Here is a 144,179-nt window from a genome sequence, read left to right as displayed (position 1 = left end):
CTGGCTAATGCAAGAATATGTAGAACACCCGGAAGTGTTCTAACCATTCCACCTTGCAGCTTCAACTTTACTTTTCCCCGACCAATGATTCTCGCCTTCCTATCATCCCCCAAGAAGAAATCACTTCCATCGTATTTCTCATACTTGCAGAACCACTCTCTATGGGGAGTGAAGTGAAAGGATGCACCTGAGTCAATCAACCATGCCTCATGATCTACATGTGTACTTGAAGAAGCCAAGTACACATCCCCACCTTCATCTGAGGTGGTTTTTGCCTCTGCAGAAGGAGTATCATCAGATCCCTTTCCTTTATTAGGAGCTTTAGATTTACAGTCCCTTTTGAAGTGCCCTTCCTTTCTGCATTTCCAGCACACCACCTTTATAGGTTTTCCTGGAGATTTAGATCTCCCTCTAGATTTATATCTCCCACTTGATGACTTATTTTTGTTTCTGTTCTGGGACCGTCCTCGTACAAACAAGGCATCACCATTCTGGCTCTCCATATTTTTCTGTCTCATCTTCTCCGTCAGCAAGGCTGAGACTATTTCATCAAACTGCAAGGCAGTTGCATTGCTACCTATTACAATAACCAGACTATCCCACGAATCTGGTAGAGAACACAACAAACTGATGCACTTATCTTCATTTGAAATTGTAATATCAATAGTTGCTAACTGACTTACCACAGTAGTAAATGCATTCAGATGCTTTGTCACCGAGTTTGCATCTTTCATCCTCAGGTTATACAGCTTTTTCCACAAGAACATTTTATTCACTAGAGACTTAGATTGGTACAAAGTCCCTAACTTGTCCCACAAATCCTTTGCCGTAGCTTCCCCTGATACATCAGCAATATTGAATCTGAGACACACAATGGTATTGTGCTTTTTGCCTTCTGATCCAACTTCTTCCATTCTTCATCGGACACTCCCGTTGGTTTAGTACCTGGATCTACCGCGATCCATTGATCTTTATCCACCAACAAATCCTCCATCTTGAGTTTCCACAACTCAAAACTCTGACCATTAAATTTCTTGATCTCTATCTTTCCACTACTCGCCATCTTCTTTCACCACCAGAATCGATCTCACAGATCTCCCATTGAACAGGGTCTACCATAGGCCCGAGCAAAACCCCTCAGCAACAAGGGCGTCCCCTTGAAGCCAAAACAACTCTGATACCAAATGTAGTTTTTAACCCCGTACAGAAATTACCTGCATACGAATTCTAAAACACAAAAAAATAAACAACGCGAGAGCATAACACATAAAGCACATATACACAGAGATTTTCCCACTGGATCCCGAAACCGGGACTACCAGCTTGATTTTTCATTATGTTCCTTTCAATATTACAATACATATTTATACATGCCGAAGCATCCAATAACATGGACCGAAAACCATCGCGTCCAAAAAACATGTGCGAAAATCATGCACAAAACCATAGGTGGGTTCGCCCAACCTAACATAGGGTCCAAAACCAAAATTTTTCGGGGCACTACCCTAGACCCCATAAAGTGGGGTTACGAGTGCCCTTCAAACCCCTTGTTAACTACATGGAAAGAATATAACACAACCCAACACCTTAGTCACTTATTGGTAAGCTCATGATTTCAAGCTCTCTTCCTAAATCTTAAGAGTCGTTCACACTTTCCTCTTTATATAGCACGTGTCATCTTCAGGTATGGGGATTATCACTTGTCATGCAAAGGGAAGATTGTTTTGATTCAAGGGGAAACATTTGTGACAATTATTTGTTCTCATTATATAGACATGTTTCACACTCATTTCCAACTTTTCATGCACAACTGCACAAGTGTCGCCTTTATCCTCACAAAGTCTATCATCAAAGCTTCACTTGTCGTAAGATTCCACAAAGGTTTTTGCATTAAGCGAAGTATGTTTTCATATGTTATGGATGGTCTACGTTGTATCACTAAGTGTTTAAGTGTGTGATCATAGCCAAGTTCTATCACTGTTCGCATTGGTTCCAGTGATCCCAAACTTAGCCAAATTCCAGAGTATTCCTAGCAAACTAGCCTCATCCAACTTTCCTGAACTACACACTTCACATCTACAACCCTCAAGCCTTTCCCTTGCCTACTAGAACTGCACAATGCACAAGAATTCGAAACTCCCTTGGCATCCAAAACTGTGCAGACTCTTCCCCTATTGTCCTTCCCTCAGCCGATACTCACTGTCTCCGAAAACTATGCAGTTGTTTCCCTCAAGCATCTCAGTTTCCCAATCCACCCTTCATCCTGAAATTATGTGTCCTCCTAGAGCCTTATCCCGCAACAAACACTTTCTGCTTAAACTTCCTAATTGTATCTCTTAGTGGCGACTGTGCAATTCTTTCCCTCAGTGAGGACTCTGCAAAAATTTTCCTCAATCTAGCCTAAGTTGTGCACTGTGCAGTCTTTGTGATCAAGCTTGACCCTTGGCTGCCATAACTGCACAATTGCATAGTCATTGGTTCTTCTCACCTGGCCTGTCACTTAGTCCCAACCTAGTTTATGAACCCATGTGCAACATCTTAGACTAGGGGTTTGTTAGACTGATGTTGTCTTGCCATGAGTAGATCACAGATATAGGATTCCTACCAGGCTATGACAAGATGATGAAGAATAAGTACATGCTAGATGACACTAAAGGAGATGAGCAACAAAGATAGTTATCATATAATAAGACCAAGGAACCTGAGGTATGATCGAATATCAGAACCACATGAAGAATCCATCTTATGCATAACCCTTTAGAGGGTAGGTATGGAAAACAAAACACATCTTTTGAAATACACCTCTTAGTGTAGCATGAAGGACCGATATCATTGTCATATCATTATGTTTTCAATGACATGCATTGGTTGCAAGCATTGAAAGTTATTCCATGTGTTTCCTATAAGTGTCTTTCTCCCTTTTGCTTGTTGGATCAATTGTCATCTTTTGGAATGTTTGGTTATTATGTCATGTTTGTGAACCTTTCCTGGTGGTTTCAAAAGTTTATGTTTGTGTATACGAGTTGTCCTAGCCATGTAAGAACTTTTTTCACTCATATACAAAGTCTTGAGAATTGTCGCATAAGTGTTGTCACGGTTGAACTAGAAATCTATGCCAAGTCTTGCACTTATCGTTTTTTGTTGTGAGGCAGTCACTCAGAGGGTAATGCTTTCCTTGTTATTCCAATGGTCTATGGTTGTCATTTCATTGAAGTATGCTAAGTGCATGATCATAGCTTGATTTAATCACGAGTCCATCTTTCCTCTCGCACTTAGCCATTTCTCTAAAAATCCTTCCGACAGGACAACTCACTTTCAACAGATCCCAACCGAACTGTGCATTGCGTAGTCTCAACCCTTGGTGATGCAACCTTGTTGTCTGGAACTATGCAATGTGCAGTTACTATCCCCCATAGTAGTTGCATTGTGCAATTTCAGAGCTGAGTATCCTACCTTCATCCCCAAAATTGCGTAGTAACTTCTCCAGCCTGACCTGAACTGCGCATTTCGCAATATTAGTCATCAAGCTTCCACCTTGCCTATTGGGACCCTACAATGCACAAAGAAGCAAGCTTTCCTTGCCTCCTAGAACTGCACAAAAGTGTCCCCTAGTATCCTCCCTCAACCGGGATTCACTGATCTCAGGAACTGTGCAAATATATCCTCCAGGCCCCTCTGCTACCCATTCATGCATTGCCTCTGAAAACTGCATAGACCTGCCTCGCAAAGTCCCATCCTATAATTACCACTAATTTTCCCAACTACACAATCCTATCTCTTAGTGGCCCCTACGTAATTTTTCCCCATACTAAGGATTGTGCTCAAAAGTTCCTCAGTCAAGCCTGAGCTATCCTCTACACAATCTCAGTGACCAACCTCCCAGCCTATCACTTGGAACTATGCGATACGTAGTTACTGGCCCCCCCTTCCAGCTTGTTACCTTTCCTGGGCCCAGTCCATGATTAACAATTCTTCATCTTAGACTAGGGAGTTTTGGATTTTATGGCGTCCCATCTCTTGAAAATGCAACAAGATGATGGAGCTTAGTGAAAAGAAGTCGCCTTCACTAAGTGGGCCCGCAGGCTATTTTTGGTGCAAAGTCTATTTTTAGACTATGTCTATTTTTAGACATATGGATCATGGTCTATGAGTTGCAGGATTCTATTTATGGATGATTGGTCATGTTGGTAAAAATAGACGGACCTCTATTTTTAGACATATGGGCGGAGTCTATTTTTAGACTGCCAGTCAAAAATAGAACAGTTGAATATTATTAGCTCTTAATAATATTTGGACTATAAAAATTATCTTATCCTCTTGCAACACTTCAGTTCGAGCTACGAATGTGGCACATGCAACTGCCAGAAGGAAATACGCTTTTCCTATGGGTTAGTTGAGCTATTGCATGATGTACTTCAGTTAGAACTCAAGTGATTGAGTTTGGTGGAGTTGATTGAGGAGTTGATGGAGTTGTGTTCAGTTTGACTTAGTTGAACTAGTTGTATTTAGTCTAACTGCCAAATACACTAGTGATGAGTGATGTGAATTAATTATTAATTAATTCACTATTTATTAACTCATAAATCAACTATAGAATACATCAGTTAACTCAGTGCATGGACAGTTCAGTGGAGACAAGTGTTAGAGGTGGGTGAAAGGGTGAGACTACTATCAGTTGTGACTATAGCTGTGAATGAGATTTGCACAATCATTGACAGAGATTGTCAATGAGGATTGCACAGTACAAGCCAAGTGAATTCGAACTTGGATCAGATCTATTCTCAATTTGGATTGCGCAATAGAGGCAGGAAAACAGTGGAGGAGATTTGAACTCGTGACTTGTTCAGATCTGAGCTAGTTTGTGTGTAGCAGGTGGAGATAGTACTAAGTACTTGTGAGGAATATTGTACTATGTATTGTTACATGTTCTCTATCATTATAATATACAGATAGCTGGGGGTTTTCAGCTGCATGCTTTCCCCATTACATATTGTGTTGATATGTGTGATTAATGTTTCAATGTGCGCATGTGATTGTTTTTTTAATTCCGCAAATTGATGATCAATGGTAGAGGAGGTTATGTATTATGCATGCATTCCACAAATAGTGTATAATCAAGATAATCTCTATGAATAAGTGTTATATTATTCAAATTTATACATGGTATCAGAGCAAAGTTGATCATCATATCTATTATTCAGAAAGTGATTACATTTTATTTCTTCAGGCAGAGTCTGTATTCGGGCCAGGTAGCCTCTGGATTCATCCTTCTTTTGGAAGGTGAGATATCCAGTAAATTCCCATATAGTCAATCTTTGTATGATAAATACCTTGTTCTCACGAATTTTAGATCAGAAGCGGTTGAGTTTTGAGCTGGTGGAATTCGAATTTGCAGCAGTGTTTTGTTGGTGTCAAAGTTGAAATGTCTTTCAAGGGATTGCGATTGGAGTATGCCCTTGAAGGCAACTCGAATTATATTGCATGGAAAGAGAGGATGGAGGCGGTGTTAGATGACAATGGGTTGAAGGAGTTCATAGAGGCTAAGATCCCAAAGCCTACTGATGCTACTCAAGTTGAGGCTTGGAAAAATAAGACAGCAAAGTGTCGAAGGATTCTGTTGGAGGGTGTGAAGGATCACATTGTATCCAACCTGCATGGAAATGCTTCTCCATACTTGCTGTGGAAAGCATTGACAGATTTATTCCAAAGTAAGAGCAACTAGAGGAAGTTGGCGCTCAAGGATAAACTTAGAAACATTAAGTGTGAGAAAGGAGACAGTATGCCCAAGTATCTCACGAAGTTCACCCAATGCCGGGATGAGCTGGGAAGTGTGGGGGTGATTGTCGATGATGAGGACTTGGTGAGCTTGGCTCTCCTTGGTCTTCCAAAGAGTTGGAATTCCTATCAGGACTCTGTCAATGGTCAGGAGAAATTGCCAGGATGGGAGAGACTTTGGTCTGATCTTGTGCAAGAGGAGATCAGACAGAATACCAAGGACGAATCTTCATCAAAGGCATCTGATGAATAAAACTGCACTTTGGCTGCCAAAGCAAAGAAGGGGAAGAACAAGAAAGCTTGTCATTCCGGTGCGAAAGGAAAGAAGCAGGACATGTCTAAGGTGAAGTGCTTTCACTGTCACTAGCACGGACAGTATGCCACAAATTGTCCGCATAAGAAGAAAAATAAACAAGCTGCTAGATCTGCAGCGGGAGAGACCTTAGCCTCACAATTTGAGCTGGATTTTTCACTGATCGCATGCTTGGTATCAAGTGTGATGGGATCTGTATGGTTCTTGGACAGTGGTGCATCTTTTCACATGATATGAGATCGAGATTTGTTTTCTGATCTGGATGGGAAATATCTTGGAGTGCACATTGAGATGGGCGATGATGGTAGATACAGTGCGACCGGTATCGGTACCATTTCCTTTGAGAGGGAGTCTGGTAAAAGCTTCATATTAAAGGAAGTGATGCATGTTCCAGGATTGAAGAAGAATCTTATCTGTGTGGTGATGTTAGAAGAGAAGGGATATGATGTTGTCTTCAGCGAGGGAAAGGCTTTCCTGCGTAGTAAGACAACTGGAGAAACCTGGAGGATAGGGTTCAAGTCAAGAACCTTTATCAATTGCATGTAGATGGCTGCGTAGCAATGGCATGCAAGGCAGAAGGATTGGTGAGTTGGGATGATGGCGAGCTGTGGCACCGGAGATTGGGCCACCTTCACCATGGAGCCTTGAAGATACTGCAACAGATTTCTACTGGGCTTCCTAAAGGCACTCTTGCGCAGTCAGATCAGTGCAAGGGGTGTACTTTGGGAAAATTTGTAAAAGCCACCTTTCACGAGAAGGATAGTCATGCCACGACGATCCTTGAGAGAATTCACACAGACTTGTGTGGACCTTTCTCAGTAGCTTTGAGAGAAAAGCACAAGTACTATGTGATCTTTTTTGATGATTTCTCTCGAAAGTGCTGGATCTTCTTCATGCAGAAGAAGAGAGAGACATACTCAAAGTTCTGTGAGTTCAAAGCACTGGTCGAGAAGGAATCAGGGAAGAAGGTGAAGGCTCTTAGGAGCGACAATGTTGTTGAATTCATCTTTGGCGAGTTCAAGGACTTCTGCAGCACAGAAGGGATTCGAAGAGATCTCATAGCTCCCCATAACCCACAGCAGAACGGGGTTGCTGAGCGAAAGAAAAAAACGATCGTGGGTGCTACACGGGCGTTGCATGATCAGGGCCTAACCCTTCACTTGTGGGCAGAGGCATGCAATATTGCAGTATATGTGCAGAACCGTTGTCCTCACTAGATACTTGGCATGAGTACACCCGAGGAGGCTTATTCTGGTAAGAGGCCTGATATTTCCCATTTGAGGATTTTTGGTTCTCCTGTTTACATGCATGTGACGAAGGATGCCAGGAAGAAGCTGGAGCTGACCGCAGAGGTTGGGATATTTGTGGGGTACACTGATACGCCCCACAACTATCATGTGTATTTGCCAGACAGTCGCAAGACTATTGTGTGACAGGATATCAAATTTCAGGAGGAGAAAGCCATGAAGTGTTCGCTTGAGAGGGAGCCACACTTGCATGCAGATGAGGAGCTATTAGTTCCTAAGGATGAGCTTCAGGATGTGGATCAGCACAATATGAAGTTCATGGAGTGGAAGAAACCACTCATGCAGCGCCAACCATCAGAGGGCGAAAGCGCACTACAGAAGCTAAGCGACTGGCTCAAGATGCAGAGAAGGTTGTAGGACCACCTACAACACAACACAAACAGAGCTAGTCACCTGATCGGTACACTGGATACATGGCTCTTGTGAGTAAATGTGTCGTGACTGTGCCATCCTCTTTCGAGGAAGCTGTGGAGGATCCCGCATGGGTAGATGCCATGGTGGAAGAGTATGATTCAATTGTCAAAAACAGTGCATGGGAGATTGTCCCAAGACCAGAGGGGAAATCAATGGTGGGTTCGAGATGGATCTACAAAGTGAAGCAGACAGTTGACGGGAGAGTGGAGAAGTACAAGGAAATATTTGTTGCCCAAGGCTTCTCACAGATAGAGGGGATCGATTATGAGGAGACCTTTGCACATGTCGCAAGGTATTATTCCATACGAACGATTCTTGCTCTCTCAGCACAGATGGGGTGGCACATCCATCAGATGGATGTGAAGGCTGCGTTCCTCAATGGAGTCATTGAGGAGGAGCTGTACATAGAGCAGCCCGAAGGTTTCGAGATCTTCAACATCGAGTCGCATGTGTGCAGGCTCAAGAGAGCGTTGTATGGGTTGAAACAAGCACCTCATGCTTGGCACACACGAATAGACAGTTATTTCACTGGACTTGAATTCTCCAAGAGTGAAGCAGATCCTAACCTATACCAAATTGTGGTGGAGGGTAAGTTGTTGATCATTGTACTTTATGTAGATGATTTGATTTTGATGGGAGATGAGCTTTTGATACTTTCATGCAAGGAGGATCTTTCTAGAGAGTTTGAGATGAAGGACTTAGGCCTTCTTCATTATTTCCTGGGATTGGAAATTTGGTAGCGCAGTGATGGACTATTTGTTTCTCAGGGTAAGTATGCCCGGGAGATACTGGAGAAGTTCAACATGCATGGTTGTAAGCCTATTGATACTCCTCTTCCTGGAGGTTGGAGGAAGGAGGATGCTACTTCAGCGGAGGTAGTGTATGCCATTGTTTATCGACAGTTGGTGGGGTCGCTTATGTATCTGGTCAATACATGACCCGATATATGCTATGCTGTTAACTAGCTTTCACAAGCTATGGTTAAGCCAACCAAGCTCTTCTGGAAGGTAGGCAAGCATGTATTGAGTTATCTTAGAGGCACTTCGGGATATGGATTGTGGTACAGACAGGAGGATGAGGTGAAGCTATGTGGCTTCACGGATGCAAATTGGGCAGGGAGCCCAACAGAAAGAAAGAGCACATCTGGAGGGATCTTCAGTATCGGGTCGACAATAGTTTCTTGGTACAATAGGAAGCAGAGATCCATGGCACTCAGTTCAGCAGAGGCCGAGTATATGGCAGCAAGTTTGGCTACGTGTGAGGCTATATGGATGAGGAAGATCCTGGTCGGGTTGTTTGGGTCACACTTGGAGCCTACTGTGATTTATTGTGATAACCAGAGTTGCATTAAACTCTCAGCTAATCTAGTATTTCATGATAGATCCAAGCACATCGACATCAGGTACCATCATATCAGAGATTGTGCGCAACAGAGAATCATGTTACTTTCATACATTCCCACGGAGGATTAGGATGCTAATATCTTGATGAACGCGCTCACCAGGAGAAAATTCGAATACCAAAGAGGCAGGATAGTGGTTGCAGATAATCCATATCTTGTTGAGAGGGAGTGTTGAAAATGCAACAAGATGATGGAGCTTAGTGAAAAGAAGTCGCCTTCACTAAGTGGGCCCGCAGGCTATTTTTGGCGCAAAGTCTATTTTTAGACTATGTCTACTTTTAGACATATGGATCATGGTCTATGAGTTGCAGGATGTTATTTATGGATGATTGGTCATGTTGGTAAAAATAGATGGTCCTCTATTTTTAGACATATGGGCAGAGTCTATTTTTAGACTGCTAGTAAAAAATAGAACAGTCGAATATTATTAGCTCTTAATAATATTTGGACTATAAACATTATCTTATCCTCTTGCGGCACTTCAATTCGAGCTATGGATGTGGCACATGCAACTGCTAGAAGTAAATACGCCTTTCCTATGGGTTAGTTGAGCTATTTCATGATGGACTTCAGTTAGAACTCAAGTGATTGAGTTTGGTAGAGTTGATTGAGGAGTTGATGGAGTTGTGTTCAGTTTGACTTAGTTGAACTAGTTGTATTTAGTATAACTGCCAAATACACTAGTGATGAGTGATGTGAATTAATTATTATTAATTCACTAATTATTAACTCATAAATCAACTAAAGAATACATCAGTTAACTCAGTGCATGGACAGTTCAGTGGAGACAAGTGTTAAAGGTGGGTGAAAGGGTGAGACTACTATCAGTTGTGACTATAGCTGTGCATGAGATTTGCACAATCATTGATGGAGATTGCCAATGAGGATTGCGCAGTACAAGCCAAGGGAATTTGAACTTGGATCAGATCTATTCTCAATTTGGATTGCGTAGTAGAGGCACGAAAATAGTGGAGGAGATTTGAACTCGTGACTTGTTCAGATCTGAGCTAGTTTGTGTGTGGCAGGTGGAGATAGTACTAAGTACTTGTGAGGAGTATTGTACTATGTATTGTTACATGTTCTCTATCATTATAATATACATATAGTTGGGGGTTTTCAGCTGTATGCTTTCCCCATTACATACTGTGTTGATATGTGTGATTGATGTTTCAATGTGGGCATGCGATTATTTTTTTAATTCCGCAAATTGATGATCAATGGTAGAGGAGGTTATGTATTATGCATTCATTCCACCAATAGTGTATAATCAGGATAATTTCTGTGAATAAGTTTTATATTATTCAAATTTCCACACCATCATGACTAAATTGCAATAAAAATGACACTTTTGGATCATGACGAGATGATGAAGAAGGAGAAGAATGAGTGAGCATGCTAGAAGAATCACTTACAGCTAGATGAAAAAAGAAGATTATCAAGAATAAGCAAAGGGAATACATGCATGCAACCACCTCTCAAGACCGAAGATCATTGAAGACCTCACACCATCAAGCTATACAGAGGAGAAGAGAAAGCACATCCAAGAACACATCTATCACTCAAAAACAACATTGTTTTCACATTTCCACCTCAACATGCTAGTCCATGTTAGCAGTGTCATGTCAAGTCATGTCATGAGTTGTCAAAAGCCAGATCACTATTATGAGCCATATGTATATCAAATGTAATGTAAAGTGGAAGTCCAATGGACACACATGAATATGAAGAGTCATGTTAGTTGAAAAATCATAGGATGTTCAATAGTCATGAGGGAATTAAAAGAGTCACAAGGGTCAAGCATCACCCCTTGGTTATATTTACCCCCTCATTGTATGATCAAAAGAATTTTCACCTTGGCTCCTCTCACAAAAGATAGATAGTTCAGTCAGCTCTTTGAGGAGCAAGGAGTGGCTCCAATGTCCCACTACTAGGTCTAGTGATGTATGATGTAAATATGTGTCTTAGAACTTTTTCTTAATACAAAATCCTTCTCGGGCTAGAACTTTTTCCATGCATGACTTATGGATGTTTGTAAGACTATTCTGTGAGCATTTATATTTCATGTTTGTTTCACATGTACTAAGATAATTGAACTATTTTGGTTGTTTTAGTGCTTACCTTATTGGAAATGTGATGTTATGGTTGTCATTGTTGTCTCATCCTTGCGGAATACACTGCATGATACTAAATAGACCTTTCCTCGCTCATTGGTTATAACGAATTTCACATCCATTGTGGACTATTCCACTAGATGGTAGATGAGCCATTCCATGTTCTTTGGTTTTAATGACTGCCACATCCATTGTGGACTATTTGAATGAACGTTGGAAAAACCTTCCTAGTTCATGTGTGTCTGTTCTTGGGTTGTACTATTACCTCTCACTTAGAGGCTCACTTTTCTCCCCTTTTTGCAGTAAGAGAACCTAAACATAGTTACGTTTCACACTCACCTTACTTTTCGGAGGTACCATTACAACACTCTCATGTGATGAAAGTTAGAGTTGAGGAAAATTTCTAAGTATATGGCAACCAATCCATCATATCTAATGGGACTCCTACACCAATCGGTGTGAGGTCTAATTGGGACCTCATATCAGGGAGAACCTGTGAATGTTGTTGGATCCAACACCATCAACATTTCTGATGTTAGAAGGAGGGCCAACCGATAGGTTATACTCGTAGAGTCTGATTTTAATGTCTTATTTAAAATGGTTCTTCCCCAAATCATAATCCCAGGATATTTTTCTAAAGATCTTAATTGTACCATCCCTACATAAGTTATTCATGACTTGTCCAAACTTAAGTAGATGGTGAGGGTAAATCAAATTTTCATGAACGTTTGTTTCAAGTTATCCTTCTTTGTGTTTTTCACGGAATATGTTCTGAAGATGTCATAGCTGGATTACTCACCCTCACATTCAAAGATCATGTTAGTCAATGTTGTCATACATTACCCATTGATTCTATCCATTAATTCACTCATCTCACCAAGAAACTTCACAAAGCCTTCGATAAGTATAACCACCAAGATGTATGTGAAAGAATCCAACGTTTAAGATGGATCCTAATGAACCACTTGAGGATTTTTCTGGTCAGTTCCTTCACCTCTATTGTGAAATTCCTCAAAAAAATTGAACTCGCATTTCTTGAGACAAGAGTTTGAGTGGTTGGTTCATGTCTCCTTATACAGTGAGGTTGAACTTCCTGTCTTCCCTTCTCCCCCAACTCCTGTGAATCTTGACGCACCTCAAATTTCATAGGAGGATCTTATTACCAATTTTGTTCATTGTACTCCTCCTTTTTCAATCCCAATAGGGGTGCCTCTCTACGATGGTAAAAAATTTGAAAAGTCCACAAATCAAATTCCCAATCCATCTTCTCATTCTTATCCTACCTTGCATGACTCAGATTCAATGGAGGAAATTCCAAAATGGCTTATGAGGCCTATGGAGAAGACTAACTCCTCCACTCTACAAGATGATGCCACTGTTCATAACTTGAGTCTCGAATCTGATCTAGATCTCTTCCATCCTCTATCATCTACATGTCATGAATCACTTGATCAATCTTCTCCATCATCTAGTTCTTCACATTATCTTGATTCTCAAGTTGTTGTCTCAAATTGCAATTAGGAACAATTTAATCACATTTCACAGGTAAAGGAGCAGAAAGGTAAGGACACTATCAATTTTTCCACTCTGTTTCAAAATATTCTGTGTCCAAACAATGAGTTTCCAATATTGAATGGCTCTCAATCTTCTAATATTGGTGGAACATCCTGTACAATCAATTATTTCAATCAACTCCAATCCTTGGGTAGTAATCATTCCTATGATGATAACTCTATTTTTGTATGTCATGACGAATGACCAAGCACATCATATAATCTTCCAATTTCTCAAGAAGATTTTAATTTAGATCTAGAATATTCTTTGGTCAAAGAAGATCTTCATATTGAAACCTCCCCTTTACCTCACTATCCCTTGTGTCCCACCATTCGCAACACATCTACTTGTAATGCAGATACTCCATGCTCTTCAATTTCTTCATCTGATGAGTTATTCCCTTGATTGACATAAGGCAGTGAGGTCGTCCATGATGAAATTGAAAAAATTCAAATCATAGAGAACTCTTCCCACCCCTCATCATCTCTTCTTCTGCATTAAGACAAGTCTTCGAGTCAACTTGCTCATGAGATCTCATCGATTCATTTATCTTTGAATGTGATATCAGAAGAGCCTCTTAAATTGAGTAATCTGATTGTTGAAGCTGAAAATTATGGTGAAACCCATGACAGAGATGACTGCCATCTAGCGAGCAGTTTTGAATTCAGCAACAACAACTGTCCTCAAACCATGCATGATCTGGTTTGAGCTTCAAAATGTGATTCTACAATCTTGGAAAGTTCCAGGACCTGTTAGGGAGTCGAGGCAATTCAACTTCTGTTGATGGTTATGTCAGGATATCATGAATCTGGTAAGCCCCTCGAACTAAATTAGATTTGTTTTGTCTTGCACAATCCATCTATCTGCATGGTTTCAGTCGATGTGGATTTCCGCGTGAAAATTGTTTGGTATTCCGTGTGTGATATTTCGATTTTTCAATATTTTACTTCTAACCAAATTCAAGAATATGTTATAGTTCATTCGTCTTCATGCAAATCTCTCACATCAAACTTGGGTTGGGAATGTCCATCTCTCATAAGTCATGGAATTGTGAAGTTGATCATGTCAAGGACTATCTTTGCTCGCAAGAATCGCACTTATCAAATTTCTCCCTTAATGGCAAGCTCCTTGATCTTCTTGTGAATCTTATATTGTAAATATGTCCTCTCATCATACTAGAAATATCCCTTTGTGATAATTAATGGACAAGTTGACTCACAAATCAAGTTCTTCTCCATTCACTATGCCTCAATTGGTCTAAGGCATTCTAAGTGCTAGCATCCTTTCTAAACCCTTTTGATGACTATGATTCTTGTACAATTTGTCACTAGTTGCAAGTAGGTGGTATGTCATATATGGCTCGCAAGGAAGTTGGTTCGGATGTTTAGGGAATTCGCAAGATTGTTCAAATTGATTTGTCTTTGTTTATTGCAAACTAGCAATCCAAATCTTCAATCACCTCATCTTACCATTTCTCTGTCCTTGGTGACTGTCATTCGGCTTATCATTTTCCCATCAACACATCCAATTATGGTTGTTTCACACTATTTGATATTCATTGTTAAACATATCTCTATTCAGATTTTTGTCATGCAGGTGAGGCACTTTAACCTTCACTGATGGTTATGACATGTCCTCACTGTCTTGGCATGAATGGCAAGAATGATCAGATCAATTTTCCCTTACAATATTCCCATCGTGATCCTTCTTCTTGAATAAGAAATTCATCCTTTCAAAGATCACGAGGTTTTAAAGAGTGCCATTATGAGCTTTACGATCCAATTGACGAATGGTTGGAACAATCTTAATTGTAAATCTCTATTACATACATCAAGTTTAAATCTTCCATTGCATTTTCTAAGAATCTCGGTGTAGATGAGGACACACTTGCAAGAGGCTTCCAAGGTTTGTTGAAAAATGGTATTCATAAAAAAGGTGAGCATGTGGATTGGAAAAAAGTAGTGGGTGTGACACACCTTTCAGCCCATAGGCAAGGCCTTCCTTTTCTTGTGCAAATGTTTCAAGTTTTTGTATTTTTTGTTTCACATCACTTTATATATGTTTTAATCGATCATACCTTTGTGGATGCAGGTCGAGAAAGACTACGGTGGCTTCACTAGAAATTTCATTACATGTACCTTCTGGCTTTTAGGATAGGGTAGGATTAGCTGCATCTTAATTTTCTTTTCTTTCCCTCATATTACACTCGTTCCCTATAGTTTGTCCTAGTTTTTTTGGTTCTACATTATGTTTGCTTTAGTCCTTTTGTTCTCTTATCTTTTGATTTTGCTTCCCAGTTTTGTCTTTTCTTGTTTTTTGCTTTATTTTCTTCCTTGTTGAGTTTTCCTTTTGGTTTTAATCATTCAAATAAGTGTTGTTCCTTGCTTCATTGTGGCTTTCAGGTGTGTGTGTGGCTGAAGTTCAGAGAGTCTTGTTACACTACAATGCTTGGCTAGTCCTGTGTCCATCTTTGTTGTAATTGGTTGTATCTTTTGCCGACGAATTTATGATGGAAAATACGATCTATCCGTAAGGAGTGCTGGGCATGGAATCCCTCCACAACATGTTTTGGGACTCAAAGCCCAAGTTTTGGTCAAATAATGTTGTCAGACTCCGCGAATTGCAGCTGCGGAGCGTGAAATGTACATTGAGTCATAAGGTTGTTTTCCCTAAGTGTTGTAATGTAATGTAATTTCATGTTGGCCTACCCATGGTCCGCGGACCATGGGATTGTATAAATAGAGCGAGTCTCTAAGTTGTAAATATAATTGGAGATGGATGGAGGTCTAGACGGTAGCGAGCATGAAAAAGAAGTCTAAGTGTCTTGGGTTGTAGTAGTAGGAAGAGACTCTGTAGCTAAGTGCGTAGAGGCCTAGTAGAGTCTGATGCTAAGCGCACAGACCCCTGTAGCTGAGTGCACAGGACGGAGTCGAGTCTGTAACCCAAGAAGAAGAAGAATAAAGAGAATTTTGATTCCAAATTCTTGTGTATCTACTTTTGTATTACTTTATATGCATTTATGTCGTTTTTTTTATCGCACGCACTTATATGAATACTAAACACTGTTAAGTATAATTGGTCTCACACAGATAAGTTAAGTAATTATATAATATCGGGTTAATAATAAGGAACTTGGGTAATAACATGGATCGCACCTCAAGTAGGGTTGCACGAAGGCAGCATTACAGGCTGCGAGGTACTGATAGGTGCATGTAGCGACATGCGCGCAGGGTCAAAGCACAAACCACTAGAAAACCATCAGACATCCCTAGGGTACGGAAACCTGGTTCTAGCACCCTCCCATACTACTTCAGGTGAGACCTCAGTTTGTGCTCCGCGAACTATTACCGAAAGGGCGAGTAGTACTGGGATTTGTTTGGCTACATCACCTCTAAACCTGGGTCAGGCTCCACTAAGCCAACAAATGGTTCCATTGCTGGGACCAGGATCTGGATAAAAGATGTTTGATGTCATGTCACTAGAATCAAACAAAGAAAGAAATTGAAGGGTAGCTGGACAAGAAGATTCATGAGTTCACAATGCAGGAAAACAGGAATCCGTGACTATCTAAGGAATAGTAGCCAGAGTGCTACTTATATGTAGAAATCCACGAAATTTTCTTTGCATCCTTTCCTTCTGAGTTGTATGAGTGGATCACAAAGCTAGAAGATAGCCAGGGAAGGTTTAGGCTCGACAAAATAATCATGTGGACTCTGGAATTAGTGCGTAGACTAGAAGCGCCAGAGATAAGATCGCACGAGCTGTGGACCATTGGCTCAATCAAATTATAGGGGGATTTATCACTGAGTTCATAGTAGATATGACTGTCAGCTACAGTGAGGCAAATCAACTCTTCCTCAAAGGACCACGAGGTAAGTATATTAAATATTTGAGCACTTGGATTAAAATGCTATTATGTGAAAAGTGGGTTATGCGAATAAATTAATGTTTGGGACTACGCGAAGTGGGAAGATCTACAGAAGCGAAGGTAATGAAGAATTAGAAACTAGTCCCTTAATTTCACCCTCGTAGGAAAGCGAGGAAGAGCTCAACAGAGTTTCTCCGAGAAGTGCGGTCAGTCTGATAAGGAAATGAATTTCATGCTTACCACCTCCACCTACACCACCACCCGTCTCACCCTCCTCACCTCCATCTCCACCCACCCCACCTCCGCCACTACCACAGTTTAGTATGGCAAGTGCAATCAAACTACCGCTATTCAGAGGAGTAAGGAATGAAGATCCAGACCAATTCTAGTTCGTGGTAAGGGTGGTATGGGAAGCACAAGGTTTTGTGGATGACGATATCAAGAAGGCTATGCTGGTATGTGTGTTGCAAGATCGCACATTAACATGGTACATCAAGCATTATAATTAACACGCAGGAATCGCAGAAATCCAGACCACGCTGAACAGGGAATTTAGCATGCCAAATTCGAAGACACAATCAATTATTGGGTTTAAGGAGATTGCGATGCTCTCGGGCAATACCCCTTGGGATCTGGACCAAAGAATGAAGAGTATGATTCATGAAGCCAACATGACTTTGATGGATGGATAACACTGTGCATGGTTTGTAGCATCCCTAACACTGCATTTAAGGATGACGCTGTCACAACAAAAGCTTTCCACCCAGCCCGAAGCATTGTAGATGGCAATGAGATTGCATGAGACCCCTATCCATGAACTTGGTCTGGGAGTCCAACAAATCCACACACAACTGCAAAATCTGTGTCTGGAGATGTAGATTTTGAAACAGGACAAGACACCTCCAACAGAGGTGAGCGAGGAGATATGGTGCATAAAATGCAAGGGCCAAGGGCATGACAAGGACCATTGTCCAGTGTTAGCGAATTACTTGGCGGGAGGAGGGCCGATGCCATTAAGACTTGAGGCACAAGTAGGACCAAGAACAGTGCCTGCACTATGGTGCACGATCTATCATATAGGAGGAAAATGCACTACAGATAATTGTCATCTACTGCAGAAGTATATGTAGACGTCCTAGCAATTGTTTTGTAATTTCTGCAGGTTGGTAGGCCATGATGAACGCACCTGCAAAAGCTACAAACTGATGATGGATCAAACTCTTTCCTATAGGGTGCAAACTGAAACGCAAGCCTGTTATCAGGAAATGTAGTGTCCACCCGGAGCTGCTAGTCCCACTAATACTGGTAGCTATCTTAGAAACAAACAAACTAAAACAACTTTCATTTTCCTTTATGAGAAGTAGATAAGAGGGGAATGAAGGACACCGACCTCAGTCTTGCGCTTGGTTCCTTGCTCGGTTCCTCTCCCTTTTGACAGATCTTTGTCGCTTCTCCTTCGTCTACCCAGCTTCAAAGAGCACTTGTGGAATCAAAGCAACATAATACTATCGAAGAACAGAGATCTACAATCATAAACAATATAGGACCAGATATATATTGACCACACAAATGCATATATCATCAAACATACAATAATGTGGGGGAAAACTTGAGTAGCTTTATTAATAATCAAGAATAGCAAAGAGGATTACAACCAATTGTTCTGACCCAGCGTCATCCTCCAGCATGAAAGCCCTTCTTTCACCTCATGAAAACCTTAGATCACCCAACACTATGATATTCCAACAAGAAACCAACAACACCTCCTTACAAGATACAAAATTCCAGCCTCTGGATCTCTGGGATGAGGGATCCATATATAGATGATTACAGGGGGATGAGTTAGCTTCTGGGATTTGATTAGTTTCCTCTCTCTGATAGTTCTTGATTCCACTTGGAGATTGATGTTCTCTTACTCATCCCTGGGCGAATTCAGAGAGGCAAGTGTCATAGGAGAAGTTTCTGGAAGATTCCATGATCATCCACCTCGCAAACTGTCTCTGCCATTTGTCCACTCTCACCCATCGCACCCCATAGAAGGGCTTTCCAGTATGCATCGCACCTCCCTTGTGCATTTAGGTGGGATGCATCTCACTTTGACCATGGAGCAGGTGATATGGTCCAGTTTTGACCAGTTCTGAGTAGTTTTTCATGGAGAACTTCTGGGAGATGATGTAATCAGCTGACCTTATTCTTTTAGGGGATGGAACAACACTTTTAGGGACTTAGGAGCCCTTGGTTTATGGACATGTTTGATTGGGGTTGCAATGCCCAAAAATGTCTATAACAGTTGCCCCCTAAAGCATGAGGTCGTTAATCTTTTGATGTCGGGTGAAATGCTTTATGATGAGGATCTGAAGTTTTTTCGAGCTGGAAGGCGACCTGTGATAAGATACAATAAAATACGTTATCTTCATAATATTTTTCATGATCTAGCTGAGGCGGGCATTCCCATGCTTAGATTTATAAATTCATTTCTATGTACATAAGACAGACAAGCGTCTATACGGGAGACTGACGATTCTGATAGAATCATCATCCTTTGATTCGGATGATCATTTGTGCAAAAAAAATGTACATTTGATGTCTTTATTTTCCTGAATATATCATAGCCCAGATGGATGAAACTAGATCCGGGGTCTTCAGACTTGTTCAATCTTCACTCGGAGTACAATTCGATCCATGTGAAAGATGTTCTGGGGTCGAACATGGAAAGACATCGCCTGATTACTAGCCAATGATGTAAGTTGTTAACAGGCGCGAGAGGAATCACCGATAATGATGATGACCCTCAAGGTACTACAGTGCGTGGTGTCGAACACCACGCAAAATCTTTCGGTCGAAGGCCAATGATGTAAACCTGTCACCAGAAGTGAGAAACTTGCTATTGAGGCATGGAAGCTTCAAAGTACTGAAGGGGTTGTTCCTAAGTCAACTTCTAGGATAATGAGCTGATGTCGACAAGAAGTGACCCACCATAGGAGGGCCTTAATGAATCCCACATCTATGACACGGAATGGAGTAAAATTATTTTGGAGGTGAAAACGATCTGATGATACAGGGTTCAGGGTGGCGGTCATGAAAGAATGGAGCGTGAATGTATTGCAATGGATGAGACACAGGTGAATTCTCTGAGCGACTTCTCTTGAACATACCGGCAACACTGACATGATGGATTGGTAGCGTTAACCCCAAATGTGGATGATTTGATGGACCAATGGTGATATGACCAGTGAATGGAACAACCCAACCTGACTTAGATGCGGAGTGAAAGTGTCATGTTCAAGAGTGACTCGCTACCAATAAAGTTTCTTCAAGTTTTCTTCCCAATTTTTCCCCAGTCATTGCTGATCAATACCTATTTGTTTTTGTCAAGCTTGAGGAGGATAACATATGCTTGTTCAATAATTTTCCCTTCGAGAAAACCCGTCACTATATTTTAACGAGCCTAGCGACAGTGAAACTCGTTCTTGTCTGTATGGACAAGTTTGTCGCTATTCGGTTTTAACGAGTTTAACAACAAAGATAACTCGGTCCTTTTCAATTTTAGAGAGTCTGAAAAGGGATGTAAAGGAAAATTCAATGATCTTCTTTCGTCATATAATCCCTTAAGTCCGAAAAAGTATAAAATAATACAAAAGGGATGAATTTTTGGTAATTTTAACGAGCCGAACAAGACAAGCGCTCGATCTTTTTGTGTAATAATCCCTCCGATCCAAAAAGATTAAAATCTAGAGGAGGGATAACACTTTCGGTTGCTTTAACGAGTTGGAGAGGCCAATCGCTTGGCAATCTTTTCATATTTTACGAGTTAGTTGAAAAGAGCTTAAAGGAGACTCATTTTTTAGGAACAAGTGATAATTTCGAGTAGTAGCTAATTCTAGGTAAGGTTTGGAATTTTCTAGTCATGGCAATGTCACAAGGATGGCTAACAAGATCACTCTTCGCAGCTGTTCCTCAAAAGGGGTAAACAATCAAATGGAGGTGAACGATCGTCTAAAACTGAGTGGAGGTGATAATGAGAACACGACAAAGGCTCAAAAGCTGATGATAATGCATTCACAATGGTTATTTACCGGAAATTGGTTCATTTTTTAATGAGCTTAAACTCTGGGGAAACGTTTGCTCATTGCTTATGTTTAATTTTTAACGAGCTTGAACTCCACATAAAAACTGCTCGTGATAATGGTCATTGATTTAATTTCACCGTTAATCACTTTGTTCCTTCAAAGGTTGTACTGCCTGTTTAATTGCTTCATCAAACTGATTAGAAATGAACAATATATGTTTCAAAATGAGCTAAAACACTAATATTTTACTCAAATTATCTGAAAAGTAATTTAAAAGTGGTTTTTACCCCTCATTTTACCATTTCATTTGAACTTGGTTTGTTGGAGATCTGGAGGTGTTTTTCCTCCTTGATTTTCACCGGCTGATTTTGGGATATTCTGTGGACGATTCTCGGTGCCGTCTGGACTAGGTAGGAGCTAAACTTGAGCTCTTTACTTGCATTCCTTCCTTTTTGAATTCTGTGCATGTTTTTATGTTTTTCTAAGCCTCTGGGGTTTGAAAAATTCGACCTGGCTCCATCGCACCCTTTCTATATCGAAAGGTTCAATGCATCCTGGCTTGGCCATTGGCCAGTAGGGATGCATCCCACCCAGTACACTACTGGGGGTGCGATGGGTGCAAGAAGGGAAGTTTTTGCACTGTTTTCTCATGGAATTTTTGCCTGTTTTTTGCCAAATCAGGATCCTGACTCTTCTCTTGCTTGTTTTGCAGAGATTTATCAGAGAAAAATGGTTGTTACATGGCGAGAACACGATCATGAAGAAGAGGACATGCTTGCTCTACATGATATAGTTACAGTAACTGCACTGCGGAACTGCGGCCTGTTCAAGTTTTTCCGCATCTCTAGCATGAGGAAACAAATGAAATTGTTGCAATCTCTTCTCGATGCATGGGATCCTACCAACCAGGTGTTTCAGATTAGAGGCAAATCTATCCCCTTGACTGTCGTAGACATCTATTTTTTGACCAGTTTATCGAGGCTTGGTGCCCCTCTTTCATTATTAAGTTCTGCCCGTGGGGGCGAATCTGTGAGAGATTATATTCGCCGATATTGCAGAGAGGGATCTCAGTCGAGTAGGGATGGTAAGATAAACATTCAAGATGTCAACGACCGGTCCTTGAGGACCATTCTGTTCACTTTTACTAGACTGGCTGGTAGTGCGGCTCCTCACGTAGCTAACAGATCCTTTATGCAGTACGCCTTGGAATGCCTTGAACCAAAGGTGTTCAACTGGTGTGATGCAGTACTCCCTGTGATGAAAGAAAAACTGACCAAGGTAAAGAACGAAAATTGAAGAACTTCGGTTATGGTTCTATTTTGACCGCTTTTGCCTTGGAAAAAATCCCACTGATGCAGCCGCAGTACATCTCACTTGGCTTACCTCCACCGATTGAGCCATGGATGCAGAGATGGGTCGAAACTATGGCCCGACATGCTGGTCAGTCCCAGGTTTCCTTTTTTGATACCTTTTTCGAGTGGTTCAACCGTCAGGAGATGGTTTTTTTCGAGTATCCATATGCTGGTATGGATTTCTGGGGTGACCTGGATTTGTTGCTGCCAGCTGGTGAGCAGTGGGGTGTTATCGGTAAATTCTCTGAACATATCTCTGTTCATCGTTTCTTTTTATATTGTTCTTGTACTTTCTTCCATCAAGACTAATCAAAACTCATGTTCTCATGTAAATGTTGGACCAGTTCGGCCAGTAGTACGTCTGAGAGTACCAGCTGCTGCTCCAGCAGGCGAGGCTGTGGGGAGGGCTATCATTCGTGACCTTGATGTGGCCGAGACTCTTTCAGTATTGCAGGATCAGGTCGAGGGCCTCACTCTTGGTATTCCGAATGTGAGGACCGATGAGCTGCCCCTAAGTTTGCAGCGACATACTACTGGCGTGCCGAGTCGATGGACTAGGCTGTTACGCATGATTGCACAGGCGATGACTTGTTATCACCAGCATCATTAGACTAGGGTGCCCCATAGCATTTTTAGTTTTGGGTCATTTGACCGATTTTGTCCTGGTTACAGAACATTATGTATGAACCATGAACAGTTATATATATATTTTTGATTTTCGGAACTTTATTTTGGTTGAGTTACGTGATCTTGATGCAAATATTTGATGAAATGCTTCTTTTATAAATGTTGCAAATGTCTATCTAACACATAATTTTCCAATGAGTCCGTTAATGTATTTAAGTTTCTGGAAATATGCTGATATTGAATCGAATCAAACTGTCTTTCCAAAATCCTGACCCTTAGGAACATGCGATAGATAGCTGGATTCCGTACGGAGTATATACCAGTGAGCTATAGGATGATGAGTTGTGAGTCTAGCCTAACGACTGGTCAGCGTATGCCACGTGAAATGGCATCAGAGAGGAGCTCTATCAACGCATTGTATTCATTAATATTGTTCGTTGACCGACCAATACATACCCCTCTGAAACTCACTAACTCGCCGCTTGGATTGAAGATGGCCCAGGCTGCAGAAGATAGGTTCTGCAAACTACGACTCGCTCCATCGGCATATCCAACAAATGATTCCAATAGGTACGACATCTGCAACAAATGTAAAAGCGGATCACTTAACCAAAAAAATTACCCTTAGCGAAAACAAAAATGTAACAAAAGCATAGGGGTTACTATCTTGAGTCAAGCATAGTAATGATTAAGGTACAACCCATTGCGAGGTTGCGCTAGTGGAATACCATCATAATCTACTAATTCGTAGGCTCCTTTTGCTAATACACGTTTAACAATATAGGGGCCCATCCATAAGGATTTGAACTTACCTGCTCCCAATTTGTCGGATTCCTGGTCGTAAAGTAAGACCAGGTCACCTTTTGAGAAGACATGGGGTTTGATATTCTTGTCGACTTGCACCTTGACTCGTTTGTTATGGGCTTCGTTAGCCAAAGCGGCATTACGACGGGTTTCTTCCAATTGGATTAGTTCCAAGAAACGAGCCTCTTCTTCAAAAGTTCCAGGGAGAAGGTCGACTGCGAGTTTGAGGGACAAGATTTCACACTGAATTGGTAAGATTGCTTCTAGGCCATACACCAATTGAAAAGGTGTAAACCCGGTTGCATTTCTCACCGATGTTCGGTATGCCCACAAGGCTGAGTACAGGATTAGGTGCCAACTCCTTTTGTGGACTCCAATCATCCTTTGTAGCATCCACTTCAGGACTTTGTTGATTGCCTCAACTTGTCTGTTAGCCTACGGATAATACAGAGTAGAGCTGTCGTGGGACAGCCCTAACTTCGCAGCCAACTCAGCTATCATGTGATTGCGAAAATTTGATCTACGATCTGTGACTATGGCCTGTGGAACGCCGAATCTTGAGACTACATGATTGAAAACGAAGAGGGTAGTCGTTTCGCTGTTGTTGTTTAATGTAGGCATTGCCTCGGCCCATTTGGTAAAATAGTCTACCGCGACTATGATATACCCATGCCCCTCGGCTGAGGTGGGGTTACATGTCATGAAATATATGCCCCATTTTGAAAATGGCCCAACAAAAACTACTGGTTACAGCAGTGCGGGTGGTATTCTGGTTTTCCGATCAAAGATTTGACATGAAAGGCAACTTCTGACTACGGTTATGCTATCTTTAAACATTGTTGGCCAAAAGTATCTTGCTCGTAAAATCTTTTGCGCCGTAGCGTAACTAGATTGATGCCCCCCACACGCACTTGAATGTCAATCATTCAGGACCTTTTCGGCCTCCTCGTGGGTGAGGCACTTCCTTAGAACTGTATCGACACCATGATGGTAAAGTGTATCACCGACGATCATGTAGTCTTTTGCTTGGTATCGAATGCGTTGTTGCTCCAAGCTTGAGGTATTAGACCTATATGTTTGGGTTTGGAGATAGATTATTATGTCTCCATACCACGGATTGCTTGAAGATATTAGAAACAAGGATTCGTCCACGATTGCTTCTTTTGATGTTACATCGTTGGACGACAATGGGAGATCGCATAGTAGCTCCACGAAAACTAGGGATTTCTTTGATTTGGATTTTATAAATTCCAGATCAAACTCTTGTAGAATTGCTATCCATTTTGAATATTTTCCCCCAAGGACCTATCACGACAATATATAAGTCATGGGGTTGCAATCTGACAGAATGGTAGTTTTTTGAAAGAGGATATAGTGTCAAAATCTGTGTATTGCTTGAACAGCTGTGAGAGCCAGCATTTCAATGTAGGAGTACTTGATTTATGTATCATTTAATTTTCTACTTAAATAATATATAGGATGTTCAATTCCATTGTCTTCTTGAACTAAAACCATTGCGATGGTTGTATCCGCTGCAGCTAGATACAGGTTAAAGTCTTTTTGATAATCAAGAGAGTACATTAATGATGCTTTTATTAGGGATTCCTTTAAAGCATCAAAGGAAGCTTGCATGACCTGGTCCCAAACGAAGGGTACTTCTTTTTTCAATAGACGAGTATAACCTTTAGCAAGTTCAGCGTAATTTGGAATGAACCTTCTCAGAAAGTTTTCTTTCCCTTGGAGTTTCTGAATCTGAAGCAAATTTGAAGGTGGAGGCAAATTGATGATTGCCTCAACCTTATATGGGTCAGACGAATCCCGTCCTTTGAGACCACAAAGGCAAGTAAACAACCAGAACTGACATAGAATACACATTTGTGTGGATTGAGTCGTATCTTGTAGTGTCGGCAACGTAGAAATATTGCTCTCAAAGGCTGCGGATGATCGTTCCGCTTTCACGAATGAGCTGGAAGATCATCGAGATATGGTTGAACGATGTTTTTGATGTCATGGAAGGCATAATTCATTGCCCTCTGAAATTTTACCCCTGCGTTCTTTAAACCAAAGGGTAGTTTGCGATATGAAAATGTGCCCCACGGACAAATAAATGCGGTCTTTGACTGGTCCTGTGGGCAGATATTTATTTGATTGTACCCGGAAAATCCATCCATAAATGATAATATTTCACATCTGGTGCATTCATCAATTATCTGTTCAATGAAGGGTGTAGGGTAGTTGTCTTTCGGACAAGCTTGATTTACATCCCTATAATTGATGCACACTCTAATCGTTCCTTGTTTTTTCATCATAGGAACAATATTCGATACCCAATCGGTTAGAGGAATCGGGTAAATAAAACCAGCATGGAGATGTTTTTCAACTTCTGCCTTGATGGTATTGGCTTTCTTGGGGTGCACCTACCGTAGCCGTTGTCGTACTGGTTTGACATCTGGATACATCTTAATTTCGTGTTCAACTATACTCAAGTCAATGCCTGGCATTTCATCATACGACCAAGCAAAGACATCTCTGAATTCGCGAAAAAGAGCACTATATATTTCCAATTCTGAAGGAGAACAAGATTTGCCGACATGAATAATCTCTACAACATCTGTTTTGGTCAAGATATTTATGGCGATAGACTCTTCAATATTGGACAAGTTTCGCTCGAAATCCACCGTGTTTACAGTATTTGATAGAAAATAAAAAACTGAGGGATGATGAAGGTCACTAGGAGTATCTTCTTTGTAATCCAGAAGATGGGAACGATGGTGGTAATCTTACCATGGTGCCCCGTCAGTCATCATTGATTGAACAATTCCTTCATCTGTATTATGTACTTGCGACCAAGGATCTGAAGGGGTACCATATTCCTTAGACCTATCCATCGAAATGCTTGATGAGCATTGATTTGGGTTTGCCTCCCATGCCAGAAACATTGATTGCTACAAGATTTCTATTGGGCTTGGAGGCAATACCTGCAGATGAGCTGTGTTAATATCGTTTTCAAAGATCTTTTGAATAGAAGATATCATATTGCAAGTTACCACCGTTGCCACTTCCGCCAGATTTATTAGAGGTGGTAGGGCAAAAGTCCCATTAATATAGGGTCTTTTAGTAGGCCTACTCCGATATTTTTAAGCGAATGAGGGCTTCCATGAATCATCAGAGTGCTTCCCGTAACTTGTGAACTGTTGGGGAGAAAAGTTTGTTGGTCGACGATTGTAATTCCTCCTTGAAAAGGAAATGCAATCTTCCTAAAGTAGGTCGAAACAACGACTGCCATAGCATATATCCAGGGCCTTCCCAGTAGGATGTTGTAATCGAGGTTTCCGTCAATTACTTCAACATCTATTTCTACTGTTTTTCCCCCCAGTTCGACTTGCAAGTTACTTAAAATCCCGTAGGGGGTGTATGTTCGTCCATCAAATGCTTTTAATGTTGTCGAAGATCGTGATAAGGGTGGAGATCCTAAAGTTTTCCAGCAACTCATCGACATAATACATGTAGATGCCCCCTCATCAATAATTGTTCTATGAACAGTTTTGTTGAGGGCTTTCACTTGAATAAGGAAAGCTAGTTGAGCTGGTAACTGAGGGTCATATCCTTTGTGATTAAAGGACACAAGATTGGAATCCGTTGGGTCAATCCCACCTATCGCTGATAATAAAGCCTACTTTTGGGAGGGGCAATTTTGTAGTACCTCAAGTGTCGACAGAGCAGATGGCGATTGTGCTAGATCCTCCACTATATTATAATGCTATGCTACTCTGTCACAAGGATTAAATGTCAATTTGTGTACTACTCCCTTTGGCGGCTTTATCGTTAGTTCAGGAATGATGGGTGGCACAACTTCAGTCGAAGTTGTTGTCGAACTACTGGGTTAATCATTCGCCTTGTTGTCTGACAGCTGTGGATTCTCGTATTCTTTATTCCTTGTCGATATCAAAGCATCGTTTGGCTGCTTTGAAACCGACAAAATTAGCACTTGGGATGGGAAAGCATTGTCACTAGCAACCAGATTTGTTCCTGTATTTGGAAACGGATTAGTCAATACTGTTGAGGTTTTTGAATTCTTGAAGAATTTTCTAAGCTTGGATTTATACCGACACTCTCTCATCTAATGATCCTCATCACATATTAGGCATGGAATTTTTGGTTTCCTATCTCCAGAAGGGTTTGCAGAAGATTTTTCAGGGGATGACTCATCCTATTTTTTCTTCTTCCCTTTATTTTTCTTCTTGCCTCCTGTTTTCTTGGTTTCTTTGCCTTTGTCAGTCGACACGGCATTTACTTCTGAGGCGAGAAGTTCTTCATTCACATTTTGACCTGAAACCATACAGGCTTTCTTTGACTTAGCCTTTACGGTTTTCGTGCTGGTCGTTCCTATCACGCCATCCCCAGCATGAGAGTCTTTGTTTGATTTAGGAGATGAAGGAACAGAAAATTCCGGTCTAAGAGCATCAGGGATTTTATCATAGAGCGTGCCAGACTGAGTATAGATTAAGTCCAGATATTGTGCACGAGCAAATTACTTGCTCTTCAGTGACGACTCCTCCCTTTGCCACATCTTCTGTAATAGAAGGTAACAATGAATTAATAAACCATTCATCCAATAGCTGATCAGGAACATATGTTTTTACCATTCTACGACGACATTGCCACTCATGAATATGATCGGATATGTGAGTGGCCGTCGTTTGCTTGAAATTGGTAAGAAGTTCTGTTCCCGTTTCATACCTTATGGGTAACTGAAAATGGGTTAAAAAGGTTGTGGCTAGGGTGCTGAAGTTATCAAACGAAGCTCTAGGAAATTCGATATACCATTTTGCTGCCGGACCAGTTAACGTTTGCTAAAAGAGGCGAAGCCTGATCGAATCATCATTTAGAGTGTTAGACGAACACCACAAGTGAAAGGTCATCACATGATTTGACGGGTCTTCACCTGGATTTCCATTAAATTTAGGAATATCTGACAGAAGTTTATGAGGAATCACTGGCCACCAAGGGGCGTAAGCGATTGGATCATTTGTTAGTCGATTTAGATCTGGTAACTCTAAAGTCACCACGAGGGGCAACTGTTGATTCAGGTTCGGTGAAGCATACCCAGGATAAGATGGGATTGCCTGAGCAGTGGGTCTTTGCATACCAGCATAGTGAATTTGATGCTGATAACTTTGATAATGTTGATGGGCATAACCATTATGAAATGGTTGGTGTTGACCGTTTTGAATATACGGTTGCCCATTACTTGCAAATACTTGGTGCTCAGATCCTTGGTAAACTTGTTGGAATTGTGGTTGTTGATATTGCACCAGCCATGGTTGTGAGACCATGTGTTGTTGTCCAATACTGGCTGTTTGACCAAGATGAGGGATAATGTTACCCGTTTGAGCCTGGGTCATTTAAGTTAAGGAGCCGCTAACCAATGATTGTGGTGTTGTCGCAGGGACAAGGGGCTGTTAGATTGCGACCTGAGAGACTTGAGGTTGGCATACAACAGGTAACGCTTGTACTTGTAACACCGTCACAATGGCCGGTGTAGTGGGGATATTTGACATAGGAAAACTTTGTTGCATTGAGTATACAACTCTTGGTTGTTGAGGCAATATTGGCATCCAACCACTGGATGTAATTCCAGCATAACCTGAATTATGTTGGGAACTCACGTATGTTTGACCTCCTAGAGGAGACAATGAAATGGCATATTGCGCCCCCATATGGCGGTAATCCGATGCTTAAGGGAATTATTTGCCTTTGAGGACCAGACTGCCCAAATTGACATTGCAAAGGATCAATTTGCTAAGACTCAACATAAGAGATTCCAGATATTATTTCGGATGAACAAATGGGGGCAGACCATACCATCAAAATAGCCCCTGGATGGATCCCATCCAGTGATCGTGAGCTAGTTGCGACAGAAGGTACGCCGGCGAACATTGTCGGAGTAGCGGCAGGAAGCTCTGCTGCTACTGAGTCAGATGACACAGTCCTAGATGTCGACGGTTGTTCAGACATATCTAGTCTATCCAAAATGTTTCCTAGCGATTTTATAGGAACTTATGATAACGGTAAACTAATTTCTGATGAAGAAGGATATAGAGTGACCCCTACTCTAAACTGCGATGGAATATTAGGTGGTGGATCCTCCACAACCTCTTCTATAGCAATCAAACCGGGTGGAAGAGGTAGACCGTTAGGTCCGTAAAATATTTCCGATGTCGAAGAAGGTATAGATTCTGCAGCGACTGATGTTTGGGGAACAACACCTTCCGAATCAGCTATGGATGGAGCCGGTTCAGATATAGAACCGTTTACTCTCAGACTAGGATCAGTTCTACTATCCTCTTGTTGTTGCGGAACTTCTTCCGTAAAGGTAGGGGTACTAGAAATGTTTGGAGTAACCTGAGTCTCCGAGAGTGTCGGAACACTTGTTCCAACCCGACCAGGGGACTTTGAGCCGGTTAAACGAGTTCGCTTTGTCTGGAATAATTTTGATTCTTGGGACAAAGACGATTGACTCGTAAGCCTTTGTGAACGATGGGGTTTCAATTGACTTTCTTCCACGATTGTGATTACTCGATAAACTAAAAATAAAGGGTAAAATGTTTCCGAATTAAATGAATTTTAGACACTTTGACACAACTTGTTTTTTCAATTTTTAAGAGTCGAGAAAAAATAAAAGATGACTCTAGTCGCCTTCGATTTTTAATGAGCTTGAAGTGACAAGTGCTTAGATGGACCTTTTCCTTTAAGCAGTCTGAAAAGGAAAGAAAGAGACTACTCTGGAAATCTAGACAGAGGGATTACCAAACAAATCGCAAAACTGCAGAATACTTTTTATGGTACAGCAGTCAATCTTCCTGAATGCTGTGTTTAGTGCATTGTGATCGATAGGGCGGCAGACACAGCTTCCTATGGATAAAGTATATAGTCTATTGTGGTCTCCTAATATATACTCGACGGTACGTGGGAGCACAAGTCCGTACTGGCACTTGTCGTCTCAAAGAGGAGGAATCACCCAACCAACAGTGAAAGCGATAGTTACCAAGGTTTACGACGCCGGAATCCATCTCTAGCCTAGACTTCTAGATGTTGTGCGTTAGATTCCAAATCGTTTTTAGGTTCATTAAATTTATTTTATAGTTGATCTTTCTTAAGAAATTTTCCCTTCAGGTTCACCGCATGATGTAGATGTACAATTCCTAAAATGCAATCTAAGATGATAAACAATCGTTTAATCTTCTTTTTGCAATGAAAATCCTAGCTACTAAAGAAAGAGAGACGATACTCTTTCAACATAGAGCAGAGAGCACGCACTAGATGCACTGTCCTAAATCAAACCAACAAGCAGTCTAAATGCGAATGCACATGCATGTATTTGTTTTCAGCTTTCTTAATGTGTGAATGACAAGAAGAATGCTAAGTACAATTCTGAATTATCTTTTCTAAGTGACAATACTAACAGATTTCTCTTCAAAAACGAAAGGAAGATAATGACGACACTTTACTATTTTGAATTGAAAACTTCTTTCGACACTTGAAAAACTACTAATTCAAATCAAATACAAGAGTAACTGTATAATTGACCATAAAAAAAAATAGAATTCCTTTATTTGACTGAAAATGACACTTGCGACGCTTTCAAATCAAAAGATGACAGTTCGACTATGCTACTACTTTGCAAAAGAGAACTGAAAATGGTGGAAAATACATAAAACATTCACAGTTCTTTGCACAATGGAGGCGAAATGATGGAAAGGAAGGGGGTTTCCATAATGGTATATTGATCACAGACAGTAAAACTCTAGAATAGAGCTGAAAAGAGTGAATAGAAACCAAAACCTGGAGGAAAAATTAACCTTTTCTGATCATCGTACCTGCAACACAGGGAAACAGGGATGCATCCCACCTACTACACATGGGAAGTGCGATGCATCCAGATTTCCTTGAAGAGAGGGTGCGATGGTACTAGGACGAGACTTTACTTGGCTCTTGGTCACAGTTTGCAACTCAGTTCAGGGATTTAGGCCGAGCAAATGATGTACATTAAATAGAAATCACAGGGGCTGATCTAATGAGGTCACTAGATCCACCACTAGGGCAATTAGAAGGTTTGCAAATCAATTGTTCAGTTTATAAACAAAACCCAGAGATGGACTGAAGCAACATTGATCTACTTTGCACTTGCATAGCAAATGTAGCTTGAAGGCTAGCTGGCTTGACTTCAGGCTCCATCTTTAAGTTTATAAAACAAGCAAATATAGACAAACAAACAATCTATTCATTCCCCAGCCGAGTCGCCATTTTGTTTTCGCGAAATCTAGTGTCCACTCGGAGCTACTAGTCCCACTAAGATTGGTAGCTATCTTAGAAACAAACAAACTAAAACCACTTTCGTTTTCCTTTATGAGAAGTAGATAAGAGGGGAATGAAGGACACCAACCTCAGTCTTGCACTTGGTTCCTTGCTCGATTCCTCTCCCTTCTGACAGATCTTTGCCGCTTCTCCTTCGTCTACCCAGCTTCAAAGAGCACCTATGGAATCAAAGCAGCATAATACTATCGAAGAACAAAGATCTACAATCACAAACAATATAGGACCAGATATATATTGACCACACAAATGCATATATCATCAAACATACAAGAATGTGGAGGAAAACTTGAATAGATTTATTAATAATCAAGAATAGCAAAGAGGATTACAACCAATTGTTCTGACCCAGCATCATCCTCTAGCATGAAAGCCCTTCTTTCACCTCATGAAAAGCTTAGATCACCTGACACTATGATATTCCAACAAGAAACCAATAGCACTTCCTTACAAGATACAAAATTCCAGCCTCTGGATCTCTGGGATGAGGGATCCATATATAGATTATTGCAGGGGGGTGAGTCAGCTTCTGGGATTTGATTAGTGTCCTCTCTCTGATAGTTCTTGATTCCACTTGGAGATTGATGATCTCTTACTCATCCCTGGGCGAATTTAGAGAGGCAAGTGTCACAGGAGAAGTTTCTGGAAGATTCCATGATCATCCACCTCACAAACTGTCTCTGCCATTTGTCCACTCTCACCCATCGCACCCCATAGAAAGGATTTTCAGTATGCATCGCACCTCCCATGTGCATTTAGGTGGGATGCATCGCACTTTGACCATGGAGCAGGTGAGATGGTCCATTTTTGACCAGTTCTGAGTAGTTTTTCATGGAGAACTTCTAGGAGATGATGTAATCAGCTGACCTTGTTCTTTTAGGGGATGGAACAACACTTTTAGGGACTTAGGAGCCCTTGGTTTATGGAAATGTTTGATTTGGGTTGCAGTGCCCAAAAATGTATATAACAAAGCCCTCGACCCAAATACAGGAATGGCACGCGCTGGATTTCAAGGGTGCAGACGAGGTTGAGGCGGAATGGGACTAGGAAGGGGTCACAGACAACTAATTTGTTACAATTGCGGAGGGCCAGGGCACTATGCCCGCGATTGTACAAACCCGAAAAGGACATCATGTTTGTACTGTACTTAGTTTGATCATGAGGCAAAAGACTGCCCTACATTGATAGTGAGGTTGCACGAAAAGGGGGTACTCCAGCCTCCTCCGACTCAGAATTTGCAGATGATGAGATCTGAGCTATGCGATGAAGACCCAAATGTAAACATGATGCTCAGGAGCAGTATGAGCACTGGCGATGATAAAGTTAAGTTGTCAGAAGAAATTGCGTGGGTTCGCAAGGCTCCTACAAATTAACTTGAATTTGATTTAGAAAGCGTGAAGGAGACATTCATGGAAGCTAAGAAGAGCTTCATGGAGGCCTCCACTTTAGGTAGTAAGGATTAACTAGAACCAGGGATGGATCCTTCAATACTCACTACCTTTCTAGGGACATGCATGAAACTGCTACGTGAAGACAAGGCAGTAAAAGGACTACAAGAACTTATCACTAGGTGCATGGGGTTAGGAGAACCGTGCATGGTCCGAAAACTTGGAAAGCATGCATTACGCATAGGAAGGGAAATAAGGTTGACTGCGCAGATCGACAAGTATGAAATGGATAAGGTAATCCTGGATCTCGGATTGGATGAAATGTACTGCCGAAACAAACATGGGAGCACATGGGTAGACCCACCTACAATGGTCTCCTATTCAATTGCGAATGGTGAACCAACAAAAGATCTTGCCCATTGGAAGATTGCAAGGGCTAATGGTGGATATTAAAGGTGCGAATGCGTAGGCAGATTTTGAAGTGATAGAGATTGTCGATGACAACAATCCCTATCCTGTGCTACTAGTAATAGATTGCACCACCGATATGAACGGAGTCATCAATCTGAAGAAGCACAAAATGATTTTTGAAAAAAAGTCACTACGCATAGTAGTACCGCTAGATGTAGCTGAAGGAGCGTGATACACTGAACCAGTGCACAACAATGATAGTGATGATGATCTCGATTGTATCTACAAGATAAGTGCGCAAGAATAGGATTGGGTCAACCCGACCGCAGATGGAAGGATTTCATGGGAGCGCCAAAGCTCCTGCACTTAGGATTCAAACGAAGAAGTAGAGCGATAGTAGAATCAGCTGCATGGAATAACAATGCTTAATTGCAACATGATGGTTAGATCACTGCGCGGGGTGACAACAGAGGTAAGGGATCTACCTACATATGATGGGTTGAAAGCGGTGGATGAATTCCTGAACAAATTTGAAAACGCAGTAACAGAACAGAAGTGGTTCAATGCTCTGAAATGGGCATTGTGTGCAACATCCGCAAGATGATGGGGTACACATCAAGGAAGTTTTGAGGATTGGCGCGGATGCAGAAGGATGATGTGCTTACAATTTGGGAAACTGCAGATACGGCTAGTGGACAAATATGATGGACGGGATGATCCACGTACACACCTCGCGAAATGGACCAACGTCTACAAGGAAGAGCCACAACCTGAATGGGTACATTTATTATATCATACCCTGGATGTCATACCCAGGAATTGGTATACTAAGACGGAGCTCCACCATGGTATGAGTGAATGGAATGTTTTGCGCGAAGGATTTCTGCTAACTTTCACGTTTATAGATCGTTGGTGGGATACTGCTGACGATGCGCTATAGGAAACAAAAGTAACTATCTTCAAAATACCCAGGAGCCAATGGACACACTTCAGCCAGAATGGGTGACACAATTGAGCTGCGTGCTAGAGTCTTACAATGTAAATGTTGAGGAGGATGATGAGGACCCACGAAATATTAACATTCCATAAATGGGAGACTGTCACGAGGTTCGAGGACCATCACTTGAGGATCCTGACAACACCGTGCCGCTAAAAACAAAGCAGGTAAACATTGGAACAGAGGTGGAGATGAAGTATGCAATGCTTGGGGAGTATTGGGACGATGCCACGGTAGATAAGGTCACTGAGTTACTCCGCGAATACCAAGACTTGTTCCCGACCAAAATTACGAACTTAAAAGGGATTGTTGGCGACTTAGGGATGATGAAGATCACCCTGAAACCCGACGCGAAGCCAGTTAAGCAACGGCCTTACCGCCTGAATCTAAAATATAAAGAAAAGGTATGCGAAGAATTAGACAAAATGCTCGCAGCTAGAATTATTGAGCCAGTGGAAGAATCCGACCGGATGAGCCCTATGGTAGTACAGGAGAAAAAATAAAAGGGTGAAATAAGAATATGCATGGACCTTAGGAAGTTGAACGACGCCTGTGTACATGATCCATTCCCGACACCATTCACAGATGAAGCACTGGAGAATGTTGGTGGTCAGGACGCATAATCATTCACAGACGGGTTCTCAAGGTACCATCAGATCAAGATCGTGCCAGAAGACAGGAGCAAAATGACCTTTGCAACAGAATGGGGCTGCTTTCAATACACCATTATGTCGTTTGGACTAAAGAACGCGCCAACCATCTTTTCGCGTATCATTGTGGCTGCATTCAAAGAATACATCCACAAGTTCGTAGAGGTCTATCTGGATGATTGGACTGCCTTTGGATTAGTTAAGCACCACGTAGCAAGCTTATGCTTGATGCTGGATACTTGCTGCTCACACGAGATTGCGCTGAACCTTAAGAAGTGCACATTCTTCGTTCCCTTTGGAAACCTACTAGGACATGTGGTCTACAAATAAGGACTGATGGTGGACCCTACGAAAATTTCCGTTATTCTAAATTTGGAAGCACCACGAAGTGTTAGAAAACTGCGCGCTACTTTGGGACACACTGGATACTATAGGAAGTTCATCAAAAGTTATGCCCAAATAACAACACCAATGGGAAAGCTATTGAGAAAGGATGTTACATATTGCTGGAATGATGATTGGATGAAGAGTTTGGATGTCCTGAAGGGGAAATTAGCCTCTGCTCCAATCCTGGTCTTGCCAAAATGGGATGTGGAATTCCATGTACATGTTGATGTGTTGTGTATTGCATTGGGAGCAGCACTCACACAGGAGAGCACAGAGGGCGTGGATCACCTAATCGTGTTTGCAAGTCGAAGATTGTCTAAAGTAGAAAAGAACTATTCCATCACCGAGCACGAAGGGTTAGTGATGGTGTACGTGCTCACAAAATACCGACACTATTTACTTGGAGGAAATTTCAAGATGTATACAGACTATTCCGCGTTGAAGTACCTAGTGAATAAGCCTGTGTTGGGGGGCCGAATATGCAGATGGCTCTTACTGTTCCAAGAATATGATTTTGAGGTCATAGTCAAGTAGGTACGCCTGAGTGCAGGACTAGATCACCTGTCACGAATTGAGACAGGCGAGGAGCCAATGAATTTGGAGGAGGGACTACCTGATGCACAACCCTTTGCAGTGCGCATTGCAGACAGACACTTCAAGGATATAATCCATTTTCTGACAACAGGGACTACGCCGAAGGAATACTCAGTTTAATAGAAAAAGGAATTGGTGGTGCGCGCAACAGAATTTTCTTTCATCACGGGGCACCTATACAAAATGGGGAATGATGAGATATTGTGAAGATATGTACTTGAATTTGAACGAGGTCAGATCCTCACAGAAGCACATGGGGGCACAGTAGGAGGACACTATGTAGGATGCACAACCACACAAAAGATTCTTCGCGTAGGGTTATGGTGGCTAACCCTGCACCAGGATTCGAAAGCGCACTGTAAGGCCTACGATATATGTCAAAGGACTGGAAAACCATCACGGAGGGAAAAAAGGCCATTAAATCCATAAATGAAAATGCAACCATTTGAAGAATGGGCAATCGACTTTGTGGGACCGATCAAACCCCAGGGAAAGACAGGCATGCACTACATCATCACCGTGACGGAGTACCTGACAAGATGGGTGGAAGTGCAACTAGTCAAAGACTACTCGACCACTACGGTTGCGAAGTTTTTGTTTGAAAACGTGTTGACCCGATTTGGCCATTCAAAAATCTTAATGAGTGATCGCGAAACACATTTCTTTAACGAAGCCATCAACGCACTCACAAAAGAGTTCCAGTTGTATCATCAGAAAAGTACACTGTACCACCCACAAGCTAATGGGACAATAGAGGCATTCAAAAAAATACTGGAGACTGCGTTGACCAAAGTGTGCAACGCACAACGAAATGACTAGGACATGCACGTACCTGCCGTACTATGGGCTTATAGGACAAAGTACAAGAAATTGACGAGACAGACACCCTTCCGATTAGTCTATGGCACGAAAGCTATCATGCCGATGGTATACATCATACCTAGTCTGCGAATAGCAGCACTCATAGGCAAGACGGACTGCGAAGCTATGGAAGAATGGCTCGTGCAATTAGAAGAACTCGAGGAAGAATAGTTTCTAGCTGGATTTCATCAGAAGGTACAAAAGCAACGTGAAAAGGCCTGGCACGACTACCATATCAAGTTGTGCACCTTCAAGGTAAACGACTTAGTGCTGCTATATGATAGTAAGTTTGAAAAATATTCAGGGAAATTCATAATGCACTGGCTAGGACCATAAGTGGTTAAGGAGATCATAGACGGAGGCGCAGTCCAACTAGTCAAACTGAATAGATAACCCTTCCTAGGAAAAGTAAACGACAGTCTCTTGAAGCCCTACATGGTGGGCTGACTATCTGACTAATTGGCCAAAGCAAAGTCTTCGCAACCTGAGCAGCCAGACAAGGGCGTGAGACTATAAACATACGCAACAGATGCTGGTATAGAGATAAGGACACACTTTAGACAGAGAGGGTTCAGAAGCATGAATGCAGCAGGTTAAGCAGGGAGCAGCACAGTGCGTTGCAGACATTCAGACTGTTTGGGACAAGTTGGAGGGACTCCATGCCAAGATCACTGCACTGACAGATTGACTTGAGGGCGAGTCATGATGTTTGTGTTGGGGACCTGTTGGGCATCGAATCCCCACACAACATGTTTTGGGACTCAAAGCCCAAGATTTGGTCAAATAATGTTGTAAGACTCTGCGAATTGCAGGCGCAGAGCGCGAAATGTACATTGGGTCATAGGGTTGTTCACCCTAAGTGTTGTAATGTAATGTAATGTCATGTCGGCCTACTCATGGTCCGCAGACCAAGGGATTGTATAAATAGAGAAAGGCTCTAAGTTGTAAAGATAATTGGAGATAGATGGAAGTCTATAAGGTAGCAAGCACATAAAAGAAGTCTAAGTGTCTTGGGTCATAGTAGTAGGAAGAGGCTCTACAACTAAGTGCGCAAAGGCCTAGTAGAGTTTGCAGCTGAGTGAACGGACCCTTGCGACTGAGTGCATAGCACGGAGTTGAGTCTGTAACCTAAGAAGAAGAATTATAAAGAGAATTTTGATTACAAATACAGTGTATCTTCTTTTGTATTTCTTTCTTTGCATTTATGCTTTTTTGTTTATCTTGCACACTTATATGAATACTGAACAATGTTAAGTATAATTGGGCTCACACAGATAAGTTAAGTAATTAGATAATATTGGGTTAATAGTAAGGAACTTGGGTAATAACATGGACCGCGGCTCGAGAAGGGCTGCACGAAGGCAGCATTGCAGACTTCAAGATACTGATAGGTGCGCGTAGCGATGTGCACGCAAGGTCAAACCACGAACCACCGAAAAACTATCAGACATCCCTAGGGTGCGGAAACCTGGTTCTAGCACCCTCCCATACTACTTCGGGTGAGACCTCAGCCTATTCTCCACGGACTGTTGTCGAAAGGGCTAGTAGTACCAATATTTGTTTAGCTAAATTACCTCTGAACCTGGGTCAAGCCCCAATAAGCCAGTGGACTAGTTTGACATTGGGACAGATGATGCTCAGAGTACTATATAATGATCTAGATGCATGGGTTGAGTGTAGCAATAGGTCTGTAGCAGGTGCATCATTCCTTCAGGTAGGGATCTAGGAGCATGTGCCATTGCGGAGGCCATATAGAGCAGTGCTGATGGAGGGCAACAAGGAGAGCTTTGGTCTAACCATGAACTTGTGTCTAGTCTGGAAACCTCATACCTATACTCAGTTTTCTGCTTTGGTGTTTTCAAGCCTTTTCAACTAGTAGAAATGCAGAAGGGGAAAATCTAAACGAGAAAACCTAAATCAGAGGTATTTGTATGCTTCTCTAAGGGAACAAACTCTCCTTCTTTCAATAAGTCGGGATCCCTCTTCCGCCCCAAAATAAATAAGTGCCAATGCACAGTTCTCTTTAAATAAATAAATAAAGGCGAAATAAGAGAAATGCTTCCTATGCAGAGAGGTGAAGTAGGCAACTCCACCGAGGTACTATCCAGGCTCGCTAGTAGTGGAGCAATGCTTGTGTTTCTAAGTGACTCCGCCACGGTACTATCCAGGCCTACTAGTAGCGAAGCAACACTAGAGATGAAAAATATACTCTAAAAATATTAATCTCACAAGCTAAACTACCCTTCCTAATTTGAAACACTGGGATCTGGCTAAATATTTTTTTGTGTTCAACGGAGAAGGTACAAAGGGGATGACGTCTGCCCATGGGGTAAGTAGAGAAGCCAAAGTGATCTACACAATGAATCAACACTCCTTGAAGGACCAAGGCACTGCACTAAAAAGGAACCAAGACATAGAAGCTAGATTCAACCAGTGTGTCACCAAGTGTTGTAGTAGCTACAACACCCTCCAAAATTTTGGCCTACACTTGAATTTTGGAGCCTACTATGGATCATATGATTGGTCATTCCTTAGTTACTTATTGATAAGCTCGTGATTTCTTGCTCCCTTACTAAATCTTAAGATTCGTTCATGCTTTCATCTTTATATAGCATGTGTCATCTTCGGGCATGGGGATTATCACTTTTCATGCAAAAGGACGTTTGTTTTTCTTCAAGGGTAAATATTTGTGAGAATTATTTTTTCTCATATATAGACATTTTTCACACTCATTTCCAAAGTTTCATGCACTATTTCACAATTGTCACCTTTATCCTAACAAAGTCTATCATTAGAGCCACACTTGTCATAAGTTGCCACAAAGGTTGTTGCATTAAGAGAAGTATGTTTTAATATTTTGGATAGTCTATTTTGTATCACTAAATTTTCAAGTGTGTAATCGTAGTCAATTTCTATCATTGTTCACATTGGTTCCACTGATACCACACTTAGCCAAATTCTAGAGTATTTCTAGCAACCTAGCCTCATCCATCTTTCCTGAACTATGAACTTTGCATTTTCAACCATCAAGCCTTTTCCTTGCATGTTGGAACTACAAAATGTGTAGGAATTGCAACCTCCCTTGGCATCCAAAACTGTGCAGATGCTTCCCCTAGTGTCCTTCCCTCAACTGAAACCCACTGTCTCTAGAATTGCGCAATTTTGTCCCTCAATCATCTCAACTTCCAGTCCACCTTTCATCCTAAAATTGCATAGATGTGTCCTCCGAGGCCTTATCCCACAACAACCGCTTCCCACTAAAACTCCAAAATTATGTCTCTCTATGGCCATTACACAATTCTTTCCCTTAGTGAGAACTGTGTAGAAATTTCCCTCAGTCTGGCCTGAGCTGGGTATTACACAGACTCAATGATCAAGATTGGCCCTTGTCTACTTGAAATACACAATTTTGCAGTCATTGGGCAATATCCTCTATCTTGTCACTCAGTCCTGACCTAGTTTATGAACCTATGTGCAACATCTTAGACTAGGGGTTTATTAGACTCATGTCATCTTGTCACAAGTGGATCACATATACAATATTTCTACCAGGCTATGACAAGATGTTGAAGAAGGTGATGAATGAGGAGGACATGCTAGATGACACTCAAGAAGTTGAGCATCAAAGATAGTTATCATATAAGAAGACCAAGGAACTTGAGGTATGATAGAAGATCAGGACCGCATGAAGACTCCATCTGATGCATAACCCTTTGTAGGATAGGTATGAAAAACAAAACAAATATTTTGAAATACACGTCTTAGTGTACCATGAAGGACCACTTATCATTGTCATATCATTATGTCTTCAATGACATGCATTGGTTACAAGCACTGAAAGTTATTCCATGTGTTCCCTCTAAGTGTCTTGCTCCCTTTTGCTTGTTGGATCAATTGTCGTATTTTGGCATGTTTGGTTATTATGTCATGTTTGCAAACCTTTCCTGGTAGTTTCAAAGGTTTATATTTGTGTATACGAGTTGTCCTAGCCATTTAAAAACCTTCTACACTCATACACAAAGTCTTGAGCAATGTCGCACAAGTTTCGTCACGGTCATCCTAGAAGTCTATCCCAAGTGTCACACTCGTTGTTTCTTGTTGTGAGATAGTCACTCAGAGGGTAATGCTTTCCTTTTTATTTCGATGGTCTATGGTTTTCGTGTCATCGAAATATGCTAAGTGTGTGATCACAGTTTCAGTTCATCACAAGTCCATCTTTCCTCCCACACTTAGCATTTTCTCCGAAAATCCTTCCAACCAGACAAACTTTCACTGGACCCTGACTGAACTACACACTCTCAGCCCTCAGTGATGAAACCTTGCTACTTGGGACTACGTAATGTGAAGTTACTAGCACCCAGGGTAGTTGCATTGTGCAATTCTAGAATTGAGTAACCTACCTTCATCCCAAAAATTACACAGTAACTTCTCCCAACCTGACCTGAACTGCACATTTCACAAGATCAGTCATCAAGCTTCCCCCCTTGCCTACTAGGACCCCATAATGCATAGAGAACCAAACCTACCTTTCTTCCGATAACAATGCATAAGTGTTCGCTAGTGTCCCCCATCATCAGAGACTCACTGATCTCAAGAACTGCGTAGACTTGTCCTCTAGGCCCCTCTGCATGTAGGACTACCTCCTAGAGTCCCATCCTACACCGACCAGTGACTGTCCCAACTACGTAATCCTATTTCCCATTGGTCCCTGCGCAATTTTCCCCCTCAGTGAGGACTGTGCTCAGAAGTTCATCAGCTAAGCCCTAGCTGCGCTCTGCATAGTCTCAGTGACTAACCTCCCATCCTGTCATGTGGAACTGCGCAATGCGCAGTTACTGGGCCCCCTTCCAGCCTGTTACCTGTCCCTGGCCCGTTCCATGGATAAAAATTATTCATCTTAGACTAGGGAGTTTTGGATTGGATGGCGTCCCATCATGAGTGAATTGCAGGAATAGGTACAATGTTGAATCATGAGGAGACGATGAAAAAGGAGAAGGAGTGAGCATGTTAGAAGACTCACTTATAGTTGGATGGAAAAAGAAGCTTATCAAGAACAGACAAAGGGAACAAATTTATGCAACCAACTCTCGAGACAAAAGATCATTGAAGACCCTGCATCGTCAAGCTATGTGGAGGACAAGAGAAAGCATATCCAAAAACACATTTGTCACTCATCAGTAGCAACAACTTGACATTACCACCTTAGCAAGTTAGTCCACGCCATGAGTGTCATGTCAAGTCGTGTCATGAGTTTTCAAAAGACCCATCACTATTATGAGCCATAGGTATATCAAATGTAATGTAAAGTGGAAGTCCAGTGGACAAGAATATGAAGAGTCATGTTAGTTGAAAAGTCATAGGAAGTTGAACAGTCATGAGGGAAGTCAAAGAGTCATAAGCATCAAGCATCAACCCTTGGTTATATATACCCCCTCATTTTGTGAGCAAAGGAATTTTCACCCTTGATCCTCCTGCAAAGCATAGAGAGTTCAATAAGGTCTTTGAGGAGCAAGGAGTGGCTCTAATGTCCCACTACTGGAGCTAGTGATGTATGATGTAAATATGTGTCTTGGAATGTTTTCTTAATACAAAAACATTATTGGGACAACACTTTTCCATGCATGACTTATTGATGTTTGTAATACTATTTTGTGAGAATTTATATTTCATGCTTTTTTCACATTTACTAAGATAGTTGAACTATTTCGGTTGTTTTAGTTCTTGCCTTGTTGGGAATGTGCTGTTATGGTTTTCATTGCTATCTCATCCTTGTGGAATACTCTGAAGGATACTAGATAGACCTTTCCTCGCTCATTGGTTATACCAACCTTCACATCCGCTGTGGACTATTCCGCTGGATGGTAGACAAACCCTTCCCTATTCTTTGCTTTTAACAACTACCACATCCACTGTGGACTATTCCACTAGATGTTTGACAAACCTTCCTAGTTCATGTGTGTCTCTTCTTGGGTGGTACTATTACCTCTCACTTAGAGGCTCACTTCCTCCCCCCCCCCCCCCCCCCCCCACCGCCTTTTTCAGTAAGAGAACCTAGACACAGTTACATTAAACACTCACCTTGATTTTTGTAGGTACCATTACAACACTCTCATGTGCTGAAAGTTAGAGCCGATGCAAATCTCTAAGTATAGGGAAACCAGACCATCATACCGGATGGGACTCCTACACAAAATACTGTGAGGTCTAATTTGGACCTCATATCGGGGAGATCTCCTGAATGTTATTGGATCTAGCACTGTCAACATGACCATTATCTTGAAATTCAACTTACCTTTATATTTCTCAATACCAAGGGTTCCAAGTAAATTAGGTGGCACCACATCCTTATGTTTTCCTTAAACTAAGGGTGCCAATTTTGTTGTGCCCTTCAATAAATCTTTCCATGGTTCTAAAGGTGCTACAAAACTTGTGTTTCAAGTATATGTGACTAATTTAGGAGATCATAAGCATGAAAAATGAGAAAAATGTTAAATCGTAGGCCAACCCTTGCTATGAGACTAATGATCACTAAGGATTAATGTTTCCACTTTCATGCACACACCTAAGTGAAACCTCATGAGTGACCAAATCTATAGTCCAACCCTCATAGTAGTGTGTAACTTCAAGGTGAATTTTTAAGCCTTCCAATCTATGCCCCAACTAGAGTGCTAGTGGGTTGAGTCAGGAACACTATCCCCCACCCCTCCAAAGGAAATCCGATCTACTCCATACAACCCCATTACCCATATGTGATTCATTCAGAAATCACATAACTTGTACCTACATCCACTAATATGTTATCAATTTGGTGTGGAAATAGAAACACATAGACACAGAAACTTTGATAATAAATTTAATTTTCTAATATCAACTGTATTCAATGACCAAACTATGATTATTATCCTCTCATGCACCTAACGTCACCGTGGTCTCCTGCTACACTCAAACAATTTTTAGTAACATTTGACCACAAATATTTATCATGACAATGTATACATGATAAATAACATCAATATCAACCAATATCTCAACCATAAACATAACCTAGACTAACAAATGAATCATAAATCATTACCTCATATAAATGTCTAATGTCCTTAGTGTATTTCATAATATCTATCTCATAAATAAAAGTAAGTTTGAAAGTGTCTGCCTCATAGTAAAGGTAAAATGGGGCACTAAATTCACCCCTGCTTAAATTAAGCTTCATCCCAAAGTATAAAATAAAACTATGGGAATTGATGACTTATCGCATTACATCCTCCCTATAATGGAATTTGGACTATATCCCTCCATTTTAATACTAAACCATATAATTGGGTGATAACATTAGTTATATTTTAAAATTATTTAATATAATTCAATTGTCAAATTTTTTTCCTTATGATGCTTGCAAAGACTCAAAAATTACCAATAGAAGGGAGTAATATTTTTTACCCAGATAGATATATGAAAATCCTTGAGCGATCTCTTTCACCCTTCTTGTAGTTCATATACATTATATGTATTAAATTCTTTGCATTAACATGCATTTGGTTGTGACATATACAATTGAAGACAATGCATCTTATCCACCTCTTTTAAGGTATAACCTTGATAAAATTTGTCCTATATTCCATTTTATAGCTTAATGCTTCCATGACCTCTACACAACATCTAGAATAACTGTTATACTAACCTCAAGTTCTTACAACATTCTTTTCAAATGAGGGAAACATCCCCTAATGGAAGAAACTCGTATTCTCCTCTTTTAGTGTGATTTCTTCTTTGATACCATGTAGATTTTTGTTGTCGATTTAATCTGCTAATTGTAATTTTCTAAAATAATAGACTTAAATCTACTCTACTCATCAACGGAAACAATTAAATGATCCTGAAATAACGAATTATACAAGAGAAAGAATTCAATCAAAACATTACACATTGATTTCCTGGGGAAAGCCACAACTCAAAACCTTGACTATCTGTATATTGTATTAGTCATAAAATATGAGAAGATTACAATCCTTTACTCAAGCCCAAGCAAACTTTGCATTATCTCTATCTATATCATAGCTTCTTAGAAAAATCTAGGCCAATACTTAGCCAAATTCCCTATTTCCTTTTTCTATTTCCTTGGGAATTTGCCCCCTATTAATTAGGGAAATTCCTCAATATGAATTGCACAATCCTCATAGGCCTTCTTCTGACTACATGCACCACCTATACAATTCAAATGATTATATGATTGAGAGTACACATCCCTTGAAATCCAATCTTAACTGGGTGACTCTCATATTCGACATGCATGAGTTATTTATGAGTGAATTATCAGTGAACTAGTTGAACACACGAAGCAACACCCCATTGTTTGACCTCCTACTAGTTCCTCCATCAGTTGGAACTAGTTTAACTGAATTTAACTCAATTAAACTGAATTAATTAATTACAACTCAAAATGAACTCAACCAAGGCTCCTATAATGTAGGAGACACTCTACACGATTCAAGTTAAACCCTCAACTCCAATTAACTGAACCAACTAAGTCAAATTAACTTAGTTAACTCGTACAAGTTGTCTTGTGCTTTGGAATTACAATTTTATTCCTAATTTAATTCAAGGACAAAATTAAATTAGGATTTTCTTGTTGCATTTTCAACAACTTGAATTATTTGCCAGTTAACATGTGTGATGTGGCCAAGCACTAGTTTATTGTTAGTTAATTCAAGTTAGATGGCTTTCATTGAGTTGTGTACTAGTTGATAGCTAAAATTTAGTTACCTAGTAGAGTTAAAATCTAGTGTATTTCAATTAGCTGGTCTCTAGTTCTAGAATAGAGATATTCTTGAGTTCTTAAGTTCAATTGAATAGTTTGACTTTTGCTAACTCAACTTACTCTCAGTTAACGAATTGCAACTACTAAATTTAGCCCTAATAGGTCATGCAATTCCAATTTACTATTGAGGTTGAATGATGGCACAAATCTATTTATTCATTATGCACATGTTTTTGTGTAGAGACTTGAGGATCGAGAAGAGCAATTTCTCTTGGGAACTGCGCAAGAAAATAGGAGGAATTCCTATTTTATAGGGACATATTTGTGCTAGTAAATAGGAGCTCCTAGCAGGCCTTATTTTCCTAATTGTTTGACAAGTCCTGTAGTGTTGATCAATATTGCAAATGCTTCACGCTTCAATCAAATTCTTTGTAATAGATCAAATTTCTCAGTTGATTCTATATAAGCAAGCAAGGGTTTTTCCTAGTTGGCTTCCCCATATAAGTTTTGTGTTCTATGTGTGATTGTGTTTCTATTCATTGTTTTCCTTCAACAAAATTTTGGTAGAGAAATATTGTGTCTTTTGTTATTAGTTTGATCTCATTAGCAGTTGCAAGGTTTCAAGGATTTTCTACAAAATCATCCATTGACATTTGTTAAGAACTTTGAAAGAATGATTAAAAAAAACTAATGAAAATAAACCTAAACTATACTATAATTACTAATGTACAAAAATTACAAGAGGATAAATGCTTAAAAAAAATGCTAAAATAGAATGCTTCTTCAAGGAGAGCTACTGTTGTGCTTATAAACACATTTTTATCATAATTCTTAAGTTCATATGCTCCTTTTCTCAATACATGGTTTACAATGTGTTGACAAAAGGGAAATTTCCTAACTACAACGAGTGAGTATTGGCCCAATCAGGGTCCCAAATAGACCCCTATTCATTTTGTTTTGCTATATACTCTCTAGAAGAAAGGCCCTGTTTCCTATGTCACTCTAAAACTAAACTAAATAAATGCTAAAATTAAAACTAAATTAGGGAAAATATATGACGTAAATTAATATTTACAATTTACTAAAAAAAATATACAAATTTTTGTTGTGTGTGTAGAAATTTCTTGAGCAACTTTACAACTGGAGGGGTGGGGGGATGGGGAATCATTCAAACATAATATTAAGAAAAATACTATGAATGTTTGACCTCAACTGAAATATGGGTCCAGTCAGCGAAACATAATTATTTTTGGGCTTTTTTTCAAGAGCTTATGAACAATTGGATTTATATTTTTTATTTATATTTTATATTTTTACTATATGCAATTAACTAAAATTAAATAACATTAAACCTATCTCCTAAATGAGAGCATACCATACAACTATAATTTGAATATCAGAAATTAATGCTAATGAATGAAAAATATATAATAAATCTGAAATAATAAGTAATTTTGACAATAATATATGCTAAATTATTTCAAAGGAAATAATCACTAACACATTTTAATATTCAATAGAATTTAATAGATAAATAAAAAAAGAACAGAAATACCAAATTTTGTATTAAATAATTAAATAAATCACAATATTTCAAGCTCATAACTCCAAGAACTCATCAAAATCTAAAATGGTCTTCAAAACTCGAATATCAAAACACTGATTACAAAATCATAGTCATCCGTTTCAATAATTTACAACCCTTATACCAACGTAAATGGTTGTATAACTAAGAAAAGTAAATAAGATAATATTTGTTTCTAGCTAAAGATGGAAAATATTTAAAAAATTTATTCAGATAATGATAGTTCTAAAAATACAAATATTATCTAATCACAACATCTTTTTTTAAGAATGGGGTAGGTTGTTTCAATCTTTTTCCTAGATTTGAGAAGCTAAAGTTGATTCGACTGGCATCTTTTACGGGGCATTTGTTTGGATGTACACAGCCCATTCCAAATATTTTTCAAAAATATGTTGAAGATGAATTGGTATGAAATAAGCAATATTGAATTGACACTTGGATAACATATTTTTAATATATCTATTTTTAAGTTATATTTGGTTGAAAACTTGATTTTTAATATATCTATTTTTTAAGTTATATTTGGTTGAAAACTTGAATATTACTTTCATTTGTTTGAGAGGAAGTTGCAAAAAGTTTTAAAAACCTCTTCCTTCATACTCGTTGTTTGGATGTACGCAACCCATTCCAAATATTTTTCAAAATTATGTTGAAGATGAAGTGGTATGAAATAAGTATTATTGAATTGACACGTGGATAACATATTTTCAATATACTTAAATAAGTTATATTTTGTTTTGTTGAAAACTTGGATTATTATTTTCATTTGTTTAAGAGGAAGTTGCAAAAAGTTTTAAAAATCTTTTCATTCATACTTATTTTCTTAATTTATTCTTTATATGTTGTTATTCTTTATATTTTGTTCTCGTATTTTCAATTTTTCTCTCATTAAGTTTTAATCGAGTTGCTTCCCTAAGAGGTTTTGGATGATGCATATCAAATTCTTTTGTAATATCCAAACCTAAATCCCAAACAAAGTCACAAAGATTTACTACATCTTTGATCCATTCTTTAATCCATTTACAATTTGAATATCTTTGATTTAACGAAGAAATCATAACCTTTTTTTCTTTATTAGAGAATTTCACATTATTCTTAGGACTGAATTGCTTTTCTCAATCAGCAATATAACCAAATTTATTATTTATCATTTTGTACTTCTCCATTATTGATTCAACTCTCTCGGTAAGGGATAATAGTTCTATGAGAAACCTATAGATTTTATCCATCTGTTTGTAAAATTTCAGTTGAACTTTCTTTAACCTTTGATTTACCTATAGAGCATGTTCCTTAGGAAATTAATACTTTCAACAATTTCTTGGATCTTCTTTAATTGTTGCTAAAAAGACCCATATTCCTTTTTGAAAATTGAAATTTTATTTTCTTGAGCTATCTTCAAGTCCTCGGTCTCCTTTGTATGTTGATTAATCAAATCATTCAATTTTGTTTTCCATAACTGCTCCAAATTCGAATTAGCATGATTATGCTTTTGCTCCGTCTGTTGAATAGTTAAAGCATATCCTTCTCTGAGCACTATGGAATGTTTTTGCCATTATCTTTCATTAATGTATTTGTTTGTTTCTAGTTTTTCTTCAAGTTCTTTAATTCTATCCAAAATTTTTACATACATATCAGAAATATTATCAACTGAATGAGGAGTATAATTCATGAAAGCTTGAAGGACTCGAGTTGACTCTTTAGCCTTTTCATGACAATCACTTGAAGCTTGCCAACTCAGTTATGTAACAATTTTACTGCAATCATCACGCTTCCTTTTTTGGTCCTCTAAACCACTTATTTGGTTTGAGAATTGAAGTAGTAGTCACTTAAGGAAGGAACTATTTCAATGACCAATTCAACTTTAGATAATGATTTGAAAATAGAAGACGCAACTAGAATGTTTGTTGAAATTAGATTAAGTGAAATTCCTAGAGACCAACCTTTTGAAATTTGTATTAATGAACTAGGAGTCTTTAAAACATGTTGAACTATCTATTGGTGAATTCTTTGAGTTTTGGGGTGATTTCCATTGCACTTTGTTAAGCTTCTTTATTGATATCTTAAACAATTGTTTCAATGTTTGTTGGGCTTTAGCGGGTTTTTTAACAATTTTTTTCTTATAAAACATCCATACATGTAGAAATCTATGGTTGATCTAGTTGGACAAGAGACTCAGCATCAATTGCCATCTTTTTCCATAGAAATATCTTCTTCTTGAGTTAATTATTTATGTGTCCTCTAATACTTTTCTACTTGCTTCTATATACTGTTTTCCTTTTGTTTTTCAGTTATACCAAACGAAACATAATATGATAATAATGAGGAAAGATCAAATGAAATTGGATATTTTTTGTACTTAAATAATTTTCTTTATCATAAATGGAGAAAAAATTCTAAAGGAATATCAGGAGGTCAATTTTTTCAGATAAATTTAATTTTTCAAGAGGAGCTGAAGTATAGAGATTCGTATGTTTAAGATAAACATCATAATTATATTCCTTGAACTTTTGAACTTTCTCCTTGTTGTAACATATTTTTACTCTTAGAATTGTTTTACAAATTTCTTTTAATTGTAAGAAAATAGAAAAATAAAAATAAGAAAAAGAAATGAAAAAAAGAAAGAAAGAAAGAGAAAAACAGAAAGAAAGAAATAAAAGAAAAAAGAAGAAAAATCATTTTTATGTTTGAGAATAGGCACACAAATTTAAATGTCGCTAATTGTATTATTTTTATTCAGTGATTATATATTTTTCAAATAAGATATTGTAAATAAGTTTTTGATTTGATTGTCACCGAAAACATAATTTGTATGCATCTCCCAATGGTCATGATACCACGCGCCTATAACGATGGTGGCAGATGAATTGCAGGACCCCCCTCACTCCTAATAATTAATGGAGGGAGGGGGGGGTGTTATCGGGAAATCTGGTGTCTATGCAGAGCTGCTAGTCCCACTAAGGCTGGTAGCTACCTTAGAAACAAACAAACTAAAACCACTTTCGTTTTCCTTTATGAGAGATAGATAAGAGGGGAAAGAAGGAGACCAACCTCTGTCTTGCGCTTGGTTCCTTGCTTGATTCCTCTCCCTTCTGATAGATCTTTGCCACTTGCTTCCTCGTCTACCCAGCTTCAAAGAGCACCTGTAGAACCAAAGCAACATAACACTATCCAAGAACATAGATCTATTATCATAAACAATATAGGACCAGATATATATTGACCACACAAATGCATATATCATCAATCTTACAAGAACGTGGAGGAAAACTTGAATAGCTTTATTAATAATCAAGAATAGCAAAGAGGATTATGTTAGAGCCTAGATTTGTCTCAGGCTGAAAAGACAAGGTTCTAGGTCCACATCAAACCACGCTCAACCTCGTAGCTAGCCCTACGAGGACAGGAGAGGGCTCTCTCCGGGTCAATCTCGGCAAAAGGTAATTGATGAGGCTCGAGATGACTAAATTGGAAATTGATCTTAGGCTAGGTATGAAGTACAAGGAGTTTGAGGTTGATTTTTGAGGTTTTTGTTGAATCAAAGGGAAAGGCAATTTTGGGTGCGGGGATGAGACACAGTTTTTGCAGAGGTCTACTTGGGGCAAGGTAGGCGATTGTCTTGATGCTTTTAAAGAGAATGAATGGCTAGATCTGACTGGTGAGAAGCTAAGGAGAGCAAGAAGCTTTCAAGGATTCTCCTTAAACAGATGAAAACATGGAAAATCAAACAAATTCAAAGGCATAGCATAACAATCTATGGATTCTACCTTAACACTTCATTTGTTCAATTATAGAAGATGAGAGAAGGAGAATGATACACATAACAACTTACAAATACTGAAAGAAGCACACCATCAACACATAAAGCCACATGGATCCCAAACAGTGCTGCAAAACCCTGGTCTTTCCTTTGCCAAAAATGCAGAAGTGAATGTACAATAGAGTGTCAAGCTTTTCCCAAGAGTCCAACCCCGAAAATGACTTAGAAATTACATCATATAGGCAAGTAAACCTCTTCCCTTGCCTCTAGGGGTCGAGCTCATCATTCTAGGAGCTGTTTCAACCAATTCTAAACAAAGCACTACAATCTAGGCAGTCAAAACAACTTGCCTCTATAAGGTAGGAAACTGATTCATTCATTAAATTTTCACTCTTTGGTGAATGAATCTTCTAGAACAAGTAACTAGGTGTCAAAATTACATCATGTTCAATTAATTACATCAAGAAAAGTGAAAAATTACATCACAAATCAAAACTGGTCAAACTAGCCGAGTTTCTGAGCTGAAAGATGAAAAATAAGGCAAAAACTCTATATGTGCCGCGCTGATTTCTATATAAGCCGCGCTACTTTGCTGCTGATTTTGAGGTACCTGCAGGAGTCCAAATTGAGCTCAGGTTGGCTTGTTGGAAAGCACTGTCTGTCTACTATCCAACCCAAGTGGAATTTTCCAAATTGGTGTCCATTTGCCCCTCCAAAAGTGCATTCTCCCAAGACTGCTTCCTATGTGTCAAAATAGGGGTAGTGAGGTCATTTTTTGCATGTTTTTTGACCTTTTGGGGACCCAAAACTTTCCCAAATTTCTTGTCCAAGTACGAAAATTCATGATTTCTCATGAAAAATCCAAAACTGCAAGCCATTTGTAATTTGGAGCTCCCAATCCTATGCGTCGCGCAAGGTGCGCGATGCATATAGGGAAAAAGCCTGTTTTTTAAGTGCAAAAATTACAAAATGACCAAAAATGCCCCAAATCTCTTGAAATTTGGGCTGGAGTTTCCTTACCAAGTGTGATGATGAGCTAAAGAGGCCTCGGCCAATATCTGAAGACGATCGAGCTCCCTTTGCTTCTTTTGCTTGCGGATTGCCTTCTTTAATTTTGCCTTTAGATTTCTTATCCGAGCCTTGCAAACTTGGTTCCGTGCCCTGTAGTGAAAAACCATGTGTCTCAACAATGCATTATCCCTATTGGCCTTGTTCAGCTACTTCTCCAAGTAAATGTTGACCCTCTCGAGATTAGACTCTCGATCCTCATTGACCTGTCGCTCTAGAGAAGTGAACTGAATCCTCCTATGTCGGGCAGCTTGGCGATTCTCACGGATGTTCTTTAGCTCCATGATCGCATGTTGGTCTTCAAGCTGCTTATTTCTTTGTTCTAGATACCTGATGTTCCATTTGGCCATCTCCAACTGAATTTCCAAGGCTTGAATGTCTATTTCTTGCTCCTCAATCATCCTTCTATATCTAGACTTCTCTAAATCCGTAGCTGTCTCAGCATCAAGAATGAGAACGAAACTTGATGGCTCACCTGAAGGCCCTTTCTCATGCATGGCTTCTTGCCCTTGTCCTGTACCTGTGCCTATGGTGCTGATGTCGGAAGCGAGGCCCCTTCCACGCCAGGTGGAGATAACACTCACTTTGCCGCTGCAAACAAAGGTCTGGTGCCTTTCGGATAGCCTCCCTGATATGTAATGAAAATAGGCCTGGTCTCATGACGTTCATACTACTGAGAAGGTTCACCCTCGAGTTTCACCTCTGATACTCCTCGTGAAGCTTTGAAGAAATCACGTGAAATAAAGTCATCCCAAGTGATGCCCTACAAACCAAGCTGATGAACCACCAAAATCTTTATAAGCGCAAAATGATATACACTGTTGAGTTGCTGCTGAGGGGTTCTATGCTGTATAAAGGTAGTGATCGTCTCTATATTCCGGCAGATGAAATACGGAATGTTCATCATCCGCACCCTAGTGAAATGCATAAGTAACCTGATGTGATAAGCATAAAGACGAGAGAATCGTCCCTCACAGCTGAAATATTTCATGATCAATCTCATGAGTGGAGCATATTCATCTTTCAGGTACCTAAACGAGAACACTCTTTTGAGCTGCCTCAAGCAATTGGGTTTGATATATGGCTCATAATGTTGCTTATCAATCTCTTATTTTTTTATGCCATAGTTCACCAATATTTGGTATACCTGTTGCCAGCGAAACAGTTTCTGGTGTAAGTGTAAAGGTGACCCCAGCCAAGGTAGCTTGATCTCCGTGCAAATGCAAGACAAACAAACGAGCCAACTCATAACGAAACTGGACCTCAACCACCTTTTGACAAAACTCATAGCATGCCTGATGCTCAAAACACCACATAGCAAGAGGACAAGCATGCAATTCTCTAAGGCTGATTGGTTCTTCCCTGACATGTTTGCCACTTTTACGAGGCCTTCGGGGTTCGCGTTCACCCAAGGGAGAATCACTTTGGATTTCTGCCTCATATTCAAATGAGTGACCAGATGACATCACTGCTGATATACAAACTGCCTCGAATGAATGCTGATATGTGAAACTGCTGTGTGAAACTGAATATGGACTGTTCTTTTGATCTAAACAATGTTGTGACCAAGGGGTAACAATGTACAAGGGAATATTAGGAAGGGGAAAATATCAGGGAATTAGGGAATTTCGAAATAAAATGTAATTAGGGAAAGGAGGGGAAATGTAGATATGGGATTAGGGTTTTAGGGTTTGGGATATTAAATAGGATTAAGGAGTTTTTATAGGGGTGAGGGATTAGGATTTTAGGGATTGTAGTGTAGGATTAATGAGGGGATTAATGAGGAAGTTTGATGAGTGGATTTGGGAATGAGGAACAAATGGAAATGGGGAAAGGAAACATCCTTGGTAACAAAACTGTTTTCAAACCCTACAACACTTTTTTTATATTGGAAAAGGGAGGCTTTCAAAATCTTGTCTCAACGGCAATCATCCATGAACCCATCAAACTCACCATTAAAAACAAAGCAAAAGCAATGGAGGTGAGCCTACCTGGAAAATTGATGTGAAGATGAGGCGATTTGATGAGTTTTCAAACCATTTACGGGCTCCAAAATATAAGCGCCGCGCTCCTTACCCAGTGCGCCGCGCAAGGTATATGCACTGCGCTGGTTATATTTTGCACTGGCTTGAAGTCCTGTGTGCGCCGCGCAAGTTATATGCGCCACGCAGACTGTTATATGCGCCACGCAGGTGAAATGGGGACCAATCCTCTCCAAAACGCACAAACTCGACTTGCAATGACTTTCTCCACCTTTGGCATGCACAATGACTTGAAACTTCATTGAAAAACCTTTATATAGACACCAATTTGATTTTTACCTCTTCCATAACCCACTTTGTTATGTTTTGCAATTGACACTTTTTCAGGATTAATAGAATTTTGACCTTTTTGTTTCCTCCTTAAATTTGGTTGAAATAATGATTTTCTTTGACAATTTTTTGTAGGGATAGTTGTGATATGATCTGGAAAAGGAGACCAGGGCTGCACCTGGACAGTTCAAGAACTGAAATTTTTGAAAATTTATTACAAAAATGAAATGTCGACTTATCTTCAAAACAGAGTTTTGAAGAGAAGTCATAATCTATCCGTATAATGATAAAAATCTCTGAGATAACAACCTATCAAGGACCTCCCTTTGGCCTGCTGGCTTTATTAAACTTTGTCAAAGACGCAATTGACTTAACCCTAGACCTAATGACCAAAAAAACTATTATGACCTAGAGACTGAAACAGGACTGCAAATGAATTTTCAAGACTTGATTTTTATGAATAGACCTGAGCCAGCAGTGCCAAGCACGAGGGGAATGAGTGACACAAACCTCTCCGTCAAATTTATGGCATGCTTCTAACGAAATGCAACTGATCGAAACTGATGAGACACCTAAACATGAAATGCAAAAAAGAGTTTTGATCTCTGACGAAGGGATAACCAGACCGACTCTAACAGATTACAACCAATTTTTCTGACCCAACATCATCCTCTCAGCAAGAAAGCCATTTTTCACCTCATGAAAAGCTTAGATCACCCAACACTATGATATTGCACCAAGAAACCAGCAGCACTTCCTTACAAGATACAAAATTCCAGCCCCCGGATCTCTGGGATGAGGGATCCATATATAGATGTTTGCAAGGGGGGTGAGTCAGCTTTTGAGATTTGATTAGTGTCCTCTCTCTGATAGTTCTTGATTCCACTTGGAGATTGATGATCTCTTACTCATCCCTGGGCGAATGCAGAGAGGCAAGTGTCACAGGAGAAGTTTCTGGAAGATTCCATGATCCTCCACCTTGCAGATTGACCCTGCCATTTGTCCACTCTCGCCCATCGCACCCCATAGAAGGAATTTTCAAGATGCATCACACCTCCCGTGTGTATTTATGTGGGATGCAGCACACTTTGACCATGGAGCAGGTGAGATGGTCTAGTTTTTACCAGTTCTGAGTATTTTTTCATGGAGAACTTGTGGGAGAAGATGTAATCAGTTGACCTTATTCTTTTAGAGGTCAGAACAACACTTTTAGGGACTTAAGAGCCCTTGGTTTATGGACATTTATGATTAGGGTTGTAGTGCCCAAAAATGTCTATAACAGTTGCCCCCTAAAGCATGAGGTCGTTAATCTGTTGATGTCGGGTGAAATGATTTATCATGAGGATCTGAAGTTTTTTCAAGCTGGAAGGCAACCTGTAATAAGATACAATACAATACATTATCTTCATAATATTTTCATGATCTAGCTGAGGCGGGCATTCCCATGCTCAGCTTTATCAATTCATTTTCATGTACATAAGACAGACAATCATCTGAGTGTAGACTGATGATTCTGGTAGAGCCATCATCCCTTAGGTTGGATGATTATCTGTGCAGTAATGATGTACATTTGATGTCTTTATTTTCCTGAATATATATCACAGCCCGGATGGATGAAACTAGATCCGGGGTCTTCAATCTCATTCTATCTTCACTCAAAGTACAAGTCGATCCATGTGAGATATGTTCTGGAGTCGAACATGGAAAGACATCGCCCGATTACTAGCCAATGATGTAAGTTGTTAACAAGCGCGAGAGGAATCACCGATAATGATGATGACCTTCAAGGTACTACAGTAAAATTCACATGGTGTGAATAATGGACTTGGCGTTGAACACCACGCAAAATATTTCGGTCGAAGGCCATTGATGTAAACCTGTTGCTGGAAGTGAGAAACTTGCCATTGAGGCATGCAAGTTTCAAAGTACTGAAAGGGTTGTTCCTAGATCGACTTCTTGGATAATGAGCTTATGTCGACAAGAAGCGATCTGTCATAGGAGGGCCTTAGTGAATCCCACATCAATGACATGGAACGGAGCAAATGATTTTAATGGAGGTGAAAACGATCTAGTGATATAAGGTTCAGGGTGGCGGTCATGAAAGAATGGAGCGTAAATGTATTGCAGTGGGTGAGACACAGGTGAATTCTCTGAGCAACTTCTCTTGAACATATCGGCAACACTGACATGATGGATTGGTAGCGTTAACCCCAAATATGGATGGTGTGATGGACCTATGGTGATATGACCAGTGAACGGAACAACCCAACCTGGCTCGGATGCGGAGTGAAAGTGTCATGTTCAAGAGCGATTTGCTACCAATAAAGTTTTTTCAAGTTTTCTTCCCAATTTTTCCCCAGTGATTGCTGACCAGTACCTCTTTATTTTTGTCAAGCTTGAGGAGGATAACATATGCTTGTTCTATAATTTGCCCTTCGGGAAAACCCATCGCTATGTTTTAACGAGCCTAGCGATAGTGAAACTCATTCTTGTCTGTATGGACAAGTTTGTCGCTATTCGGTTTTAACGAGTTTAACGACAAGGATAACTCGGTCCTTTTCAATTTTAGAGAGTCTGAAAAAGGGACGTAAAGAAAACTCCAATAATACTTTTTCGTCATATAATCCCTTGAGTCCGAAAAAGTATGAAACAATACAAAAGTAATGAATTTTCGATACTTTTAACGAGCCGAACAAAACAAGCGCTCAATCTTTTTGTGTAATGATCCCTCAAGTCCAAAAAGATTAAAATCTAAAGGAGGGATAGTACTTCCAGTCCCTTTAACGAGCTGGAGAGGCCAATTGCTCGGCAATCTTTTCATCTTTTATGAGTCAGTTGAAAAGAGCTTAAAGAAGACTCTTTTTTTGAGGAACGAGTGATAAAATTGGGTAGTAGCTGATTCCAGGTAAGGTTTGGAATTTTCCAATCACGGCAGTGTCACAAGGATGGCTAACAGGATCACTCTTCGCAAGTGTTCCTCAAAATGGTAAACAATCAAATGGAGGTGAATGATCGGCCAATACAGAGTGGAGGTGATGATGAGAACACGACCAAGGCTTCAAAGGCTGATGATAATACATTCACGAAGATTATTTACCGGAAAATGGTTCATTTTTTAATGAGCTTAAACTCTAGGGGAACATTTGCTCATTGCTTATGTTTATTTTTTAACAAGCTTGAATTTCGCGTTAAAACTACTCGATCCAGTCGTATAATAATGATGTCTCATGTAATTGGCATTTTTTCAAAGCTTTTCCCCACATCCTTTCTTTATGCAAGTTAGGAAACGACCAATCCTACGAGTTTAAAGGGTTAGAGGACCTACAAATTTAAAAAAATAAATGGTCGCTCTTCGCTTGCATGCCAAAAGGTTTGCATGCCCCTAGGTATAGTGAGGTAGAGTTTCCAGGTTACCCATCAATTTGCAGACAAAACATTTGTTTTATCGGGAAAGGCCTACCTTTAACAGAGGTATCTTATTCTGGTCTAACCCCATTTTCCTAAATGGATGGGTGTGTCAACCAGTCATATATCCTTCACGGAAACCTACCCTATACCCAAGGTTTTCCTATCGAAACAGGCCAGGGTGCATGCCCCCTGGGTTTCAGTCATATCCTCTGAATCACTTGCGCTCATTAGGAGGACAGACTGGGGATTGATGAGACATTCCTTGCATGAAAAGACCATTCAGGGTTGGTGTATGACTATTTTCTATGTGTGAACCGGGGAATGAAAGTTGGTCTACGAGCTTGACCACTCTTCCTTCATGCAGAAAACACATTACTCTAAAGAGTGAGGAGAAAATGGCTCCCATGCAATAAATATAGTCACGTCCAAGGAGTAGACTATAATCCAGGGGTCCTTGGACTACCATTACGTTCATGTGAATGGTTTTCCTTCTCAATGTTATCGGCACATTGGGAAGGATCCTAATGGTTGACTGGTTCCTTTGTCAAAGCCTGTTAGATTTCTCATCTCAGGCAAAAGCGATGGCGAACCAAGTGCTTTCCAAGAAGTTGAGGAAAGGATACTCACAGAAGCCCCTTCATCTATGATGGTACCGGCCATGACCATTCTATATATTTGAGCAATGATTCGAAATGGTACACTAGCCAGTAAACGGGGTCTGCCTAGTAGATTCCAATCGAAGGAAACAACCAAGTTGCTCGGAGGTGGGACTGAATAGACGGCCGGATATGACTCTAACGAACTTCCTTCCTGTGGTAAAGGAACAGGTAGACTGCCCCCATGTACATCGGAGTTTGTGCTTACGAAGAGAATTTGAACGGTGTCGTTCTTATTCTCTTCGTTGACTGTATCATCTGAAGATGGATCCTCTGAAGGCAAGACCGGGTCAACTGCCACCTCGACCTTTTGACTTTCGTCTGGTGTGGATTCAGATGGTTTATCTTCAATGATAGACGCTTCGGTCAACCACAAGGGCATGTCAACTAGATTTTCAACTAGTGATGGACTCGGCAAGTGCTTCTTATATCTAGGAGGAAGCCGTAATGGTGAAACCGGACGGTCGTCCAAAAATCTTTTAGCCTCATCCAAGAAGGGACAACGGTGGACGGTGTGATTGCCTTCACACAGTTTACAAGGAAATTTACATCTTCCTATTTGTCCAAGGGCTTCACTTTCACTAGTTGACGGTGTAATTTCAACATGATCATCAGAGGTTGATGACACCGGATTGTGCAAATGAGGAGACCAGTCCCTTAAGATCCGAGGGATGCAAGGACAATCTCGATGATAGTGGTCTCCTTTGCAAATGACACATGGCGATTTAGGCCTGGATGGTGCAGTGTGTGGATTTTCGTTGGACGATGCCTGGTCGCCCCTTTTCGCCTTTGGCTCCTTCTTCTTCTTCTATTTCTTCTTCTTCTCCTTCTTCTCAGTTACTTGATTTTTGGCTTTAACAGCTTCATCAAGCGAAGAGGAAGGAGGAGAGGAAGAATTGGACGAAGTAGAGGGTTGGGGGGTAACTCTGGTATCGTTTAGTTTTTGACTTAATTGTTTAGGAATCACGGTGTTCTAAATGGCAGAAGTTGAGAAGAGCCATACAGGCAAGTCGATTGTCAATCCTGGAAGCGACAATGTGGCCATATCGAGTGCGCTAACATCTCCCCAAGAGGAGAAAGGACTAGGATTTCCCCTAAGGGGAACTCCTTAGTTGGTGGACTCCATTTTTCTCAACCTAAGACCAACGTAGGAAAGGTGATATTTATTCCGAATAAAATAAATTTTAGACGCTTTGACACAACTTGCTTTGTCAATTTTTAAGAGTCGAGAAAAAACAAAAGATGACTCTAGTCGCCTTCGATTTTTAATGAGCCTAAAGTGACAAGTGCTCAGATGGACCTTTTCCTTTAAGGAGTCTAAAAAGGAACAAAAGGGACTGCTCTGGAAATCTAGACAGAGGGGTTACCAAACCAATCGCAAAACTGCAGAATACTTTTTACGGTACGGCAGTCAATCTTCACGAATGTTATGTTTAGTGCATTGCGATCGATAGGGCGGCAGACACGGCTTCCTATGGATAAAGGATAAAGCCTATTGTGGCCTCCCAATATATACTCGACGGTACGTGGGAGCACAAGACGTACTAGCACTTGTCGTCTCAAAGTGGAGGAATCACCCAACCAGCAGTGAAAACAACAGTTACCGAGCTTTACGACGCCGGAATACGTCTCTGGCCTAGACTTCTAAATGTTGTGCGTTAGGTTCCAAAGCTTTTTTAGATTCATTAAATTTATTTTATAGTTGATCTTTCTTAAGAAATTTTCCTTTCAGGTTCACTACGTGATGTAGATGTACAATTCCTACAATGCAATCTAAGATGATAAACAATCGTTTAATCTTCTTTTGGCAATGAAAATCCTATCTACTAAGGAAAGAGAGACGATATTCTTTCAACATAGAACAAAGAGCACACACTATATGCACTGTCCTAAATCAAACCAACAAACAGTCTAAATTCAAATGCACATGCATGTATTTGTTTTTCAGCCTTCTTAATGTGTGAATGATAAAAAGAAATCTAAGTGAAAATCCGAATTATTTTTCAAAGCGACTTTACTAACAAGTTTCTTTTCAAGACAAAATGAGGACAATGACGACACTTTGCGATTTGGAATTGAAAACTTCCTTTCGACACTTGAAAAGCTACTAATTCAAATAAAATACAAGAGTAACAGTGTAAATGACTATCAAGAACAATCATATTCTCTTCTATGACTGAAAATGACACTTGCGACACTTTCAAATCAAGAAACGACAGTTTAATTACACTACTTCTTTGTAAAGAGAACTGAAAATGGCTCAAAATACATAAAAACATTTACAGTTCTTTGCAAAATGGAGGCAGAATAATGGAAAGGAAGGGGGTCTCAACAGAGTTATACTGACTACAGACAGCAAAACTCCTGAATAGATCTGAAAAGAGTGAACATAGAAACCAAAATCTAAGAGCAGAAGAGGCCTTGTCTGATCAGCGCACCTGTAACATAGGGAAAGTGAGATGCAGCGCACCTACTACACTCAGGAAGTGTGATGCATCTAGAATCCAAAGAAGAGACAGTGCGATGGTCTAGGGACAAGACTTCAACTGCGTTCCAGGTCACCGTTTGCAGCTCAGTTCAGGGATTTAGGCCGAGCAAGTAGTAATCAATAAATCAATCACAGGGGTATATCTAAGGAGGTCACTAGAGCCACCACAAGGGCAATTAGAGAGCTTGTAAATCGATTGTTTAGTTCATAAACAAAACCCGGAGATAGACTGAAGCAACATTGATCTATTTTGCACTTGCATAGAAAATGCAGTTCGAAGGCTAGCTGGTTTGGCTTTAGGCTCCATCTGTAAGTTTATAAAGAAAACAAATGTAGACAAACAAACAATCTATTCGCTCCCCAGCGGAGTCGCCATTTTTTTATCGGGAAAACTAGTGTCTATGCAGAGCTGCTAGTCCCACTAAGGCTGGTAGCTACCTTAGAAACAGACAAACTAAAACCACTTTCATTTTCCTTTATGAGAGATAGATAAGAGGGGAAAGAAGTAGACCAACCTCTGTCTTGCGCTTGGTTCCTTGCTTGATTTCTCTCCCTTATGATAGATCTTTGCCACTCGCTTCCTCATCTACCTAGCTTCAAAGAGCACCTGTAGAATCAAAGCAGCATAACACTATCCAAGAACATAGATCTATTATCGTAAACAATATAGGACCAGATATATATTGACCACACAAATGCATATATCATCAATCATACAAGAATGTGGAGGAAAACTTGAATAGCTTTATTAATAATCAAGAATAGCAAAGAGGATTACAACCAATTGTTTTGACCCAGCAACATCCTCTCAGCAAGAAAGCCCTTTTTCACCTCATGAAAAGCTTAGATCACCCAACATTATGATATTGCACCAAGAAACCAGCAACACTTCCTTACAAGATACAAAATTCCAGCCCCCGAATCTCTGGGATGAGGGATCCATATATAGATGTTTGCAAGGGGGGTGAGTTAGGTTTTGAGATTTGATTAGTGTCCTCTCTCTGATAGTTCTTGATTCCACTTGGAGATTGATGATTTCTTACTCATCCCTGGGCGAATGCAGAGAGGCAAGTGTCACAGGAGAAGTTTCTGGAAGATTCCATGATCCTCCACCTTGCAGATTGACCCTGCCATTTTTCCACTCTCGCCCATCGCACCCCATAGAAGGGCTTTTCAAGATGCATCGCACCTCCCGTGTGTATTTAGGTGGGATGCAGTGCACTTTGACCATGGAGTAGGTGAGATGGTCCAGTTTTGACCAGTTGTGAGTAGTTTTTCATGGAGAACTTGTGGGAGAAGATGTAATCAGTTGACCTTGTTCTTTTAGAGGTTAGAACAACACTTTTAGGGACTTACGAGCCCTTGGTTTATGGACATTTATGATCGGGGTTCCATTGCCCAAAAATGTCTATAACAGGGGGGTCTGCAAAGCGGTTTCTCTGATCCTTCTTATGTATATGTGTCGACCTAAAATCAATTACAGGATCTCCCTCAATTAAAATGTTATCCAGCCACTACCCCCCCCAACCGCAAACCACCTATCCTCCTCCACTATTATTTTCACCATTTCTACCCTCTGCCAACCTTTCGCCATTTCTAATTACCACCATCTCTCCTACCAAACTATCCAGGAGACCTTAGTCACATTAATTACTCCATCCAATGTTCAAAACATTTAATCCTCTGCACCAATAATGATTAATTCGACAAAAACCCATTATGAACAAAATAATAAAGCCATTACCCCGTTAAACCAAATTATTTTACCTTCCTCCTGCAACCAAAGCTCTCAGAACGTGATCTAAGAAAATTCCAATGACCAAAAACTATCAATCATCACTACTCTCTGGTAAATTCTCAATCATTCTCAGTGATTTTGATTCTTTCCAAAATGGCCAGCCATAAAGGAAAATCCAAAGTATTTGTAGAGAATCCCCTACTACCTCCTATGATTAATCTAGATGAATTACCTCTCATTGATACCCATTTCAAGATTACTGAAACCAACTGTGAATTCGATTTGTATGAGATTCAAAATTGGGCATTCGAAAAGTATAAGGACGCCCATGACGAATTATCCTTCTGGTAATCCTTGATTCCTCAAGTGTGTTTCTCTCAGACACACCATTTCTCAAAATTTGTCACCTACTGTTAAGACCGATACCTCCCAAGTCATAGAGCTATAGTTTCTCAAAATAATGGCATTGTTTTCTCCAGAAATTCTAAATTGATTTGTCAAGCCCTACAACTAAAACCTCAGGACTCCCTTCACCCTTTTTCTACTAATGCCTTATGGAGATTTACCAAAATATTTCCTTCTCATAGAGATTTCATATTTTTGAGTCATTCCTACCAGAGAATTATGAATTACCTAGGACAAGTCCACGTTATCCCTCTATAATGTTTCCTAATATGTCTAGGAAGATCATTTCTATGGTTTCTTATCTGTTGGTATATCCAAATGATCAGTGGGTAGAGGAATTTATCTTAGGGTTCTTATTAGTGTTTTCAGCTAGCAAGAAACCTTCAATTATGTTCAATTATAATATATTCTTGTCAGATGTAATTCATGATCAGTTCTTAAAGTTTAGTGCTGGAGGATCATTCAAGCAACAATCAATTTTGGTTTTTTTTTTTTATCATCAATTAGAAAGGTTCAAGTTTCCTTTATAGAGATTGGATGCTGAAGGAAAGCCATATTCAATAATTCATTGGACCTCATTACTAAGGAAAATTTCTAAATATTTCTCTCTTAGTGACTTTGTCAACCAATTCTTGCATATGGAATTTTTTTTGTTAAGCAGTGATGCAGTTCCCAAGATTTCTATAGATATTAAAAGGATTCTACACCTAAGTGAGCAGTCCAAAGTTGGAGACTAGTATCTATACCAAAACTTTTCAGAGATTAGAATCTATGGTTGTGAGTTGCCACCTTACAAACTACCAATTTTCCTCCCCATGAGGATTTTTGCATTAGAATATATCAGAAAAATGATGAATATGGATGATACTCATTTTGTTTCCAAGAAGCAGAAATCTCACTTTAAACTGAAGGCATAGGTTGGCCCATTCATAGTCAATACCAGAGCTGCAGAAAAGGAGGTTAATGATTTGTTAAAGCAAATGAAATTTAAATTAAGTTTCAACTGGTCATATGACCCATTGGGAGTAATATCATCCATGAGAGTTGAACAAAAGTCTGCACCATATGTACACATTGCAAAGCCTAAAATTGAACAATATGCTAACTTAGAGGAATGGGAAGAGAACACACTACAGGAGGTTGAAGAGCAAGTTTCTAGTCAGACAGCATTGGAAACTCCTAGGCTGAAGGAAAAAGAATTGAAAAGGCTGAGAGAAAGCATATCCCCAGTAGGTTCAGAGTTCCAGAAAGTGGCATTCAAAGTGTTTAAGAGAAGAAAGTCCATCAATGTTGAAGAAGAGTCATCAGAAGTCCAAACTTTTGAAGAGCCTACCACAATCACACTTTTAGGAGAGCCTGTATTCTCATTACAACAAACAAAAGAAACCATCATAGATTCTCCTTCTTCTCCTTCTTCTTCAGGACAATAGAGTATTTTTGCAAAATTCATAGAGATGAAAAAGAAAAATGAGGCATTGAAGACTTCAACATATGTAGAGTTCTAGAAGCAATCTTCCACAACTCAAACTAGGTTGCTATCTTCCTTAGATAGTGAAAAAGGAAAGTTCCACCTAGAATTTATGGAACCAAAGGTCCCTATCCCTAGAAGTGTTGATGATTATAAAACTTTTGTATTTTCCTTTGATACTAAACAGATACATCCTATAGATCAAATTGATCTCCACAAACAAGTAGGTGAAATGATCTATACATCATTAACAAGTTCTGCCATGGCAACATCCAAACTACAGGCATCATTAAACAACATTCACTCCCAGCTAAAGCTAGAAAATATGTCTTCTCTAGCTAAAGATACCAAGATTAAGGGGTTAGAATATTTGGTTATAAAGTTAGGATTGAATCCTATGATGTAAAGAAGTTGAAGAAATAATAAAAAGTAGAAATGTAGACATTCAGACATTAAGGAAACAGTTGAAGTTACCAACAACTGAACACCCTTAAGCACAGGAAGTGGGACAACTAGAAAAAAAAGGAAAACATGCTTTGTATGATAGTTGAACAAAATGTGCAGATCTAGAAAATGGAGGCAGAAATGGAGAAATTAATCAAGGAAAGAGAACTTCAAATCAACATTGGTGTAGGGACATCTACGACAGTAGTATCAACAATAGAAATAGAGTCCACTAGTAAAAACCTAGCAAAACAATTGTCAAATGAGTGTGGGAGAACTATCACTAAAGGACATGGAGATTGAGAAGCTAAGAGCTCAATTAGAGAAGACCCAAGACAATAAAATAAAGGATGACAATGCATATCTTGCTAAAGTACAAAAAAGCTTTAGACTAACTAAACAGTTAGAAAAATACCTGAATGAGTCAGCCATTGTTTTGACCTTGACAGAAGCTAGACAAAATATATGGGTCGATATTAATTCAATTTTTTTAGAATTATGGGTTTCAATAGAAATAATGTTTGAACAAGAGCAAATTATTAATAAATGCAATGAAGCCATAGCAAATATCAAAGAAGAATTGGAGCACAAGCCTAGGGAGGCTACCAAAATTATAAAATCCCTAAATTCCAAATCTAAAGAAGAGCTGGAAGATTTAGGGATCAATGAGAGAACTAATATAGTCCTCACAATCAGGAGAGTTCTAACAGATAAAAATCTCATGTTACAACTGGAGAATAAGTGCCAAATACTAAAGGCTCATATTAATAAATTTTACAAAAAATTATCTATTTTGCATAGTAGAGGTCTTCCTTCTTTGACAGATCAGAACAATTAGCTAATTTCGCAAGAAAATTACCAGGAGAGGTTAGAAAAATAGTAAAGGATAACTCCAAATTTGCTAAGGTGAAATGAACAATTAGTGGTAAAGATTTCTTAGATGGTTTGCAAAATGATTTATTCATTGAGCATGAAATTCACCACCTCTTTCTAACTAAACCTACATTTGAGAAATATACTGAAGTGGATGAAACTTACATAAAAGTCATTAAGTTTTCATGCCCCGGTGAAGAGGAATGGGATAAATTCCTTGAGCTTATTGAATAGGAAAAGTGAATTTCTCAAAAGCAGTTGTAGAGAAAAAGGGAGCAAAATGTAAGATTTCAGCAACTAGTTGTAGTGAAAGAAGGAGCAGAAAGCAGGATAACAGGAGCATAAAGCATAAAATTCAGTTTGAAGCAGTAGTCATCAAACAACATCCTTGAATAGTATGCCGATTAGTCAAAATTAGTTCAGAAATTCTATTTTGTCTTCTATTTTTGTAAAGATTCCAAATCAGTTTGGATAATATTGTATTTTGTAAAAGAATTATATTAGATTTATATATTTTTGAATTACACTCTATAAGTATTTTTTAATTCAAAGTAATAAGGGTTAAACGCTTGTGATGATCTAGTGACACTATTGTACTATTCTGGAAAAAATATGAAGATAATCAAAGGATTCTAACTTCACTCTTCACAACTTTTATGTTCATGTGAGTCTTTCTGGTTTATTCATTTATGTTTTTCATCATATATTCAAGGTAACATAGGAGTTAGGGCAAGGCTAATTTAAGTATTAACTTCCTTGATAACCCGTTGCAAAGTTATTATCTTTATAGAGATTAACTATTTGAGCATTCTGTTCAAATTAGTTCCTCTAAATCTTTAAATTGTTGATTTATGGCATATCTTGAATATATATTGTTTGGATGTATAATTATTCTACACATATCAACTATATTTAATTAATTAAGTATTCAATATGAATGTTTTATTATCAAATAAATTATCATTTTCCACTTTCAAAATCAATTAAAATATTTTATGTTGTTGTGAATGAAAATCAACTCTTTGAACTTCTCAAAAATATTTGGATTTACAAGTGTTAAAGTTTAATGAATTGGTCATCCAACTCAATTAAAACCCTTAGATTATTTGGAAAAATTCCCTAGCCTATAACTATCTACAAAGATACAAAATCATATTGGTGTTGTTGCCGGGGAACGAAGTTTGAAGTTTTTCCCTAGGACAATGATTAGAATTATGTCTTAATGGTGAATAAGAGGTTAGAAGGCTAAAATATTTCACCTGGTGATTTCAAATATTTATTATAGCTTAATCTAGGCATACCATATCTCATTCAGATCTAGAGATTTTCTCTGGTTTATCAAATCCAGAGAGACTTATGAGAATTGCATCTATCATACATAGATTAGAAGCTTGCACTTCTACTTTTGCCTCACTTCCACCTGAAGCAAAGTCACAAGATGAGCCTTTTCAATCAACCCCAATCCCTACTTAATTATCATATTTACCACCTAATGTTTTAGAACTCTTTTCTAAAGGAGTAGATCTTCAATTAGCATTACTAGTTCATCAGCTTGAGTCTTTTGAGTTTCCTGCTTCCCATTCAGAACCATCTGATACTGAAGCTGATACTGAAGCAGATCTTGAACTTAAATTACCTAAATTTAAGATAGTTGATTTCATTTCCTCTATCATACATACTTATCCTTATATTTCTTACAATTCAGAAGAGGAAATCAAAATTTATACAAATCCTTTAGCCTTTGAATATCAAGAGAATCTCATACTCGAAGTCCAAAAACTAGTTGTTCCTCCACAATTTTTCAAGAAGCCTAAACCCCCATCTAAGCCATCTTCAAGAAAAGTTGTCTATCCTAAAAAAATAGTTTTACTACAACACCAAATGGTTGGATTTAGGCCAATTGTAACAGCTCGGTATGCATCATTAGTACTTCCACCTGCAACCCAACTTCATGATTTTCCTTAAGGGTAATTGAAACATTTGCCCATATTTAATAGAGAAACATGACCATCTGTAGAAGATCATTTGGCTGCATTTCCTAATTTTATAGACAACATGAACATTGAAGATGAGGATGTTTTGACAAGATTATTTATTCAATAATTAGAGGGAAATGTCAAAACATGGTCCATGCAACTATAAACTCGTGGACTGACTTAACCAACATCTTCAAGAATCAATGCGGAATTAAAAAGGATCTTGTTTATTATCCAACATAACTTGAAGAATTGAGAAGAAACTCTGGTGAACCTGTTGTAGACGTTATCAAAAGATTTAATAATACTTACAATAATATGCCACCAGATTGGAAACCTCCAGGGATTGTAGCTAAAGTTATATTTTCTAAAGCATTTGATGATGGTTTTGTTGTAATGCCTAGAGAGAGAAAATTTGAAACCTTAGTTGACATGCATACCAATTCAATTGAGGTAGAAGCTAACATGTCAGCATCTAGTAAATTGAAGGCAAAGGCAAAAAAAGCTTAAAGGAAAATGAAATCTACGGAAGAAAGTACTTCATCATAAAATAATAAAGAAGAATAACACAAAATTGATTAAATAAACTCTTTATTACGAAATTTGTCAAATCAAATTTCAAGAATGGAAACTCATCCCAGAGTAGCCCAATAGGTTGTAAATAGACCTCTAGTACAATATAGAAGACCTTTCCAGCCTCAAATTTTGCAAAGACCAAATACTGACCAATAAATTCAACTTCCATTAATGATTGATGATCAAGGCCCTGAGGAAGTAGTCCCAGTTGTCACAAATGATATCAATTATTTTGAAGTTTCATCATCTCAAAATGATATTGTCCCTATGAGTCAGGATCATCTTCTTACTCAAAATAAAAGCCTCTCAAGTTTTTAAATACCAAGCTTTTTCTGAGTTTCTCATTGTTTAATTGAATAGGAGATATAACCTAAGACCTAGACAAGGTCCTGGTAGGCGTGTAAAAAAGGTTAGCTCTGACAAGCCTCAAGAGAAATTTGTTTAAACACCGACTGTTCAACCTCAAAATCAGTTACAAGAGCAATCTTCTACTAAAAAATTAGTGCCAACTTTTTTAATTTTGAAAGAGAATTAGAAAGGGTAAAAATTCCAATTCCCTTATCTGAACTTTCAATGAATCCAGATTATAAACAACAAGTCTCCAAATGGATACAATATTCAAGTATAGATGCCGAAGGAGACGTGATTAGCCTAAAGGATGAGAAACCTTTAGTAGTTTTTGGGCCTAGTTCATATATGATAGATGAAAATGTGCCACCTTTCTATGTTACATTAAAAGTTCATGATTTTATTTTGTACAACTGTATGCTAGATTTTGGTGCTTCCCATAATTTTATGCCTAAATTTATCATGGACCAAATTTAGTTGCAAATTACCAAGACTTGTCATGATTTATACACATTTGATTCAAAGAAATTACCTTGATTGTATTAATCAAATATTTAGTTGTTACACTTGCTCAAATCCTTGTGAAGGGAATAGTAGTATTGGATATAGTTGTTACAGACATTCCTCCCAAATTTGGTATTTTGTTATCAATATATTGTTGTGTTAAGATTGGAAGAAGCTTACATATATATATGTCCTATGCTACAATCCCAGTTTACATAGGTGAAAATTTAAGGTTTTACACAAAAGTAAGATTAATAAATACTGTCTATAAAGCTAATTAGGGAATAAATCATTCTATATATGATATTGATAAAGATTTTGGATGTTTTACTTTGGCTGTAAGTGATATGTGCAATCCACAAACCAGAATTTAAGACACTGTAAATATGCCTCAGTTTTAAGATAGAGATGTTTGGAAAATGTATTTTGATGGAGAATTTTCTAAGGATGGAGTTGGAGTAGGAATTGTACTCATTTCACCTAAAAAGAAAAACATTACTCAATCCTTCAAATTAGATTTTGAAGTCACAAATAATGTGGCAGAATATGAGGCTTTAATTTTAGGATTGGAATTAGCTAAAAATTTGAAAGTACAAAACCTGACAGTATTTGGTGATTCAGAATTGATTGTAAAAAATATCAGAAATATTTGTCAAACAAAACATTCTAGACTCATAGTTTATAGAAATGAAGCATGGGACCATATGGAAAATTATTTTCGGGCTTTCAATATTTTAGCAATTCCGAGAGAAGATAATATTCATGCAGATTCCTTGGAAGTTTCTGCAAGTTCTTTCAAAATACCTGATCCTTTGCAATTACAATATCATATTGAAGTAAAGTATAGACCTTCCATTCCAGATAATTTAAGACATTGGAAAGTCTTTGAATATGACGAGCAATTGAAGAATTTCTTATAGGCCATTGATGAATTTTTTGGTTTACATGTTGAAGAAGAAAACAATGATGAAATAAAATCAAATGATGGTGATTTAGATATGAACTTTAAACATAAAATTGTTGATCATGATATCATTCAATTATCAAATAATCATATTCCAAAGGGATTAGTTCCCCTTGAAAAACTGTTTGATCAAAATGATGTGTCAAAATATTCATTGTTAAATTCACAACAGGAAGATATACAAGACTATAATATTGGTACTACAGAAGAAATCAGAAATGTTAAAATCTCAACCAGTCTGCCTCAAGACATAAGAGAAAAATATGTCAATTTGTTTAAAGAATATAGAGATGTATTTTCATGGTCATACGAAGAATTGAAAACTTATGACACAACTATTATTGAGCACAAAATTCCTCTAAAACCAGGAGCTAATCCATTTCAATAAAATTAAGAAAGATTATTCCAGTCCTACTACCTATTATTGAGAAAGAAATAAGAAATTTGTAGGATGCAAAAATAATTGTTTCTTTAAGATAATCTGAATGGATAGCTAACCTTGTATCTATTAGGAAGAAGAATGGTGAAATAATACTATGTGTCAATTTTAGAAACTTGAACAAATTTTCATTGAAAGATAATTATCCATTTAAAAAATGGATCAATTACTTCAAAGAGTATCAGGGTCTAATGGGATTTTAATGTTGGATGGTTTTTTTGGATACAATCAGATTTTGGTCAGTCAAGAAGATAGAGAAAGGCCAACATTCACAATTCCATGGGGTACGTTCATGTATGCCAAAATTCTATTTGGTATGGTCAATGTTGGAGCAACATTTCAGAGGGAAATGGATCTGGCATTTGTTGGTAAGGTAAATAAATTCATAGTCATTTACCTTGATGATTTGACAATATTTTTCGATTATAATGCTAAACATATTTATAAACTTGAGGAAATTTTTTGAGAGGTATAAAAAATTTGGGATTTCCCTTAATCCTAAAAAAAAACTCTTTACAATGAGGGAAGGGGGATTGTTAGGACAAATTATTTCTAAACAAGGAGTTATAATTGACCCTAAAAGAGTTTCAAAAATTTAGGCTATTAGCTTTCCCAGAAATAAGAAAGAAAGTCAGTCATTCTTAGGGAAGATAAAAATTTTAAGAACGTTCATACCTAATTTTGCTGAAATTGTTAAAGATATTACTGATATGCTCAAGAAATATATAAAGTTAAATGGACCATCCAAGCTAGATTCTCTTTCTCTCAAATAAAAAAGGCAATTTCTAAGGTTCCAGTGCTTGCAAGTCCTGATTATTCAAAAAATTCGACGTTTTCTCCTTCACTTCAGATACTACCATAACATTAGTTTTATTGCAGAGAAATAATGATCAACATGAACATCCAAATGATTTCTTTAGCAAGGCCATGAGAGGTGCTGAACTAAAATATGACATAATAGAAAAAAAAAAAACTTATGCCTTGGTACAAGCTTTGAAAGCATTTAGGATTTATGTTCTACATTCTCCTATAATTTCTTATGTGCCTAACAATGTAGTAAAGACAATGTTGACTCAATTTCATACAGATGTAAAGAGGGGGATATGGATTGATAAGTTAGTAGAGTTTGATTTAGATATCAGACCTACAAAGCTAGTGAAAGGACAGGGTCTAGCTAAGCAATTGGTATAATCAAATTGTTAAATACTTGGTATCAATACCATAATTCAATTTTTAGGGGAGAAGAATCCACAAGAACCTTCTCATTCTTTAAAGGATACGAATCCATAGGAACCTTCTCATTCTTCAGAGGAGAAGAATTCACAAGGGCCTTCCCATTCTTCATGGGAGAAGAAGCCGCAAGAAACTTCTCATTCTTCAGTGGAGAAGAATCTACAAGAACCTTCTTCCACTTCAATCCTTGTATCTATTCCTCTACACGTTGATGAAAAGTTTTTATTATCAGATTGGTACAAAGATATTGCACATTTTTTACGTGATTTTGATTACTCTCTTGAATTTACAAAGAATCAATGTAGATCCCTCAAATTAAAGGAAATTAAATAATGCATAGTAAAATCAAACTTGTATTGGAAGGATCCCTTAAATATCCTCTTACTATGTTTGATTGAAAGTGAGACAGATGGAGTAATTGAGCAGTTTCATGAAGGAGTTTATGGAGGACATTATTCTTGGAAAGAAACTGCACATAAGATATTAAGAGAAGGTTTCTACAGGCCATTATGTTTTTCACAGGTTGGATCAAAGGTGAGAAGTTGTATCCTTGTCAATATTTGTAGGAAAACATAGGTTAGAAACACTTCCTCTTATTCCAGTTTTAGTGGAAGCTCCTTTATTGTAGTGGGGATTAGATTTCATTGGTGAAATAGTTCTTTCTTCAAGTAATCAACACAGATGGATATTAAAAACCATTGATTACTTCACAAAGTGGGTAGAAGCAATTCCTGTAAGGAATGCAACAGATATAGTGGTGATAAAATTTATTGAAGGAATTTTTTTTTCTAGATTTGGTTGTCGACGACAAATAGTTACAGATAATGCTCATGATTTTAGTAGCATTAAGATGATTGAATTTTGTCAAAATTATCAGATTGCTTTACATCACTCTACACCTTATTATCCACAAGGGAATGGGCTAGAAGAATCATCAAATAAAAGACTGTTTAAATTAATCAAGAAGGGGTTAGAAGATCATAAAAGAATCTAGGACAATCATCTAAAATATGTAATATGGGAAAATAGGGTTTCACCTAAAAGGTCTACTCATAAATCTCTTTTTCAACTTGTTTATGGAATAGAAGTTATCTTTGCTACTCAATTAGAATTTTGAGTCATGAAGTTTTTGTAGGAGTCATATGAAGAGGTAGATAATTTTTCAAGAAGGATAAATCAAATTATTGAGCTAAATCAAGATAGAGTTGAAGGTCAACATAAACTTCGACAATATCAGGAAAATATGACGATTTTGTTTGATATATAAGCTAGAGAAAGAGATTTCAGACAAGGGGATTTGGTTCTCAGATGGGATGCAAGAAGAGAAGAAAGAGGAAAACATGGAAAGTTTGATAACCTACGGTTAGGACCTTTCAACATTGTAGAGGTCAAAGGAAATAATACATTCATCCTACGGAATATGGAAGGAGAATATTCCCATTTCTAGTCAATGGGCAATATCTCAAGAATTATAACCACTACTGAGTGTTTTTCAACATCGTCATTGTATGTTTCCAATTCTCTTTAGATTTCGAGAGAAAGTTTGATTTTCACAATGAAGACTCCATCGCTCGAAGAGAAGGAACATGGATCTACATGTTCTTTGCATCCCACAGGGGGAAGCAGTCCATAGATGGAACCAACACTGTAACTTACTTTTACCCTTAGAATTGTTTTACAAATTTATTTTGATTGCAAGAAAATAGAAAAATAAAAATAATAAAAAGAAATGAAAAACCAAAAAGAAACAAAGAGAAGAAAAGAAAGAAAGAGAAGAAAAAATATTTTTATGTTTGAGAATAAGCGCACAAATTTAAATGCCACTAATTGTATTATTTTTATTCGAAAATTATATATTTTTCAAATAAAATCTTATAAATAAGTTTTTTATTTGATTACTATTGAAGACATAATTTTTTACACAACTTTCAATGGTCACGATGCCACGTGCCTATATCGACGACAGAAGATGAATTACAGGATCCCCAACACTCCCAACAATTATTTGGGGGGGGGGGGGGGGGGGGGGGGTCCGCAAAGTGGTGTCTGTGATCTCGCTTGTGTACATGTGTCGACCTCTAATCATTTGCGTGAACAGCCTCCCTTAAAACTATATACCGCCACTGTCCACCCCCGCAATCCACTTATCCTCCTCCGCCATTGTTTCTATCATTTATACTCTCTGCCAGCCTTTTTCCATTTCTAGTTGCAACCATCTCTCCCACCAGACTAGCCAGGCAACCTTTATTGCATTAATTAATCCCTCCAACATTAAAAAAATTTAAACCTCCATGCCAATAATGGTTAATTCAACAAAAAACCCTTATGAAAAAATTAATAAATCCATTACCCTGTTAAACCAAATAATTTTACCTTCCCCCTGCAACCAGATCTCTCAGAACGCAATTTGAGAAAATTCTAATGACCAACAACTATCAATCCCCACTACTCTCAGATAAATTCTCAATCGTTCTCACTGATTTTGATTCTTCCCAAAATGGAAAGCTATTAAGGAAAATCCAAAGTATCTGTAGAGAATCCCTTACTACCTCCTATGATTAATATAGATGAATTACCTCTCATTGTTACTGATTTCAAGATTACTGAAACCAACTTTGAATTCGATTTGTACGAACTTCACAATTGGGCATTCCAAAAGTATGAGAACATTGGTGACGAATTCTCCTTCTGGGAATCCTTTCTTCCTCAGTTTTGTTTCCCTCAGACACACCATTTCCTAGAGTTTTTCACCTGGTGTGAAGCTCGATACCTCCCAAGTCAGAGAGCTATAGTTGCTCAAAATAATGAGACTCTTTTCTCCATAACTTCTGAATCAATTTGTCAAGCCCTGCAATTAAAACCTCAAGACTCCCTTCACCCTTTTTCTACTGATGCCCTTATGGATATTTATCAAAATATTTCTTTCTCACAAAGAGCTCATATTTTTGAGTCATTCCTACTAGAGAATTTTGAATTACCTAGGACAAATCCACCTTATCCCTCTGCAATGTTTCCTAAGATGTCTAGGCAGGTAATTTCCATGGTTTCTTGTCTATTAGGATATCCAAATGATAAGTGGGTAGACAAAGTTATCTTAGGGTTCTTATCAGTGTTTTCATCTAACAAGAAACCCTCAATTATGTTTAATTATAGTCAATTCTTGTTAGATGTAATCCATGATCACTTCTTAAAGTTCAGTGCTAAAGGAACATTCAAGAACGAGTCAATTTTGGTTGATTTGTTTTTTTATAATCAACCAGAAAGGTTCAAGTTTCCTTTATAGATATTTGATGTTGAAGTAAATCCATAGTCAATAATTCATTGGACCTCAAAAGTGAGAAAAAATTCTAAATATTTCTCTTTTAGTGACTTTGTCAACCAATTCTTGCATATGGAAATTTGTTTGTGAAGTTGTGATGTCCTTCCTAGGATTTCTATGGAGATTAAAAGGATTCTACACCTAAGTGAGCAATCCAAAGTTGGATATTGGTATCTATACCAGAACGTTTTAGAGATTGGAATATATGGTTGTGAGTTGCCACATTACGAACTACCTATTTTCCTTTGCATGAGGATTTTTTCATTAGAATATAATAGACAAACTTGTTTCCAGGAAGAAGAAAGCTCACTTTAAAAATAAAGGCATAGATTGTCCCACTCATAGTTAATACCAAAGCTATAGAAAAGGAGGTTAATGATTTTTTAAAGCGAATGAAATTTAAATTAAGTTTCAGCTAAGCATATGACCCATGGGAGTAATATCATCCATGAGAGTTGAACAGAAGTTTGCACCATATGTACACTTTACAAAGCCTTAAATTAAACAATATGCTAACTTAGAGGAATGGGAAGAGAAATAACTACAAGAGGTTTAAGAGAAGGTTTCTAATCAGACAACATTGGAAACTCCTAGGCTGAAGAAAAAATAATTTAAAAGGTCGAGGGAAAGGATATCCCCAGCAAGTTCAGAGTTCCATAAGGTGGAATTCGAAGTGTTTAAGAGAAGAAAGCCCATCAATGTTGAAGAAGAGTCATCAGAAGTCCAAACTTCTAGAGAGCCTACCACAATCACACTTTTAGGAGAGCCTGCATTCTCATTACAACAAACAGAAGAAGCCATCATCGATTCTCCTTCTTCCCCTTCTTCGGGACATCAGAGTATTTATCAAAAATTCATAGAGATGAAAAAGAAAAATGAGGCATTGAAGACTTCAAAATATGTAGAGTTCTGGAAGAAATCTTCCATAACTCAGACCAGCCTGTTATCTACGTTAGATAGTGAAAAAAGATATTTCTAGCTGGCATTTCTGGAACCAAAGGTCCCTATCCCTAGAAGAGCTAATGATTATAAACATTTTGTATTTTCCTTTGATACTAAACAGATACATCCTATAGATCAAATTGATCTCGAAAAACAAGAGAGTGAAATGGTTTATACATCATTAACAAGTTCTTCCATGGCAGCATCTGAATTACAAGCATCATTAAAAAATATTCACTCCTAGCTATAGTTAGGAATATGTCTTCTCTAGCTAAAAATAATAATATTAATGGGTTAGAAGATATGGTTATAAAGTTAGGATTGAATCCTAATGATGTAAAAGCAGATGAAGAAATAATAAAAAGAAAAAATGTAGACATTTAGGCATTAAGGAAACAACTGAAGTTATCAACAACTGAACACCCTCAAGCATAGGAAGTGGGACAACTGGAAAAGGAAAAGAAAAAAATGCTTCATATGATAGTCAAACAGAATATGAAAATCCAAAAATGGAGGCAGAAATGGAGAAATTAATCAAGGAAAGTGAAAATCAAATCAACACTGGAGCAGGGACATCTACAACAAAAATATCAACAACAGAAACAAAGTGAAGTCAAAACCCAGAAAACCAATTTTCAAAGGCTATGGGATACCTATCACTAAAGGACATGGAGATTGAGAAGCTAGGAGCTCAATTAGAGAAGGCCCAAGACAATAAAATAAAGGTTGGAAATTCATATGTTTCTAAATTATAGAAAAGCTTCAGACTAACTAAACAGTTAGAAAAATACATGAATGAGTCATTCACTATTCTGACCATGACAGAGGCCAGAAAAAAAATTCTGGATAGATATCAATTCAACTTTTTCAAAATTATGGACTTCAATAGAAATTATATTTGAACAAGAGTGACTTGTTAATAAATCCAATGAATCCATAGCACATATCAAAGAAGAATTGGAGCACAAGAATGTAGAGGCTAAGAGGATTATAAAATTCGTAAATTCCAAAACTAAAGAAGAGATCGAAGATTTAGGGATCGAGGACAAAAATGATACAGTCCTTGCACTCAGGAGAGTTCTGAAAAGGAAAAATTCCATGTAATAGTTGGAGAACAAGTGCCAAATTCTAAAAGCTCAGATCAATAAATTTCACAATAAATTCTCTCTTTTGCATAGTAGAGGTCTTCCCTCTTTGAAGGCAAGAAAAATCAGCTAATTTTGCAGGAAAACTACCAGGAGAGGTTGTATAAAATAACAAAAGATGATTCCAAATTTTAAAAGGTGAAAGGAATGCTCAGTGGTAAATATTTCTTATAAGGTCTGCAAGATGATTTATTCATTGAACATGAAATTCACCACCTCTTTCTAACTAAACCTACATTTGAGGAATATACTAAAGTGGATGAAACTTACAGAAAAGTCATTAAGTTTTCATGCCCCAGTGAAGAGTAATGGGATAAATTCCTCGAGCTTACCTTTAACACCCTCTCCCAGGTCTACCCAAAGTAACCATGCCAACTAGGTAAACATGAGGAGAGATGTTACTATGATCAGATTCGACCTCCTATGTCACCTTAAGGAAGTGGAATTGACAGAACATCACATACAATCATCCAACATCATCAACAAAACCATTAAGAGACAAGTCAGGCATTCAGACAACCTATCCTCGCGTCCCACTATTACTCTGTATCTCTTAGGCCATAATCTCTCTCATTCTATGGGAAAGGGAGCAACTAGAAACCCAAAGTTGCTCTCACAAGCCTACCCGCCAGTGCTTGTGGACCAAAATTGCTAGTTCTATGCCAACAACCCCAGGATTGAAGCCACTTTTCTAGCCCAAAATCCTGGCCTCTGCCCAAAACTTGTTGTAACTTTCAAAATTCATTAAAAACATGATAAAAATGTTGATCAATAAAAAATCACCCTCAGGACTAGACCTAAGCATCCCCAACTGGGACTGACATTCTATCAAAAACTTTTCATCAATGCCACCTACAAGTCTAGGATATAGGACAAAGCATAAAAACCTGGACTTATGAAACATAACCAAAAGGATCGCCTCCTTCTTCATTGAACTACTACATCATCAATTAGTTATTGCATCCATCCATTTAGAAGTTACAAGTAAATATATGAAATAACCATGACATAAACCAGTCATTAAACCATGCTTATAACCAGCACAAAACCATATAAATATCAAAGATATGACAACCATCCACATATAAATCAGTGCAAAAGTAAGAGAATGCAGCTTTTATTAATCATAGCTAAATCTAACTAGGGTTGGGACTTCCACGTACCACCCGACCATAGGCATGGCTGAACCAAATCTCTCCTTCATCTAGTCACCCCCGTGCCATATTCCAAGCATGAATGTCGGATCTCATAGAACAACCAATCTAAGAACAAGTAAGGGAATCAAGAGGTAAAAGCACCTCCACCCTCATCAAACTGCGATCACACCAAAACCTGTGCTCCAATCAAAACCGAACATAAATTGGAATGCCATCTAGAATCCATCATTATCCTTGAGGAATTTTCTATCTCCTTGTCTCTCAGGCTTTACCGCAATCGAAACCTAGATCACTAGGCCATAAACTGAGACTACTCCCTCAGGCTTTACCATGTATCCTGCCAAAATTGGTCAAGGGATTCCTAGTCCTTTGGGAGTGAACCTTGAGACCACCTCTGCCCCAGATTCTAAAATCCATCCAGCAATTCCAAAGCTCAAAAACTAAAATAACATCCCAACATACCATGGAATCTGGAAAGAGGCAAGGCTAGGCTGAAAACCACTGTCATAACCCAGCAAAACCATGCCACTGACAGAAAGAGAACCATACACCAACATGAAAATTCATGCATGTCCAAACCAGCTAGGAAATCATACGTGCAAAAGGTTACCTGCAAGTATTCCTGCCGAAGTTGCTTGATCCTACTTTCCTTTCCTTGATCCTTGCTTTCTTTTCATTTCCTTTGCTTGCATTTCCTTTCCTTGCTCCAAACTAGAGTGCTCCAAGAAAACTCTAAGTGACCAAGAGTGTGTGTATGTGTGTGTGTGTGTGTGTGTGTGTGTGTGTGTGAGAGAGAGAGAGAGAGAGAGAGAGAGAGAATAATGAGAGAGCTCCAAAATTGAACTGACAAAAGGTTGAATTGACAAAAGCCATGAACTGGTCCTTAGAATCCCTTTTATGAATGATGCCACTATTTTCTTCATTTTCCATTATTTTCCTTCAATTTCCTCCTCACATGCAACTTGTGACCTTTCACCTTACTTTTCTCCTAATTTCCTTTATTTTCATAATAAATGTGCCAAAAATTCCTTTTTCCTTTTAATGCCTTTACCTTAGCCTTTTCCAATTTTCCTTAGCCAAAACACACATCCAGTGATGCCACTAGGATATATTTGCCCAACATTCAACTTGGAATACATTTCCATTACCTGTGGTCTTGTTTTTCCTTTATTAACATTTATTACATGAAATTTTCACCAGGGATGTTATAGAACCCACCCCCTTAGGGAAGATCATCCTCAGTGTTAAACCACACCAAGACCTCAGCAAACTGCTCAAAAGAAAACATATTTCATATGGAGCTTTATAACTTAACTCTTTACATTATTTACAATGAAGGACCTGCTCAAAAGAAAAACGTCATGACAACATGACAAGATAATAACCATACTGCTTATTGGAGCTTTATAACTTAGCTCATGGTGGTATTTTCATCCATATACATATACATATACAAATATCAAAACATCAACAAAACATATACCAAACATAAACCAACATCAAACCAAAACTACTTTGCCTCAACTGGAAAACAATGAAGGATATAAGGTCTGCATCTGATCTGTCATCTCCCATGTATCTTCTTCAGTCCCAAAGTGCTTCCACTACAATTTAACTTGCTATATGGCCTTGTTCCTGAGCAGGAGATGCTTCTACTACCATATGCACTGAGGCTCTGGCTGGAACTCTCCTTCTTGCTCCACCTGTAACACAAACCAATAAATAACATGATCAACATCCTTTATTTACTTCTTAAGCCATGAAATATTGAAAAAATCATGGAATTTCACTATTGGAGGCAGTGCAAGTCGATACGCCACTGGTCCAATCCTCTCAAGGATATCAAAAGGCCCACAATATCGTGGTGCGAACTTGGCACATAAACCAATCATAAAAGATATTTTCTTGGGCTTGATGTGTAAATACACATGCTTCCTAACCTGAAACTCTTTGAACACCCTATGTTGATCTTCATAAATCTTATGTATATCCCCTGTTTCATTTTGATTCTTCTTTATAAACTACATTTCCTACTCCATGTTCATCAACATATCTGGTCTAATAAGTACCTTGTTCACTGGATCACTCCAGTTGATGGGAGTGTTACGACTCCATCCATACAATGCCTCGAAAGGACTCATCCTCAATGAGTCCTTCCATTTCTTCTGTTGGTGTATCACGTACATCCTCAGCATATCTTCCATGATCTTGTTGACCCTCTGTGACTGACCATCTATCTAAAGATAATAAGTTGTACTGTAGGCCAACTTTGTACCCAAGCTTGCAAATAGCTCCTTCCAAAACTTGGAAGTGAACTTTTCATCCCTGTCTGACACAATCTTCTTTGGAACACCATGTAGTCGCACTATATCTCTTTTGAACACCTGTGCTACCTCACTGGCTAAATATGTAGTCTTTACCGGAATGAAGTGAGCTACCTTGCTCAATCTGTCAAGCATGACCATAATAGAATCACAGTGCCTCACTATGCTCAGAAGATCTATGATGAAATCCATGGAAATGACCTCCCATTTCCATTCTAGAATTGCAATAGGTTGTAGTAGACCACCTAGATGCTTGCATTCCACCTCTACCTACTGAAAATATAAACATCTAGTTGCGAACTCTGCCACTTCCTTCTTCAGATTTGGACAATAGTAAAACTTCTTCACCGCCTTCAATGTCTTTTGAGATCTTGGATGACCCGAATATGATTTTAGATGAAACTCCCTCAAGATAAGCTTCTTGCGCTCACTGCAATTTGGTACATAGATACTATCTTGAAACATCACCAAGCCATCTGCCATGAGACGATAGTTAGGATCCTAATCCCTTGTACCTATACCTTCGCCTAAACTTGTACTTGTTCCTATACTCTATTGTAACCTATACATGATCTCCATGTATTTGTGATCCTCCTATCCTACTTGAAAGATCTTATCCTATAACTCTGTCCCATAGGATCTTATAATTTCTATATGATTTACTTGTACCTTCCTACTAAGAGCATCTGCAAATTGGTTCTCCATCCATTTGATGTATTTGATCTCAAAGTCAAACTCACTAACCGTAGACAACCATATAACTTGTTTGGCATTTAGATTCATCTATTCAAACAAATACCGCAACCCACTGTGATCGCTCATGAATGTAAACCTCTTTCCTAGAAGATAATGTCTCCACATCTTCAATGCATGTATAATCGTTTCTAGCTCAAGATCATGCAACGAATAGTTTTGCTCATGCTCATTCAGTTTTCATGACTCATAGCACACTACCTGTCCTTCTTGCATGACAACTCCACCAAGTCCCCTCTTGCAATCATCTATACACACTACAAACTCCTTTTCTGGATCTGCAATCTTTAGCACTGGTGCATGTGTCATCAGCTGCTTAAGCTGCTCAAAACTATATTCACATTTCGTCGTCCATTCAAACTTCTTACCTTTCCACTACAATGATGTGATAGCATATGCAATGCATGAGAAGTTCCTGATGAACCTCCTATAGTAACCTGCCATTCCCATGAATGATCTCACCTCATCCACATTCTTAGGAGTTGCCCACTCCATGATAGCCCTTATCGTTTCTAGATCTAGTGCTATGCCTTCCTTGGAGACAACATGTCCCAAGTAGTGTACGTCAGTCTGAAAGAAGCTACACTTTCTAAGCTTAGCATACAACTCATGCTCTCTCAGCAATCTCAACACTGTTGCTAAATGTTTGGAATATTCTTCCTCATTCTTAGAATATACCAGTATGTGATCAATGAATACAATAACAAACTTGTCTAAACAAGGATGCAACACACTATTCATCAAACACATGAGTGTAGCTGGAGCATTAGTTAAACCGAAACGAACAACAACAAACTCATAATTCCCATACCTAGTCCTGAATGCAACCTTGAAGATATCCTCTTCTTTTATGTGTACCTAATGGTATCCCAATCTCAAGTTGATCTTAGAGAACATTGTTGCTCCCTTCAACTGATCAAACAAATCATCAATCCTTGATAATGGGTACCTGTTCTTGATCGTTACCTTGTTCAACTTCCTATAATCAATGCACAATATGAGAGTTCCATTTTTCTTCTTTACGAACAACACTGGTGCACCCTAAGGTGATACACTAGGTATGATGTATCCTTTGTCCAACATTTCCTTTAGCTGCAACTTCAACTCTACCAACTTAGGTGTGCTCATCCTATAAAGTAATCTCAATGTTGGAGCTTCCCTTGGCGCTAACTCAATAGATAAGTCTACCTCCCTGTGAGGTGGAAACTCTGTAATGTCCTTAGGGAATACATCTTTAAACTGCTGCAAAACTGGGTAACTTCTTAACACCTCTGCATCCACAACCTCCTTATCCTTATCACTGGAAATGTGTACTGCAAACATCACACAACCTTTTCTGCAACTACGCTTAGTCTGCGTAGTGGTAACTATCCTCACTGATGTAGGATTCTTCTTTCCCTGCAAGGTCTTCTTATCCCTTCTATCGTCCACACACTCAATGGACTTGTCGAAGCAATCCACTTTCATTTTGTGAAGGTATAACAAATCCATACCCAAAAGAATAATATATGATCCCAATGGAAATACATTCAAATGTGTTGTTGTAGGCATACCATTTAACTCAAATGCACAAGCTCTTACCCAATGGTGAACTTGCCTCTTTGTACCTGTAGCCAACTATACCAACCAAGATTCTGCATGCACTTCTTTTCTCATACCACATTTATCCACCAGGCCAAGATTAATATAACTATAGTTATATCTAGGATCAATCAAAATAGAAACATCTTGATCACAAAGCTTACCATCCATCTCAATGATCGATTTCTGATGATCCACCTGCGTGTTGTCCACAACTGCATAAAATTTCCAAGGAATGTTATGACCAACATCACAAACTGTATGCTCCTCCTGAGCACTATAGATCTAGGGTCTACTACCACTCTTATATTGTGGAAAATCCCTCTTACGATGATCCTTACCACATATCCAACACTACAGTGGTTCCCTACCACCACCTCTAGCCTGCTACTCTCCATGTCTCTTCTCAGTTGTATTGAATCTCTTGTAAGGAACTGCATTATCTTTCTCACTTTCATCTTGAGGTATTCCTCACTTTGGTGCCCATTTTCCTTTAGCTTTGTCATTTCTTTTCAAGTCATGTTTCAAATCAAATTTTTGCTTTGACTTCACATAATAATGCTTCAATTTTCGGATGGCATCCTCAAACAATCTAGGCTCATCGAACTCAATCGGATCTTTGTATGCAACTAGAAATTTATTGATGAACCTCTGAACCTTGGCCTTCTCCTCTGTGAGGTAAGGCACATATCTCAAGAACTCCAAAAGTATGCTAGTATACTCCTCATCTGTCATAGAACCCATCCGCAACTCATAAAACTTCTTAGCTCTGTCATCATAATACCTCTCATACAAGTACTTGTTCTTGAAGAGCCCTTCAAATGCATGCCAAGTCAAATAATCCTCATGTATGTCCTTGAAATTCTTCACGTATTCCCGCCAAATATCCTATTTACCTTTGAAACTGAAAAGGGTTATCCTTTCTTTCATGTTTTCTAAGTAATTATGCAATCTAAAGAATTTCCTCATGCCAAGCAACAAAGCCTCCACATCTTATGATTTATTCATCTCTCCATCAAAGGTAGGTGGCTTTTCCTTCTTGAACTCATTCAAAAAGTGTCCCCTATCATTCCTCTTGTACAAAAGATAATGATGATGATATTGAATGTCTATCAGAACAAGAATTAGAGTAGTACATGTGTTTGCCACCCCTCCTATTTGGAGTTTCCAACATCCTTCCATCTCTGATGGTGTCAGATCTATCTAACCTATGCTTACTATGAGACCTACTCCCATATGCCCCATTAATTTTTTCCTCATGTCCATGGCTAATACAAAGAGGTCCCTGTCACTGCAAATCTAACAAACTCTAAAGTAATATCACATTCATCTTTGATTGTTTCTCTTGTGCCTGCATGATTTTGTCATTGTTTGCTTTGCAACTCCTTATTTCTTCCTTCAGGCTTCTTAGTGTGTCTGCCAAGTCAGAAGAGTGCCCCACACCATGCTGCCCATCTGATTCATAGGGAGATTCTGTGTAGTCTACCACCATGCTAGCCATTTGATCTCTTTCCTACAAGGCATACTATGTCAGCTAAACCAAATCACCATAAATCAATGTACCTTAGTATAAATCGGGTAGGATACATTGTCTGCAAGATCATCAAGTCAACCTGATTCATGTACAACATAACCATAATAACATATAGACATATATCAATAAGTGCATCAACGCATAATCGTCATACTAACTAGGGTCCAGTCATCAATGAAAGGTCATATCAACAATGCATGCTATAACCTCATGCATGACAACAACCATTAGTCCGATATACACATTGCCTCATGCAACTATCCACCTCCATAAGAAATGCCTAATCAACTACATATACAAATAACTTCATGTAGTTGAGCATAAGCGATCAATTCTTGTAATCAACCTACAATACTGATGCATGTAATAAAATAACCAAGAATGCAAAAAAACATACAAGGATGTAATCAAGTTGCATATAATTGTATAACTAGTCATATACTCATGACAATGCATTCCATAAAACTGACATCAAGTTCCTCATGATAACCTTCTTACTACCATGATCAATATGATGTATTCCAACAAGCACATGGAATGCAAGTGTAAGAGACACACACGCAAAGTAACCATGCCAACCAGGTAAACAAGAGGAGAGATACTACTATGATCTGATTTGACCTCCTATGTCACCTTAAGGAAGTGGAATTGACAGAACATCACACACAGTCATCAAACATCATCAACAGAACTCTGAGGAGTTAAGTCAGCCACTTAGACAACCTATCCCTGGGTCCCACTGCTATTATGCAACTCCTAGGCCATAGTCACTCTCATGCTATGGACAAGGGAGTGACCAGAAACTCAAAGTCACTCTCACAGGCATTCTTGCTAAATATTGTGGATTGGAATGTCTAGATTTGTCCCCAGCGACGCTGGGATTTAAGCCACTTTTCTAGCCCATAATCCTGGCCTCTGCCTAAAACTTGTTGTAACTTCTAGAATTCATTAAAAACATGATAATAATGCTAATCAATAAAAAATCACCCTTAGGACTAGGCCTGAGCATCCCCAACTGGTCTTGACATTCTGTCGAACACTTGGCATCAATGCAACCTATAGGTCTGGGATACAAGACATAGCATAAACGATTGAAACAACTTATGAAACATAACTAAAAGGATCATCTCCTTCTCCATTGAACTTCTACATCATCAATTAGGTCTTACATCCATCCATTTAACAGTTACAAGTAAATATATGAAATAACCATGATACAAAACCTGTCATTTAACCATTCTTATAACCGGAACAAAACCATATAAATATCAGAGATATGAAAACCATGAAATCCACATATAAATTAGTGCAAAAGTAAGAGAACTTAGCTTTTATTAATCATAGGAAAATTTGACTAGGTTCGGGACTTCCACATACCACCCAACCATAGACATGGCCGAACCAAATCTCTCTTTCAGCCAGTCACCCCCGCCATATTCCAAGCATGAATGTGGGATCTCATAGAATAACCAATCCAAGAATAATGAAGGGGATCCAGAGGTTAAACCACCTCCACCCTCATCAAACTGTGATCACACCAAAAAAGGTGCTCTGATCACAACCAAAAAGAACTTTGAATGCCATCCATAATCCATCACTATCCTTGATTTTCCATCTCCTTGTCTCTCAGGCTTTACTGTGTATCCCACCAAAACCGATTAGTGGAATCCTAGGCCTTTGGGAATGAGCCTTGAGATCACCTCTGACCCAGATTCTGAAATTGCTGCCTTTTGTCATCTCTTGAATATATATTATTTGGAAGTAGAATTATTTTGCACACATCAACTATATTTAATTATTTATTTATTTAGTGTGAATATTTGATTATCACATATCTTCTCATTTTCCACTTTCAAAATCAATTAAAATATTTTATGTTGTTATGAATGAAAATCGACCCTTTGAAATTCTTAGAAATATGTGGATTTTCCAAGTGTTAAAGGTTTAATGCATTGGTCATCCAACTCAATTAAAACCCTTACTTAGATGCTTTGGCATAGCCCCCTAGCCTAGAACTGTCTACGAAGATATAACACTCCTTCTCCTTAACATCCATGAAATTTTATCTTTGGGCTCTTGGTCAAAGTTATCCGCATGAATATAATATATTCATACAAAGGTTGTTTATGTTGAAAACCTTAAGATAAGATTATCAATTTGTATCAATTTATGATAATGATTTTGGGGTCATATCTTAAGTAGGGCAAGGAATGCAACCAATTTTTATGAAACCACTATGCTTTATCCACAACATTCCCTCTATCTTTTATCACCATTTGACCAACTTTATTGGGAAAACTAGGCCATACCTTCTTTTCCATTTTAAGTAATGTTCTAGCTTGATCAAGGAGTGTTATCTGATTGGCTATTTCTCTAACAGCTAGCCTATCAAGAATATATCTTGGAAAAACATGAGGTCCTACCCCACCTCCATAAATCCTGATAAGAGAAAAAATTTCTTCAACAAACCAATCTCCAATTTTAGAAAAGGCTTCCTAAAAATATTTATTAATTGTAGGAGGATATTCTCCAAATAAAACCTCAAATAAAGGGGTACTGATATTATTGCAGATATCATAAAAGTGTTGTTTAAATCAACTTTCCCATAAGATAGTAGTATAATATGGTATGGTTTGTTGATCATTGAAAGAGTAACTCAATTTATTTAGGGAAATGGAATTGAGGCCATGACAATGTCCATGAGATAAGAAGACATATAAAAACCTTATTCAAACCTAGGAGGAGAAGCTATGGATATTTTAATGCCTTCTAATATATTTTGAGGCCGAATAAGTCGGCCCAATTGAATCTCTTTGATTTTTATGAATGCTATAAATAAGAGGAACCCTTTCAACCTTACAATGATTTGGATTAGCTTCTCTATAGTCTAGAAAGCATCTTGACTATATATCTAAAAGGGGGTTTGAGGATTTCTATTGGATGATCTTTCCCTGTTTTCAATTTGCATCTTTCAAGATCATGGAGCCACTCTTTAATAACTAAGTTATAATCCTTGTTTTTCTTCTTAAGATCATTATCAATGAATTCATCTAAAAATTATTTTTTTAGAAGAATTTCGAGACAATTTAACTTATAATTATTACTGAGAACTTTTGGCTTCCAGGAGGCAATCACATTCTGATTGTGGTAAAAAATAGAACAAGTTGGAACATGAGCATGTGTCAAAATCCATCTTATCATATCATAGTAGGGAAAAATGTTGGGTTTGATTGTAATTTTATACAATTCTGTTTTTCTAATTGCTTCATAATCTGAAGAAAATTTATCATCTGAATTTGTCAATTCTACCCATTTTCTTTCTTCATAGAAACTAAATATTTTGAGAAGAATCTTCGGCGAAAATCACATAGAGATAATTTTGTCGACGCGTTTCGAACCAACCAGTGCCGTTCATCGTCCTGACGATGAACGACACTGGTTGGTTCGAAACGCGTCGACAAAATTATCTCTATGTGATTTTCACCGAAGACTCTTCTCAAAATTGATATGGATCACAGAAGCCTAAATTTAATAACTAAATATTTCTTCCCATGAATTCTTATCTGCATCTAGTGTCTTGTAAGCAATATCTAAAATGAGGGAAGGATTCAAATTGGTATCTTCAAGTCCTAGGGCTTCCACTGCTAACATTTTATTTTTTATTTCTTGAATTGCATGTCTAGAATCCTGTGTTACGGAGTATAAAAAGCTAGAAGGAGAAGAATTTTAACAAAATAATTGGAAAATTTAAGACTAAAAAGATTAACACAAACTTGATACTAACCAATAGAAAGAATACTTAATAAAATTTCACTATTGTTTTTGTAGAAAATCAAGAGTTTTGTTCATAGAGAGTTTAATAAATTTTAATGTGGAAAACTCAAATTTTGAGCATTTAACAACTTCTTGAAAGAAATAATAGTGAATTAATAAAAAATCACACAGAATAAATAAAACCTATAAAATGCATACTGGTTCATTAATGTCCATTAAACCTAACACGAAAGTGAACAGTTAACCACTCGTAAATTAAGGTCGTACTTGAGTAGTCACGAGGTCAAAGTTGTATTTGTATCTTTAAACTTTATTGACAACCATTTTATCGACTACCCAACCTTTGGTGTTATTTATTTAAAAATAACGAATAATGAAGAATAACATAAAAATAAAAATAAATAAATAATCTAGTTACGAGTATCAATATGGTTGAGAGTCAGAGCTTATCGGAAGTCGAACATAAAACAAATACATGATTCACGAGATCTCAAAGTCAAGACATTCGGCAGGTTTGAAGGTCGAGATTTGGGCATTAGAGTAGCTTTAAATGATTTTCATGCTTACAACCTCTAACCTCTGACCTGAACTATTTATTATTAAAATATCTTTATGTTTTTGAAACTTTAAACAAGGATTAAAATGTTCTTTTTGGGAAATTTTAAAATAAAACAAGAAATTAAAGAAAATTAAAGGGTCCCTATTTCTAAAACAGGGTTTGTTGTAGGCCTAGCAAAAAATGATAGACACATTAGGAGAAACAGTTATCTTTGCTAGCGACAATTTAAAAATCAAATAAAAATAATGGCTTCATTTTTTTTTCTCTAAATTATGATTAATCTGTAAATGCTTGATATTTTGAAAATAAAGTAAACAATCAGATAGAAGTATTTGTGAAAAAAATGAAAACCTTTTAAAATAAGGGCCGATAAATGTATTTCTTTTATTAACATTAAACTTAAATTAAATCAACTTTGAACTTTTGATACTATGTTTTGAAGTTTAATACTACCAAAATAATTTGCTTTACATTGTCATCATCTCTCTTAATCCCAACATTGCTTGACTACGAGCATTCCCATTCAGTACCTTGACAAATATTACCTTGTTATCATAGAAGAATTTACACGTTCCTTGTAGACCTGTTCAGTACCCCAATAGGTTTTCTAGTATTTCACACATCTTTTATAAAATACTTTAAACTCTTTTATTATTTTAATATCTTTTTGATAATCTATAAAATGTATTGGTTTTACAAATTTCGAATATCAAAAGAGTGGGGTGATATGAGAGTTATTTTGATTTAGCAAAAAAAATGATGTATTAATAATCCTAACTTTGTACTTATTATCCATTGCTGATAAATTAAGTTTACTTTTAAATGTGAAAGTGATGGGTCTCTTGTTTCAAAAAGTAAACAGTAAGGCACTTTCCTATTAATGAATGCTTTTATTAAAAATAAAGTAATAACAAACATAATATACTTCTAATAATTTCATATTACTTTATCCTTAACCTTTGAATTTAGTTGAATAATAAATATTTAACTGACAAATGTAATCATTGTTGAAATTATACAACAAAAATGAAGTAAAAACAAATACTTTCTACAAAAATGAAAAATAAAAATAAAAATAAAGAAAAGAAAAATTTAAGGACACCCACGTCCTTTAGTAATGTATGGTCAAATGATTTCTTTTCATGAAAACGATCTCTTCAAAATCTGACCATTCATAAGTAGATTTTCAATCTTGACTTCCAATGCTTGCAAAATGTATGTGGAAGGACCATTTTTAAGATATTTAGAAAGGACCAATTCAGAGACATTGGAATTTTGAGTGTCTTCCTTTCTCCTTGTGGATTTTCTCCCACTTAGGAACCAAATAACCAATGGAAAAACCTCTCTCGGATGCTAAATGTTTATCAAACCATCATTTGATGATTTTTTGATGTTGATAAAACTTTGCTTTAGTATTATGTCTTTCCTCCTCCAATTTTAACAATGTGTGTATTCTCACATCCATATCTCTAATTTAATTGTGATATTTCTTGAGTTAACTGCATAGATGGAAGAAAAATATTTGGAGGTAGGATAACTTCCTTGCCATATTTTCCCCTAGGAAAAATCTTAACTATGATTATACTAAATATTGAAAATTAGATGTTGTAGATGCTTCAATGAGCATATCTCAAAAAAGGTAATCATGGTTGACCACAGTTGCAGTATATATATCTAATATGATATAATAGATCAAGTACCAAGTCCATGAGAATATCAACAAAAAGATACATAATCTATCTGCCTATCATTCCACAAGTAGATAATAACAAAAAATTAACTGCCTTGTATTTGCATATGAGTGGTCATGTAGGTGTTGCATCCTATGGTTGGTGCTCAGAAAACGCTCTATGATAATATTGATAGTGATCCAGACTGTTTTGTTTTATGATCATCCAAGTAAAAAATACCTGTTGTGTTTCTTCCTTGGATAGACTGTCGGAAAGTTGATTCCTTTCCCTGTAAATGTGATGATAGGAAAATTAATCAAAATGAGATTTTAATAAAATAGCTTCATGTAGAAAATTTTTGAAAGTGCACACATGACATGCTAACTATTGATTGAACCAATTTATGATAATTTTAGTGTCATTGAAAATTTGTAATTGCTGACACCCTTTTTCAATGGAAAAGAGGAGGAGAATACTAAGACTGTTTAGTTCTGCATAATTATTTGTTCCCTTGCCTAATCCCATTTTCATTTAAAAAATTGTTTTCATTTAAGTAAAATACCATGCCACTGCCACATCTATCTTGCTGAGATGATTCCTCGAAATATGCCCATGGAAATGTATGATCAATAACCTCAACAATTACATTTCATGTATTCTGATGTTGTTCATCATCAGGAATCAAATTATAAATAGCATTTATTTGGGCTTCGATAAGATACCAATAATTGAATGAATCATGGAATTTTTTTTGATTCCTACCTAACTAGATGCCCCAACAAACCAACAAAGGAAGATTTCTAAGTTTTGGAGATTGAACCGCTCCCACCATGTCATCTGAGCTTCACTAAGAGTGTTTCCATTCCATCTTATAGGAATTTCTAGTCCCTGATATAATACATTCCATATTTGTGTAGAGACTTCCTTTCCATATAAAAGGAAGCAAGGGGATTACCTAATGCTCATTTTGGATTTACTTTGTCAGCCCAAAAAGCATTGGATAATTTATTAATTTAGTTTCTTCGATAATTTTGAATTGTTTTCTTTAATATTTATATTAATTTTTTATTATTTGATTATGCTAATCCATTACCCTAAGGGCAATAATTGGTAGAAAACTTAATTTTAATACCTTTATCCACACAAAGTTCAATCATCTTTAAAGATGAAAAATAAGAGGCGTTTTCAAATACAAAAGATAAAGGAACACCAAATATGGAAACTATATGGCTTTCGAGAAAATATATCACATGTTCATCAACAACATTCCTTAATGGTATTGCTTTAGTCAAGGTGGTGAAATAGTCAGTGGCAATGAGAATATATTTATGTAATTTTGAATAATTTGGATTAATCTCACTGACAATATTAAGACCCCATTGTTCAAAAGGTCCTTCAACCTCCATAGGTTGAAGAGGAAGAGTTGGTATTTTTCCTTTTCTAGAAGTTTCCTCACATGTTTTACATATACTTGCATATGCATAAGAATATCTGGAGATATTTGGCGAGTGATAACATGTTCAAAGAATCTTGAGTGTAGTGGTCTCTCCACCAAAATGTCCTCCAACAGGTCCATCATGTAATTCAATCAATATTTTTTTGTATAAGATTTCTCTAAGCATCTTAGTAAAACATCATCATAATTATTCCTAAAAAGAACACTATCAATGAGTTGATATATAACATGTTTTAACCTTAAAGCTTTTTCTTTTTTAGTTGTTAAAGGACTACGTGCAGTTCCATGTGTTAAGAAATACCTAATATCATAGTACCAAGTGTCTATGGGTATAGGGATAGAGATTATTTTCTCTTGGATTACCTCAAACTCATTGTACCAACCTTCTTCCAGATTTGAATGGGAACTTTCTTCTTCATTTGAATGATAACCTTCTAACTCAGTTGATAACTTGCATAAACCTTTTCCTCTTATGACCTTCTATGGTTTAATTTCAAGATCATATTCTTGGAGTGTAGTCATCTAGATTGCTATTTTTTCTCCCAAGTCTTTCTGTACCAATAAATTCTAGACAATTGGGTGAGGAACTATGAATTTTATATATGATCCCAATGGAAAAGGCCTAAAATGTTTGAAATTTTTATAAATTGCATATGCTTGCTTATCTATAAAAAGGATAATTTAATTCAACCCTTGAAATATACAACTCATGAATGAGATAGATATTTAAACATCATCAACATTCTTCTGAGTAGGTGATGTTGCATAAGAGACATCAGATGCAAAAGGATATAATAAAAAATATTTATCAAAATTAGGACTAATTAATGTTCGAGCAACAACAATAGCCTCTTTAATATTTTTAAGAGAATATTTCTCTATTCTACCCCATCCTTTTTTATCATCTTGCATAGGTTTGACAATATCTACAAATCCAAGGATGAATCTCCTCAAAAAATTAATCTTCCCAGGAAAAGATTGCAAAACCTTTTTGTTGTGGGGAAGAGAAATATGCAAAATTGCTTTAATTCTATCAGGATCAATTACAATCCCTATTTTAGAAACTATAAATCCAAGTAGTTCAATGTTGGTAATAACAAAAATGGTTTTCTTAGGATTTAAATATATACCATATTTGTGATATCTATCAAATATATTTCTCAAAAGATCAACATGTTGTTCTATATTCTTTGAATAAACAATTATATCATCCAATTCCACTACCATAAAATTGTTAATGACTCTATTAAAAACAATATCCATTACTCATTTAAAATTTGCTCTAATGTTTATTAGACCAAAATACATATTTTGATAAGCATAAGTTCCCCATTTGGCGTGAAATTTTGTTTTGAATTGATCTTCTGTGCTACCAGGACTCGGTTATAACTAGAAAATCCATGTAGCAAGTAAAGCATTTCCTAACCAACAACAAATTGTAATATTGGTTCCATTGGAGGAACATGGAAGTTTTCTTTTTTTGATGATTTGTTAAGATTTTTAAAATCAATACAAATCCTTATGTCCCCATTCTTCTTTCAAACTAGAACTAAATTTGAAACCCATTGAGAGTGTCTAACTGGAAAAATGATTCTAGCCTTCAAAATTTTATTCAATTCATATTTGATTTGACCTTCCAATCTAGGGTGCATCTTCCTAAGTTTTTGTTGAAATGGATTAGTGTATAGTTTTATTGGAATAACATGTTGAATAATCTTGGTATCATATAAATTCAAGTCATCATATGTCCATGCGAAAACATCTTGTATTCTTTAAACAACTTGATAAATTTGTTCATTCAATAGGAGTACAATTTGTTCCTAAAATAACATTTTGTGGATTTTTAGTAGTTCCAAAATTTACAACTTCATATTGCATGGAGGAACTATTGGTTTTACAATTAGTACTTCCTTTGAAGTTATTCTGAAAATGATATAAATTTTCGAGCCAAACTATTGATTTTGGAATAGAATTCTTTGATTGAAGCTCATCTGGAAAATTTGAATTCAGTAGGAAAAAAAATGTTGTTTTTCGTATATTATTGATTCTTTGAAAGTATCTTCCATCATTAATCAATCTTTTAATTGGTAATTGTCATAAAAAAACTCTCCAATTAGAGATGTTATGAGGGATAGATGGCCTAAAAAGGATTTCTATAGAGAATGTTTTGGGTGAAAATTTCTCAACTAGAAGAAGCCTTGAAGCAAAATTGGCCAAAAGGTCAACATCATTGTTTTGTGAACAAGGAATTGAATTTAACTCAAAACTATCAAAATTTTGGGCTAAATTCCACACCTCCTGCCTGTAATTTTTCAAAATATTAGAGACACAATGTATGGTTGTATTACACTATCTAACAATTATATTTGAATTACCCAAAACTTTGATTTTCTTAATTTCCATCTCACCAACTTTTCGAAGCCCTTGAGGCAAGGTTTCATATTCTACAACATAGTTGGTGCATTGAAAGTTAATTCTACATGAAAGAAGAAAACTATTACCTTGTGGATCTAGTAAAACATAACCAACACCAGCTCCTTCTATTGATTTGGAACCATCAAAGTATGAAGTCCAAAAATTAGTATTTACATCATTATCTAAAATAGAAGAAGAAGAAATAGAATATGATATTTTCTTTGAACCTAAGAGAGATATAGTAAGGAAATTTAGATTTTCAACTTCTGATTCTGGAATAAAAGGTTCCTTCGATGCATAATTACCCAGAATGGTATTAATAGAATAATTATCTAACGAAGCTTGAGAAAACATAATTGGTTCATAAGGTTTTTCAAGATCAATTATAGTATGTTTCATGTGTTCTTATCATTCTACTTTTATCTTATTAGGTTTTCCATTTAGTAATAGACATAGATGTGACCAATTAGTTGATAAATATCCATTAATTTTTGTAGACCAGTCTCTACTAAGTAACAAACCATAATATTATGGGATGTCAATTACAATAATATCAATGATTTGAAAAATCTTAGGATTGGAAGAAAATATTATAAGAACGTCTTTAATCTCTCCAAGTACTTTAATTTTTGACCTATCAATATGCACAGTTTGAGTGGTGGACTATATGGGTGAAAGATTTTATGAGGCCCCTGAATCCACACTGACAAGGGCATAACATTTTATGAGGCCCCTAAATCCACTAGAAAATTGTGTATATTCTAATTAAAAATATTAATTTCCAAGAGAAGAGGAGTATGAGAATATGATCTATCTCTGATCAGAGCGACATTTATATTGCATATCCTTTTTGTAGGAGATTTCTAGGTGTTATTTGTATTGGAAGTTTGAGTTTGAGATGGATCATTTCCTAAGGCTTTGAGAAGTTTATTATTTTATTGAGTTAGTTTTGATAACTCAAACAGGGAAATATTTTCCCTAGTTTTCTTCATGTCTTCTACCAAATCATACTCAATGTGTTCGATTTGGGGAGCTAAATTTGATGAAGTAGAAGCTTTATTAGTAGTTTGTGTCTTTCTAGGAGGACTAGGAGGATTAGTAGCAGCTGGAGTGGAAGTTTTATTTTGATTTTTGCTCGTAGTGTGCACAACATTAACTTCCTCCTCATCTTCAACTAAATCATTATCAATTAATCCTCCTTATGAGACATCCCATAACACATTAATAAACTTTCTAGATTAATCTTCTTCTTTTTTTATCTTCTTGTGGTTGTTCTGCTTCTTCACTATATACAAAAAAATTAAACATATTTACAAAAGTTTCACATGTTTTCTCAAAATTATTGTCATTATGTTCTCTCTAGAAATCATATTGTGCATAATCATCGATATTCAATTAAATTTGGTTGATTGGGGTCAAGTGGTTTATTTTTCCTAAATGGTCTCCATGGTTTCTTTGTTGATGAAGTTTTTGAAAGAATAACCTTAAAATCAATTATTTAATTAGACATTTTCTTTATATCCTTTTGAATAGAATCTAAGTCAACAACTTCTTCATCCTTTTTCTCATCAGTAGTTTTACTGGTTGTTGGTTTCTTTAAAATAGAAATTGTCTTAATTTCTCAACATTCAAAGATTCTTCCATGTCTTGGACTAGCCTTTTCTTATTTTCTCTTATTACAATCAATGCAATTGATGGGGAAAGAGAAGTAGTATAAACTTCAATGAAAACACCATCGCTTGATCTTGAATTAGCTGGAATCTTATTTAGAAGAGAAATGAATCTCTTATTAAAATCCTTAATAGATTCATTGGGATTCATTTTAATTTTTGAGACTTCGAACTATAAATATGCCTTAGACTTAACATCACCAATTTTTTTAAGAACCTGAGTTTGAAATATATCCCAACTAGTAATAGAACCATTAGCTAATGAAAAATACCAAGAAGGTGTGTTTCCTTGAAAAGTACAAGGGAGACGTTTATAGACTTGATCTTCATATTGTACTGCTCCTAACTTCAAGGATACCATAAAATGTTTAATATTTTCTTCCATAATAACAGGTCCATTAGGATTAAACTTCAGGATAAATATTTCAAGATGTTTAGGTAGATTGTGCTTATCTCCAACAATATTGAATTCACTTGTTGATAACCAAGGTTAACTAGCCATAGTTGGACTTGAAGGTGAAGAAATTGTAGATGGAGAACTTGTAGGTGGAGCAAATGGAGGTGGAGATATAACAGAATGATTGATAGGTAAGATAAAGCTTGGAAAAGAAGTGGTGGGAATTATAGGAATTTAAATAGGTGAAGAAGGATGTGTTTGAGCTGGTGTGGTTGAGGGATGAACACTTACTGGTTTGACTGGTTGTGAAGCTACAGTTTCATATTCCCAATCAACTTCCTCAAAAGGAAATAATGGATTTGTTATTTAGGAAAATTATGGTGATGATTCGAGACTAACTTGTGATGAGGAAGCAATTAAAGCTTTAGCTTCGTTTTTAGGTCTTCTCCTTCCTTATATTGTAAATAAAATGGGAGACAACCTTGAAATTTTACTCTTAGAGCAAGTATAAGCCCTTGAGAATTGTAACTAAGAATGAATATGGGCGGATGAGACTTCACCAAATTCTACTATAGATGGATCATGGCTCATGTTCATGTGTAACTATTGAAGAAGTATATTGTGATTCAATTAAATGAAATGATATAGGAGAGTTTCCAGTATCATATTATGTAATGAGAGTATTTGATTCAAAATAATTACCATCCATACATTATCGTCGGCCCTCTCTCTAGCGCCAAAATTGTTGACAAGAGGAAAATTTCCTAATTGCAACAAGTGAGTATTGGTCTAATCAGGGTCCCAAATAGACCCCTATTCGTTTGGTTGGGTTGCATAATATCTGAAATAAAGTATCAATTTCCTATACTACTCTAGAACTAAGCTAAATAAATGCTAAAATTTAAAATAAATTAGGGAAAATATATGATGTGAATTGATATTTACAATTTACTAAAAACAAATATAAAAACTTTTGTGTGTAAGTTTCCTAAGCAGTTTGAAAACAATAGGGGTGGGGGGATGGGGAATCATTCAACTATAATATCAAGAAAAATATTATGTATTTTTGACCTTGACTGAAATATGGGTCCACTCAACCACACAAAATTATTTTTGGGCTCTTTTTTAAGATCTTATGAATAGTTGGATTTATATAATTTTTTATATTTTATATTTTTAATGCATGCAATTCACCGGAATTAAATAACATAAATAAATATATCTCGTAAATGATAATAAAAAAAAACCAACAATTATATTTTGAACAACATAAATTAATGTTGATGAATGAAAAACTAATAATAAATCTGAAATAATAAGTAATTTTGAAAATAATATATGCTAAATTATTTCAAAGCAAATAATCAATAACACATTTTAATATTCCACAAAATTCGACATATAAGTGAAAGAATAAGAGAAATTTAGATGAGAGAGGAATAATATGTTTATAGAGTTTATTTAACCCAATGTTTCGAACTTCTATGTGAGTCCATCTTCAGGGGATATGACACTTGATTGAGAGGAGAATGATGATGTATCGTAGAGCTAGACTTATATATTCATAAATCTTCAAGATCAAACAGAAGTGATTTAGTCAGCTAGGTTAATTTGAAATTTGGAAAGAATTGTAATTTAAGATTATTTAATTGTTTAGTGATCAAAAAGTTTTTAGATTATTATTTGATATGATGGAGATTTCATTCTTATAGAACTATTTTATTTATTAAATCATTGTACTGTGATTAATTGATTTTATTATGAAATTAAGGTTGTTTATATAATTTTTAATTATCAATATTAAATAGTATGTAAATTTATAAGCATTGAATATTTTGAATTGTTTGCTTATGTAATAGGTTTATTTAAACAATATTATTACTATTTATATTGAAAATTAAATGGATGAAATACCCTTAATGATTGGTTAATTTATATTATGTTCAATTTGTGATTATATTTTGATAATATAAAATTTTTGAATAATTATTAGATTTGTTTTGAAATATATTTAACCTATTGATTATTTCTTACAATCCTTTAATGATTAATTTGACTAAGTTATTATATTGAGTCTATATTCCAACCTTCTAATGTTATTAATGGTATTCAAATGAGTTTGTATAATTTTGATAATTAAAATCTATGTGGTAAGTAAAATTTAAGATTTATTATTTAGAATTGTTTCAGATGCATTTTATTTGTATTGTTATTATTATTTGTTATTGTAAAATTAATTGAATTTCCCAATGTCTTCAAGAATGAGATATGATATTGTTTTATATATTGATTAAAATGTAAAGTCATTCTAATTACTCAGATTAGTTTTGGATTAAATGAGTTATGAAATTAATTCTTAAGGAAATAAATGAGGGAATTATTGGTTATCAATGATATTTAGTATTGGTTTCCATGAATTGCTAAGTTTTAAACCATCGTCTTGATTTAAGTTATTGTTCCTTTTTTCCATTTCAATGGCTTCTTTGATTTTTCTTTTAAGATAGTGTTCTTATTTTTTAATTAGCTTGGCTTCTTCCATGCAGATGTAGTGTTGGGAAGAATGAACATGTTCCGCTAAGGCAGATTTTGATGTCCTTTCTTTTCGTAAGTCGATGGTGTGTTCTTTGATTCTGATGTTAAAGGATCTTCCTATTTCCCCTATATACTCTTTCCTTCATGAACAAGGTATAATATATACACCTTTTTGATGGTTAGGGTTTATAGAGTCTTTGACAGAGTTGAATAATTGTCTAATGGTGTTAGGGGGAGTGAAAGCTACATTAATATTATGTTTATTAAGAATTTTAGAAATTTTGTCAATGGTGCCTTTTATATAAGGAAGGGATATTTTGGGAGTTGTAAATTTTTGTTCTTTATCTTTGTTGTTGTTATTATTATTATTGCTTAGGGATTGGTGCATGGCTTTATTAATGGTTTTATTATTATAGCCATTTTGTTCAAAGACTTTATGAAGATGGTTGAGTTCAACATTTAGATGGTCTAGGTCAAATATTCTAGCAGCTCTGGTGGTTAAGGTTTTTATGATGCCAATTTTTTTCTTAAGGTGGTGATGGGAGTTAGCATGCAAATATCTCTTTGTGTGAGTTTCCTTTCTAAAGACTTGGATACCAAGTTTTCCTTCTTTCTTAGATAGAAGGATATCCAAAAAGGGGAGTTGATTGTTTGTTTCTATTTCAATGGTGAATTTTATATGATCAAAGAGACTATTTATGTGATTAAGGTATAGGTCTAGATTTTCTGTCCCATGACTCCATTTGGAAAATATGTCATCTACAAATTGTTTCCATTTCTCAGGGGCGTAGGGAAAGGAATTTAAGGCTTTTTTCTCAAAGTGTTCCATATAGAAATTAAAGGGTCCCTATTTTTAAAACATTAAAATAGGGGTATTGTTGTAGGCCTAGCAATACGATGTAAGGCTCATACCATATAGACTTAAACTTGTCTACCCCTAAAGAATTTTTGCCTTGGTCATAAACCAAAATAATATCTCTCTCAGAGAAAATATGTGGATGGATAGACAAGTATATTGACTTATGACATGATTTTTAAGCACCTCTTTAACTATAGAAACATCTTGATGTTGCTCATAAAGGTGATCCAAATGAATAAGGAATTGCTCCAATACTGGCATGTCAGGAAGGAGATCAAATGCTAACTTCAAAACTAGAATTTGACATTCAGTAAGGAAATCAGTTCCACCCCATGAACAAGTGGGAAAGGAGTAAACCATGTAGCAGTATTGACCAAAGTTCAATATGGCCAAAGTGAAATATATATTATGATGTGCTAACCCAAATTTTTCACATTGATAGTATGTTGAAGAATAGTTTTTGAGGACTTATTTATTACCTCTACCTAACCATTTTCTTGGGGGTAATAAGGAGAATAATGTTCTTGTATAAACACTAATTTTGAAGCCAACTCAATTATCATCTTATTTTGAAAGTGATTGACATGGTTAGTGGAATATCTCTCGAGACACTAAATATTATAATGACCTAACTAAATATGAAAATTTTTGGTTGTCTCACCATCATTTGAGAATGTCAGCATGGCTTCCATCCACTTTGTAAAATTTTCTATTTCCATGATAATATACGTATTCCCACTAGCTAAATCTAGGTGAGACATTGTAAATTCCACGTCCTACTTAGTGAAGGGGTTGATGGTAATGATTGGAAAGAAAAAATCAAGATGTGCACATATTTTCCTTGTAAAAACATGACATGTGATGAGCCCAAAAAATGGACAATTATTTGGGCTCATTCAACCTCCTAAGTTGACTTAATCCACCATTCTCATTGGTTTATTGCATGTTTTTGATTATTTTTATGTTAATAGAGTGAATTTGGTTAGTCATTATGCCAACAAGTCTAATGGGTGCTTTGTGTAGCCTTTTTGGTCCACTTGGAGACAAAATTGAAGGTCTTAATGAGCACTTGGCAGCCAAATTCGTGGGAGAACAAGTTAGAGGATTTGTAGGAAGGTGTCCCCCTCATTTATGGGCCCTTACCTCGAATTCTCCACCATCAGCTCGGAGTTCAAAGGCCACCAAATCAATCAGCACAAGGGCAGCCAAGCAAGTCAAGTAGGACTGCTGTTAACTCCAAGTTTTGGGCAGCTGAGTCCCTAAAGTTTAGGAGGATTGTTGGGTCCTCAATTTGTATAAATAAGAAGGCTTAGGGCCTCATTTGGGTTAGCCAGTTAGTCATTTTGTTAGCCAGTGGATGTTAGCTAGTTAGCCAGTAGATAGTAGCTAGTGGTTAGTCATTTTGCAGCCATTAGTTAGCTAGTTTGTAGTTCGATTTTTATGCAATAGATTAGCTTTTCTTTCAGCTCATTCTCAAGCTCTCCTTGTGGACAGTTTTGATGTAACTCTTCATTCTTGATTAATAAAGATGAATCCAGCTTTGCACCAGCTCTAAATCTCTCTCGGGAGGCTGTAGCTCTTGGGGTTGGGCCCATCTCAAGTGCCCAGTACCTCCTTTGTTTATCTTTATGTGTGTTCGTTGCATTCTTAAAATAAAGTCTGCTCTTTAGATTTAATTCGTGCTTTGTTACTTAGGTTGCTTTTGATGGTTGAAGTAGCTTTTTATGTTTAGGATGGATTGGTAGGAGTTAGTCATGCGTTTATATCTCTTTGATAATGTTTTTTTCACATGTTGTACGTGATTCTTGTCATGAATAAGGTTGATGTTCACTGATCTCATTAAACTGTTAGATAGATCATCTAATATTTTGATTGTATGCAAGACGTAGTTGGTTTGATCAGGTAAACACTATGCAGGGCACCTTCATCACCTCCTCGTTCATCTGAGCCTCGTCTAGATCAGCTCCTCCATCACCAGGTCTGTTTCCTCATCTCCCATCTGCTCTTTTGCCACGTAACCCTACCTTCTTGCCTTTCCATTGCCTAAACCTTCTTTGATGCAAGCTAGACTTCCACACCCTCTCATCACCTCATCCCTCAGTCATTGGGTCATTCTAGGCCCCTACCCTACCTCTCTACCCATTCATGCATTCTCTCCCACTCACCTATCAGTCAAAAACCCAATCACGAAACATCCTGTAGAAGAATTACAGAACTTCCTGTAGAAACCCCTGCAGACTTCCTGTAGAAGTTCATAAACACGGTTGCATGGCATCCAGACTTTGTGAAACTCTCGGAAAGAATGTTAGGGACCCTTTAGACCCTCTCTGAACCTTCCCATCCTTTCCCAAGCGCTTCTCCTCCTTGATCCACCTCTGCACAGTGACAAGCTAGTTAAAAGCACATGCATGATAATTCTAATAACTTAATCAAAAATACAAAAAGATGTTTTCTTCAGATAGTGATAACTTAGAAACATGCATTTTACCTTCCTAGAAGTAATGGCATCTCTTTCAGTAGTTTTCATGCTCTCCTTTGCGTCAGTAGGACTAGCTGGTAGAATTAGGGTTTGCTAGGGTTTGCGTTCCTTTTTGGCTTTCATTTTCTTTTCGCAATTAGATTAGCTTCCTTCAAGTTAGCCTTCATCCATCAATTAAAAAGCTTCTTCTAAGAGCTCATAGAAGTTGGCTTAAGCTCCTAGCGGACTTGTGCCAGCTGACCAAGTGACAGCTGCGGCAAGAGCTAGTACTTGTGCATACAACACCGTCGCTTCCAAGTTTGTTACGAACTACCGGGTTGATAAAATTAAAGAAGGGAGTTCCAGGAGTTGTAGCATTATTGCTACAATACTGGGGCCCACCATCTTTTTGGCGCCGTTGCCGGGGAAGCGTCAGAGTATTGGTGATTGTCGCTTTTCTTCTATTTTCCACTACAATCTTCTGCTAAGTAGTTTATTTCATTTCCATTATGCAATTTCGTTTATGCAAAAGTAGATTAGCATTTCTCGCTTTCATAGATTAGCATTTCAATTCCGCAATTTCATTTATGCAAGCGTAGATTAGCATTTCAATTTCGCAAGCGTAGAGTAGCATTTCATTCCTGCAATTTCATTTGAGCAAAATAGATTAGTCCTTTCCTGCTTTCATTTCAATTCCGCATTTTCATTTTAGCAAGATAGTTAGTTGCAGTTCAATCTATTTCAGTTTTGCAGTTAGAAGTAGAAAAAAGCAAAAATCAACCAAAAATATTTCATTTCATGCCTTGTAGGAGTAGAGATAAGTTAGAAAAATATTTTCACAACACCCCCCCTTTGCTTCACACAGCCAATCTTCTCTCTTCTTCGATGGCTGTGACTAAGAAGAACCCCTGGGTGGACATCAAGACATATCTGAAGAACCTCTAGGGGAGAAGAAGAAGAAACCATTCCTCTGGAGCAAATGGCTACAAGCAGAAATGTTGGGAGCAGTCCCTTGTCCAAAGACGAATTTGAAGATCAGATAGAAGATTTCAAGAGTGATATGAGGCAGTTTCTTGCCATGCAATTGGATACCCTGTGGATCCAAAAGAAGCAAGAGGAAGCCAAGAGGGATTTGGTCATCTTTTGTCCTAGGTGCACTAGAAAGCATCCTAGGAACAAATGTCCAATGCACTCCCTAGAAGTGTGTTTTGTCTGTGAAGAATACCATCCTACGAATCAGTGCCCTTCCTTGCCTGGACTTAAAGTTGCATATCAAAGAGAAAAAGGAGCCACTGAATCACTCTATTATATGAACCAAAAGAGGCCACATAGACCTAGATCTTATCAGTGGGAACTGCAAGGGACATCCGAGACCTATTATGACCCCTATCAAGCCACTTTCATGCCTTCTTGGGGTCCCCCTGCTCATCCTTCCTGGTTCACACCTCCTCCTTGTTCCTTCACAGATCCATATTACGCCCAACCAGCTGCTCATTCATTTCACTCTTATGCTCAGCCATAGCCTCAATGGAATGCACCTCATCAGGAGTGGAGGCCCCAATACAACACTCCTCCCGCTTATTTTCCTCCACCACCTGCTCATCCACAACCATCACCTCCTCCTCCACCAAGGCAACCCCAAATGCCTACCCAACCACAATGCCATCCATCTCCATCTCGATTTCACACCTCCACTCAACTACCCGTGCCACCATTTCCAAAACCATACAATGGAGCAGCTCAACCCAATTGCAAAGCTGAGGCACATCATATCCAAATGACTCCTCTTGAGCTCAATGATATTCACCATAGCTCAGGAAAAGCATTGCAAAAAAGAGATCATCTTGAAAGCATTGAAGGATCGCATCCAGCAAAAGAAGATTCAAAAGAGGAGATCAAAGAACCATGGGCTGCACTTGATGAAGAGAAGAGATCAGAATCAGAGATCGAGAAATCTTCCTCATGGTTACCATCAAATCTTCCATGTATTCAAGAGAAAGATCAGCAAAAAGAGGAAGATGAGAAAGTCATGTTAGAAGGTGACATGAAGAATGATCCAGATCAGCAAAAGAACCAAGGGTATCAAAGCTATATTGAGATATGGTTTCATAGGGTCACTAAGTTGCAGCGGCACTCTCTTCCTCAGCTATGTTTGGTACTTTCAAAGTCAGATCATTTGGTCTCTGAGATCTGGATACCTATCAAAGCATGCATTTCGAGCCTTCACATCATTTTTTCTCTAATCTCGATGTGCACATGGCTCCATTGGAAGTATTCTTATACTTGAAAATGGTTTTGTTTTTCGAGTAGGGTAGGGTAGAGAAAAGAGAAAAAAGAAAAAAAAGAGAAAAAAGAAAAAGAAAAAAATGAAAAAAGAGGAAAATAGAAATCTAAGGTGAAAACCTCCTCGGAGGCGCCTTAGATTGGCTCATTGATTGAAAACCTCCATGAGGCAATCAATGGGTTGGGAAAAGAAAGAGAAAAGAGAATAAGATCTTTGGGTGAAAACCTCCCTTGGAGGCGCCCAAGGCAGGCAATTAGGGTGAAAACCTCCATGAGGCGCCCTAGTTGTTTTTCAAAAAAAAAAAAAAAAAAAGAGAAAAAGGAAAAGAAAAATAAAGCTAATCTCCATTGAATAATTTCATGTTGCAGCAATGACATTGCAGGTTGCAAGAAGGATGTTTCATGACAGGAGGAGCACTCAAATCAAGGTTAAAGGAATTTTTCTTGTGCCTTCTACAGGAAGCTCTGTATTTCTACACGAAACATCCTGTAGAACCTTTGAACGAACCAAATTCAAGTCTAAAATGGAATCTGATGGTGGGAATCTGTTGATTAGGCCTGCAAGCACTTATGTGGCCATCCCTTGCCTTTCTCCATCATTTTCTCCACCTCATTGTGCTTCTCATTGTGCTTCTACAGGAACTTCCTGTAGAAATTGTGGGAAACTAGACATGGATTTCAAAAAGTTGTTTGGTGAACATGGTAGCTTCCTCAAGGGTTCAGAAGTCCTCATGCAATCTTCCAACTCCTCCTCCATCATCTCCATACCTGCATCACAGCCCAAGCTCAGTTTTTCCTTCCATGCAAACACTTGCAAAATGCCTTGAAGAAACAATCCATGGAACAAAATTTGTTTTTGCCATAACTTGAAAACCATGCATCCATTTGACAAACCGTTTTATGGGGAATTGTACAAGGGTGATGGCAACATGCTTGAGCAGTTTCAGCCAATTCCGATGCACAGTTTCCAAGAAATCAGCCTCCATCACCATCAACCATTTTTGCATTTTCTCCATAACCGTGCATCCGTTTCAAAACCTGTTTCATGGGGATATGCATATGAGTGATGGTAACCTACCCAAGCAGTTTCAGCTGATTCCGATGCACGATTTCTGAGAAATCGCTCTCTGAAATCTTCAGCCATTTTCCATTTTTCTCAAAATCCGTGCATCCATTGATCACGATTTTGCTATGGGAGATGCATAATGATGATAGGAACATGCTCACCAAGTTTCAGATCAATCCGGTTTACCGTTTGAGAGCAATGGCGAAAACAAGTTCTGGTTTTGTGACAATGCAGCAGCAGCAGCTTGAACGTGCAGGTTTGAACGTGGAAATGAACTCATGCAGCTTGGATTCGTCCAGAGGACACCTGCACAAGAAAAAAAACCATGAATCATCAATCAAGCCACCATGCAACTACATCAACACATGCATGCAGCAAAGCAACCACGCACGACTTGCAGGTACGTGACTAAACTTGTTCCTCTGTTTGCATAGATCTAATCTAAAGCATTTCATGAATGAATGAGATGGTGAGATTCAGTTAGAAAGGTAGCAAGTCTGATTGCACTCATCCAGGGATCATCAACGCATGTGTGTAGTCAGTCACGGGGAATTAAAAAAAATAAAAATAAAAAAAATAAAAAAAAAACAGACAGTGGTAACTCCAGTGCAACTGATTAACGGAAAGAGGCCATGCAGCTCATCACAACACTTCCGTCTGCATGTGGCCATGTACGCTTGGCCACTGCACTCCCTCACCATGAATCACGCCAAAATTAAATGACGCTCGGCTGACTCTCACACCCTCTGTTCAACTGCAGTTACAACTGGAGCACGCATCCACCACTTCCAGATCAGTTAACCAATGGTCCTCTACAAGTTTTCTTCCTGATTTCTTAGATTTCTGTCGTTTTTAAAAAAATCTCCCACCTATCACAATCTACAGGCGTTTCTATAGGAAGATGTTTTACACAGCAGAGTCTTCCAGAGCAGAGAAGCCCAATTTTTTCTTCATCCAGTTCGAAGCTTGAAGAAAGAGCGGGATTACTGTAAGAAATTAGTCAGTGGTGGGAACAGGTCCTGGTTAAAGTGCAAATCAAGCCCAAAGGAAACTTTACCTTGGTCGTATTTCATATGAAATGGCCAATGATAATATTCTAGAAGTTTTCTTCCAAATATGGAGAGATGGAAGAAGGGTCAGTTGCATATGATAAGAATACCAGCAAATCTAGGTTACAAATCTAAGATACATCATATTTCTTTATGATGGGCAGTTTAAAATGTCTCTATTCTTAGAGATTTATGCATGTTTTTCCGAGGCCTAGATTGTTTGGCTGTATTTGTCTTGGTTAATGTTGTATGTATTTTTCACCAACAAGGGATTTGCATTTGTGACTCTCGAGACTGTGGACGCTACTAAGTGAGCCCGTGAGGAACCAAACAAAACCATTGATGGAAGGATTGTTACTGTGAAACTTGCAGTTGAGGGACATAGAAGACTGTGTATATATATATTGCAGAAATAACAAGGGTTGCATCTCGGCTCTATATTTAGATCTGTCTAGACATATCACGACGAATATATGTGATACTTAGCATACCTATGATTAAAGGAAATATCTATGGATGTATAAACCTAGGAATATGTATGAACATCATCTTGTCAACCTGCAAGTGTTTTCATCAAAGAGATGAAGTTGAAGGATCTGTCCTAGGATCAAGGATCTCAGCATTCAATATATATTGGCCTGCATACCTCAGTGTGAACTGTAATTTGATATCTCTCAATGGGTATTTGAAATAAAATTCCACGGTTGCAATCACAGTTTAGACACACATGGAGATCTAACCTTCAGGTAGACTTCATGGATATGATAAAGAAGCAACAGTGAGGGTCTCAATGATGATGTAACAAACACAAGAAAGACCACCACAGAAGGAACAGGCAGAGGAATGAGGGAAAAGGACAAGCTGTTGAGGCCAAAGCAGGGGGTGGTAAAATAACACAAATGCCAAGGGCACCATTTCTTCCATATGATTGCATATACTTGTGCACTCATAACAAGGCTGAGGATTCACTGAGAAAAGCAGCAGACAATGAGGAAGAAGAGCAAAAGGGCGAGAAGACGAAGGCTGCCACATCCAAGCTGAAAGGAAAAGCACCCTCAGCCAAGCAGGCTAAGACAGTGCCGACTGTTTCTACAGGAAGATAGAGAACTGTTAGTAGACTGTTTCTATAGGAAGACAGAGAATTGTTAGCAGACTGTTTCTACAGGAAGACAGAGAACTGTTTCTACAGGAAGTTTGAAAAGAGGGAAGCCAAAGGAGAAATCAGCCGAGATGTTAGCCAAAGAAGCCACCAGGGCCATCAAAGACGAGGAGAGAGATTGGTTGCTCAGAGGACTGTTTCTACAATTATTTGGGCTCATTAAACCTCCTAAGTTGACTTAATCCACCATTATCATTGGTTTATTGCATGTTTTTGATTATTTTTATGTTAATAGAGTGAATTTGGTTAGTCATTATGCCAACAAGTCTAATGGGTGCTTTGTGTAGCCTTTTTGGTCCACTTGGAGACAAAATTGAAGGTCTTAACGAGCACTTGGAAGCCAAATTCGTGGGAGAACAAGCTAGAGGATTTGTAGGAAGGTGTCCCCCTCATTTATGGGCCCTTACCTCGAATTCTCCACCATCAGCTCGGAGTTCAAAGGCCACCAAATCAATCAGCACAAGGGCAGCCAAGCAAGTCAAGTAGGACTGTTGTTAACTCCAAGTTTTGGGCAGCCGAGTCCCTAAAGTTTAGGAGGACTGTTGGGTCCTCAATTTGTATAAATAAGAAGGCTTAGGGCCTCATTTGGGTTAGCCAGTTAGTCATTTTGTTAGCCAGTGGATGTTAGCTAGTTATCCAGTAGATAGTAGCTAGTGGTTAGTCATTTTGCAACCATTAGTTAGCTAGTTTGTAGTTCGAATTTTATGCAATAGATTAGCTTTGCTTTCAGCTCATTCTCAAGCTCTCCTTGTGGACAGTTTTGATGTAACTCTTCATTCTTGATTAATAAAGATGAATCCAACTTTGCACCAGCTCTTGGGGTTGGGCCCATCTCAAGTGCCCAGTACCTCCCTTGTTTATCTTTATGTGTGTTCGCTGCATTCTTAAAATAAAGTCTGCTCTTTAGTTTTAATTCGTGCTTTGTTACTTAGGTTGCTTTTGATGGTTGAAGTAGCTTTTTATGTTTAGGATGGATTGGTAGGAGTTAGTCATGCGTTTATATCTCTTTGATAATGTTTTGTTCACATGCTGTACGTGATTCTTGTCATGAATAAGGTTGTTGTTCACTGATCTCATTAAACTGTTGGATAGATCATCTAATATTTTGATTGTATGCAAGACGTAGTTGGTTTGATCAGGTAAACACTATGCAGGGCACCTTCATCACCTCCTCGTTCATCTGAGCCTCGTCCAGATCAGCTCCTCCATCACCAAGTCTGTTTCCTCATCTCCCAACTGCTCTTTTGCCACATAACCCTACCTTCTTGCCTTTCCATTGCCTAAACCTTCTTTGATGCAAGCTAGACTTCCACACCCTCTCATCACCTCATCCCTCAGTCATTGGGTCATTCCAGACCCCTACCATACCTCCCTACCCATTCATGCATTCTCTCCCACTCACCTATCAGTCAAAAACCCAATCACGAAACATCCTGTAGAAGAATTACAGAACTTCCTGTAGAAACCCCTGCAGACTTCCTGTAGAAGTTCATAAACACGGTTGCATGGCATCCAGACTTTGTGAAACTCTCGGAAAGAATGTTAGGGACCCTTTAGACCCTCTCTGAACCTTCCCATCCTTTCCTAAGCGCTTCTCCTCCTTGATCCACCTCTGCACAGTGACAAGCTAGTTAAAAGCACATGCATGATAATTCTAATAACTTAATCAAAAATACAAAAAGATGTTTTCTTCAGATAGTGATAACTTAGACACATGCATTTTACCTTCCTAGAAGTAATGGCATCTCTTTCAGTAGTTTGCATGCTCTCCTTTGCGTCAGTAGGACTAGCTGGTAGAATTAGGGTTTGCTAGGGTTTGCGTTCCTTTTTGGCTTTCACTTTCTTTTCGCAATTAGATTAGCTTCCTTCGAGTTAGCTTTCATCCATCAATTAAAAAGCTTCTTCTAAGAGCTCATAGAAGTTGGCTTAAGCTCCTAGCGGACTTGTGCCAGCTGACCAAGTGACAGCTGCGGCAAGAGCTAGTACTTGTGCATACAGCACCGTCGCTTCCAAGTTTGTTACGAACTACCGGGTTGATAAAATTAAAGAAGGGAGTTCCAGGAGTTGTAGCATTATTGCTACAATACTGGGGCCCACCAACATGGATGACACTTCTTAACTACTTCCATAAAATATTTAAATACTGTGGGCCAGAAGCATCCAATATGCAAAATTTTATGGGTTATGTACAAACCGATAGAGATGTCAACCACATGCTCCATTATTATAGTCATTCAAGACTTTATCTACGTCCTCATGGGTTAAATAACATCGGAAAATGGAATCTACCCCACAAACATATAAAGTGTCATTAGTTATAAGATAGTTATTTTCCTGATATTGAATATGATGTTAGTGATCATGTGATAAAGAAAGAGGAAACTTAAAGTTTGATATATATATAAGGATATATTTGTACTAAGGGTCAATGGAAGAAATGAGAAATATTTTCTTGTCTAGAAACAATTCTTGTTCATATGTGTTCTCATTTTACGAAGGAAATTTTGAAATCAATTCTACAAATATTGGGGACTTTCTAGATTTGGCTTATGTGAATTCAAGCTCAAATTCTTGTAAGATTACAATCCACATATTGAATTTTCCTCACCACTCACCTAGTCAGGAAAAATTAAAATGGATTTACTTCAACTACCACAATGATATTTTTTAATAGAATATAATACTGGAGTCATTGGAAAACATGGCCTACTCCAAGGATAAATTATTAACATGGAAATAATTTATTTCAAGACTCGTAGTGTCTTAGCTTACATAACAAATGATGTGCTCATTTAGCTCAACATTTTCCTAAACCAAAACCATATTGATAGTAGATTTTTCCACCTAAAGAAACAAAAGGAAATATCTATTGTAGTCTTGACGACTAAGTAGAGGGGAAAATATCGATGTATTTCTCAATATATCAAAATATCTCTAAGAAATATCATCCCACAAACCCTTTCTTCAATAGGAACACAAATCCTTTTTAATCTCGACATAGTTTACAATAAATAATCGTAAGAAATTAGCTTTACCCTGTAAGCTTTAAAGTTGTCTAATATTACGTGGGGGGGTGAAATTTACACTATTTCCTAAACCTTCAATGGATTGACCATGATCCCCTTGTTGGACACAATGAAACCTAGAAACATCCTATAAGTCACACAAAATTTATAGTTGTGTGTTTTCATCCAAATTTGATAGCACTGACATCGTTTAAAGATAAAAAAAAAAAAAAAGGTAAGATAAATCATCATCTCTCTTCTAAGAGTGACCATCCAAAACATCCAAATATACCTCCACAATGTGCTTGATGTCATGAAAATCATAAGATACAACTAGTTATAAAGTATCCTAACATTTTTTGATATGCAAACATACCCATGGACAAATAAATTTCATTTTATATTGATCCTAACCGACATCAAACATAGTAATAAGGATAAGCTAGTAGAAATGGAGTTTGATATATATGATAGGGGGCTAGAATTTAAAATTTCCCATCAAAAATGGATACATTCCAACTCCTAAATTCTCAGTGACCTATTTAGAATGATGAAATAAAGGTACTATAGATTCAAAATAATCATTTGATTTAAGGTGACATTAATTCATATGTTTAATTGTAAAAATATTCCATTCACAAGGAAAGCAAAGGGCCTAAAAGAGAATGGAAACCATAACATGAATAATTTAGACTCAATTGCACCCAAATAGAATATTGTAGTCAAGCATGGCATCGATGACTTCCACTTGAATAGAAACAATATTCTCTCCTGACTAAATAGGAAAGGAGGAAATAATACCATGAGTTTGATGAGATTGACTATGAAACGTATTAGTACTCTTAGATATGGAACTAACTTTGGAGACCTTATAGGATTCAACAATGACAATGAGGTGATGCATGTCAAAGCACCCTCATCCATGACCATCCTCAAAACAAAATTTCCCCTATAAGTAGCCTAAATTTAGAAGGCTATGTGATGAGGAAGACACGACTTGACATAAAATGTGTAAAAAAATATCATCTGAGTATTCTTGGGGTTAGTGATCCCGATAGCAGTGAATAATGTGCTCCTCTATTTGGGGCACATCTGGAGAATTTCTAAGGTAGACATAACACAAGGTGCTTGAGCCAAATATTCCACAATGGAGTAAATTTGAGAAGTGATCCTTTTGGCACATGAGGCACTAACTAAGACATGGGTCTCTATATGTACAAAGGATTATATGGATCAAAATCTTACTTACCCTTCGTAAGGGTCTCATAATTATATCCCGAGTTTAGATATCCACCTCAACATCAAACATGTATATTTTCATTGGAATGTCACTGAAATGATAACCACCCTAATTTCCTCCTTGTCCAAAAAAGTAAAAAAAAAATCAAGAATAACTAGACACAAGAGAAATGAACCTTCTAAAACAAATAAAACTTTTCACATCCAAAAGATCCTAACCCTAGAAACAAAGGAAAACTTCGTATATAAAAGTGAGATGAAACTTAAATATTCTCACAAAAGCTTCCATAAAACAACATATATACCAATATCACAGTAAACAATCAAATAAATATCCAAAACCCATTTAGAAATGCCTTCTAAAGTCAAGGAGGTAGAAAAATTTTCCACCTTCATGACACATACATGAATGTTGCTAAAGAAACACACTTGCACGCATAATTTTTATTTAGGAATAACACACACACATATATATATATATATATATATATATATATATATGAAAATTTTCTTGAAGAAAGGAGTATATGGAAGACTCTTACACAAAAAATTAAAATATGGGCTAAAAGAGCAAAGAAAGAGCATTGTAAATAAGATTGAATCTAGCAAAACTAACTAGAACAGGGGGAAAATAAAGTCTAAATTGATCCTAAGCAATCAAACCAATCCTAAGGGAGAAACCTAGATAAGTTTCTCCACAGTGAAGTTTCCATTTCTATTTATGAAATTTCTTCCTATGTGTAGGGTTACAACCATAATATTGTGGTAACAAGAAACATCCATTCCAATCGATAAGAAACAAGAAATATTTATTAAATATCATATAAGGCTAGAAGAATTACCTAGAAAAAAAAATTCTAATGAATATTCTTACCAATCATATTCCATGAAACTTTTTTTGAAGATCCTACACTTGCAAAGAAAATGAACAGGTGACAAAAGTATATTGAAAGAGAACTCAAATGCATTAAATGAAATAAATCAATAAAACAACTCATGATCATAAATTATATTATGAAAATAATGTATTGGAATTAAAAGGAATGATTTTCTTATTAAATAGATTGACAACAATACAATCCTTAGAAAATAACTAATTATTGCTAAAGGTGTTGTTCAAAATCATCATTCAAATCCCTCTACCTGAGGCCACTTAAGGTCTCCAATGCACAGTGTTCTTGTTTTGGAAAAGAGAGAGAGATAGAAGGATTATTTTTCCAAAGCCTAGGGAGTAATAGGAATATAGGAAATAATAATTTATTATTTTAGGGGATAACTTAAAAGCTTAAGGGATTGAATACACAAGGATTAAGAGATAAATTTTTAACATACTGGTACTGGTAAATACTTGTGTCTCTCCTCTACCAATGTTAAATACTCTTGAAAAGTATTTTGGGTCATTGGGAATAAGAAACAAGAGGTGAATTATCAATAGAACCCATAATCCCTACCTAAAAAAATGAAATAATGTGCACATTTAATTTCTTTTTTTGGTGTAAAGGGAAAGAATACACTAGTCACATGAAGAATACTAATGTATATATGTGTTTTTATTTTTAAAGAGTCATATATGTATGTGTGATGTAAGAAGAAAGGGCGTGTATGTAAACTCACAATTCACTTTTTAAAGAGTTCATCTGAGGGAAATTGTCTACAAAAGGGAAATTGAATGACAACTTTAGGCCAAAGCATGCATCTTATGATAAGTATAGAAAATATGCTATGACACAAACTCCACTCAAATTTCCTCTTCCATGCATGGTTTCTTGACTCTCACTCTTCCCAAATATGATTTTACTTAGGTCATGTTATCATAAATAAGTGATTTTACCCTCTCACCCACCTATTACATGAGTACAATTACCCCCGGGTTTTAGTAACTAACAGAGATGACTCTTCCACTAACCTCACACATGCATTCAATGATTGGTTTCAATAATTAAAATGTGGATTGCATGGTAGTGACAATTAATTTGGAAAAATGACTTAGGATTATAGACATGTGGATTTTCCCCTTTGATCTCCTTATTTAACCCCCCTCTCTTGTGGAATCATAGCCTCATGTGACTCTTTCCATGTTCATCTTTCATTCAACAATGCATTTCATTTTATTATTTGTCCATATAAAATGTCAAAAAATAAGGGGTTAGATTCCCCTCCCTCTTATTTTTTCATTGTCCATAGTGCACAACAGGATATTAGTGTACATGCATACATATACAAAATTTTACATCATAATACTTAACATTTTCATAATTTATTGACTATTGTAGCAATCTCAACTAGAAATATCTCATTCCTCATTAGCCTACACAACCCAAGGAATTATACTCCCTTCTCTACATCATAGTCCCTCAATCTTCCCAACCTCCATTTTAGGGCTCCAACACATTCCATTTACTAAGTCTCAAGATTATGCCTCTGGGAACTTCAACTATACTCAAAATGGAGTATTAATGCATCTATGTAGAAATGTACATTGATATTTCTCCAAAATCTATGAAAAGTTGAGGGTACTCTTACTGTGTAACCTCTTTTTTCCCTCATGTGATGTATTCAAGACCGTAGTAGGTCCAATCTACCTTTATTGGGCCAATGGATTTGTTTTTTAGCACATTTATTTTTCAGTGTAGGATGTATGTTGACTGCACTGGAAAGTCCCCTTCATGCTCCACCTAGATGATAGTCCAATCAATTGTGTGTTTAGGATCAAGCACATACTTCTCCAATAAATACATGTGAAATGCATTATGAATTTTCATGGATGCAAGAAATGCAAGCATATGTGAAATAGGAAATATCCTTTCTAGGACTTCTAATAACCCATAATATTTGACTACCAACTTTGGTAAATTTACCAATTTTAAATAATACATGCTCTCCCACTCTAAATTCTCTATGTGCCCTACCTTTATTCATATATACTTTCTACACATCCTATGTAGCCTTTAAATTTTGTATAATCTTTATCATATTCCCTTCTATATCTCCTAAAAATTTTGGCCCGCTAATGGTTTTGTCTAATGGGTTATCCCAAATCACTGGTGTTTTACATTTTTTTCCATACAAGGCTTCGAACGGGATCATCTTCAATGAAACATAATACCAATTAATATAAGAAAACACATCCAAATGAACATAGTCTTCCCACTTGGGAGATTTTTCCATGACATATATTATTAACATATATTCAATTATCAAGTTCGTCCTCTTTATATACCCATCTGACTATGAATGATATGTTGTGTTGAAACTTAGATTTGTCCCTAATATTTTAAACAATCCCCTCCATAAATTGGAATTCAACTTGAGACATTTATCTGATATTATTGCCTTAGGTGTACCTTATAACTATCTAGACCCATAAATGATCTTACTTCTGAAATATTCTTTGGTGTTGGTCATTCTTTGATTGCCTTAATCTTTTCTAGATCCATTTTTATTTTCTCCTTTGAGACAATGTGGTAGAAATAATGGATTTTCTTTTGATAGAAAGTGCACTTGCTTAACTTAGCATACAATTTGTGTTCTCTTAATACTTATAGCACCATCCTCGAATTGTGTTCATGCACCTCCTATGTTTTGGAATAGATAAGAATATCATCCAAAAGTATAATAATAAAATTTTCCAGGCAATATATAAATTGTTATTCATCAAGCACATAAAAGTATCTAGCACATTTGTCAACCCAAATGGAACCATCACAAACTCAGAGTGACCATGCCTTGTTTTAAAGGTATCTAGGCCAATATTTTCTTCCATGATTCTAAAATGATGGTAACTTGACCTCAAGTCAATCTTGGAGAATATCCGTGCTCCTTTTAGCTGATAAAAAGGTCATCAATTCATAGAAGAGGGTACTTTGTTTGAAAGGTAGCCATGCTAGTATTTTCCTTCATGATTCTGAAACAATGGTAACTTGACCTCAAGTCAGTCTTGGAAAATATCCTTGCTCCTTCCAACTAATAAAGAGGTCATCAATTCCTAGAAGAGGATACCTGTTTTTTATAATAAACTTATTTATCTTTCTAAAATTCATTGGGACAACCTAAGGTGAAACACTAGGATGTATGTACACCTTCTTTAGAAATTATTCCCAATGCATTTGTAAATATTTCAACTCTAGTTTTCTCATTATGTAGGGAGTTTTGAACTCTAGGGTACCTCTAGTATCAAGTCAATAGAGAAACACATTCCCTCTTTACCAGTAATCCTACTAATTCCCCAAACTGTTAGGTCCCTATAATACTAGTGATGCCCCCATTAATATTGTAGTTGTATCCCTTATTAATATTATTGTGCCCCTATTGTCCCCATATTGTTATTATTGTGCCCCATAGAATCCCTCTATTGTTATTTTTGTGCCTTTATATTATTATTGTTAGGTCGGCTTGGTTATATTGTGACCCCTTAGATTCCTATATATAGAAATGAGGTTTTGTCATTTGAATCATCCAAGAATTGTTCATTTATGTAATGTAAAGGAGGTTGCCCCCTCGAAGAGGCTGAATTCTAAGGCGTTGATCTATCTTTTCTATCTTTTTGTGAGCTGGTTTCATAACATTTGGTATCAGAGCTTTGGATTCTAGGGTTTCGCTACTCCAAATAGGTCATCGTGGAATTTTTGCTATAAATTTTTTTCTGCGATGTTTCAGGAAAAAAAAAAAAAAAAAAACCCATTTGAGACAAAATCGCACTAAACCTCGGGTCTGAATTTCAGAGCTTTTTTCTCTATATTGGCGGAGATATGATTTGAGGAAGTTGGTCTTTTTGCAGCCTCCTGAATTACATTCCAAACAGGTGACCTGAGGAAAATCATCATAACTTTCTCTTTGAGCATCAGATTGAAATTTTGTAAGAAGGTATAGAGAGAGGATGGACTGTAGTTTCTTTTATATAATTTTCAGAGCCATAGGTCGAAACAGTGACACATGGCACTTCATACAAGTTTGATCTTCTAGAAAAGTCTATAATCAGGTCATCTTGGGAGAATTTGCATAACTCTTCCTTGGAGAATCCAATTTTGATTAGACTGGTGGCATTGGAAAGAGGACACGGAGAGCTACTATAGGTTGCAATTTTAGAACTGGATGATCTGAAATTACAAAGAGACATTAGATTCAATATCAAGCTCCTACAAAGTGAAAAAAGGTGTGTAGTTTTTTTTTAAATTTTTGCATAAGCTTGGTTTGAAAAGTTAGTTTGAAGGAATTCAAAGGGCATAGTAAAGCATTATTATCAGTAATTGATGCCCCGAGGAAAGAAAATGCAAACACCTAGTATGCAACCTGAAAGCTCTAGCATGACTCATGAAGAAGAGGAAGAAATGCAACATGATATATCAAAATTAAGAGACCAAGTGCAACAAGTGTCACTTGCACAAAAAGTAACAGAATCTAAGATGGATGGTTTAAAGAAAGATGTAGAAGCTAAGATGGATGGTTTAAAGAAAGGTGTAGAAGCTAAGATGGATTGTTTGAAGAAAGGCGTAAAAGCTACGATGGATGGCATGGAAGCTAAGATGAATGGCATGGACGCTAAAATGGATGGCATGGATGATAAGATGGAAGAATTCAAGATAAATTTGAATAAGTTGCTACAAGAAATGGTCACTAATGTTGAAAGGGTAGTAAAGGAAAATCATGATGAGAACAAAAGAAATGTTAATCATGATTCCATAGACTCTAATGTTGGATTGAAGACCCACCATATTCCAAAAATCGATATGAGGAAGTTTGATGGCAAGGATCCCACAACATGGATATTACAGATGGAGCAATTTTTCGATCTCAATAATGTGCAAAACACACAAAAGTTACATATTGCAACTTTATATTTGGAACCAAATCAGTTTATATGGTATCAATGGCTTTGCTCTCATAAACAAATTATCACTTGGGAAATTTTTACGGAAGAATTGACAGCACATTATGAGGATACAAAAAGAAACACTTTTTTTAGCCAATTGATAAGTATAAAAAAAAGGGTTCAATAATGGAGCACATTGAAGAGTTCCAAAAACTGAACATAGGGGTAAAAAATATTCCAGAGGAGCACAAGATTGATGTGTTCATAGGGACTTTAAAGGATAATATCCAACATGATGTTCGCCTTTGGGAACCTGATTCATTAGAGAAGGCATTCAGGTTAGCAAGAAAAATGGAAAGCAAAATTATGGCAACCAGGAAGCATACCACTCACAACTATAAATATGGAAGTGTTGTTGCTCCTAGCCTTCCACAACCTATAAGGTTGACACCACAACAATTGGAAGAAAAAGGAGCAAAAGGGCTTTGTTACAGTTGTGATAGCAAATACACTAAAGGTCATAAGTGTGTTGAGAAGAAATTATTCTACATAGATTGTGAAAAGGAAGAAGAAAAGGAGAAAGAAAGGTCAAAAGAAGAGGGTATACTCCAGGAACAAAGCCTAGATAAAGAAGAAATGAATCCGAACATATCTTGTAATGCATTGGATGGAATTACCACTCCTCAAACCATCAAGATAGAAGGACAAATCAAGAAGAAAAAGGTAATAGTGTTGATTGATTCAGGAAGTACCCACAATTTTATTCATTGTAAGATAGCAAAAGAATTGAATTGCTTCCTATATCCAGCACTAGAGTGTCAAGTGATGGTTGTAAATGGAGGAACGATAAATTGCTCTGGAAAGTGCCATAATATCAAGCTATCCATGAGAGAATATGTAATGAAAAACCAAATGATTTCCATTCCAATGGGAGGTGTTGATGTTGTATTAGGAGTCCAATGGCTACAATCCTTTGGTACAATAGATTTTAACTTTCAAGAACTTTTCATGAAATTTTATGCGAAAGGAAAGGAAGTTCAATTAAGGGGTATTATAGGGAAACCGGGAAAGATAATAGGCTCTAATGATATGACAAAGCTTCTAAAAAAGGAATAACGAGGTGTAATTTCACAATTATGTTCACTAGATGTTTTCACATCGAAATCATCTATTTCTCCAGATCTCCAAAAAGTCTTGGACAATCATTCCAAGGTATTTGAGACTCCCAAAGGTCTCCCACCTATTCGTGATCATGATCATGCTATTCATTTGATTCCAGGAAGTGTTCCTCCAAAAATTAGGCCGTACAGATATCCCTATGCCCAAAAGAGTGAAATTGAATGTATGGTTGTAGAAATGCTTGAGGCTGATATAATTCAACCTAGCCAAAGTTCTTTCTCTGCTCCAGTAGTATTGGTGCACAAGAAGGATGGATCATGGCACATGTGTCCTGATTATAGGGAGCTCAACAAGCTCACTATTAAAGATAAGTTTCCAATTCCTGTCATTGATGAACTACTGGATGAATTGCATGGATCAATTTACTTCACCAAGTTAGATCTTCATTCAGGATATCATCAAATCAGAATGAAGACTCAAGACATTCCAAAAACAACATTTAGAACTCATGAGGGTCACTATGAGTTTTTGGTCATGCCTTTTGGCCTTACCAATGCACCTTCTACATTTCAAGGTTTGATGAATTCCATTTTGAAACCCTTCCTTAGAAAATTTGTGTTAGTATTTTTTTATGATATAATAATCTACAGCAAGTCTTGGAAGGATCATGTTGAACACGTTGACAGGGTGCTACAACTATTCAAGGAGAAACAATTATATGCAAAAAGATCCAAATGTTTCTTTGGAGTACAAGAGCCGGAATATCTAGGTCATATTGTATCTCATGAAGGAGTTAAGGTAGACCCTAGCAAAATTAAATCCATTAAGGAATGGGAAATCCACACATCGATAAATCATTTGCGAGGATTTCTCGGGTTGATAGGGTATTATCGCAAGTTTGTTAAGAATTATGGGAAAATAGCAGCACCTCTAACAACATTGTTGAAGAAAGATGCATTTTCATGGACTCCAGAAGCAACAAAGGCCTTCGAATATCTTAAAGAGGAAATGTGCCAAGCACCGGTCTTAGCTACACCAGACTTCACAAAAACCTTTATTGTGGAATGTGATGCTTCCGAAAATGGAATTGGTGTTGTTTTAATGCAAGATGAAAGACCCATTGCTTTCGAAAGTCATCCAATCAAGGGAAAGTATTTACACAAAGCTATTTATGAGAAGGAAATGTTGGCAATACTACATGCACTTAAGAAATGCTGACCCTACCTAATGGGAAGACACTTCAAGGTAAAAACGGATCATGATAGCCTTAAATACTTTTTAGAACAAAGATTATCCTTTGAAGAACAAGAAATATGGGTCCAAAAATATGTTGGGTTATGACTTTCAAATCATATACAAAAAAGGGAAGCAAAATGTTGTGGCAGATGCACTCTCAAGAAAGGATGAGGATGTGGAAGCATTGTTGTGCACCATTTCTATTATCCAACCAGATTGGATAAATGAATCAAGGGAGGAATGGAAGAATGACGAAGAAGTGTGGGAACTTATTTGAAAGTTACAACAAGATTCCAGTACATCTGATACATTTAGCTGGAAAAATGATTCGTTATGGTACAAAGATCGCTTATACCTTTGTAAAAATTCCCAACTCAAACAAAATATTCTTTTGGAATTGCATGCTTCTCCCTTAGAAGGGCACTCAGGATTTTTAAAAACTTACCACAGGGTTAAGAAGGAATTTTTTTTGGGATGGCCTTAAATCAGATATTCAAAAGTTTGTGGCGGAATGTTTGGTATGCCAACAAAATAAAGTTGAAACAATTAAGACACCAGGTCTATTACAACCTTTATCCATTCCAAGCCAACGTTTGGAAGAGGTTTCAATGGATTTTATCACAGGTTTACCCAAGTCTGAGGGAAAGAGTGTCATCATGGTGGTAATTGACAGATTTACCAAGTATGCACACTTTTGTGCATTATCACATCCATTTAAAGCCAGTACAGTTTCTACAACATTTAGGGAAAAAATTCAAAAGCTACATGGAAACCCAAAGATTATTGTAACTGACAGAGATCCCATTTTTACAAGAAACTTTTAGACAGAATTATTTTCTTGTCTTGGTACTCAGTTAGCTCATAGCTCATCTTATCATCCTCAATCTGATGGGAAAACTGAGATAGTAAACAAATGTTTGGAAGGATATCTTCATTGCTTTGTATTTGATAAACAGACACAATGGGTCAAATGGTTTCCTCTGGCTGAATGGTGGTATAACACTTCCTTCCATACTACAACAAAAATGACCCCATTTATGGCACTTTATGGATATCAGCCACCATCCATCACATCATATTTACGAGAAAATTCTAAGGTTCAAGCAGTGGAACATCACACCGAGCATCAACAACAAGTTCTCCAACTCTTAAAGGATAACCTCGTGTTGGCACAGAATAGAATGAAACAATAGGTAGATCAACATCGCAGTGAAAGAAGTTTTGATGTAGGTGATACCATATAAACAAATGCCCCTCAAGCAAGCTAAGAAGGATAAAAAATTGTCACCAAAGTATTATGGTCCGTACAAGGTTTTGCAAAAGATTGGTACTGTGGCATACAAATTGGAGCTTCCTACAGCTTCTCGAGTGCACCCAGTTTTCCATGTTTCATGTTTAAAGAAGGTTATAGGCGACAAGCTCCCAGTTCAAACAATATTTCCAGAAATTGACGAGGAAGGAAAAATTATATTGGAACCGGAAGCAGTCATAGAAACAAGAACTTGACAACTACGAAATCGATCCATTTCAGAGTATCTCATCAAGTGGAAGAACTTATCTACTAAAGATTCCACATGGGAGGATGAGAATTTTATACAGAAGCATCCATAACTACTCAAGCGTTGAGGACAACACTTTTTTGAATGAGAGGGGCATGTTAGGTCCCTATAATACTAGTGATGCCCCCATTAATATTGTAGTTGTATCCCTTATTAATATTATTGTTCCCCTATTGTCCCCATATTGTTATTACTGTGCCCCATAGAATCCCTCTATTGTTTTTTTTTCTCGGCAAATGCTAATTCTATTAACTGTAAAACAAAGTAAAAATACAAGGGGGCGAAGCCTCAGGAATCATCCTCCGAGAGCACTCAGAACAACATAAACTATCCCTTGTGAGGGAAGAACTAGATACATAAGAAAGAGAGCAGATATAGCCACCAGGAATTAACCAAGGAAACATGAAGAGGAGGTGAAAACTGTCTGTCTAGAGCATATGACCAGAGCACGAGACCATTACATTGCTCAAAATTCCAGAAGATTTTTACATTACTAAGCAACATAGAGAAAATTAAGACCGCCTGTCTGAAGATTTCCGACCCGAGCTGCGTCCAAAACTACTTGAGCTTGATCATGTTAGTCATCCAGAAAACCAAAAAGGGAAGGGCCCAGATGGTCTCAAAATGCAGTGTCCTCATGCTGAGGTTCCTCCACCACCGGACAGGCGTTATCCTTCCATGCATCCTCATGTCCAACATCTTCATTGCCTGGGTGCCTCATCAGGGGACGCGTGTCACTATCCATCTCTTCTTGAATCCTCGAGATAGCGGTTTCCAGAGGCCGAGAGGCACTGGGAGCCTCGCTCCTTTTAAGTCTCTCCCCCTAATCTTTTGCCAGACTTTCCCCTGCAGTAACCTGTCTATTGCTTTGACTACTGGCTCCATAGAAAGCTTCCTGAGGAGGCTCAGACATCAGGCGCACCCAAATTGGAGGCGGAGCTTCTTCTTCAGAGAAGAGAATGGTGATATTGGCAGTGTTGTTTGGAACCCATGATACGGAATTGGATTGTGAGCAATATCCACAGAGCTGGGAGCCGGCCGTTTTCCACGCCCTCCCCGACTTCCCCCGGAACGACTCCTCATGCTGTGGCGCACCATGATGAGGAGAGTCCGCGGAGGTCGAGACTGGAGGGTGATGAAACAACCCGGAAAATCGAAAGCAGAACCCAGAGAGAGGTTACATAACATAGAAACCAACTTAAGACACGGACATCAGGACTGTAAATGCAGGGAGAGTGACGCAGGAAAAGTAGCAGGGGAAGTTGAAATCTTGCCAAAGTTTCCAGAGACCAGACCACTATCTAAACGCCACACTTTCCCAAGCCAGAGTTGAACAAGAAACGAAATACGCAAAGAAAACTCACTGTTGTTTGCAGAGAATAGCCAGCCCCCGAAACCCACTTCCAGCTTTAACCAGATACATGAAGGTAGGGTGCTTACAGTGGTAATGAAATCCCTGAACGTCATGGATAAAATAACCAAAGCCATACCTTGGACGGGACGAGTAGTAAATGTAGAGAGCATGCCAAATATTTTGCTCTGCAAATGATCCCTCAAGAACCGAGTGAGCCACTTGAATGTCACACATATCAAGCAAATAATCTTCTGGAGAATCGCGCGGGTCTGCATCTGGCAGTACCAAGCACCTCCATCTGTCCTGTGAAACATTATGACACATTGATTTCACCCGCATCCGAGTAGAATCCCTCTATTGTTATTTTTGTGCCTTTATATTATTATTGTTAGGTTAGCTTGGTTATATTGTGACCCCTTAGACTCCTATATATAGAAAGGAGGTTTTGTCATTTGAATCATCCAAGAATTGTTCATTTATGTAATGTAAAGGAGGTTACCCCCTCGAAGAGGCTGAATTCTAAGGCGTTTATCTATCTTTTCTATCTTTTTGTGAGCTGGTTTCATAACAAAAACACGTATTTATATTCCTTCAAGATTGAATAGTCCTAAATATCTAGCTCCTTATACTTGCTTGGCTCTTTGAGATGTGACGAATATATCTATAGATATTTTCTAAAAGATTTGTTTCATCTGCAACACTAAACTATATCTAATGGATATATGCTTTGGAATACCTTGAACTATCCTAAAATTTCATTCATCATCAAGGCTTCTGGAATCCTTGTTGTAAAAATTGAGGACAATATGATGCTTTTCCAACCTGTTGTAGCTCAATCTTGCATCTAGTCAAAAAGTAAAAATTTCTGGGAGTGAATTTGAGAAAACAACTAAAATTAGTCGTTTAAATTTGGGAGAAGTAGAAAAACGGAAGAGGCATCTGCTAATGGTGTTATGGATCTGATTCAAAAAATTATACCTTTTGATGCAAAGTGAAATTCTTATAATTTTCCATAAAAAAAAAAAAATTATGGCCAAAAACAAAAAATTTTGCATTTTATAAGCATTTTTAAATCTCTCAGGTTATGCAGAGAAGTTTTATTTGTATTAAACTTGTTGAGCTTGAAGCCCAATCTCCAAGTCTACATTCCATGGGACATATATCATCATATTTCACAAATTACCAAGCCAACAACAATAGATCACAAGGAAGCCAACACACAAGGCACCAAATCAACGAAGGAACTTGCCAAGGAGTTGGTACAAGTTCTCAACGCATTAGAATTAGCCATGAGGCTTGAGATATATAAATAATCAAAATTATTTTTATTTAACTGATGTGGGGTATATACCTCGGCCCATAAAATAAAAACATGCAGGTGTAATATGTTTTATTCACAGTGGATTTATATGGAGTTATGATGGGTGATATGTATCATATATCGGTTACATTGAAGTCAACAATGACGAAATTTTTATTAGGTATTGGGACTTGAGGCTAGTGGAAATATCCAGTTTTGGTGATAAGAATGTGTTGGAGCACCCTGGCATTTGTGAAATGATAAATGTGACAGGAGAATATTGTCAACATGTTGGAAAAAATTTAGAAATGCTTACTTAATATCACTTTTTTCAATATGGTAGACGTGGTTAATGAGTTGAAGTTGGTACATATTCCAATTTTGCGTTGTATTTTCCATCGATTGACACATCAAAGTTTCTCAATGCTGCTATTAGCATAAAGACTCAAGAACGCATTGATAACAATATCATTTACACCATTATTGATCAAATAACTTGAAGTAGTTATACATCTTTCCTTATGTAGGATCTATGTACCATGTTATGCTATTGTGTAAAATTCAACATGATTCTTTATCTAGCGTATATATGAAGCAATGCATTGTTGAATTTAGTAAAGTCTTTACAAATCCTAGGAAATCTAGGAGTTGGAGATGTTATAGCTACCTCTTGCTACTGTGAATGCTTTTGCTGGCCCAAAAGAAGGGTTAGGAGTTCTCAATAAATGGATCTTGCATTCCATGGGAAAAGATGGAAAAAAACTCTTGTGCCACTGTGTATGGTTGCTGCCGATTATTTCAATTGATACAATTATAGTACGACAATCTAGTATTGGAAGAACAATTAAGGAGAAAGTTCATGTGAATACAAGTTGTGACATTCGTGCTATAGCTAGTCAATTGGTAAAATGTGGATCGAAGTATTTCGAAAAGAGAAAGAAAATGGAGGTTTCAAACTCCTTAAGTAGTTGCATGGATTTGGTCCTAACCTAAGTTCATTAGATGCAGTAAAAGAAAAATATAAAGAACAAAGCAGTGGGAAACCTTCTGCCTTAGTAACCAAGGATGTGAAGGCTAATACAAATCAATCCCCTTCTACTCCAATAAACAAGAATCCAACATTGTACTATGTGTAGGTGGAAGATGGAAGTGAATAGAAAAATGAAGAAATTTGTAACAACCTTGGTTGACTTTCCAAGTAAATAAAATAAGACCAAGGTCATGGAACACATATTCCAAGCTAAATTTTGAGAAAAACACTATAATCGACATCGCTTATGATAAATTAATGGCTATGGATTTTGGAAAAGACAAAGAGGCAATAACTGGCATTTTAATTATGAAAATAAGGAAAATAGGAGAGAAGGAAGGTGAAGAGACAAAAATATGCATGCGAAGGAAGTTAGAGGAAAAATGAAGGAAAATGAAGAAAATAGAGGCATCAATGACAAAATGGATTTAGAGAAACAATTGTTAGCTTTTTTATAGTTTTGAGTTAAGCACCTTCTCATACTCTCATACTCTTGCAAACTTAGAGAAATCTTGGAGCATTCTTGGAACACTTGGGAAATGACTTGTATTGGAGAAAGAAGGAAAAGGATCATAAACTATAGTTGGATCAACAACTATAGCTAGATTGCTTTGCAGGTAACATGTTGTATGTGTGATTTCCTTGGTAATTTTTTGGATGCATGGTGTATGCATGTGATTCTTTGGTTATGTGTTGTCATTGGCATGGAGATTTGCTTAGATTAACATTGGTTTTATCCTTGCCTTTCCATTTCCTAATATCCATTGTGTTGTCAGTTTTTCCACTTGTTGTTTCCCTTATTGGTGCTCATGTTCCCTATGGTTATGGTTTGGAACAAATGCTCTAGATGCCCTATAGAAGTTTGGGTTGAGTTACTAGTTCTTATAACCATTGGTTGGGAAAAATTCTCTAGCGCCACAGTTGGAACAAACGCTTTGGAGCCCTTGAACGTTGTGGGTTCAGCTACTAGTTCCTAGAGCCTTGGAAAACTCAGGTAGAGATTGAACTGGTTGTTGTTAGTGATATCCAGACTGTAGAGGTGGAATCACTACGGCTGAGGGTTGAGGTGGTTTGGCCTTTAGAATCCCTGGTTGGTTTTTTCTTGGTTTATTCCATGAGATCCCACATTCAGGATTTTAATATGGCATGAGGGTGATTGGATTAAAGAGAGATTTGGTTCAACACAATATATGGTGAGGTGGTACGTGGAAGTACCTGACTTGGTTGGAATTTTCATATGTTAATAATAGTGATTTTCCCATTGTGATTTATGAGAACTTATATTGGTTGTCATGTTGAGATTATGGTTGATTTTCCATGGTTTTTATGTTGGTTATATGATGCATTCTAACTATGGCTCTTGTCATGATTTGTCAAGTTACCGAATGGTTGATGTATATATGGACTAACAAGTTTTGTTCTATATATCTAAAGAAGCTTCATATCCTCCTCGTTGATTCTTTGATGAATACTATCAATTTATGATCAGACACGCATGCATGACCCGTAGCTTACATGTTTTCCATATGTTTGACGAAATGTCTATTATGAATTAGACATATTTAGGTCAAATTCTTTCTTGACTTTTGATTGAGTAGCTTTGTCATTATCTTTGATTGCATTCTAGAAAGTATTAGGAAATTATGGGAAATGGTCTAGAGGTTGGCCTGAAAAGGTGGCACAGATCCTGGAACTGCATTCTCAAAATTGAGGGATTTAGGCTATAACCATGCCCTTGCCTTGTTGTGTGTGTGGTTTGGGTGCTAGGTCAGAGAAAAATGGTTCCATCTTAGGGATTGACCACTTGGGGAGGTTATTCAACTCTTGAGTGATTTGTAGTCCCTCTAGGATGTCATTATGTGTCACTTACTAGGCCCCACTTCCTTAACTGAAACTTGGAGGTTGGGTCATGTCATAGTGACACTCGTCTCATGTTGAACTTAGTGATCTTGTGAAATATGGTAAATGTGGGAGCATGTGTTACACAAATTATGTTCGGACACAAACCTTTGATCAAGACCAACACAAAAATCCTAAGGATTATGCCCTCTCTAAATTAGAAGCTACAACTATTGTGACTAAGAGGCATCTCAAGTTGTTGTAGAGGCATATGCAACATCAGAAGTAGAATGCAATACCTTTCATGAACTTCCCAAGATACTTTCTTTTAAAAAAAATCTAGGCGTGAACAATACGTACAAAAGGAGGATTTCAATGTAAGAAAGAGGAAATGGTCTAGTGCGGTGCTTGGGAAGAAAGATTGTTCTTCTAAGATAGATTCAAGGAGATGTAGATTCAGGAATTGTTTAGTATATTTTCCTTCCACTTGTCGTAATTTAGATAGTTCTAGATTAGAAGGTTCAAATTTTGGAAATGGGAATATTTTTCCTACAACTAATTCGAATAAGAAACAAAGAATCCATTCCATTGATGTTGATAGTCATTCCGACTAAAGGAGCAGTTGATAGAAACATGGATACTTGATAGTAAATCAAGAAAAAGTCGAATTCAAAATTCTAGTAGCATTTTTAGAGTAAATATCCCTAACATTAAGGCTAAACAACCATATTCATTAGGGTCACATTCAAATTTTTTTAATCAAAATATTCAAAAATTGAATGAGAATATTTCTAGTAAGATTAAAGCCCCTGCCCTTGAACTCTAACTATTTGGATATTATACCTATGCCACAATATATTGTGGGAGGCCTCTTTTAAACATGACCAATGAGTTTCCTACAATATTTGAGGTGGTGACTAGAACTGTAAAGAATAAAACAAAAGAGAACCCAAGTTTAACCAATCATGAAGCAACGAAAAGCGAATCTAATGTAAAAGTGAAACCTGCTTTTGTATCAGAGACAAAGTTTGTGGCAATTTTGGAATATTGAAAAGAACAGGGTCTTCCAGTTATGAGGATGCAATAACTTTGAATATGCATAAGGACATAGATAGAATCCAATAAAATATGGCTATGGTGGGAGTGGAGATTCAACAAGAAGAAATAGTTATCATGCAAGGTTTTATCAGGAATGGAGGCCATCTTGGGCACAAACTCTACATACACATGCTATAGTTCTTTAAGATGGTAATTTTGTTGTATCCACCAACATGCAATCAACAACCCAAATTGAATCTCCATGGATTATATGGAATGCAGGACCTCAAACCTATCATAGTTTAATTTGAGGGAACCTATCACAAATTTGTTTCACAAAGCCATCAATACAAATATCTACGGTCGAGATCTATTGTGCCCCCCTCCCCGCCACTTTCCAAAAACTGCTAGAGGGGGGTGTCACAAAGAATTTGTGTTTCCCTTAACCGCACATGGTTTTTCTGACATAGTTATATGGAAGATTAAGACCCAACCATTGAAGTCTGCACATATCCATCTCAAATCCAATGTGGCGTCTCACCAAGATTATGGGCCCACATGCACCTTATTTTCTGTTTGTTTTATTTAATAATATATATATATATATATATATATCTATATATATATATATATATATATATATATATATATATATATATATATATATATATATATATATATATTAAAAGTCTTAAAAAGGGTTGAGTTTTATTTCACAAAGGATGATGCATTATATATATATATATATATATATATTTATTAAATTGGTATTTGTAAGTTTTGTTTTTTAAGAAACAATTTGTAACCATTCAAAGGATCAATTTTTACAACTAATTGGATAGTTAAACAGTTACACTGTGGGAAAAAAATAAAAGTATGGGAAAAATATTTTGTAAGGGCTCAAAGATCTGAAAGTTTTTGGCTAGAAGCGTAATATCAAATATTCCTTGGAGATCAAATAAAGAAGACCATAATGGTCAAGTCCCATTAGCAGAACCAGTTGAGAATGGGCCTCGTGAGCAAGGTGACCTAAGATCAAACCTCACGGGGGTTGGTTGTACCGTGTGTTGGGGGGAGGAGACATGCTAAAAAATCTTTTCAACTAAGGGCTAGTGTGGCCCGGGCCAGGGGTGATCCCCAAGTGACTTTAACACCTTAGATGCCCTTGGGTCGTGAATCCTCAAGCCACAGGTCAAGCCTGGAGGATCACATACAACTTGACGAAAAAAAAGGAATACTAGAATGATTTAATTTCTTTGATGTATTGCAGTATGTGATGTTTTCATCTCAAGTAATTCACTTCGTTTATGTTATTCTTCCTATGAGGTTAATTTAAGATGCAACAAGCTTATTTTGAAGAATATGTAGATTTATTTATGTTATCATAGATGACAGACGGTACTAACGTCTTTTTTGAAATAGTGCTACATTGCCTCATCACTATCATCTCCTTTGTTGTCACTGTTTCATTCACCATTACCTTCTTAGGGTGTAAACATTGGATTCCTTTTGGCCCAATGTGATAAAATCTATTCCAAACTATTTCCTCTTCCATTTATAAATTTTAGAATCTACAATCATTAAAGTGAAGGCCCTTATGGTCCATTGAGTTTGTCTCCAAAATTAAGTTGACATTACACTCAAGGGTGTCCTGTCTTCAGGAAAATATTTTTAAAAATATTTATTGGTTTTGTGGATGTCCTAAGCACTAGTTCCCTTGCAACCAAGAAATATCTCTAGGGTTACAAGTTCATTTGGCATCTTTCTAAGGCAACAAAGTAATGAAGGCATTTTCCCCCGGGTATTAAGATCTATTTCTTAACAAAGAACAAGATTTAGATATCGAAGCTTGGATGTTAATCATTCATCTGGTGACTCCATTGAAAAATATTTTATCGAAGAGTAAAGTTTGTTGACTAAAAATGAAGATGCAACATGGAAAGACCAAGTACTAGATGTTGAGGCTTTTCAAGGAGTTTATATTATATTTTATCAACTTTTTCATCTATTTTCCTACAAGCATTAAAAATATAATATTGGTTCTTCCCTCATATTTTCAAATGATCATAAGACCCAAAATGTACATTCTTCATTTAAAAAAGATTTTCCCTCTTCCTTTATTATTGATCTTCGGTTGAGTTCATACCATAACTCCAGAGAAGAAAATCAAGTCTGTATTATTACTATTTGTTGGGATGGGGTCCCCTGGGTCATTTTGGGGGTTAAAAACCCAAGTTTTGATGTAATTGTTGTAAATGATATAAAGTCTCTATGAATTGTGGATGCAGAGCACGTAGATGATTAGGAGAAAAAGGGGTTTTAGCCCCTTGTTTATGTAAACTTGAGTTGGCTTTGAGATCCACCCATGGTCTGTGGAACATGGGATTGTATAAATAGGTGTGTCTTAGGGAGTCTAAGGCAGATCATGTTAGTAATGGGTAAATAGAAGATAGCACAGAGAACTGGGTCAGATAGGAGAGAATGAATTTGTAGCTGAGTGCATAAAGACCTAGATAGAGTCTACAACTAGGTGCGCGGACCCCTGTAGATGAGTGCGCAGGGTAGTTTTGAGTCTGTTAATCCTAAATGAAGATCAATAAAGAAGATTATCAAAGAATTCCTATGTTTATCTGTTAACTTTTGTTTATTTACAATTGCGATATATTTTGTGATTGAATAATGTATTTATGACATATTGATCTAATGATGCGTGACTCTATGAAACAAGTCTTAATAACTATATGCACTGCATGTTAAGTACTTTTGTGAAGATTGTGATACATGTTGTTATTTTTATTAAAATACTTAATTAGATCAGCATGAGCTCAGCTCTAAGGTTATTTTCTGATGTGCGTGAGTGGATGATTCGACTATTAAGGGTCCGCAAAACCAATCGTAGACTGTTATGAAACCAGTTCCAGAAAAGATAGAAAAGATAGATCAATTCTTTAGAATTTAGCCTCTTCGAGGGGGCAACCTCCTTTACATTACATAAATGAACAATTCTTGGATGACACAAATGAAAAGACCTCCTTTCTATATATAGGAGTCTAAGGGGTCATAACATAATCAGAACCGACATAACAATAATAATGTAAGGGCACAATAATAACAATAGTGGGCTTCTATGGGTTACAATAGTAACAATATGGGCACTACATGGGTACATCAATATAATAAATGGGTTTTACTAATAACAATAAGGGGTTACACTATTAGTAGAGGGGCCTAACATGCCCCTCTCCTTCAAAAAGCGTTGTCCTCAATGCTTGAGTAGTTCTTGATGCTTCTGTATAAAATTCTTGTCCTCCAATGTGGAATATTCAGCGGGTAAGTTCTTCCACTTGATGAGATACTCTGAAATTGATCAATTTCGTAGTTTTTGGGTTCTCGTTTCTGTGACTGCTCTAGGTTCCAATATGATTTTTCCTTCCTCTTCAATTTATGGCAATATTGTTTGAATTGGGATCTTTTGCAACTTTTGAATAAGTGGCCATACTTCTTCATCCTTCTTCCATTCATCCCTTGCTTCGTTTACCCATTTTGGTTGGATAATAGAAATAGCACGAAACAATGCTTCCACATCCTCATCCTTGAAGAGTCTTCCCATTCGGTAAGGTAGCCATTTTTTAAGTGCATGTAGTATTTCCAACATTTCATCCTCATAAATAGCTTACTTGAGATGTATCAGTAAAAATACCCAATCACCTACATCAAAACACTTTTCACTACGATGTTGATCTACCTGTTGTTTCATTTGATTTTGCACCAAAGTGGCGTTATCCTTTAAAATTTGGAAAACTTGTTGTTGATGCTCGATGTGATCTTTCACTGCTTGAACCCTTTTCTTCTTGATATGTCCTTCTATCTCTAGAGTTTGAGGAGTGGTAATTTCTTCCAATCCTTTACAAGATATGGTCGGATTCATTTCTTGATGCTCAATGTGATCTTTCACTTCTTGAACATTTTTCTTCTTGATATGTCCTTCTATCTTGATAGTTTGAGGAGTGGTAATTTTGACCAATGAATTACAAGATATGGTTGGATTCATTTCTTCTTTCTCGATGTGATCTTTCACTTCTTGCACCTTTTCCTTCTTGATATGTCCTTCTATCTTGAGAGTTTGAGGAGTGGTAATTCTTGCCAATGTTTTACAAGATATGGTCTGATTCATTTCTTCTTTCTCTGGGGTGGGGTCCTGGCATATATCTTCTTCTTTTGATGTTTCTTGATCCTTTTCTTCCTCCTCTTCATATTCTATTTAAAATAATTTCTTCTCAGCACACTTATGACCTTTAGTGCATTTGCTATCACAATTGTAACAAAGCCCCTTTTCTCTCTTTTCTTCCAATTGTTGTGGTGTAACCCTTGTAGGTTGTGGAAGGCTAGGAGAAACAACACTTCCATATTTATAGTTGTGAAGGGTAGGCTTCTTGGTTTCCATAATTTTTCTTTCCACTATGTCACAAAGCCCTTTTACTCTTTCTAATTGTTGTGGTGTTGCACTTTGTATCCTCATAATGTGCTATCATTTCCTCTGTGAAAATTGACCACGTAACAAGTTGTTTACCAGAACAAATCCCTTCATACCATAAAAATTGATCTGGTTCTAAATATGAAGATGCAATACATACCTTTTGTAATAGTGGTACACCATGTAGATCAAAATATTGCTCCATCTAAAGTATCCAATTTACCAGATCCTTTCCATTAAACTTCCTCATCTTGCTTTTTCTTGATTTTAGGAGCTCGATCTTGAAATGACTGTAACTCTGTACTTTCGAATCTTTAAGTTCTAAAATTGTGATCCGTGGTAGCCCTCTTTGCTCTCTTTCCAATGCCACCAATCTGATCCAAATTGGATTCTCCAAGAAAGAGTTATGCACAATCTCCCAAGATGACCTGATTATAGACCTTTCAAGAAGAGCGAACTTGTATGAAGTGCCACGTGTCATTGTTTCGACCTTTGGCTCTGAAAAATATCTACAAGAAACTACAGTCCGTCCTCTTTCTGTACCTTCTTACGAAATTTCAATCCGATGCTCAGAGAGAAAGTTATGACGATTTTCCCCAGGTCACCTGTTTGGAATGTAATTCAGGAGTCTACAAAAAGACCAACTTCCTCAGATCATCTCTGCAAATATCGAGTGAAAAGATCTTAACTTCAATACCAACCTTCAGTGCGATCTTGTCTCAAATGGGTTTTTTTTAGCTTTTGAAACGTCGCAGAAAAAAAGTTATAGCGAAAATGCCACGATGACCTGTTTGGAGCAGCGAAACCCTAGAATCCAAAGCTCTAATACCAAATGTTATGAAACCAGCTCAAGAAAAGATAGAAAAGATAGATCAACGCCTTAGAATTCAGCCTCTTCGAGGGGGAAACCACCTTTACATTACATAAATGAACAATTCTTGGATGATACAAATGAAAAGACCTCCTTTCTATATATAGGAGTCTAACGGGTCATAACATATTCAGAGCCGACATAACAATAATAATGTAAGGGCACAATAATAACAATACTGGGCGTCTATGGGGTACAATAGTAACAATATGGATACTACATGGGTACATCAATATAATAAGTGGGTTGTACTAATAACAATAAGGGGTTACACTAGTAGTATAGGGGCCTAACATAGACCTTCGCGAAGGTCTAGAGGCTGTTCAAAGGGAGTTGCAGTACCAAGCCTTAAGGGCTTATAGATCTGCAGGAAGACATATCTAGGGCACTAAAAAGACATCACACTCATATCTAGATCCAGAAACTTGGTTCTTTCATCCCCCATATTGCTTTGGGTCATACTGCAGCCTGCGCTATGCGGGTTGTTGCCAAAAGGGCCAGTAGTGCAAGGATTTGTTGGTTGGCGCAATTAACTCTGAACCTAGGTTAGGACCCCTTAAGCCAACAAACGGTTTTTTTTCCAGGACTGAGATCTGCATGAAGGAGATGTGTGATGTCACATCACTAGAATCTGACGAAGAAATAAATTGAGAAGTGGCTAGATAGAAAAATTTACGGATTTGCGGCGCAAGAAAACAAGAATACGTGCCTGTCAAAGGAGCAGTGGTTGGATAGATATTTGTATATGGAAATACACGAAATTTTCTTCTACAACTTCCAAATTGAACTATACAAGTGGTTATCTAAGTTAGCAGATGACGAAGGGAGGTCAAAGCTTGATGATCCAATAGTGTCGACTCTAGAACTGGTATGATGATTAGAAGCCTTTGAAGACAAAATCGCACGAGTTGTCGATCACTGGCTTGATTGAATTATAGGAGGATTTATTACAGAATTCGCTGTTGATACCTTAGTCAACTACAACGAAGCAGAGCAATGCTTCTTCAAGGGTCTGCGAGGTAAGTATCTGAGATATTTGAATACCTAGATTAAAATGTTGTTGTGTGAAAAACGTGTTATGACATTGCCTTGATGTTCAGAGCTACGCGAAGTGGAAAACTCTTAAGAGATCAAGAGAGATCAGGTCCTAAATATAGCCCATTGATTGGACCTCCTTCAAGCAATGACAAGAGAGCGGTACAAGCCTCACCACGGAGTGTTGTCCAGTTGATAAGACAGGGTTTTCCACGGGCACATCATCCATCCACTCCACCTCCACCTCCACCTCCACTGCATACACCTTCGCGCACACATCCACCACCACCATCATCGTTCAACATGTTGAACACAATGAAGTTGCCAATTTTCAAAGGTATAGGGAGCGAAGATACAGATTAGTTCTGGTTTGTTGCGAATGTTGTGTGGATAATGCAACAGATTATTGATGACAATATAAAGAAGGTGCAATTGATTACCACTCTGCAGGATCATGCGCTGATGTGGTATATTAGTATTGTTCTAATCATCCTATGGCAATGCTAGCAGAGACTAAGGCTAGTTTAAACAAAGAGCTTAGTAAGCCTAAGTCTAACTTGCAGTCAGTAGTTGTATTTAAGGCAATCACGATGAGGGTCGATGAGATGCCTTGGGAGTTATATCAAAAGTTGAAATGTGTGATCTGCGAAGCTAATATGAAGCTCACAGATGGTCAACATCGTGAGTGGTTTATAGCCTCACTTCTACCCCACCTAAGGATTTCTTTGTCGCAACAGAAGATAGGAACTTAGGCGGAAGCCCTGGAAATTGCAATCAGGTTGAATGTGATGCATTTGCAAGATGCGACCTTGGGGGTACAACAAATCCATTCTCAGCTACAAAGCCTATGCTTACAATTGCGGAGCTTGAAGAATGATCCAGGTGGATATTGGTGGCCACTTTCCAAGTCCACCTGGATCAAAGAAAGATAAGGAGGCTAAGCTAGAGGTGCACGTGGAAGTCTAGTGTCTGAAATGTAAGAGCCAGGGGCATGATAAAGACCACTGTCCCATATTTGTGAACTATATCACAAGAGGGGGACCAATCCCCCTGAGGCCAGAAGCTCTAGAAAGAACGAGCATGGGGGCTGCGCTATGGTGTGCTATTTGTCAGGTGGTTGGAAAACACGCAACGGATAATTGCAATTTGCTCCAAAATTTATTACAGACACCACAACAATTTTTCTATGACTTCTGCAAATCAGTGAGTCATGATGAGCACCACTATCACAGTTATGGGATCATGATGGGAAGAACACCTACCTACTAAATGCAAGCAGAAACGCAGCCTCCAGAGCAGGGTGCCAGAAGAGCACGTGGAGGATATCAGGGACAAGGATGAGGATGAGGAGGAGGAGGGCCTTTTAGAGGTCGGGGTTAGGTTATTTGTTACAACTGCAGAACACCAAGGAACTACGCGAGGGAGTGTTAGAATCAGACACTCCCATCATGTCAATAATGCAACCAGTTTGACCACACTATAGAGGAATGCCCGATGTTGATAGCTAAGATGCAAGAGAAAAAGGTGCAACCTCAGCAACCTATGCAGAACTTACAAATGATGAGAGTTTAGCCCTGCGAGGAGGACCAGAGCATGAACATAGTGCTGAGAAGTGGAATAACAACTGGTGATGACAAAGGAAAACAACCTGAAGAGGATGGATGGGTCCACAAGGACCCATAAAAAGAAGTTGGTTTTGATTTTGCACATGCTAAGGAAAACTTTATGGAAGCCAAGAAAAGCTTCCCTGAGGTCTCCACCTCAGGAAGCTAGAGAAAAGTGTAAGAGATAAGCGCGGCAACAGAGGTTGACCCCTCTGTGCTTACCACATTCTTAGAGACCTGCATGAAACTACTGTGCGATAACAGAGCTATGAAAGGCCTCTAGGAGTTAATAAAAAAATGTGTAGGCAAAGAAAACACCCCTGATGGACATTGCGTAGTAAGAAGAATTGGCAAGCATAGAACAGGGCACATTGTGTAGTAAGAACAGGGCAGGAGATGAGGCTCACCTCACGGATAGGAGATTATGAGATGAACCAGGTCATTCTGGATCTAATGCCTGAGCGAACGTCTTGCCTAAACAGACATGGGAAAGAATGGGGAGACCTGCATGTAGTGATCTCCAATCCATCTTAGAATGGAAAACCAGCAGAAGATCATTTCGATGGGACGACTATATCGAGTAACAGTGGATATAGAGAGTGCAAGTGCGCTAGCTCATTTTGAATTAATAGAGATCGTTGATGACAATAATCCATACTATGCACTCCTCGAAATTGACTGGGCCATTAACATGAATGGTCTCATCAAACTAAAGAAGAGGACAATGTCATTTGAAAAGAAATTGCTCCAAATTGTAGTACCATTGGACCTCGCAGAAGGGGTGTGCTACACTGAACCGGTCTGTGATTATGAAGAAAGTCAAGATGATTTAGACCAGATCTACAAAATAAAAACGTGAGACTAAGACCAGATCAATCCAACAGTAAATGGATGGATTTCATGGGACCAGGAGCTTTCCTGCAACTCTAATTCAGATGAAGAGTTGGAGCATTGGTAGAATCAGTTGCATGAAGTATCTACACTGCGCTGCAACATGATGACTAAATAATTGCGCTTCTTTTTGTTTGAGGTCAGGAATTTACCTTATTATGATGGGTTAACTAACATGGATAAGTTTTTGGATGCATTTGAATTTGAAGTCCCTAAGGATCACCGCTTCCAAGCCTTAGACTTGGCACTATGCGCTACGCCTGCACGATGGTGGGGTATGCACAAGGATAGCTTTGATGACTGGCGAGATTATAGAAGAATGATGAGGATACAGTTTGGGCGGACCAACCTTCGATTGAATGAGAAATATAATGGGAGGGATGATTCACATGATCACCTAGCAAAGTGGACTAAAGCCTATGGAATGGAGCTGCAACCGAAGTGGGTGCACTTATTTTTCCATACTTTAGACACAATCCCCATGAATTGGTATTTGGAGACAGAGCTCCGCCATGGCACTGCGGAGTGGGATATATTGAGTGAAGGATTCTTAATGACCTTCAGTTTTGAATATGGGTTCGAGATAATTGATGAAGCTCTACAGGAGATTAAGGCAGTGATCTTCAGAATACCGCAAGAACCTCTGGAATGGGTCCAACAAGATTGGAGCACCCAGTTGCACCATGCGCTAGAATGTTATTATGTGACCACTGAGGAGGAGGATGAATATCCAAGAAATATTAATATTCCAGAGGCCGAAGGGAATCATGAAGTCGAAGGCCCACAAATAGACTACTCGGACATCACTACACAGCTAAAAACCAAGCAAGTGAACATTGGGACTGAAGCAAAACCGAAGTTTGCAAAAACTTGGGGATTAATGGGACGACACTACTATGGATAAGGCTGTTGAGTTACTCTACAAATATTAGGATGTGTTCCCTACTAAGTTTTGAGACTTGAAGGGCATAATATGAGACTTGGGTGTTATGAAAATCACTCTGAATCCAGATGCGTAACCTATTAAGTAGAGGTCATATCACCTGAATCCTAAGTACAAGGAAAAGGTTTTCTTAGAGTTGGATAAGATGTTGGAAGCAGGCACCATAGAACCAGTTGAAGAATCTAATTGGGTGAGCCCCATGGTGGGTTAGGAGAAGAAGCAGAAGGGTGAGATAAGGATTTGCGTAGATCTGAGGAAGCTTAATGATGCTTGCATCCATGATCCATTTCCAACACCCTTTAGTAAGAGGCCTACTCGTTCACTGATGGGATTTTAGGGTACCATCAGATCAAGAGTGCACCAGAGGATAGGAGAAAAATGACCTTCGTGACAGAATGGGGTTGTTTTCAATACATTGTAATGTCATTTGGACTCAAGAATGTGCCTGCAATATTTTCTTGCATAGTCATCGAAGCATTCAAAGAGTTTATTCATAAGTTCATGGAGGTGTACTTTGATGATTGGATGGTGTTCGGACTAGTAAAGCACCATGTAGCAAGTCTGCACTTGATGTTAGATATGTGTCGTAGATACTAGACCCGTTGATTTTGAAGAAATGCATATTATGTGTTCCCTTTGGAATCTTGCTAGGTCATGTGGTGTGCAAACAAGGATCGATTGTGGACCCTACCAAGATTGTGGTGATAGTGAATCTGGAGGCCAAGAGGAATGTAAAGCAACTGCCCGCAAAGTTGGGACATACGGGATATTACATAAAATTTATCAAGGCATATGCTCAGATTACCATGCCTATGGAGAAGTTGCTGAAGAAGGGCACAACATTCTGTTAGGATGAAATATGTCAGCGAAACTTAGATGTTTTGAAAGACAAGATGGTCAGAGCGCCGATCTTATTCTTCCCCAATTGGAAGAATAAACTCCATGTACATGTCAATGCCTCTTTCATTGTGTTAGGTGTAGTGCTAACACAAGCTAGTCAGGGAGAAATGAACCATCCTATAGCCTTCGCGAGTAGGAAATTATTGAAGGCTGAAAATAACTACTCAATGATAGAGTGCGGAAGATTGGCTATGGTGTATGCACTAAGAATTTCAGGCACTATCTATTTGGCATACATTTCAAGATATACAAGGATCATCCTGCCTTGAAATACCTAGTCAATAAGCCTATGTTGGGGGGGAAGATATGCCGATGGTTACTGCTATTCTAGGAGTATGACTTTGAGGTCATTGTGAAGCTAGGGAGGTTGAATGGAATAGCTGACCATCTATTGCCTATTGAGACAGGAGAGGAACCTACTAATTTGGAGGAAGGGTTTCCAAATTCGCAGCTCTTCACTGTGTGCGTAGTGGATAATCATTTTGCAGATATCATTCATTTCTTGACTACTAGGATGGCTCCGGAAGGGTACACAAGTGAGAAAAGGAAGGAGTTAATAGTGCACATGGCAGACTTTTCAGTAATTACGGGATATTTGTATAAGATGGGTGTAGATGAGATATTGCAAAGATATGTGCTAGATTTTGAGAGAAATAACATTCTCACTGAAGCTCATGGAGGGGTTGCAAGAGGATATTATGCAGGAAAGGCAATTGTGCATAAGATTTTGCGCTTAGGTCTATGGTGGCCTACATTGCATAAAGATTCCAAATCGTATTGTAGGGCATGCGATGAAGCCGGACACGTATTCTATTAAGCAAATATTTTATTGCCTGAATCCTAAGTACAAGGAAAAGGTTCGCTTAGAGTTGGATAAGATGCTGGAAGTAGGCATCATAGAACCAGTTGAAGAATCTGATTGGGTGAGCACCATGGTGGTTTAGGAGAAGAAGCAGAAGGGAGAGATAAGGATCTGCGTAGATTTGAGGAAGCTTAGTGATTCTTGTGTCCATGATCTATTTCCGACACCATTTACAGATGAGGTATTAGACAATGTTGGAGGGCCAGAGGCCTACTCATTCACTGATTGGTTTTCGGGGTACCATCAGATCAAGATCACACCAGAGGATAGGAGAAAAATGACCTCACAACAGAATGGGGTTGCTTTCAATACACTATAATGTTGTTTGGACTCAAGAATGTGCCTGCGATATTTTCTCACATAGTCATTGCAACGTTCAAGGAGTTTATTAATACGTTCTTGGAGGTGTACTTTGATGACTCAACGATGTTCAAAATAGTAAATCACCATGTAGCAAGTCTGCACTTGATGTTGGATACGTGTCGCAGATACCAGATCACGCTGAATCTGAAGAAATGCATATCCTGTGTTCCCTTTGGAATCCTGCTAGGTCATGTGGTGTGCAAACAAGGATTGATGGTGGACCCTGCCAAGATTGTGGTGATAGTGAATCTGGAGGCCCTGAGGAACGTAAAGTAGTTGCATGCAATGTTGGGATATACAGGATATTACAGAAAATTTATCTAGGCATATGCTTAGATTACCACGCCTATTGAGAAGCTGTTGAAGGACACAACATTCTGTTGGAATGAAGAATTTCAGTGCAACTTAGGTGTTTTGAAATACAAGATGGTCACCGCGCTGATCTTGGTCGTTCCCAATTGGAAGAATGAATTTCATGTACATGTCGATGCCTCTTGCATTGCGTTGGGTGCAATGCTAACACAGGCTGGTGAGGGATAAATGGACCATCTTATAGTGTTCGCGAGTAGGAAATTATCAAAGGCTAAAAATAACTACTCAACGATGAAGCAAAAAGGATTGGCCATGGTGTATGCACTTCAAAATTTCAGGCACTATCTATTGTCCAGACATTTCAAGATGTACACGAATCATTCTGCCTTGAAATACCTGGTCAATAAGCCTGTGTTGGGGGAGAGATCGGCCGATGGTTACTGCTATTCCAAGAGTATGATTTTGTGATAATTGTGAATCCAGGGAGGTTGAATGCAGGACCTGACCATTTGTCGTGGATCAAAAGAGGAGAGGAACCTACTAATTTGGAGGAAGGGTTTCTCTTCGCGGTGCATGTAGTGGATAATCATTTTGTAGATATCATTCATTTCTTGACTACTGGGATGGCTCTGGAAGGGTACACAAGTCAAAAAAAGGAGTTAGTAGTGCATGTGGCAAACTTTTCAGTAATTGAGGGACATTTGTATAAGATGGGTGCAGACAAGATATTATGAAGATATGTGCCAGATTTTGAGAGAAATAGCATTCTCGTTGAAGCTCATGGAGGCGTTGCGGGAGGAAATTATGCAGGAAAGGCGATTGCGTAGAAGATTTTGCGTGTAGGTCTATGGTGGCCTACGTTGCATAAATATTCCTAAGCGTATTCTAGGGCATGTGATGCATGTCAAAGAACTGGCAGACCATTGTGGAGGGGTGAGTTTCCACTGAATCCTCTAGTATCATTGCAACCATTTGAAAACTGGGCGATTGATTTTGTTGGGCCAATTCAGCCCCCAGAAAGAAGACAGGTGCACTCTACATCATCGCTACGATATAGTATCTAACTAGATGGGAGGAGGCATAGTCTATTAAGGATTGTATAAGGGCTACAATGGTGGAGTTTTTGCTTGAATATGTCTTAACTAGGTTTGGCTTCTTGAAAGTGTTGACAAGTGACAGAGGTACGCACTTTCTAAAAGAGACAATCAGCACGCTAATGGAAAAATTCTAGGTTTATCATCAAAAGTGTACACCATATCACCCATAGGTGAATGGAACTGTTGAGGCCTTCAACAAGATTTTGGAGAACACGCTGACAAAGATCTGCAATGCACAATGAAATGATTGGGATATGCATGTACCTGCAGTACTATGGGCATATAGGACTACTTGCAAGAAGGTGACAGGACAAACATCGTTCAGATTGGTCTATGGTGTAGAAGCCATGATGCCAATGGAGTATAACGTGCCTAGTCTGCACATAGAAGCTATCACATGTATGGCATATCGTGAAGCCTTCCAAGAACAGCTCACGCAGTTGATGGAGCTTGAAGAGGACTGATTCTTGGCTGGATTCCATTAGAAATTATAGAAGGAACATGAAAAATATTGGCAGGATCATCACATCAAGATTCACATGTTCAAGGTAAACGATCTGGTATTGTTATATGATAGTAAGCTCACTAAATTTCTAGGTAAATTTCAAATGCATTGGTTGGGGTGATATATTATCAAAGAAATTACAGATGGAGGTGCAGTTCAGCTCGCGAAGATAAATGGAGAACCTTTTCCACAAAGAGTGAATGGGAGTCGATTGAAGCTGTATACAGGGATTCTGCGCAATGACTATATAGCGGCATGACAACCTTAGTGCTCTAGGTAGTTGCAAGGGAGAGTGAGACTATAAACTACACTACCAATATTGGAGGACTATGCGGTAGACGGGCTGCACGGAGGATGATAGAGATGCAATCTATGATGTTGGGCGCAAGAGGCTACGCTATGAAGGAAGGTATTGCGTAGCACAACAAAAAACTGATTGTTGGGGTCATTGTTCATGATTTGGCAGCCAAAAGACGGTTAAGTGGTGTGGGCTAGTAACATTTAAGGCCAAAATATTTGAAGATCTTCCGCTAAAAGAAAATTAATGGTCAAAATTTTGGGGGAATGGTAGAATTTGAATTCAAAAACCCCTATAAATTACGTGTACCGGTCCAACAAAGAACACTTTGCACACTTGGAGTTTTTGCTGATATTTGTTGTCTGTCGCTTATGAGCCAAGCATTTTGGGAGGAATTCTTTGCCCACACAGACATTTACCTAGAAGCCCATGAGATATTTATGGAGAGGATGACTGCTACCAACCCTGTAGAAGATTTGAGTTCAGAAGTCGTTGTATTCGATGTCCCAGGCCCTGAAATATCCAGGGCTAAAGATACGCCTGCAGTGCCCATGGCACAAAGGTCATCAAGGCTGAAAAAGTGCATGGAAAAGGAGAAGTAAAAGAAGCTGGTACAGATATGCACTTCCCCAAGGAACCATACCGTGATACCAACATAGAAAAAGGACAAGCAGTTGACAAAATGCAAAGAGAAGGTTGTAGACTTGGAGGCAGAAGAAGGCCAGCGAAGAGAATATGTTGATGCCGAAGGAGCGGAGCCCCTCACAAAGCTCCCTCAGTATATCCCTCCAAAGAATGGAAAGGCAAAGATTACAAAAGACTCGGACTCTGAGAAATTTACATTTCCACACCCTGCTACCTAAACAAGTGCCTTTTGAGGGTTCGCGGCTCGTGTGAGTCCCGTTACTAAATATGGAGGACTGGGACCTCACGGATCACACTAAGTTCCCACACTTAGCGACGGATAACTTCAAGAAACAAGTATATTATGAAAGAAATGGAAACAGAGGAATGGGTCTGTAGTGTTGAGCAATTCGGGCTGCTCAACTTGCTTTGGGTGCCTCGTTACCACCGCACCCCAATTAACACAAATTGCATATGCCAGCTGCTCACTATGGTGCATGATGGATGTTTAT

General features: G+C 37.7%; 1 pseudogene; it reads left to right on the top strand.

Annotated features, from left to right (window-relative positions):
• Positions 1–64,470: 64,470 nt before the first annotated feature.
• Positions 64,471–128,676, top strand: LOC149191569 (uncharacterized; annotated as a pseudogene).
• The last annotated feature ends 15,503 nt before the right edge of the window (positions 128,677–144,179 follow it).

The sequence above is a fragment of the Pinus tabuliformis genome, chromosome 2_2 (genome assembly GCF_031772625.1).
Source record: "Pinus tabuliformis cultivar Carrire ecotype Pingquan chromosome 2_2, CPIR1, whole genome shotgun sequence".
Classification (NCBI taxonomy): Eukaryota; Viridiplantae; Streptophyta; class Pinopsida; order Pinales; family Pinaceae; genus Pinus; species Pinus tabuliformis.
Note: the sequence above shows the minus strand (reverse complement) of the source record. Positions and strands in the feature narration are given on the sequence as shown.